The 115,924-nt window shown below is 51.8% G+C and overlaps 1 protein-coding gene across 5 annotated transcripts; it reads right to left on the bottom strand.

Annotated features, from left to right (window-relative positions):
* Positions 1-10,300: 10,300 nt before the first annotated feature.
* IQSEC3 (IQ motif and Sec7 domain ArfGEF 3) lies at positions 10,301-112,060 on the bottom strand. Of its 5 annotated transcripts, none has more exons than XM_064155650.1 (15): positions 111,490-112,060; positions 71,830-71,910; positions 53,919-54,207; positions 46,259-47,352; positions 39,334-39,495; positions 29,804-29,926; positions 29,027-29,193; positions 25,618-25,757; positions 24,516-24,641; positions 23,144-23,243; positions 20,785-20,946; positions 19,495-19,587; positions 18,808-18,851; positions 18,645-18,724; positions 16,353-16,429 (listed from the first exon to the last, which is right to left on the bottom strand). In XM_064155650.1, the coding sequence occupies exons 1-14, from the start codon at positions 111,993-111,995 to the stop codon at positions 18,650-18,652; spliced, it is 3,162 nt and encodes a 1,053-aa protein (XP_064011720.1). In that variant the 5' UTR covers positions 111,996-112,060; the 3' UTR covers positions 16,353-16,429; positions 18,645-18,649. The 5 variants fall into 5 exon arrangements, with proteins under 5 accessions (XP_064011717.1, XP_064011721.1, XP_064011720.1 ...); XM_064155649.1 differs by having other exon boundaries at positions 16,366-16,446; XM_064155647.1 differs by lacking the exon at positions 18,645-18,724 and having other exon boundaries at positions 10,301-16,446.
* Between the last annotated feature and the right edge of the window lie 3,864 nt (positions 112,061-115,924).

Genomic DNA, 115,924 nt, shown 5'->3' with positions numbered 1-115,924 from the left:
GACTGCTGACCAGTTCTCTGTTCTTAGACTGACTGCTGACCAGTTCTCTGTTCTAGACTGGCTGCTGACCACTTCTCTGTTCTAGACTGACTGCTGACCACTTCTCTGTTCTAGACTGGCTGCTGACCACTTCTCTGTTCTTAGACTGACTGCTGACCACTTCTCTGTTCTAGACTGGCTGCTGACCACTTCTCTGTTCTAGACTGACTGCTGACCACTTCTCTGTTCTAGACTGACTGCTGACCAGTTCTCTGTTCTTAGACTGACTGCTGACCAGTTCTCTGTTCTAGACTGACTGCTGACCACTTCTCTGTTCTTAGACTGACTGCTGACCAGTTCTCTGTTCTTAGACTGACTGCTGACCACTTCTCTGTTCTAGACTGACTGCTGACCACTTCTCTGTTCTAGACTGACTGCTGACCACTTCTCTGTTCTAGACTGACTGCTGACCAGTTCTCTGTTCTTAGACTGACTGCTGACCAGTTCTCTGTTCTAGACTGACTGCTGACCACTTCTCTGTTCTTAGACTGACTGCTGACCAGTTCTCTGTTCTTAGACTGACTGCTGACCACTTCTCTGTTCTAGACTGACTGCTGACCAGTTCTCTGTTCTTAGACTGACTGCTGACCAGTTCTCTGTTCTAGACTGACTGCTGACCAGTTCTCTGTTCTTAGACTGACTGCTGACCACTTCTCTGTTCTAGACTGACTGCTGACCACTTCTCTGTTCTAGACTGACTGCTGACCACTTCTCTGTTCTTAGACTGACTGCTGACCACTTCTCTGTTCTTAGACTGACTGCTGACCAGTTCTCTGTTCTTAGACTGACTGCTGACCAGTTCTCTGTTCTAGACTGACTGCTGACCACTTCTCTGTTCTTAGACTGACTGCTGACCAGTTCTCTGTTCTAGACTGACTGCTGACCACTTCTCTGTTCTTAGACTGACTGCTGACCACTTCTCTGTTCTAGACTGACTGCTGACCAGTTCTCTGTTCTAGACTGACTGCTGACCAGTTCTCTGTTCTTAGACTGACTGCTGACCAGTTCTCTGTTCTTAGACTGTCTGCTGACCAGTTCTGTGTTCTTAGACTGACTGCTGACCACTTCTCTGTTCTTCTTCTTGCCTCTCCATGAGAACCCCTGCAGGGCATCCTATAGCACACAGCTGTGTTGCTGCTCCAGAGAGCCAGCTGACACAGGGCTCAAATCCCAGAGGAATGCTGATTGAGCTAGCAGAAACCAGTCCCAGCAAATGCACACCTGGAAGGGATCTGGCAGGATGAGGGATTCCACTGAGGGGTCCAGTGTGCTGCCAGCTGTAGGTGGTTGTAGGCCCTAGGCTGGAGAAGGGTACCAGGGCAGTGTGTGCTGCTCACAGGTGCCACATTTCAGCCCTCTGCAGTCTCCATTTTCACTGCATCCATTGGGCCTGGCACTGTGAGCTAGAGCCTAGCAGAGTAGGAAGCCACAGCCAGTCAACCAGACCATGGCACTAAGTGCCCCAGCGAGGCTTTGCTTGAACACCTCCCTGGGCAGCCCATTCCAGTGCCAATCACTCTCTCTGACAACAACTTCCTCCTAACATCCAGCCTAGACCTGCCCTGCCACAACTTGAGCCTGTTCCAGAAGAGTGGAAGTTCTTTCCCTCAGCTTGCTTCTTCCTGCTTTTTTCTTTCACTACTATCACATCACAGCTCTCCCTCCTTTCTCTTCTCCTTTCCAATCTTAGCTGATTTCTGTCTGTCTCTCCGTTCCCATCAGTCTCACTTCCCTGCTTCTCTCCTGCACTCTGCTTCCAGCCTGGTTCCTGTGTGCCCGTGGCTCAGCCTCCTGCCGAGCATGCTTTCAACCTTCCTGCCTGCTGAAAGCTAGAGCTCAGCAACCCATGGAGGAGCTCAGCCTTTTGTGAAGCTGATCCCTAAGAACTCATTTCCATCCCAATATAAAATTATAATGATGTTTCATCTGTCTTCTCCTCCTTTTTGCTCTGGAAAGCACTGTGCCAAGCACTGCTGTCTCTTGCTATTGCTGGAAGAGGCTTGAGCTCACAGTCCATCAGCCTCTGCAGAGCCCTGCCTGCTGAGGAAGGGTTTGTGGGCTTTCCTTCTTTCCCACTCTTTTAATTTCACCAGGAATGTTTGCATCTGCAAGGTCTGGCATTCGTTAGCTTTGCAGGGAGGAGTTTGCCCTTAGCCAACTCCTGTCTGACTGACTTGATTCCCTTCTGCAGCATCTCAAACTCACCCCATCTTCAGCGCCAGAAGAGCCTTCCTCCCTGCACCACACACAGGTTTCCAGTCTTGGTGAGAAGGCAGGGATGGCAATGGGCCCTTGAGCTCGTTCTACAGAATGCCCTATCTGCCTCTTGCCATTTTGATGTCAGGCTCCAGATACCCACAGAATGGCAGCTGCTGTGCCCCGTGCCAATGGTTCCTCTGTAAGGAGTGCTTCTGAGCCCTTCCCATGGTGTGGCCTCTCTGACCACCACTCTGCTCCTCCTTCCTTTTGGCTCACCCAGTAGAGCCGGCAAGTGCACAGCTGGGAGGTGGGATGCTCCCCTCCCCCCGATGCTGTGGTTCAGAAGGAGGTTTTTGCTTCCCTCTCTTCACCCACAGCTCTCCTGTCTTTTCCTGACCACCCTCCCCCCCAGCACCTGCTGGTCTCTCCCTGGCACCGCAGTGAGCCGCTCAAAATAATCCCCATGAAACCTCTTAATTCTAAGGAGCTATTTAGGGAGCTGTGCTCAAATCCCTCTGAAATCCTCTTTTTCCTGAGGGCTGTGAAAAATAAAATAAATGCCATTGCCCCACCCTCTGCTGCAGCACTGGGGGCTGAGGAGGGCAGTGGGAAAGGCAAGATGGGTTCACTGCTGCTTTAAGTGCTGCTTCCCCCAAAGAGGCAAGTGCAATCCTCTCCCATGGGGCAGGGGAGCTCTTCCCGCTGCCCTGCTCCCAGACGCCCCCCAACAGCTGGTTGCTGGTTGTTAAGCACAGGTGCAACGTCCACCCCAGGATCCAGGCGTGGTGTGGCACTGCAGGGCTGCCTGCCTGCTACTCTGAGCAGCTCTGCTGTGCCCTGTGCGGAGCACAGCTCTGCCGTGCCTTGGGAGGTGCCCTTACGGCCGCTGTCACTCCGGATGAGCAGCCTGTCCTCAGCCTGTCCCAGAGGAAGGCTCCACGGACTGGAGGGCTCCGGTTGGTGATGGTCAAACAGGGAGGCAGTCTGCATGGCAGCTCATTCCAGTGCCTGACCACTCTTGCTGGGAAAAAATGTTTCCTAATGTCCAGTCTAAACCTGCCCAGGCACAGCGTGAGGCCATTCCCCCTTGTTCTGTCTGCAGTTACCTGTGAGCAGAGCCCAGCAGCAGCCTCTCCACAAAGTCCTTCCAGGTAGCTGTAGACAGCAATGAGGTCTCCCCTCAGCCTCCTCTGTTTCACTCTAACCATCCCCAGCTCCCTCAGTTGCTCTTCATAACATTTATTCTCCAGGCCTTTCCTCATCTTCATTGCCCTCCTCTGGACCTGCTCTAGCACCTCCACATCTCTCTTGTATTGCAGTGCCCAAACTGAACACAGCACTCGAGGTGTGGCCTCACCAGAGCCAAGTCCAAGAGGACAATCCCCTCCCTGCTCTTGCTGGACACAGCATTTCTAATCCCAGCCAGGGTGCCACTGGCTTTCTTTGCCACCTGGGCACACTCCTGGCTCATCCCAAGTTGTTTGTCTATTACCACCCCTAGGTCCCTTTCTGCCAGACAGCTTTCCAGCCACACTGCCACAGCATTTCCCTTCCTGTGTCCCAGTGGTGTGCATTGGAAGGGTGCCTGCAGGGCTGTGTGGCATTTGCCCTGGCATTGCAGCTTACCTGGGTACATCTCAAGGGCTGGGACATGCATGCAGCTGTTAAGCACTAGATAAACAGTTCTGCTCTCCAAGACCACGCTCATGGGGGACCCCCCCAGGGGAGACACACAGGGTTGGCAAGGAACAAAGGTGGCATCCTGGTGTCCTCACTGCAGTGCTGGCTGAGGCAGCACCACCGAGGGCAGCATGGGGCTCCTGCCAAACACACATCTATCATCCCTGTGATGCTGTCAGCTGGGAAATGCCCGGAGACATTCAGGAGAGATTAGTGCTTCCTGCATCCACACCTGATGGCTGTGACACTGATGGAGATGCCTCCTGACAGCCTGGCATGATGCCAAGGGAATTGAACCAGCCTTCATCAGGCCCCCAGGGAACAGTCATGAACCCTCATGGGGTGACATGTGTCCTTGCTGTGGCCCCTGGGGTCCAGCTGCCCTCAGCCCTATAGCTGCAGCCGCAGCACACAGCAGCCACGGAGGGGTCTGTCCTGGCTATATTTGGTGCCCCACAGGAGCTTTGACAGGGGACTCCAGAGGGTCCACAGCTGTTTCTGCTTCCAGGCAAGGAAATGCAACACAGCAGGAAGGGACACAAGTTGTATAGTGGTAATGGGGGGGCCCACAGCCACAGCGGGGGGCACTTGTGCTTCAACATCACATTTCCTGCGTGCCCCAGGGCCAGCAGCAGAGCAGGGCAGGACATGGTTGCCTGGCTGGGTACTTTTCTCCCTTTGTAGACTGCGTGGCTTGAGGAAGGCTCTTGGCCAGTTTGCATTGCACACAGACACCCTCACCACGGCCCCCTGAAGGACAGCACCTGCGAGGTCTGTGACGATGCTGCTGACCCAGCTCTGGACCAAACCTGCCCTGCATTTGTCCAGGTGTGAGCTCAGTCTCTGCCATCAGCCTGGAGTGTGCTGCCTTCACTTAGAGGTGCACCAGCCCCCAGGCTGGTCCTGGCAGGGAGGGGCAGGGCACAGGGGCACTCTTGCCTTGTGTCAGTATGCAGGCAGTGCTGGTCCCCTGCCCTAAAGAGCACACAGGAGCCTTTTGGCCGTAGCTCACTCTCTGGTCCGTGCATCCCCCTCCAGGACACACCTGAGCCGAGCGACATGCTCCTAGGTAAGGCAAAGGAGTGTGAGGATAACATTCCCCTCTTCCTCTTCCAACAGTGACACAGCTTCTTGGCTGAATGCCTACTCTGGGCTACTGCTTGCCTGGCCCACAGGTCAAATGTTTCAGGGTGTTTTCAAAGTGACTTTGGTCCTGCAGGAAAGAGAGAAAGAGAGTTGGCATCTCTGTGCCCTCTTTGCAAAGGGAGCTGGCATCTCTTTGCACTCCCTGAAAATGAAGGGATTAGGGATTATTGTCCAAGGTTCTTTTTTTTTCTAAGCAGCTTTTCAGCTCTGTGAGGGGAACCTCAGTGTGATGCTGCTAGGGGAGCTGAGTGACAGAGTAGCTGTCACAGCCACTGCAGGTGCATGGGCAGGCAAAGCTCAACCAGAACTCTGGGCTCTGGCAGCAGCTGCTTGGGGTAACAGTTTGGCTGGGAGGTGGTGGGATGCTTTGCAACTCAGTGTACAGCTGGTGTCCTGTGGCTGGGCACCAGCCTTGGCATTGTGGAGTGTGTCTGAATTCTGGGCAGGTGCTTGCCACTGGGTTGCACTGATGAATTTCGAGGTGGGGGGTGGGGGTTGGATGCTTTGAGCTCTGTGAAGAAAGAGAGATCTCTTTCTGCAGGGGTGGAGGCTGAGTCCCTGTTAGCTGTCGCTGCTTAGATGGGAGCCAGCTGGGTGAGCAGCAGAGCCACAGGAGGGGATGTGGCAGCATGGTACCCTAGCAGTATCCCAGCCACTGTCCTGTGGGATGCCACATGTGCCAAATCCCCCAGAGACCACCCCTGTCCCCACCAGTCAGCAGCACTGACTCTGTGATGCTCCCCTAGCCGTGGGAGTTCCTGTGCAGAGCAGAGCTCTGGCAGCTGAGAGAGTCTCCTGCAGCAGCAATCAGTCCTTGGATGCCAAGTGCCAAAGTACACCAGCCCAAAGCATCCTGCTGGCGCTGGGAGGCTTCTGCCCTGCACCTGCGGCAGTGCCTTCCTCAGCGAGGCACCACCATCGTTCCTCTTGGGCATGGCGTTCCTGATGGGGCTGTGTGAACTCTCAGCCAGCTGCTGGTGCTGTCCCGTGTGTCCTGAGCTGCCGGCTGGGGGGTCCTTTTCACGGGGCATGCCGGAGGGTGTGGTCTGCTTGGCTTTTTATCCTTCCCCTTGAGAAATGGGAGAGAGCTCTGAGCTCTGCCCGGGTTCTTATGGCCCTTACTGAGCAATGCTTTTCCTCCCTACGAAAAGGTGTGAGGAGAGCCAGTCCCCAGGAGGGGTTGAGAAGGGCTGTGTCAGATGCTGAGTCCCATGGGGCACACCCTAAGTGCACAAGAAGTCGATGTTAGCTGCTGAAACCAGCACGGTCCCTGCTCATGCCAGCTGAAATCCGCCTTGCAGGGAGTTCCCTGTGTTCTGGCTCATGCTGGCAGTGGCTCTGCGGCTTTCCTGGGGCCTGCTGTGCAAAAGAGGTGACTCCTTCTGCAGGCAGAGGCTGACCAGCTGTGGCTGGAAGGAAGAGCCATCGGGGCAGGACCGGCTGGCCGGTGAGTGGAACCCGAGTGCACCGCAGAGCCCCGTGTGGCGTTTGATGAGTGCTGCTGTGCCTGGCCCATAGAGCTTGAAAGCTGCATTGCCAGAGTCTGATGGGATGGGCTACTGGTGTTGGATGGGATGGGCTACTGGTGTTAGATGGGATGGGTTACTGGTGTTAGATGGGATGGGCTACTGGTGCCAGATGGCATGGGTTACTGGTGTTAGATGGGATGGGCTACTGGTGCCAGATGGCATGGGTTACTGGTGTTAGATGGGATGGGCTACTGGTGCCAGATGGCATGGGTTACTGGTGTTAGATGGGATGAGTTACTGGTTCTAGATGGGATGGGTTACTGGTGTTAGATGGGATGAGTTACTGGTTCTAGATGGCATGGGTTACTGGTGTTAGATGGGATGAGTTACTGGTTCTAGATGGGATGGGCTACTGGTGTTAGATGGGATGGGCTACTGGTGCCAGATGGCATGGGTTACTGGTGTTAGATGGGATGAGTTACTGGTTCTAGATGGGATGGGTTACTGGTGTTAGATGGGATGAGTTACTGGTTCTAGATGGGATGGGTTACTGGTGTTAGATGGGATGAGTTACTGGTTCTAGATGGGATGGGTTACTGGTGTTAGATGGGATGGGTTACTCGTGGGATGTGATGAGCAAGTCACAGCAGCTGGGATCTTGTCTTTACTGGGGCAGAAGCAGCTGGGGAGCTGAGTGGGCTGGGCAGCTTGTGCAGCTGGCATGTGGGCACAGGGAAGACTCACTGCACCCTCCCGCTCTGGTGTGCCAAACAGACACAGCAGGTTTTGTTTCAGAGAGCCAGATCTGGAATTTCCCCCACTGTTGCTGTCTCCCAGGCTCTGAAGGACTCAGACAAGCACAAGGAGTCAAACCCTTCTGGACCTGCTCCAGTGAGCAAAGGGAAAGCTTTTCAGGAGAGCAAAGAGCAGGGAAACAGGAGAAGGCTTTGGGCAGCAGCTGCCTGGTGGTAATGCCTCAGTGGAGACACCAGAACCAAGAACCAGGCCAGGCTCACTCTGGGGAGGGTTTCCAAAGCCCTGGGGACTTGGTACCACTAGCACCGAGCTGTGTGGTGATGTCTGCCTCAGCGAGAGGGTAAGCACGAGGGCTCTGGGCTCCCTGCACAGCAGGGCTGAGGCTCTGCTGGCTGTTGTGTTTCCCCCTCCCTTTATTCCCCCCTCCCTGGGAAGCTGAAGAGGGTTTGGGCAATTTTTCTTGCCTTTCACTCAATAATTACAGAAGTTGCACATAAGGTGTCTGAGGCTGCCTGTGCTGCTGGGGAAAATGCTCACAGCATCCCAGGGGGGCTGATCCCCAGCTCAGTGCTGTCAGAGCCCAGCTGGCAGCATCCCACGCTCTGCCCTGCCAGCCTTGCCTGTGCCAGGCTTAGCTGTTTTGGGACTAGCTGAGCCAGCAGAGATGCTTGCTCAGAACACACAAGTTTGTTTCCTTGCAGGGAAGATGTTGTCCTCTTTCTCCTATGCTGCCTCAATATATTGCTCCAGTTTTTAAATGAAGTATAATGAGCAGCTCACTTCGAAATGTGGTGAGTGGAGGAAGAGGGGAAGCACTTTGCCTGCTGCAGGCAGCAGGTAAGAGGCAGGAGGGTCTGCAGGCACCAGTGAGCTGATGGCCGTGGCAGCAGCTGGCATCCCCGTGGTGCTGGGCTGTGCTTCCTGAGGAAGGGCATTCTGGGGTGTATTAGAAAGGCTGTGGTTAGTAGGTGGAGAGAGGTTCTCCTGCTCCTCTACTCTGCCCTGGTGAGGCCACATCTGGAGTACTGTGTCCAGTTCTGGGGCCTCCAGTTCAAGAGGGACATAGAACTGCTGGAGAGAGTCCAGCACAGAGCCACAAAGATGCTGAAGGGAATGGAACAGCTCTGTTAGGAGGAGAGCCTGAGGGAGCTGGGGCTGTGCTGCTGGCAGAGGAGGAGCCTGAGAGGTGACCTCATCAGTAGTTATCAATATGTGCAGGGTGAGTGACAGGAGGCTGGAGCCAGGCTCTGCTGGGTGATGCCCAGTGTCAGGACAAGGGGCACTGGGTGGAAGCTGAGGCACAGGAAGTTTCATTTAACCATGAGGAGGAATCTTTTCCCTGTGAGAGTGACAGAGCACTGGAACAGGCTGCCCAGGGAGGTTGTGGAGTCTCCTCCCTCTCTGGAGATATTCAAAGCCCACCTGGCTGTGTTCCTGTGTGATCTGCTCTGGGTGACCCTGCTCTGGCAGGGGGGTTGGACTGGATGAGCTATGGAGGTCCCTTCCAGCCCCTGACATTCTATGATTCCCCTCATCTGCTGCCATCACCGAGTCCTGCAGAGCCACTTTCTTGTCTGTGCAGGGCACCCTGTACTGCCCCAGCTTTCTCCCAGTCAGCCATGCAAACAGCACAGGCTGGCACCGTGGGGACAGCAGTGGGCTTAGCACCCTGTGGGTGGACGCTGGTTTGCAGCAGGGCGCAGGAGGCTGCCCTGTTGTCTCTGCTTTAGCATGAGGAAATCCATGAGAGGAGCAAAGAGGGGACACCAGCTGAGGGAAACCCTGAGCGTGCAGCTGGGGGAGAGGGGGGGAGTGCCAGCTGCTTCAGCTGCTGCCACCCTGCTGGCACCCTCTGAGTCCTGTTTGGTCAGCAAGTCTGTGAGGAGGCAGCATGAGGCTGCTGCACACTGGAGGAGAAGAGCTGAAACATACTGGGAAAATCAAGTCCTCTGCATTGGGATGGAATAGGGAAGTGCAGGCTGGAACAGCAGGGTGGGCACCTTGCTCTGTCTGGCCCTTACAGTGCTTTTGCTGCTGCAGCCTTCCCTGCCACTCCTCTTTTTTTAAGGTTGATATTGTCTGGGAGGCTTCACCCTTCATGAAGAAGACTTAGGAAGCAATTCCTCTTGTTTTCAAGTTGTCACTGATGACTGTGCCATATTGTCCTAGAGCCCAAGGCCAGAGCATGGGTGTTACATAAAACAAGGTCCTACCCTATCTGCTTGAGAACAACCCCAGCTGGTGAATTGAATGGATTAAGGCAGAAAACACAGCTCCTCATCCAGCTCCTAGCCTCAGCTGCATTCATCAGCTGCAAGAAAGATGCTCCAGGACCAACTAAGTGTCACAGAGCTCCCAAACTGGTTAAACTGTGGCCAGTTCTGGTCTCCTCAATTCAGGAGGTACTGGAATATGTCTAGAGGGCGACAAAGCTCATGAGGGGCCTGTGAGGAGAGGCTGAGGGAGCTGGGGGTGTGCAGCCTGCAAAAGAGGAGGCTCAGGGCAGAGCTCATTGCTGTCTACAACTCCCTGAAGGGAGGCTGTAGCCAGATGAGGTTGGTCTCTTCTGCCAGGCAAGCAGCAACAGAACAAGGGAACACAGTCTCAAGCTGTACCAGGGGAGGTTTAGGCTGGATGTTCTGAGGAAGTTGTTGTCAGAGAGAGTGATTGGCATTGGAATGGGCTGCCCAGGGAGGTGGTAGTCACTGTCCCTGGAAGTGTTCAAGCAAAGCCTGGCTGAGGCACTTAGTGCCATGGTCTGGTTGATTGGCTAGGGCTGGGTGCTAGGTTGGGCTGGCTGAGCTTGGAGATCTCTTCCAAGCTGGTTGATTCTATGGTTCTATGATCCAGCCTGTCAAGGTCCCTCTGCAGGGCTCTCCTACCCTCCAACAGATATAATGTGGGCTATGCTTTCTGGGCACCAGCACTACCTAGATGTGTCTGCAGAGTATCTGTCCCCAGAGGACCTCCCATTAATAACAGTGTCTGCACATCAGAGTGAGTTAGGAGTATTTCACATATAGACAATCTGGTTTTATTGCTTTCATCTTTACAGCCAAGTGTGTGAGCTAAACATCAGGCAGAAACTTCTCCAATCATCTCCCCTTTCAAAACATCTTAGAAAATTCCTCTTTGGGATGGGGGTGAGTTATAATATATCCATGACACACAAGAACATCAATGGAAGCTTCTGAATCCCTGGGAAACATCCTGTCCATGTCTCAGAGGGTTTTCTGTCCTCCTAAGTGTTTTACCATGGGCCTGGAGATCTAAGTATTCTCTGAAGCCAGCAAAGAATTTGTAGCCTCTAGCCAGGGGATTATAGCCAGGTGCAGTCTGGACCCAGCAACTCTTTGCCTGGGCTGCAAAGCTGGAGGCTGCCTGCCCCCATCCGCTGCAGGGGAGAGCTCGTTCTGCAGGCACCTGTCTGCCTCCCATCACCTCTCTCATCCCTGTGCAGGACTCCACAAAGGGCTATGCTGTGGAAATACGCAGGTACAGCTGATCTGTGTGAGAAATGGGCTTGTCCTTACGTGTCTCTCACCCAAGTGTGAACCGAGTCTGAGCCTACATGGCTGGTGGGACGAGATGCGCTGGGAGCTGCGGCCAGCAGCCGTCCTGCTCAGGCAGTGCGCGGCTGTGTGCGTGCCTGCTGATTTCACACTGCCCCTTCCGCTGCACGGGCAGCAGAGGTGCCACAGAGGAGTCCCCCGTGCTGGTAGGTGGTGTGTGCACTGGCACACGGGCCCTGCTGCCAGCTCTGGCTGCAGGAGTTTCGCCGTGGCCAGTCGCGTCCAACGCGGGCACTGGCACAAGTGGCCTGTGAAGCCGCTCTGCTTGTCCCAGGGTGCACAGGCAGAGCAGTGTGCACTCTGCACGGGTGTGGAGGCCTCCTGCCCCGTGCTGCAGAGGTACGGGGATATGAACGGAGGGCTTGGGTCCAACTCTGCTGAGTGCCAGCAGGATGGAAAGGAAGGAGCTGCAGCACAGAAGGGCTTTGCCTTTTCTCCCTCACCGTTTTCCTCCCTGCCTCACTACAGGGCTGAATTCCACACCGAGTTGCTGTCCGGTGGAGAAGATTATTTCTTCCTAGTTTGCTCTGGATCTGATCCTCGGAGAGCCTGAGCACTGAGTTAGCTCCTGCTGCACTGGATGAAACCCAGCAGTGGCTGCAGCGGTCTGCCCCCGAGGCTGGCAGGAAGCCACAACACCCATCCCTCCTTTGGGGCACAGCCTTGGCGTGCCACCCGCGTGCTGCCACACGCCACTGGAGCCCAGGGACACAGCAAAGAAGAGATCGGTGCACAAGTGACATGTCTCAGTATAATTTCTAAGCTCTATTAGCTGAACAGGTAAAACAGCTCTGATCTGTGCCTGTCACTGGGTTACAAACCGTGAGCCAGCTGGGCTCTGCTAGGCGTGGGCACGGCGCTTTGCCCAGAGGAAGCTTGCCTCGGTGGTATTTACAGCAGGACGCAGGTACAGACAGACAGGTGCTTGCAAAAGCCCACACACAGGTAACACTTCTGCTGCTAGGTGGTTTGGCTTTTAACAGACACGTTCAGATGGGGTCACGACTGGTGTTGAAGAGCTGAGTGACTTCCAGCTGCGGCCCCAGGCGCGGCTGTGAAAGAGCAGGCAGGGTGACAGCTCTAGATGGTGAAACACTGCCAGCAGTCCTGGGAGCCTACACGAGCACAGGGAGGCATCTGGTGGAGTGGGGGACGGTGGAGCTTGCTCAGCGACTTGCATTTCAAAGCAGAGACTCTGCCAAGCAGCAGCTCCCTCAGTTTAGGGCTCAGGTTCATTTTGGAAAGCCCAGGAATGGGTGCAGATAGCTGCAGGCTGAGCCTTCTGGAAAATGCAATGCTCAAACTTCCAGCTTGGAGGCCCTCAAATACTTCTACATTTGGTTGTATCTTTCTGCAAAGAAGTTCTGAGTGTCCATGTGGACTACATCCACACCTATCATCTACAAGGAGGAGAGAAACTCTAAGCAGAAGGGTGCTTCTGAGGCCTGGGAGAAAGCACTAAGTGTTGCTACCACAGCAGCCCAGACCATGGCATTAGACGTGCTACAGCGGCAGACCAAACACCACATTAAACCCTTGCTGTTGGCACTAAGCTGGATTCTCCTGTTGCATTTTCCCTATCCCTTTGCTAGTGGTATAAGGAGAGGAATTTCACTGGCTCTGTACTAGCACAAGAAAGAGAGAATCAGGGCAGAGTTTGTGTAGTGCAGCTCTGTAGACCTCAGCAACACCTTGCTCCCTTCCACCATCCAGCAGAACCATCTTCTTGTTTGGCTGCCAGATCCCTGATGATCACTGCAGAATACTTTTTACTGGGCTTCTCTTTCCTCTCTGCCCTCCTCTTGTTTCGATGCTGAAGGACACAAATTCAGCAGGTAAGAAGCCACCGGTTCGTTTGGGTCAGTCTAATCTCTGCAGCAGCTTCCTGCCTGATCCCTCCAGCTGGAATTGTGCTAGGTTCATGATCAGGATAACTGTCATGAGCTGGTGATTCTTCTCAGGGCTAGTCCCTCCAGGTGAGCTGTAGCACACGTTGTGCCCTTTGCTATGCTGTCACTGACAACCTAAGGCTCCTTTTAGCCTGCACCTCCACAACCAGTCTGTGCGCAAGGCTGTCTGCTCACAGCACACTTACACTCAGCCTATGTGTCTTGTGTGGGCACGGGAGGGCTGTGGGAGCAGACAATACAACAGACCAGATGAGGTGCAGACATGCTTTAAGGTGCTTGTCAGCCTTCCAGACCAACCTTCGAAGGCAAACAGATCATCCCTGCTCGGAAGGGGAGTCTGAAGGGCCAGGCTACATGGCAGGCTTCAGTGCAAGCTGCAGCGAAACGCTTCGGTGTCTCTCCAGCTGAAGCCCACGGGAGCTGCTGCTGCAAAGGTTAGCTCTGTTTGCTTCTCTGCCCAGAGCTGAAGGCCAGCATTAGCCCCTGCAGAGCTAGGGAAATGGAGCCAGTTTGCTGCCTGGGCACTCCAGTTGACTCGCTGCCAGCCTTCATCCAGCACAGCTCAGGGAAGCTTCCTGACTTCCTCTTTGCCTTCTTGTACATCTCCCAGTCAATTATTTAAGCAGCAAACCTCTCTTGTGGGAACTTTGTGGGCATTGATATGAATATTTTACCAAAAAAAAGAATATCCTCGAGTACCTTCAGGTTTTTGTTGTTGTCACTTGGTGTTAGGTATCAAGTAAAATGTACTTTTTAAACACACACAGGCTTCCAGTGGCTCACTGCAACCTGGGAGCAAAGCCCAAGGAACCAGGTACTACCATTCCTCTGGGACAGCAAAGTGACCTCTGAAAAGGGAGGGCTGTGCCAGTCCCTCTTGGACACCACTCCTCTCACAGCAGCAGTCAGAAACACTAACATGGGAGCCACACTCTGCTTGAGCAGACACTGGTGAATGGCAAACCTCTGCTTTCCCAAGAAGCTCCAGCCGAGCCAGAGGAGGTGCTGGCTGCCATGAGGTGGCAGGGAGTCACCTCTGAGGGAGCCAGTAGCAGATCAGGCCAGCTATGCCTCATAGCTGGCTGGTGAGGGGGCTGAGCCCTGGCCTGGAGTAAGAACCTGTCCCTGGGTGGCTTTCAGATGTGGAGCATCCTTGCTGCACTGCGTGGCTGGCTAGAAGAAAGCTCCTTTGCTCCAAAGGGTGTCTTGGCTTCTGTTCAGGGTTTTCTTACAATCTTTCCTGTCTTCTCTGCAGCCCTCCCTGAGGTTATGCCTGTTGGCTCCCACTCAGTACATTTGCTACTGTGTATATAAGCATCAGACTAGTGCCCTGCTCCAGGCAGCTAAACAAACAGCTTAGAAAGACTTAAGTCATGCACGGGGGTGCATGGTCAGACTCAGAACCAAGAGGAGTCAGCAGTCTCCTTCTCCCTTCCCTCCAGCCCCCACCCAGCTAGGCTTACACTCAGGTCAGATGTGTGAACTCTTTTCACCTGAACCTTTCAGTAGAGCCAGCAGATAACCAAAGAGGGGAACCAGTTCCTGATGCACTGGCACTATCCCCAGAGATGAGCATCCTGGCATGTTCCCTAAGGACATCCAAGCGTAGCATTTACCCCACAAGGTAAAAAAGCTTCTTGCATCTGTTTTCACTGCTTGCCTTCCCCTGACATTTTGCACACCCCCACCCCTGCCAACACCTCCTCACCCAGTGGCTGTGTCCTCAGCACCTAGTGTCTCAGCCTCGCAGAGGAAGGAGGAGCATTTGTACCTTTCCCTCTTAAAATAAACCAAAATAAAGGCCTAAGAGGCATTCTGCCCTATTTTAAAATCCTGAAGTTTATCTTCTTAAGCCTCAAAGGGAGATAAAGTAACTGAGTGAGACCAGAGCCTTTAAGCTAATTAATACCTTCCTCCCACTCCTGCTCAAAGATATTTTTTTCCTTCTAAAAATACATCCCCAGCCCATTTCTTTTTTGCTGCCTTCCTTCACATCAATGTCCCAAATACAGCAGAGGAGATGAGCTGGCATCTTTATCTCAGGATCTTTGAAGCTGGGATAATGAGGGAGAGAGAAGAGGCCTTGGAGTCTGACATCTGAGCAGCTTTCCTACAGGAGGGGCTGATGGAGGCAAGAATAACAGCCAGGCAAGAGACACAGATGGGATCTCACTTGGGTGAGGAGGAGGAGGAGGAAGAGCCCAGGCAAAGGAAACATCCACTCCAGAAGGTGAACCTCAGGCTGGGCTTTGCTTTCAGAATACAAAAAAGCAGGCGGGCAGGGAACACGGAAGCAGCTAGGAGGGAAGCAGAGGTGGGGCTGCTTTATGCTAGAGGAGACAATCTTTGTGTGTGTGTGTGTGCTGAGGTGGCAGGGCACCGCTGGGTGCCGCCTCTTTGGAACAGAGCCCCGGGCTGGTGCCTGCCTGGTGCTCCCCGGGGCTGCTGGGCGGTAAGCGTGTGCCATACAGGCACTGCCACAGGGGTATTTACAGGGGAGCAGACCTGCTGGGGCTCAGCGGAGCTCTCCGGGGACGCTGCTCCAATGTCACAGAAAGAGTTTGGTGTTCAGAGCCAGGCCACCTCCGCCTTGGGCTGCAGGTCAAGCCAGTCTCTCCTCCTCCCTCCAGCTCTCCTTGACTCGTGGGCTCCTTTCTCTTGGAACAGGCTGCTGTGAGGAGATAACATCCGAAGAGCCACGAGGAGAAAGCATGGCAAGAGGTGCAAGTTCTCAGCTCCCGCTTAGCAGGCAGCAGCAGTGGTGGCAGGGGGGGACTCCACCCCCAGGGAGTGTCCCAAGCTTGGTCCTTGGCAATGGTGAGTTCGTTTGTCTCTGAGGCTGGTGAAGTTTTGGGGTAGGTACAAACCTATGGCCAGGTAAATGCAAGGCAGGGAAGGAGGCTGAGGAGCAGCAAACGGAAGACAGCAGCAGGTCATCGAGCCTCTCGGGAACAGGGCAACAAAGGAGCACAGGAGGCCAGCTGAGCTGGCAGGGCGTGAGTGCGTGAGCATGGAGAGTGGCAGGTTCTAGAGAGGGCCCCACACAACTAGCATCATCTTGAGGGGAGACAGGGCAAGAGGTGGGTCAGTTGGCTGGTTTTGGTTTTTTTTTCCTTTTCTTCTTCTTTTACTAAAAAATAAATCACAAACTAGATCTCTGTAGGCAGAAAGGTTCCCTGGGAGGCGGTGGGGACGGGAAGCAGGGAAGTCTGTGCTGTTTTGGTGCTGGTGGTGTGGCTACACCAGGCTGCGTGAGCCACTGGAGTACCTGCGCCTTTGAAGCAGGGAGGTAGGGGGGCAATACTGGTGAGGGTGGTTGTAAGGAGGTGGAGGAGGTGGGAGGGGGGGCTGATGGACCAGCTTCACGGGGGTCCCGGGGAGCCCGCTGCCCACACCGCGCCAGGGGGTGGAGGTGCAGGAGTCGGAGGTGACGTAGCGTGTCAGAGTCTGGTTGAGGGCCGGCTCCATCCGAGCCAGGCAGGGCTTGTCCAGGACGATGACTTTGACAATCTGCTGGCACTGTACAAGCGTCCCCGCCGAGGCGGGGTGCGAGGGCACCAGTGCTGTCTCCAGCCGCTCTCGTGGCGCGCTAAGACGCGTGCTGGGCTGCATCCCACTCTCGGGCCCCGGGGTGGAGTTGTGCTGGTACGTTTGAAGCCTGTTGTGAATTGACACCTAGTTTAGAAACAGCCAAAGAAGCATTACATGTTACAAGACTTCTCCCATCCGCTGCCGCTGGCCGCCCTGAGCCCCCGCCACCAGCCGGCCTCACATGCACCACAGCCCCTTCCCCGCCTCCAGAGACCAGGACAGGCACCAGCCCTAGCTGCACAGCTTCCCTAGCTGCACAGCTTCCCCAGCAGCCCCGGCCTGGCCTCAGAGCCCCTGTCCTTTCCGACATGTCCCAGGCGGCAGGGCCAGCGGTCGCCAGCACCTGGGCGGCTTTGGCTATCCAAAGGGCCCAGGGAACGCAAGGCTGGGAGAGGAGGCGTCCAGGAACAGACCTCAGAGGTCATGCCCTTGTCCCCACCAGCACAACAAGGACTCAGATAATCGAGGCTACAGGTTTCAGCAGAATGATGTTGGTTGGATCTGAGATAGAGAGAGACAGAGAGAATCAAGCCTTGCCCAGCTGCCTGCCTTGCTGAGTAGGAAGCTGCAGCACATGACTGGCTAATCTGTTTCCAAAGGGGGAAAAGCAGGAATCTGACAGGCTCTGGCAAAAGGCAGCTCCCTCTGGTCCGTTTGATGGCTTGTCAGTGAAAGGAGATGATTTTCAAAACAAGGAAAAAGAAAGGAAAAGAAAAATAATGCCCATCTAGCTCATAGAATGGCAGAAGGAATTCGGAATGAAATGGCAGCAGATTAGATCATCTCAGAGAAATGGAAATGCTCCTCTGCTAGGTTGAGTATTACTTGTGCAGCTGAAAGGGGGAAGGGAAGCAGGAGGTCATCACAGGGTCCTCACAGGGAGATGCTGATAATGGAGTCACGTAAGGGAGCTCAGAGGCCAGCCTGGAAAGGATGAGCTGGCCCTGGCTGCAGGTCCCTAAGCAGGGGAAGCACAGCAGGAACATGGTGCTTCCCGAAGGATGAAGCTCCTCCTGGCAAGGACAGAGCTGCTGGAGACCCAAACCAGAGCAAAGCTGCCAGGTAAAAAACGAATGTCAGTCGAGTGCCTAAGCCTGGGGAGGGAACAAGTGCTTGCAGGTTGGCACGGTGCTCCCAGCTGGGCAGGGGTACAGACGGACAGCAGGGGTGCCCCAGCAGTTTAGCATTCTGGGCAGCAGTGCTCTCAGCTGGGCAGGGATACAGACAGGCTGATGGACAGCAGGGGTGCCCTGATGGTTTAGCATGCTGGGCAGCAGTGCTCCCAGCTGGGCAGGGGTACAGATGGGCTGATGGACAGCAGGGTGCCCCAATGGTTTAGCAGCAGTGCTCCCAGCTGGGCAGGAGAGCTGGCTATGGAGGCCAAGCTATGGCTTAGCCAGACTTCCACCCTGCTGGAACAAGGATGAGCTGCATGTCCTTACTCAAGCAAGGAGGCTGCTCAGGCTTATTGCACAGCAGGACACAACTTTGTGTTAGTATTTGTCCTGGCAGTGGAACACCCCATGGGAAACCCTGTTTGCTGGGCCAGGAAGTGCTAAGGACAGGATTGAGGGCAGCCATTCTCCACAAGGAAACACTCCCCCCAACAGGAATGGGAAACTGGCTGGGAGAGGCACTGTCTCAAGGGAGCTGGTGTCTGCAGGGAAGAGGGGTGCTGGTCAGGGAAAAGGGACAACACTCACTCCCCACTGAGAAGGTGAACTCATCAAGCAAATATGCTCTGACACGAAGGGAAAGAATATCCTGCAAAAGGGCAAATTCAGGGCAATGGAAATATTCCAGGCAGGGAAAAAGTAGGAAGCAGTAGGTAAGATTTCCTGTGTGAAGGTCACATTTTCCTGTTTCCTCCCAGGCACTGGGAGTAGGGGTGACTGTGAAGAAACAGGCAGCCCACTGGATGCTTAGCCAGCCCTGCAAACCAGAAGTGCATAGGACAGCCACACTCCCTAGCTAGGAAGGTGAAGCTCTAGGGAAAGCCTGGTATACAAAGGCCATGCTTAATCCCCTTCAAGGGGAGATGGAGGGACAGAGCTGCAGAGATTGTGCAGGATAGCTGGGCTGCAGGGAACTTGCATGTGATGCTGCATGGAGTTAGCATGTCAGGGAAGTCTTTAGTGGAGTTCTCAGTCTCCCCATAAGCAGTGGGGTGGGTTAGTCTGTAGCATTTTGGAGCTTGGTCCATGAGGGATGTTAACAGTTATAAAAAAGGACTGAAAATGCTTTGAAGTTTAGTTTGGATTTGAAAGTTGAAGTTGTATTACCCGTCCTAGCAGTAACTTTTAATTGTATCTCTGGAAATTGGTAAAATTGTCAGTCTGGCTGGGGAGGCATTGATTAAAACCTGAGAAAAGAAACAACAGAGAATGTGAGAAGAGCTGAAGTGAGAGAGAATTACTTACCTCAGCTGCTCCGCACTCTACTTACCTCCACTGTGCTGTCCGAGACCTTCTCCCCCAAATCCTTCTTGCCTTTGAAATGAAACAAAACATCTCACTCCTGAGGTCTGTACCTCTGGTCAAGACCTGGCCCTTGTACTGTGCACAGGAAATCTACAGGGAGAGATGCAGGGCCAAGCAAGGCCCTGGACTACAAGAACAAATCCAGACCCTCTTGCAACCAGATAGCTACTCAGTCAGGTAGGAGGATGCCCTATTGGGGTCCTACCCTTAGGTCCTAATCTCAGTGCCATTCTAGTGAGTTGGTAACCACTCACTCTGCACTTGATTTTTGCTGGCATTCAAGCCAAGGCATGCCTGGACACGAAGCCTTTGACAAAAAGAGGCCAGTCCAAAGTGCTGGTGAAGAGGCTGGAGGGAGTTAACAGTGCTGGCAGGGTGTTGTGTCGATTCAGGGAAGGAAATGTGAGCCAGGTCCTCCAGAAGTTACCTGTGCCCCAGTAGTTACACTCTCTGCTAGCTGTCAGGGCTCCAGCCTGAGCAGGAGACTCTGCTGGCTCTCCCAGAGGAGCTGAAGAACAGCTGTGCTCTGGGCTTTGCACTGCCTGCCCCAGTGCAGAACAATTGCTTTCTGCAGTTGTTCTCACAGGAATCAACTAGAACACATTTGCAAAGGCAGCGCTGCTTGGCCAAGAGAAGTTGGGTGTCCTCTTACCTGTTGGAGAGCCTTGCTTAGACTGGAGTTCCATCTGGGCTCCATTGGTCCTTAAGGAGAGAGTCTTTGCCCCTTGCTGCTTCTCCAGCTCCCCTGCAAGACAGACATCCAGAGACGAATGAGGACAGGACAGCAGCATACAGAAGGAGCAATATGGGAAGTCAGCAAAGAGAGTTAATGCCTCCAGTGGTGAGGAGGGATGGGGAGAGGAGCAGCCAAGAAACAACACAGAAACTGGGGAGGACCTGGCATGTGGGGGAACTGAAATATCCCCCCATGACCTTCTATGTACGACCTGCATTTATACAGAACAGGTCATTGCTGCACAGGTAGGGACCATGATGCTGAGCTACTTGGGCTCATCAATTCATACATGGAAAGGCCACCAAAGGCTACATGGACATCTGGGTAAGAAAGGTCACAGGGGAATACTGCTCGTCCCTTGGACATTCCTGGAGTGAAGGACACTTCTGATAAGCTACCAGACCTGTTCTGTACCTCTCAGCTATTTACAGGTCATATTTGCACAGCCAGAGGAGTAAGGGACTGAGAAGAGTCTTCTGGGACTGACAGTCTAAGCTTCACTATTTCAGGCCACTGTGTCACACACCCTGCTTCATCAGCTTCCTGAGTAGTCACTTTCTTCCACATCTCCTGTCAGGTGCTGACAAAGCCTGACTGCTTTTTGTGTGCAGCTTTGTGCTCATAGAGTTATAGAATCAACCAGGTTGGAAGAGACCTCCAAGCTCAGCCAGACCAACCTAGCACCCAGCCCTGGCCAATCAACCAGACCATGGCACTAAGTGCCCCAGCCAGGCTTGGCTTCAACACCTCCAGGGACAGTGACTCCACCACCTCCCTGGGCAGCCCATTCCAATGCCAATCACTCTCTCTGTCAACAACTTCCTCAGAACATCCACCCAGACCTCCCCTGGCACAACTTCACACTGTGTGCCCTTCTTCTGTTGCTGCTTGCCTGGCAGAAGAGCCCAACCCCACCTGGCTACAGCCTCCCTGCAGGGAGTTGCAGACAGCAATGAGCTCTGCCCTGAGCCTCCTCTTCTGCAGGCTGCACACCCCCAGCTCCCTCAGCCTCTCCTCACAGGGCTGTGCTCCAGGCCCCTCCCCAGCCTTGCTGCCCTTCTCTGGACATTTTCCACTACCTCAACATCTCTCTTGAACTGAGGAGCCCATTCCCTGTCCTCCTGTCCCTGAAGAACACTTCCTTCCCCCCCGTAGGAAGGGGCAGTGTGGTGGCACTGGAGTGTGAATTGCACGAGAGGCCCTTACACTCAATTCGTATCTGCTCCAGCTCTGTCACTTCTGCTATTGACTCTTTCAGGTCTTCCACAAACTTCTGCATTTCCTCAGCACCGAGAGCACAGAAGTGTAGTACCTGCTTCTTCTCTGAGCCTGAAACTGGAGTCACCAGTGTGATGCCATGGGGGTAATCTGTAGAGGAGATGAGTCAACAAAATTAAAGGCATTCTTGATGGAGCAGGTGGATGCTCTGGTAACTCTGAAGGGCAGGAGGCTTCCAACCCGAGTCCAAACATCTCGAGTGGCACAGACTGAATATGTAAAACTGCAACACGTGGGAAGCTGCATCACTGCAGCCCTTCAAGGGAACAGAAGGGCCAAGCTGCAGCAACAAGGCAAGTGCCACCAGCACCACAGTGCTGCCCAAACCAGAAAACTCTCGATTTTAGTTCACTTAGTGTGACACTGCTTCTGGGAACCTGAGCACAAAGGTGCTACTGCAAAGTCCTTCTGAACCTGTGGAGAAGTGAACTGCATATGAGAGGTCAAACCCCACTTTTTTCCCTTGTGGGAGATGCAGCAGCAGAGGTTGGCATCTGGAGTCAAAGAGAGAACAGACATTAACATCTGCAGTGGCAGGGCTTCTTCCCAGTCTTTATCTCCATCAGTGGAGAACACAGGCTGTTAGCACAGCAGGGGTGGGAAGCTCACTGCTCTGTGCAGTGAAGAGAAGGATCTGGGTTTGCAGGTCTCTGCTTAGCACTTCCCAGCAGGCAAAGCACATGAGAATCTAGGTGAAATGATGTGCCCAGAGAAGGAAGATTCCTTAAGGAAAGGCCTTGTGTTTTAAAATTCAGCTTGGGTGCAGGCAGCCCATTCCAATGCCAATCACTCTCTCTGCCAACAACTTCCTCAGAACATCCAGCCTAGACCTCCCCTGGCACAACTTCACACTGTGTGCCTTTCTTCTGTTGCTGGGTGCCTGGCAGAAGAGACCAACCCCATCTGGCTACAGCCTCCCTTCAGGTAGTTGTAGACAGCAATGAGGTCTGCCCTGAGCCTCCTCTTCTGCAGGCTGCACACCCCCAGCTCCCTCAGCCTCTCCTCACAGGGCTGTGCTCCAGGACCCTCCCCAGCCTTGCTGCCCTTCTCTGGACACATTCCAGCATCTCAACATCTCTCTTGAACTGAGGAGCCCAGAACTGGACACAGCACTCAAGGTGTGGCCTGAGCAGTGCTGAGTTCAGGGGCAGAATAACCTCCCTTGTCCTGCTGACCACACTGCTCCTGAGCCAGGCCAGGATGCCATTGGCTCTCCAATGCCACTCCAATGAGTGGCTCTTTCATACACAGAAGGATGTGAAAGCTTCTGGCTTGTTGCAGAAGGTTGGACATTGAAGGAGGGACTTATGATGCCAGCAGTGTAGAGGAAGGGTGTACAACTTCAGCATGGCCACAGTGCTCCTCCATTCTTCCTTCCTTGCAGCATGTTCTGCAGGTGCTCACAAAAATCCCAGTGGGCATCAGTCGCTTGCCTGGGACTGCCAAGCAGCTCCTCTGCCTGTGCCAGCAGAAAGCCCATCTGTTTCTGGAACTCCTCCACCACAAAACCAGCCTCAGTCATGACACATCATGGCTGTATTCCCAGACCATCAAGGTCAGGCTGACTAGGGCTGGCCTCTCGCCATCTTTGGTGGGTGCTGTTCCAAGGGCTCTGCCTCCGTCTGGGGAAGCTTTCAGCAAAGCACAGCATGGCACAGTGCAGGGAGGCAGCAGCAGCACCTGAGCCTTTACCAATGTCAAAGGCAGAGGTGGGAGTTGTGACCTTGGGCAGGAGAGGAGGGTGACTAAAGCTGGCAGCAGCAGCACCTGAGCCTTTACCAATGTCAAAGGCAGAGGTGGGAGTTGTGACCTTGGGCAGGAGAGGAGGGTGACTAAAGCTGGCAGCAGCAGCACCTGAGCCTTTACCAATGTCAAAGGCAGAGGTGGGAGTTGTGACTTTGGGCAGGAGGGGAGGGTGGCTAAAGCTGGCAGCAGCTGTTTTGTCAGCCAGCTTCTCCACCTACAGCTGGTCCCCGAGTGTTCAATGAACTGAACCTGGGAACTGCCTGCCTCACCCCTCCCCACTAGTGCCAGGAAAAAAGCCAGATCCCTCAATGAGCTTAAGTTCAACCCTTCTGCAGATTCTCAGACCCAGCAAGAGGAACCAGAAGCCTCCTCCTATCACACTGTACCTAACCAGCGCTATCCTCAGTGCCAAGCCTCAGTCTACTCCCCTCCACTTTTAACCATGATGGCATCTCTCTTCTGATGTGACCTGGCACTGGGTGGCACAGCCCACTCCACCCTCCTTCTCCTTTTCCAGGTGATGCAGGAGCAATGGACTTACATTCATTCTCAAACAGATGGAACTGCATCCCCAGCAGGCCGACCGACTTGCAGAAGGTGTACGTGGAGGAGCTTTTCTTCTTGGGGCAGAGCTTGAGGATCTGTTGGAGGGAGAGACACATCTTTGGCCAAGGTGCTGGAGAACAGCAAGGCAACAAGGATGCAAACTACTCCAAGTGAGAACACTGTTTGCCAGCCCTGTTAATTGTAGGTGGCAGTATTGCTTGGTGACTGCCAGGCTCTTCACACGCACAGCTGCCTGGCCTGCTGCACCTGGAAATTCTCTCTGCAGAGCCCCTGGGGCCACTCCTTTGTCTGGCTGCCCAGGATGCTGGTTTGTTGATGCCCACATTTTGGACTTTGCCAAGGGTAATTCTCTTCACTGAGGGCCAGATCACAAGATGAAGGGAAGCATCTTGAAAACAGCTCAGAGCTGGGAACAAGACCACATACAACTTGCTGCACTGCCCTTGCTCCCTTAGTTCTTACAGCTCTGATTCATCCCATGGAGCACAGAGACAGCAAGGAGCATCTCTCATGAACCTCTGCCCACGTTCACAACTGTACAGAGGAGTGTAGAGGAAGAGGTGGGGAAAGCTCTCTCCTCCTTTGCTCCTACAAAAGGGTTTGGGTTTCACCTTCCATTTACAACATCCAGGGGTTTATTCTGCCATTAAATTCAGGAGAACTTCCACCTTGTTGGCCTCCTCCCAGCCTCAGGGCACCTCTGCCCTCTCTTGTGCCTGTATAAACTCAGCTGCCAAGGTTGCTGGCAAGACAATTTTTAAAGCACTGTTGTAGAATCATAGAGTCACAAAATGGTTTGGGTTGGAGGGGACTCGTTCCAATCCCCATGCCTTGGGCAGGGACACCTTCCACTAGACCAGGCTGCTCAAAGCTACATCCAGCCTGGCCTTGAATACTACACCATAAACATTTAGGGCTCCAATAAGTAATATTTACTCTCCTACAGCCTTTGCAATATTAGAAGGCAGCAGCTTTAAAGTGGCTGGCAGGGAAGATTTAAAGTGCATAGGAGGGCTCTGTCTACTATAGTACAAACAGACAAAGAGATGAACCTCCCTTTCATGAGATGAACCTCGCTGCTGGCAAAGGCATGAGAGAGAGCAATGACACTGCTTGGATGGCTCTGGGAGGAGACAATTTCTTTTTCCAAGGGTTAGAGGAGTTTAGGATTTGGTAAGCTTTCAACAGTGAAAGATTCACAGCCGTGGCTTAGAAAGCTGATGGGCCAGGAAATGACCTGTCCTTAGGAGAGAGGGAAGTGGATGCTGTGGATTGGGTTTAGGCTTCTTTATCAAATTCAGGGCAAGCTTTATCACTGCAGTGTCTAACTGCCAGAGCACACTTACCACCAGCAGGTCGTTGAAGAGAAAAACCTCCCTCTGGTGAGCTGCCTGCTTCTGCACTTTGTTGACATCAGTCACTTCGTACAAGCGGCTGCAGCAGACCAGCCGGCGGTGGGGCACGGACAGGACCTGCACAGGACCCAGCAAACCAATCAGAGGCTGAGGGAAGTGCTACTGTGGGGCTCTGCCACCCTCAGCCTGCACAGCTCTGGCCGGTGACAGCAGCACAAGCTGCTCTGCCCACTGCCTGCTCTGACTGTCTCACAGGATGTTAGGGGCTGGAAGGCACCCACGGAGATCACCAAAGCCCCTGCCAGAGCAGGACAACACTCCCTAACACAGATCACACAGGAACACATCCAGACAGGCCTTGAAAGGCTCCAGAGAAGGACACCCCATGACCTCTCTGGGAAGCCTGTTTACCCTTACAGTAAAGAAGTTCCCCCTTGTGTTGAGGTGGAACCTCTTCTGCTGCAACTTGCACCCATTGCTCTTGGTCCTACCACAGGGAGCATCACTTTTCCTGCCGCTGCAAGAGCAGAGAGAGCCATGCCCCCGCGCTGGGATAGAGGAGAGCAGAGAGGACTGCCCCTCCTCTCTCCCTCCACTGCACCTCTGCAGCTTTTCCTGGGCTTTTAGAACCGACTCTGCTCATTTTGGACAAGCAGCAGTCATGTTTCTGCATTGCAGACTGGTCACACCTAAAGAAGCTCTCTCTGCTTTTGGGGCTCTCTTAACCCCGGGAACTTTAATTAGAGACAGATGGGGGATTTTTTTTCCTACACCCTCACAAGGTCTTAAAGTTTGAAACAAAGCAGAGCTATGACCAGAGCACTGGCAGGCAGGACCTGCATTTGCAGGCAGGACCTGCACTGAGACTCCTGATGAACAAAAAGACTGCACTAGGTGCTGCCAACCCCAAACTGAAGAAGGAATGAGACAGAAAGGAAGGGTTAGGAGAAAAAGGAGTGAATTCATCAGGACAAACAAGGGAAGTATTCTGGAAGATGAGTAGGGGCATGCAGGAAGAGGGCAGGAAAGAGGACAGAGAGGAAGGTGGGGGTGAGAGGGGTGGGTGGCTGCCAGCAGGGTTATGGGTGCTCACCGTTTTCATTCCAACTATGGACTTCTCCACTTTGGTGACATAAGTCACATGGTCCTCATTGGATTTTAGCTCTTTCTGCTGGATCCTCTCATAGATCCCCACCACCAGCTCCCGCGGGATGTCAGCACCATCGTCCACCCCTGCCACACACAGAACATGTTGGAGAGGAGTTATGGGCTGAGCTGAACCTGCTGCTGTTATCTGAACCTGCTGCTCTTATCCACACCATGCTGTGGCCATGCCAGCTTCGAAACTCAAAGTGCTGGCTGCAGCCAAGTATGATGGGGACAGAAGTCCAGATTAAGCATGGGAGGCTTCCTGTTCTACTTGCTGCTTGTTCTGGGTTCTTGGGTGTTGGCTTCTCCACAGGGATGTCTGGGTGTGGGGTAGCTCTGGCTTGGCTTTTTGGGTTTATGCTGGGTGGTTTTTTTACTCCTGTATTTCACTGTGCTGCTTCTGCAAATAGGCTGAGCTAAGGTAATCATGCATTGTATTATTAGGTTAATCAGGATGCATTGTGATGATGAGATCTTATGCTACAGTAAACTCTTCTCTCTTCAGGTGTGTCACTTTCCCCCCCAACACTTTTGTGCTGGAGGGAGCATAGGCAGGTTAGCCCTTGTCCTAAACCACTACAACAGGGAGAAAGGGAAAGGGAAGAACAAGTGGTCCCTGACAGGCAAATTATGTCCTCTGCATTGTGCAGTGCTCTGAAGGCTGAAGAGAATGAGCAATACTTCACTTTAGGCTGTTGCCTTTCTTGCTCTAACACACCTAATGCACCAGCAGGAAGGATTGATCTCTCATTGTTCTGCATGGTGGTTCCTTTCCAAGCAATCCCTAAGGTTTTATAGCCACAATTTCATATTCATATATCTTGGGCCACTCAGCAGCAACCCCTGCATTGATTTCATATCATCACAAGTGCTAGATGTGGAGGAGATCTGTGATGGCATTCAGCTGCCAATGCAAGGGTCAGCTCTCCTGCTTGCTTGGTTTCCTCCTGTGATGCCTCTTAAGACTGATACTTTCCAATTACTCTGGCTGTGATATCTCTGTCTTGGCCCTGTCCTTTCCTCTTTTGCCTCCCCTTAGATAACTCTCCACAGTTTGCTGACTCTTGCTGAGCCTGGCAGAAAAGTTTTCTCTCACCCTTCCCTGAGCCAAACACCACCAATTAAACTGCCAGTCTCTGCCCAAGTTCCTTCAGTTGTTTCATATTGATGGTCTCTGCTTTCTCTTCATCTCTTTGGTCTGCAAAGTGCTGTCCTGAGCGATGCAGGGGAGGAGCCACTGAGGAATTGAGAGGCATTGGCATCCCCTGGCCCCATTATCCTTGCAAAACATCTGTTTATCCTTGCAAAACATCTGTTTATCCTTGCAAATGTACTCCTAACACTCTGCCTTTCTTCAAACACAGGCTGGTGAAGCTACTCAGCTGGGCACAGGTGAGTCAGGAATGAGCTGGCTGCCCTTGTCTGTAAGGGACTGACCCCCACTCAGTGAGCTGTGCTGTGTAATAGCATGGCATGAACTGGCTGCCCTTGTCTGTGAGGGGCTGACCCTCACTCAGCTGTGCTGTGTAACAGCATGGTATGAACTGGCTGCCCTTGTCTGTAAGGGGCTGACCCTCACTCAGTGAGCTGTGGTATGTAACACCATGGATGTGAGTGCTCCTCATGTTGGCTGAACTCCCTGTGATGTGAACTGGCAGATTTTCAGGCAACTCTAAGTGCAAGTTAAAATCCAAAGCCTTTGGAGCTGGTGCTGTCAGCTGTTGTAGCAAAGGGGATGCTGGCAGCTATCAGCCCCATTCACTGCCTCGCAAAAATCACTTGAAAGAGGGCCTCAGAGTCACGTTAGAGCAGTCTGAAGTGGCTGGCAAATTGAGGAAGGTGTGGGAGGTTCAGGCAATGCTTTCTGAACAGCAGTCAGAACAAAGGAAAAAGTCAAAGGGACCCACAGAAGTTCAAAACCTAGGCAGGAATTTATGCTGGAAAAACAACTTGAGGGAGCTTTTCCAGTCTTAATGATTCTATAGTCTATGTGCAGTAAGAGACACTTGGGTGACAGCTGACCTGAGAGTGAACAGAGCTGGGAAATTAGACAGGAATTTATCTGTCTAGACATGATGTAAAAAATGCCAAACAGTACTAAGCTGCATTAGTAGCTCTGCAATAAGGAGGTGGTAGTGGCTCTACACATGAATGTGTTGTGACCACCGCTGAAAAAGTGCTTTTAGCAGCCTGTAGCTAAGGACTGACCTTGAGAACCAGAAGAAAATTGATTTGGGGGCCTGATGTATCAGAAACTGCAAAGGGGTAATATATGCATGAACTCTGTCACGCCTACAGTCACTAAAAGTAATTGCAAGCAATTAAGAAGGGGAAAATTTAGCCTGAATAGAATGGAAATGTGTTCAAACATTCAAAGCAGCAAGGAGGGAAAGGGCTTATTTAGCACAATCCAGCAGTGCCTAAAAGGGATGGAAAAATATAATGAAGTGGACTGCTTCCACACAGGGAGATCTACAAAAGAATGAGATCATCTCTCAAAGAAAAAAGCCTTCTGAAAAGGCTGGGCAGCTTTCTGCAGAAGATAAAGCTTAGGTTTTCCTCTTCTCAAGTATCCTACAAGACACAGGCTCACAGGATGTCAGAGGTTGGAAGGGACCCAAAGAGACCATTGAGTCCAAGCCCCCCTTGCCAGAGCAGGACCACACAATCTAGCTCAGGTCACACAGGAACACATCCAGACAGGCCTTGAAAGGCTCCAGAGAAGGAGACTCCACAGCCTCTCTGGGCAGCCTGTGCCAGTGCTCTGTGAGCCTTACAGTCAAGAAGTTCCCCCTTGTGTTGAGCTGGAACCTCCTGTGCTGCAGCTTCCATCCAGTGCTGCTTGTCCTATCCCAGGGAGCAGTGAGCAGAGCCTGTCCCCCACTCCTGACCTCCAGCTCTCAGATATTTATAGACATTTATCAACTCCCCTCTCAGTCTTTTCTTCTTCAGACTAAATAGCCCCAGGTCCCTCAGCCTCTCCTCCTCAGGCAGTGCTCCAGTCCCCTCATCATCCTTGTAGCCCTCCACTGGACTCTCTTCAGCAGATCCCTGTCCCTCTTAAACTGAGGAGCCCAAAATTGAAGGCAGTACTCAAGATGAGGTCTCACCAGAGCAGAGCAGAGGGGGAGGAGAACCTCCTTTGATCTGCTGCACACACTCTTCCTAATACACCCCAGGATCCCATTGTGCTGCTTGGCCACAAGGGCACATTGCTGTGCCATGGACACCTCAAAGGGCCCTCCGTGTCTGGCTCACAGAGAGCAGCAGCAGCTCCAGTAGGTTTTAGTCATCTTCTCCTAGACAGAATTTAGAGCAGCAAGAGGGCAAAACAATCAAAGCAGGACCCTCACCTCTTAGATTGCGAATGAAGTCCTCCAGCATCATCTTCCTGTCAGGTTTGATGTTTGGGCTGTACATGTCCGTATTGAGGAGGATGATTGCAAAGGCCAGGATGAAGATGGTGTCTGGGTTGTGAAACTGCTGGACCACATCTGGGTTACACATGCAGTACCTCTGGCTGCAGCAGGAGGGATGCACACATTTAACATGGAACATAGGAGTCCTCTGCTCCAGGGTGGTGATGGCTTCATCGCCAGTGGGTCAAATCCCTCCTTTGACTCTGCCTCTCACACAAATGAGAAGGAACTGACTGCTCTCTGAAGGCAAATTTACCCATCAGGGGCTGAAGTAGGCCACTGAAACGTCACCTTTCTTGTCCTCAGGGACCACAAGAGGAAGTGAGACTAGGGAGGACTGCTCAGGCAGGTGTCACTACGTAACAGGAGGTGTCTAACACAGCCTGCCTTCCTAAGAGCAAAGCACTCCCCTGGATGCACCAAGGGAGCATCCCTCCAAGTCCCAGTGGTGAGTTACTGATGAAAAGGGAGTCCCTCCTTGGCAGACAGGTCAGGACTGGCCTCACTCTGGCCCTTTGTGCCCTTCCTGCCACCACATGTGACAAGAACACAGCTTTGCTGCAGCCGTGGCTCAGAGGACTGCTCCTCAGAAGCCACTCCGTGATCGCCTTCGTTGGAAGGGAGGTCTCTGGCCACCTGCTGCATGGCTGCTGCAAGATTTCTGCCCTGCCCCTCGGTGCAGCAGTGGGGCAGCAGGGCTGACTCTCTCACCTGAAAGCCTCGATGAGCCGCTCCACCTTCTGTGCCTCCCCCTGCACACGGATGTGGGCCTGGAACTTCCGCAGGGCTTCGTCCAGCTCCATGCCCGAGAAGTCCATCTCGTCCACCACGCAGCTGTGGAGACAGACACAGCCTTCAGCACCACCTCTTCTGTGGTGGGATTGGTTAGCCTGGAGAAGAGGAGGCTCAGGGGTGACCTTATTGCTGTCTACAACTACCTGAGGGGTGGTTGTGGCCAGGAGGAGGTTGCTCTCTTCTCTCAGGTGGCCAGCACCAGAACAAGAGGACACAGCCTCAGGCTGTGCCAGGGGAGATTTAGGCTGGAGGTGAGGAGAAAGTTCTTCCCTGAGAGAGTCATTGGACACTGGAATGGGCTGCCCGGGGAGGTGGTGGAGTCGTCGTCCCTGGAGCTGTTCAAGGCAGGATTGGACGTGGCACTTGGTGCCATGGTCTGGCCTTGAGCTCTGTGCTAAAGGGTTGGACTTGATGATCTGTGAGGTCTCTTCCAACCTTGGTGATACTGTGAGACTGTGGTAGGCTTGATGGGGCAAACATGGGCTTGTCCATGCCCAGACACCTTCCCCTGCCTCCCCCTACTTCTGTGCTGGGAGGAGGCAACTGTGGGAGGGGAGGGCCAAAGCCCTGGCTTCACCTAATACCGTGAGGCCTGGCAAGGTGCCATTCTGATTAGCTAATCTATGGCCAATGCCCCATTAGTCTCAGGCTGGACTTTCTTTCCAACAAGGGACCTTGGAAGTTGACACAGGATATCTTGGCAATTGCACTACAAAAAGTCCTTTGACCTTGTCAGCCTCCAGAGCAGCAAGGTACAGGGCTGTGTACCTGCCCTCATGAGGGATTTGCCAAAGGAAGAGACAGACTGAGCAGAGAGCAGATGGCTTTCTGCATCCTAGGGATAAGCAGCAGCTCAGTTCATGTGCCCAAACCAGGGCTGAGTTCATGTTCACACAAACAGCAGAATGCCTGTGAGGTGCCTGTTCCAGTGTCACCATGAGGCCTCAAGGGTAACAAAGCAGGAGCAGAGTAATTACCTCCTCCTGTTTCAGCTCCTTCCTTCCCCTGCACTTGCAACAAGCCATATGAATCGAGATCACAGTGCATCCAGAAATGTATTTATCTCAGGACCCATGGGAACAGGACTTTGGATGCTTGGATGCTGAAGCAAGCAGGAAAAGTGCCCCCATGAGCAAGGTGATGGAGCTGGAGAGCTCTTGTGGCACCAGTGTGCACAGGGAGTTTGGTCTGTACCCAGCCTCTTGGCAGGCAGGCATCTCACAGCTGCAGAGAACTGCACACCAAGGGCCATGGGACAGGATCACAGGGTGGCCTCTTAGAATCATAGAATCAGCCAGGCTGGAAGAGACCTGCAAGCTCAGCCAGTCCAACCTAGCACCCAGCCCTGGCCAATCAACCAGACCATGGCACTAAGTGCCCCAGCCAGGCTTGGCTTCAACACCTCCAGGGATGATGACTCCACCGCCTCCCTGCACAGCCCATTCCAATGCCAATCACTCTCTCTGGCAACAACTTCCTCCTAACAGCCTGCCCTGGCACAACTTGAGGCTGTGTTCCCTTCTTCTGCTGCTGGGTGCCTGGCAGAAGAGACCAACCCCATCTGGCTACAGCCTCCCTTCAGGTATCTGCAGACAGCAATGAGGTCTGCCCTGAGCCTCCTCTTCTGCAGGCTGCACACCCCCAGCTCCCTCAGCCTCTCCTCACAGGGCTGTGCTCCAGGCCCCTCCCCAGCCTTGCTGCCCTCCTCTGGACACCTTCCAGCACCTCAACACCTCTCTCAATTTGAGGAGCCCAGAACTGGACACAGCACTCAAGGTGTAGGCAGCAATGAGGTCTCCCTGAGCCTCCAAGCTCAGGTGCTTGGGTGACCACACTGTCTCCTAGGCTGCAGAGCACAGATGACCCCAACACAGGGTGGACATAGTGGCAACAGAGCTGCAAGGATTTAGCAAGAGGCTAAGCATGGCAAAAATGCCTTGTGGCAAAAGGCTGCAGTGAAGGCAGGAAGCAGCTGTACCGTGTGGGGCTGGAATCTGCTTGCCCAAGCATGATGACCTATTTTCCATCTTTTCCACTCAGGTGACAATGCAGCAGGAGTTGGGCTGCAACTAAAGGCTGCAGCCCACACTCAGGGAAGGAACAAGAGGGAAGGCAGCCAGGTGGAAAATATGAAACCAAAAGGCACAAAGATATTAAGTAAAACATCCTTCTTCTCAGCTGCCCTAACTCCGAGGGACACTTGGAACCTTTTTCACCTAAGGAGCAAGGGACACAACTGCTTCCCCAGGCACCTGTGTTGTGTTTGGCTGAGCTGAAGTTAATTCTCCTCAGAGCATCTTTCCAGTGCTGTGTCTGCAGTGCTGTAGCTGACACCACAGCAGTGTTTTGGTTACTGCTGAGCAAGCCTCCAGGCTGTGCTTTTCCAACATTTCCCCACCCCAGGAGTATGCTGAGGGGTGGGCAGGGTCTTGGGAGAGGACACAGCTGAGCCAGATGTCCTGGACTGCCAAAGGGGTGCTCCATGCCACATGACATCAGCTCAGCTATGAGAGCAAAGTAAAAGAAGGCAATGTGAGGGATAGTCATAGAATCAAGCAGGTTGGAAGAGACCTCCAAGCTCAGCCAGACCAACCTAGCACCCAGCCCTGCCTAATCAACCAGACCATGGCACTAAGTGCCCCAGCCAGGCTTTGCTTCAACACCTCCAGGGATGGCAACTCCACCACCTCCCTGGGCAGCCCATTCCAATGCCAATCACTCTCTCTGGCAACAACTTCCTCAGAACATCCAGCCTAGACCTCCCCTGGCACAACTTCACACTGTGTCCCCTTCTTCTGTTGCTGGTTGCCTGGTAGAAGAGCCCAACCCCATCTGGCTACAGCCTCCCTTCAGGGAGTTGTAGACAGCAATGAGCTCTGCCCTGAGCCTCCTCTTCTGCAGGCTGCACACCCCCAGCTCCCTCAGCCTCTCCTCCCAGGGCTGTGCTCCAGGCCCCTCTCCAGCAGGCCATGCTGTGTCTCACACTGAAAATACACATCACATCTTGGGCAGGACCTTTTTACACAATCAAAGAATGTCAAGAACTGGAAGGGACCTTGAAAGATCATCCAATGCAACCCCCCTGCCAGAGCAGGATCACCTGTACCAGAGGAGTACTTTTCAAAGCAATAAAATGGTTGTTCTGTTGTACTTGCTGAGAGGGTTTGATCAAAAGTGCAAGTGCAGTGTTTCAGTGGCTCAGGCTATCTCTCTTCCAGCTGCATTTCCTGGCCTGGCAAACATTCCAGCCCTGGGGTACATCCCCAGATATTCCTCCCACCTGGCTGCAGGGCAGCTTATGGAAGCAGACTGCCAGGAGAAGAGGCTGGACCTTACTGTAGGATGCTGGACCTTACTGTAGGATGCTGGACCTTACTGTAGGATGCTGGACCTTACTGTAGGATGCTGGACCTCAGTGAACAGTTGTTACTGTGTGGTGCTCAGAACTGGCTGCAGATAGGACTGATCTCCTGTAACAGAAAAGGTCTCCAGCCTCAGCTGGCCCACAGAGAAAATCAACGCTCTGGAGGAATCTGTGCCTCTCTGCTGACTAAAGGAATTCATACACTGATGAAAGGCACTGAACTTGGTGGTGGCCAATGGCAGGTTAGATACAACCTACTTTTAAAGCTTGAAGCCTTTTCTGCCAGAGAAATGCCATAGTGCATCTACCCCAGCAGACAGGCCTGAGCACTTCGGCATCACCCAAGGATGTGTGGCAGCGACTGCCAGGTGCTGGTCTCTCTCTTGATCTTCTGCCTGCTGTGTCTGACTTGTGAGTCATCCAAGCACCTTGTCTGGATTCCAAGAAAATCAGTTACAGGTTGAAAAGTAGGAAGATGGGAGGGAGAATTTTAGGGCATTTGGGTGCTGGGTATGCAAACATGCACATCAAAGTGCTCAAGCCTCATACTAACCTTACTGTCACTCATTGCCCCTGCCCTGCCACATCTGTGTGGTGCAGCAGTCAGGCTGGAGGGCAGGGATCCATCCAGAGGGACCTGGACAGGCTGCAGAGCTGGGCACAAGCCAACCTCAGGAGATTCAAGAAGACCAAGTGCAAGGTCCTGCAGCTGGGTCGAGGCAATGCCAAGCACAACTCCAGGCTGGGCAGTGAGTGGTTGGAGAGCAGCCCTGAGGAGAGGGACTTGGGGGTGCTGTTGGAGGAGAAGCTCACCAGGAGCCAGCAGTGTGCACTTGCAGCCCAGAAAGCCAAGCAGAGCCTGGGCTGCAGCAGCAGAAGTGTGGCCAGCAGGTTGAGGGAGGTGATTCTCCTCCTCTACTCCACTCTGGGGAGACTCCACCTGGAGTACTGCATCCAGCTCTGGAGCCCCTGGGACAAGAGGGATGTGAAGGTGCTGGAGCATGTCCAGAGCAGGGCCAGGAGGATGCTCAGAGCTCTGCTGTGAGCACAGACTGAAAGAGTTGGGGCTGTTCAGTCTGCAGAAGAGGAGGCGCCCAGGTACCTTCTTGTGGCCTTCCAGGATCTGAAGTGGCCTACAAAAAAAGCTGGGGAGGGACTTTTTAGGCTGTCAGGGAGTGACAGGACTGGGGGGGAATGGAGCAAAGCTGGAGGTGGGGAAATTCTGGCTGGATGTGAGGAGGAAGTTGTTGAGCATGAGAGTGGTGAGAGGCTGGAATGGGTTGCCCAGGGAGGTGGTTGAGGCCCCATGGCTGGAGGTGTTTGAGGCCAGGCTGGCTGAGGCTGTGGGCAGCCTGCTCTAGGGTAGGGTGTCCCTGGGCATGGCAGGGGGCTTGGAACAGGCTGATCCTTGTGGTCCCTTCCAACCCTGACTGACTCTATAGAAGAGGCTTTGCAAGCAGCAGGGCATTTCCCTGGAGTTCTGCATTAACTAGGTAGGCAGTAAAGAGGGATCATCATCTTCACTGTGTTAAATGCCCCTATGGGCTCCCAACTCTAGGAACAGGCAGAAGCTTCTCAGCCAGCACAGCTTCAACACCTGTGGAAGCCAAGAGAAGCTTACAGTGGCTGCACTTAGAGCTGAGGCTGGAGTCTGTAACCTGGGCAGCTTTGCCCCACATCCAAATGCACAAAGGAAGCTGACACTTCTAAAGATGTTTTAAAAGCTGTCCCATCACTTATTCATCTGACCTGGCTGCAACAGAAACACTGCTTACAGTACACAGTTCTAACACAGGATCCCACATCCAGCAAAAGCTAAACTGACAGAGAAAGTGGCATCAATAATTCAAACTGCTTCGGGGCCAGGAAGGCTCCAGGGCCAGCTCTGGGATATTGCAGAGCAGAAACACCTCCCTCTGCATACAGGCCTTGTTCACTGCAGGACAGAGCCTGTCCAACAAGTAGTGCCTGCTCATGGCCACCCTGCCTGAGCATTTGAGCTCAGCAGGAATATTGATGCCTGCTCCTCTCCTGCCCCTCAGGGCCACAAAACAGGCTGTGGCACTGGGCAAACTGTACAGAGGCTACTGTAGGAGCTGTCCTGCCTGCCACATGCTCTCCAGGGAATGCCAAACTGTGCAGAGGCTACTGCAGGAGCTGTCCTGCCTGCCACATGCTCTCCAGGAATGTCAAACTGTGCAGAGGCTACTGTAGGAGCTGTCCTGCCTGCCACATGCACTCCAGGAATGCCAAACTGTGCAGAGGCTACTGTAGGAGCTGTCCTGCCTGCCACATGCTCTCCAGGAATGCCAAACTGTACAGAGGCTACTGCCTGCCACATGCTCTCCAGGGAGTGCCATGTGCCCTGTTGCTGGCTTGCTAAGTGCAGGCAGATGTGGGGACTGTGAGACTGCCCTTGCAGAGCACACTCTCCCAAATGGTGCCAGTGTTCCTGAGCTGGTTTGAAGGCAATTGGATGGGGAATAGGAACCAGACTAGCTCACAGGCACTTATAAAATCCCAAATCCTCTTTGAGCTGCCTCTTGCTCCTGCCCAAACTGCTCAGAGGTTGTGAGTGGCCCTCAAACTACAGTGCACTGGAGATGCCAGCATACTGTGCTGAACTCTCAGCCCTCTTCTCCTGCAGCACAGACAGCAAAACCATGGAGGTGACAATCCTGGGCCAGGATTTCTCCTGGAAATGCCTTGTTTCCATGCATGTCACACTCCTGGCTGTGCAGCCACTACCCAGGCAGCTCTCACAAGCAGCTGATCAATGTTTCTTGAGAAACCCACCAAGCATTGCTGTCCCCAAGCTCAGAAAGGGCACAGGAAGGGAGTGAAAGTCCCTGCAAACTGGTTCAGTGTGTGTAGAATTTCCTCCTTGTTCTAGAATGACTTGTGTAGATTTTATGTCTACTCTTTTGTCTGCCTTTAAGGAAGACAAATCATCAATTTGTTGTGAGGAGGTGGTGATAGCCTAGATTCTAAGTGCAAGAACAACAGCTGTTGCCTGTAAAGATCAGACACAGGTTTGAACCCCAACCACAGACTCAGTTGCTTGATACAGAATCAGGTTGGATGAGGCCTTGAGCTACCTGTTCTAGTGGGAGATGTCCCTGCCCATGGCAGAGGGTTGGAACTGGAGGATTCTTGAGGTCCTTTCCAACCTAAACCATTCTATGATTCTATGTCCATGTCCAAGACATAGAACACAGGAACAAAATCAACAAATAAACACAGGATGAAGAGTGTGCAGAAAGAAATAACCAAAAATCTGAGCATGTTACACAAGATGAAGAATGCAGGAATCATAGAGTCAACCAGGTTGGAAGAGACCTCCAAGCTCATCCAGCCCAACCTAGCACCCAGCCCCAGCCAAGCAACCAGACCATGGCACTAAGTGCCCCATTCAGGCTTGTCTTGAACCTCTCCAGGGATGGCAATTCCACCACCTCCCTGGGCAGCCCATTCCAATGCCAATCACTCTCTCTGCCAACAACTTCCTCCTAACATCCAGCCTAGACCTACCCTAAGACAGAACTGTCCTCTCACAGAACCTTACCTTGGATCTGCCTGGGAAGTGACACCAAATGGCCCAACACAAAGCGTAAAGAAGAAAGATGCCCTTGGCACCAGAGAAGAGCAGCTTGGCTGCAACACAACATACAGCAGAGTCACAGAATCATCCAGGTTGGAAGAGACCTCCAAGCTCAGCCAGTCCAACCTAGCACCCAGCCCTGGCCAAGCAACCAGACCATGGGACTAAGTGCCCCATCCAGTCTTGTCTTTAACACCACCAGGGATGGCAACTCCACCACCTCACTGGGCAGCCCTGAACAGCTCAGTTCCCGTCTTGGAGCCTTGCTTTCCATGTGTATAAATAGGATGGCAGGGCCACTCTTTCACCAAATATTTGGCATGCTGCAATGAGAGCTGCAGTGAAAATTGAGAGCAATGAGCATGATGGAGCAGGGCCATCTGCTTTAATCACCCTCCTGCAACATGCAGAGACAAGACAGGCAAGCACAGGCTGCATTAATGTATTGGTCTGATTTAAGCTTCCCAGGGACTCAAATACCTAACAGAACAATACATTAAGAGGATGCTTCCCCCTCTTCCCCTTTTGGAAAGAAAGGAATTAGATGTAGAGAGGAAAAAAAGAGGTGAAACATCTAAAGAACAGCCCTGCTTTCATTTGAAAGTTAAAAGATTAACAATAAGTAAAAGGTATTTAAGGTAAAGGGAGGAACAAAGAGGTATAGGGAAGGGAAAGAAGATACAAAAATATGTATACAACCAGATTGCTGGCAATGGATGGAAGCAGATTCTGGAAGTGGTAGGGTGGCCATGTGGCAGAACAGGAGCAGCAGGAACAAGGGTGCTGGAGGCAGGCAGGGAGGCAGGTGAAAGAAACAGCCAATCCCTGTGTTTTTCTAGCAGGTCTAGACAGGAGGTGGGAGTGCTAACCACTGCACCTGGGGTCAGGTTCAGACCACCCCCAGGGAGGAGTCAGGAGGACTGGGGTCAGGTTCAGACCCCCCCCAGGAGGGTTAACCCCTTACAGCACTGCACACAGGTATCCTGTCACTATGGATGTCACTTAGACTCTGAACTGTGTGTGGCAGAACAGCAAGCAGGTACCACACAGCAGAGGTGATGCACACCTCCAGCCCTACAGGTGCTGCAGACTGTTGTGCACACACTTCACATTCCACCAGGAGCAATCAGTGGAGGTCCTCAGTCAAACGCTGCTCAGCACATGGTGTGGCTGTTTAGAGGACCATAAGGCCAGGGAAGATTTGCACTTATGGTCCAGTCATGCTCCAAGGGAGGCAGACACCTAAAGCTTTGCAACAGGGACTGCTCCCAGCAGACGCTGACACAAAGGTTGTAGTCACGCAGGAGGCAGAAGAACATTTGCAGGAAAGATGCCAAATTTAGGGCTGAATTTAGGATTAAACAGGGCAGCTTATCACCAGTGCAGCACTTCCCTGTCTGTGCTGAGGCTAGGTTTGGACTTTAGCAGGGCATCTGTCAGGGGAAGCAGCCTACATATTGCTCGCTGGAGGCAAAACAGGCAACTACTTTTAATTGTAGCTCTCAGCACGAGGGGATGGGAGAGAACCTCTGTCCTGGTGCTGGCCCAATCCATACCCATACAGCCTATCAGTAAAGGAAGCTGAAGCAAAGGCCAGGTACCTGCAGCAATAAGGAGCAGCAGTGCATTTTGTAATCTGGTCCTAGGTTTTATTCTTGGCCTGGCACTCTCCTGTCTTTGCCCAGAGTAAAAGCCTTGCATGTATTGGACTTAGGATTTCTGTTTGGCTTGGCTTGAGTGAAGCTGCTGCAAAACTGTGCTGGTTTGAGGCTAAGTTGAGTATTTTGATGAGAGGAATTAGATTGTAGGCTGTGAAAAGGCAACAGTGGTGATGTCTGCTGCACTCAGAGGCTTGCTGAGATGTATAAAATCAAGGACACAAACATGGTTAAGAGAGTCTTTCTGTTGGAGTCTATTGGTGTCTGTGTTTTCTCCCTGGACTTCTACTGCTCTGCTTGGATCTGTGTAACCTAACTAATCATTCTGCTTCTAACCCCCTTGCTTGCTGAGATGTATAAAAACAAGGACACAAACACAGATAAGACAGTGTGAGAGTCTCTGTCTGTGGGAGTGTGTGTTTCTGCTTGGACCTGTGTAACTAATCCTTCTGCTTCCAACCTCCTTTGCCAATCCTCCCAACTCACCCTGCATGTAAGGCAGACTCTGGGATAAGGTAGAGGTGGAAAGAAGGTGGAGGGGTGGTTGGGAGCCCTTCCAGCATCACTAGTTCTACCACCTGATGATGCTGAGCTCCTGCTAGATGATTGCAGCCCCTCTGAGGAGAGACTGAAATGCAAGGGCTGCTGACACAAAGGGAGGAGCATTGCTGGGAAATGCATCGACAGCTGCCAGACAGGGAGTGGGAATGGCCAAGTTCCTGCAGAGTGGGGATGGAGGGATATGGAAGGCAGGGTGCTTGTGTGTGCAGCCTGGAAACTCCTTTAGAGCACAAGGAGGAGGGACAGAGGTTTGCAGACTTACTCCAGGACATCCCTGTTGAACTGCTTCTTGCTGTTGCCCAGGAACTCCCCAATCATCTGGCGGCTGAGCCCCTTCCGCTGGAGCAGGAAGTGTGCCACCCCGATGGGGGTGTCAGGGATGAAGCCTCGGGATATCAGGAACTGGATCCCTTTGTCTGGGTTTCTGAAAGGGAAGAACAGAGACATGGTGAGTTTGCAGGATCTCTTTAAGGCATTACTGGCTCGCAGCAGTGCAGCCCTCAGTATGGTCGTGGGCTCCTAGGAGTTCATGCGTGTGGCAGGGATGGAACTCATGGGGCAGGGAAGTGACTTGGGGCAGCCGACCCCGAAGTTGCTGCTGAAGTCAAAAGGATGCCAAGGGACCTGCTGTGTCACTTGCATCAGCTACAGTCACCTGGTGATCCCAAGTGCCATCTCACTGCCACAAAGGATCCTGCCATGTCCCGCCTCATCACAGGCTCACAGGATGTTAGGGGTTGGAAGGGACCCAGGGAGATCATCGAGTCCAATCCCCCTGCCACAGCAGGACCACACAGTCTAGCTCAGGTCACACAGGAACACATCCAGACAGGCCTTGAAAGGCTCCAGACAAGGAGACTCCACAACCTCTCTGGGCAGCCTGTGCCAGTGCTCTGGGACCCTTACACTAAAGAAGTTCCCTTGAGTTGAGCTGGAACCTCCTGTGCTGCAGCTTCCATCCATTGCTCCTTGTCCTATCCTAGGGAGCAGTGAGCAGAGCCTGTCCCCCCCAGTCCTGACCCCCAGCCCTCAGAGAGTTATAAACATTGATTCAATCCCCTCTCAGTCTTCTCTTCTCCAGACTAAACAGCCCCAGGTCCCTCAGCCTCTCCTCCTCAGGCAGTGCTCCAGTCCCCTAATCATCCTTGTAGCCCTCCGCTGGACCCTCTCCAGCAGATCCCTGTCCCTCTTCAACTGGGGAGCCCAAAACTGAAGGCAGTACTCAAGACGAGGTCTCACCAGAGCAGAGTAGAAGCAGAGGAGAACCTCCCTTGATCTGCTGGACACACTCTTCTTAATGCACCCCAGGATCCCATTGGCCTTCTTGGCCACAAGGGCACATTGCTGTGCCACGGATGTTCTCCACCAGCACTGCCAGGTCCCTCTCCTCAGTGCTGCTCTCCAGCAGTCACCTCCCAGCCTGTACTGGTGCAGTTTATTATTCCTCCCCAGGTGCAGGACTCTGCACTTGTCCTTGTTGAAGCTCATTTAGTTCCTCTGTGCCCAGCTCTCAGTCTGCCCAGATCTCACTGGATGCCCACTCAGCCTTCAGCTGTATCAGCCAAGCCTCCCAGTTTGGTGTCATCAGCAGACTTGCTGAGCAGACTCTGTGCCCTCATCAGTGACTCTCCTGTGCTTTGGAGTCAAAGACTCTTGTATCACCCTTGCTCCAGCTTGGTTTAAGAGTCCCTGTGAGGACATGACTGGACCATGTCCCCCACACAGACAGCACAGGAAGTGTCAGCACTTCAGCTACTCCAAATGCAACCCACAGTGAGCTGTCCCCAGGATCAGGGGGAGAGCTGGGCCTGTGATTCTGTGCATTAGAGGAGCTAGGGTGGCACCTTCTGCAGGGCAGACAAAGGCACAAGGTGGCTGTGAACAGACTTCGGAGACATTGCTGCCACAGCCTGTGGGCAAATGAAGCTCAAGACACATAAGAGGTTAACCAAAGGTGGGCACTTTGTTAAAAAAAACAAACAAACCAACCCCAAAGTCTGTTTTATACATTTTTAGTGCTTGGAGTTGAGTGCCACTTTCTACCTTCCTCACCTGAGCCTGGTGCTGGCTGCCTAAATGGAAATCCCACGCTCAGAACTGCTTCTCTCTTCCTCCCCCTACCCTTAGCTGTGTTGTTCTTCCCATTTCCATCGATTTACATCCTCAGGCAGAAATCTCTCTGTGTGGGTGGATGAGAGTATGCACCTGGAGAATGCCTTGTCAGAGCTGGGAGAGCTGCAAGCAGCTCCCAGACAGAGGGTTTCTCTCACTGGGTGGCTGTGAGTGCCTGGTGCTGAGTGGGCCTGACTGCCTGGCTGTGGGTGTCATTTTCTGCTTGTTGGTGTTGCCTGCTCCTGTGCAGGCAGCTCCTGGGGGCAGTGCATGGGTGTTTGGGTGTGTGTCTGTGCCTTGTGCAGGGAGATTTGTCCTGCACCAGGCATGCTCACCAGAGCCCCTGTGCCTGCACGGTTTGGCTTTCACCTCGCGTCTGCCATAGGTAGCCGTGCTTCTGTGTGTCCTGGGAGGGACTGTAAGCCTGCATGGTGCCTGTGCAGGCAGGAATGAGTGTGCATGTGTGTGTTGTGCAGGGGGCTTCCTTCTGATAGCTTGCTCTGGCCTGGCCTGATGCGCTCCTGCTGAGGGGAATTAGTGCGGAGCAGGAAAACTTCCACGCTCCTTTGGTTCTCTGAGCTGGTGACTGAGGAGAGGTAAGAAAGCAAAGCCATACTTTCCTCACAAGCCCAATTCAGGGAGCTTCGTCAAGGCTCAGGAAGTGAGTTTGCTGAGGCAGTCTCCTGGGGTGAGGGAAGGACAGGGTGAGATGTGAGAGCAAGCGAACGCACGACGCACGCAGGCAGAGGCTGTGACGCTGTCAGGTGGTGAAGGCTGGAAGGGGTCCAGCACTCAGAAGAATGGCCTGCTCCTTCGGGGGCCTCAAAGGTATAGAAAAGGCAGAGAGGATTGGCATAGTTCTGCTTACTTTGTAAAGTCACAAAGGAAATGGCCTGCTCAGTGTGGCATCCCTGGGGAGCGGCTGGGAGAAAAAGTCACACCATTAGACTGATGAACAGGAGAGCTGCAAGAGCTGCTATTGAAAACCCCAGGCCTTTGTCAGGGAAAAGCATCAGTGCACCTCCTCTATTATCACACAGACGTCCTGGTTCACCTTTGAAGGGCGCAGGCAAAGCTGCCTGACAAGCACAAAGGCCATACCTGATCAGCAGTAAAGCCAAGACAAGCGACAGTGACAAAATGCACCTCCACCTCCACGTGTTGGCATTTGGCAAGGGACAGTACGACGTTCACAGCACAAGGATGATCTCAGCTCCACTGATGTGACTCCAAAAGCACTGGGCTGACTTCAGACTCACTCCAGAGAAGCTGGGAGCTCAGTGTGGCAGGATAAAAGCAGCTCACACGCTGCCCTGGACCTACAGATTTCAGTCGGTAGGGCGCACACGCCGCCGGAGGCTGCGGGCTAAGCCCAGCTGCGCAGCCCCTGCACCGTGACTCGGACCCGCCTGCACACACCACTCTGCCACTGCCTTACAGCAGCTCTCCACAAGATGCTGGCAGCAGCACAGCATCTCTGTCCCCGAGCGGCTGCAGCTGCGTGCCAGGTACCGCAGCCTGCAGCTTCTGCCCAGAGGCGCAGGACAGCTCCACTTGCCTCCCTCCTGAGCCCGGTCCCTGCTACTCTTCTACCTCCTGCGACTCTGCCCTACTGGCGCCGGGGCGCTGGGCAGGGCTGGCACCGCTGCGGGATTCCTCGGCTGCCGCTAGCTTTCCCTCTGCCCACGCTGCCAGCTGCCCACGCAGAGCGATTCCAGCAGTGCTGCATAACGGAGCGCTCTCCGTTCCAGGGATTCCACCCCCTCGCTCTGGAGTGGGCATGGGGAAAGCGCCAGGGCAGTGCCGCAGCAGCAGCAGCAGCAGCAGCAGCAGCAGCAGCAGCAGCAGCAGCAGCAGCAGCAGCAGCAGCAGCAGCAGCGTTTGCCCGGGGGGCTGCTCCCAGCCCGGGCGCTGCTCTCTGACGGCGCAGCACAGGGCCAGCTAGACCATGGCAGATGCTGCTGGGCACTGGAGGCTGCCAGCTCTTCATCCGGGGGAAGGGGTAGCAAAAAGGACGTGCACACAGGCACGCAGGGCTTCGGCTCTGTGCCCGCCGAGCTGGCGCCTGCATAGGAAACCTGCAAAGCTAAACAGGCTCCTGGTTGGAATCACAGAAACACCCAGAGTGGAAAAGCCCCTCAGGATCATCAAGTCCAACCTACAGCCCTACTCTGCAAGACTCACCTTCAACCATATCCTCAAGCACTGCATCCAAACGACCCTTAAACACATCCAGGGTGGGTGGGTGACTCCACCACCTCCCTGGGCAGCTCAGTCCAGTCCCTGACCACTCTCTCCATGAAAAACCTTTTCCTAATATCCAGTCTAAACCTATCCAGTCTCAGCTTGCAGCCATTCCCTCTTGCTCTGCCTCCAACTACCCGTGAGAAGAAACCAGCTCCAGTCTCTCCACAATGTCCCTTCAGGTAGTTGTAGAAACTACATCCTCAAGCACCACGTCCAAAAGACCCTTAAACACATCCAGGGTGGGTGAGTGACTCCACCACCTCCCTGGGCAGCTCACTTCAGTCCCTGACCACCCTCTCTGTGAAAAACTTTTTCCTAATATCCAATCTAAACCTACCCAGTCACAGCTTGAGGCCATTCCCCCTTGTTCTGCCTCCAGCTACCTGTGAGCAGAGCCCAGCTCCAGCCTCTCCACAACGTCCCTTCAGGTAGTTGTAGAAACTGTCAGGGAAACTAAACAACCAAGGACCAAATAGCTAAGGACCAAACAAGCATCCAAATGCTCTTCCCAGCCGTTTGGATGGAGATGCACTGTGGTGTCACAAGGGAAGCCATGTGTCCCTCAGGTCCCACTCACAGAACACACAAAAGGCTTCATTCCCCAGAGCTAACAAGTCAGTGCCCCCCTCCACTGTTCTCTCAAGAGGACTGAACTCCACAGGTTACCAGACACTGTTTCAGCAGCTAGTTTCAAAGGAGCAGGGCAGCCCTGGCTAAGAAGTTATGTTTTGGAGCTTCACAGTAAGTCTGCTATCCCACAGGACCTGCAAGATGCGGTGAACTCAGGTCACTGAATGAAGGAGGATGGCAGAGCTGCTTCCCCAGAACAGACCTGGTGCTGCTAATCTGTCACAGGAATGTGTGCCAGGCAGACTGGGGGAGGAGGAGAGGCTGGGGAAAAGAATTTTCACTCCTGCTTTATCTTCACATCAGTGCTCCTGTCAGCTGCGCAGGAACCACATTGGGCGGAGAGACTCCTGCCAAGCACAGCTGAGAATACCAGAACACAGTATCACAGTACCACCAAGGTTGGAAGAGACCTCACAGATCATCAAGTCCAACCCTTTACCACAGAGCTCAAGGCCAGACCATGGCACCAAGTGCCACATCCAATCCTGCCTTGAACAGCCCCAGGGACGGTGACTCCACCACCTCCCCGGGCAGCCCATTCCAGTGTCCAATGACTCTCTCAGTGAAGAACTTTCTCCTCACCTCCAGCCTAAATTTCCCCTGGCGTAGCTTGAGGCTGTGTCCTCTCGTTCTGGTGCTGGCCACCTGAGAGAAGAGAGCAACCTCCTCCTGACTACAACCACCCCAATGAGTGTGACTTTCTCTTTTCACTCCTTCATAGGAGGAAAGGCAAGGGGGAGACAATAAAGCTTTCCTCTGGCTTCTGAGAGAACCAGGTCCCTATCCAAAACAAGGAAGAAAAGGCTCTGGCTGTAGATATCACCCAGTCAGTGCCAGAGACTCCATGGCCCACTCCAGGGGTACATCTGTCCCAACACAAACACCACAACATCTGTATGGATTTAGAACTATCTCTATGATAACCCACCCCAACCTGTGTCTGGTGCCTACCTTCCCTCCTGCCAGCCTCCTCATGCTCATCAAGCAAATCTGTGTATGCTCAGAGTCTGATTCTGATACCCACACACGGACCCACCTCTTCACAACCTGATCTCAGAGCTAGCAAAGTCTTCTCTGGCTCTGTATGTATCCCATATCTATCTGCTCCAACACCACTTCAGGCCTGGACGTGCACTGAGCCCAGCCTTGAAAGCTTCTCTTGCAGGTTCCTGCCTCTTGAAGTTCAGAGCCTCCGCAGTGCACACACACAGCTCCTACACCTCGCACCCTTGCCTGTGCAAAGCGTCTGTCCAGCACTGCATAACCTTTAGCCCTGGCTCTAACCAAAGGCCCTCGTGTGACAAACATTCTTCTAGTGTGGGTGCATTACCATGGCCAGCATCTTCACCAGGGGACTCAAATGGAAGCCAAGAGTGAATGAGACAAGAATGTGATGATGAAGCAAACCCCAATATTGCTCATGGCTTGCTTAGAGGAGAAAAGCATCCCAGAAAGACAATGAGCAAATAAATCTAAAGCTCCTTATAGGAGCTCAGCTGCTTTCTGCCAATCCAAAAGAGACTACACCTGATCCCTCAAGGTAGTCTCTTATGGTGATGATTTCTGGGCTCATCTGCTTTTCCTTTCACACCTACAGTCTCATCACAGGCTCACAGGATGTCAGGGGTTGGAAAGGACCCGAAGAGACCATTGAGTCCAACCCCTCTGCCAGAGCAGAGCCACACAATCTGGGTCAGGTTACACAGGAACGCATCCAGACAGGCCTTGAAAGGCTCCAGAGAAGGAGACTCCACAGCCTCTCTGGGCAGCCTGTGCCAGTGCTCTGGGACCCTTACACTAAAGAAGTTCTCTCTTGTGTTGAGGTGGAACCTGCTGTGCTGCAGCTTCCATCCATTGCTCCTTGTCCTATACCAGGGAGCAGTGAGCAGAGCCTGTCCCCCCCTGTCCTGACCCCCAGCCCTCAGGTGCTTATAAACACTTATTCAATCCCCTCTCAGCCTTCTCTTCTCCAGACTAAGCAGCCCCAGGTCCCTCAGCCTCTCTTCATGGGGCAGTGCTGCAGTCCCTAGGACTAGGTGCAGAATTCAGGAGAGCATGGACACTACTCATGGATGGGGCAATGGGCTCATCCTGCTCTTGGCTATGAAAGAGACTGATCTAGGCAGAGCAAGAGCCTGCCATCACCTGTTCCTGCAGGGCACGGAACAGGCTGCGAAGCACGAGAGAGGAAGACTCACATATTGAAGAGGTTGAGGCCGATGCGGTAGAGGCGTTTCCTCATGGTGTCTGTGGAAAGGGTGGGGGACTTGCAGCTAGCTGGGTTCTCGCAGTGGTACCGGGGGAGGCTGAGGATCATGGCCTGCAGTGCTTCTTTGGAGGACACCTCAGAGGCTGACTTGGCTGAAGTGGAGGTGCTGCTGCTGCTCAGCTGCTCTGAATTGTCTGCATTCTCAGACTCAGAGCCTTTGTTTTGCCCTGTCTCATTGCTAGAGTCAAGCTGCAGCTTCTGCACTGCCATCTGCCCAGGCTCAGCGCTGCTGTCCCCCGTGCCGTTAGTGCTGACATCCACCTCGGTGAAAGTGTGGCTGTTCTGGAGAGTTCCAGGCTCAGGCAAGCTTTCTGGGGCAGCAGGTGGTTCAGTGGCTTCTCCTTCCCTTTCTCCTGGGCTTTCTTCAGCTTTGGCAGCTTGAGAGAGCTCAGCCTGGGCATTGTTGCTGAGGCAGTTTGCCATGGACACCGAGGTAGACGACGAGACAGAGATGTTCTTGTTGTCGATCTGGACTGTGACATCTCGAAAAGCCATCATGAGAGTGCTGCTGCTCTTGGGCAGAGTATCTGGCAGGAGCCCTTCCTCCTTCTCCTTGTCCTGCAGCTCAGCTTCTAAGTCTTGGTTTGGCTGCACTGAGCTAGCACTGAAGGTCTCCCTGATCTGATATGAGCCTCCGTCTTGCAGCGAGCACATGGTCTTCAGGCTCCAGGTGCTGAGGGCATCATCGATAGACTTAGCCAGAGACTGAACTTGTTCCGTGAAGGAGTCCTCCAGCTCAGTAAGAGCCCCGCTGATGGTGGCTGGCAATGAGGGGGACCTCACCAACGGGATGCCCACGAAGTTGTAGCCCTCCACCAGGGCCTTCTCGGCAGAGAAGCTCTCCGAGTTCTGGACGCGGACCTTCCTGAGGGAGATGCGGCGCGGCATGCGGCTCTCCAGCAGCGAGTTGCGGATCTTCTCAAAGTTCTTGCTGAGCTGGTACTGCCTGAAGGCAGTCTGAATGGTGCAGGCTGCCCGCCGAGACACCAGGTGGCCACCGTACTTGTGCTCTAGCATTTCGATCTGAAAGACACAGACACAGAGAGGCGCTGGGTTTGCTGGCTCAGTTCTCGCTGCCCTCTGCCAGCACACACCAAGCCGTCTGCAGGGAACGGCAGGAGAACCTGCAACACTGAGTTGGCTTTCTCCTGCCCTGCTGTGCCCTTGACTTCAGGGATAAGTGTAGGGTTCTACGCTTTGGCCACAGCAACCCCAAGTAGTGCTGCAAGCTGGGGGCAGAGTGGCTGAGAGCAGGCAGGAAGAAAAGGACCTGGGGGTGCTGGTACAGAGTAGCTGAAGATGAGGCAGCAGTGTGCCCAGGTGGGCAGGAGAGCCAATGGCATCCTGGGCTGGCTCAGGAACAGTGTGGCCAGCAGGACAAGGGAGGTTCTTCTGCCCCTGTGCTCAGCACTGCTCAGGCCACACCTTGAGTGCTGTGTCCAGTTCTGGGCTCCTCAATTCAAGAGAGATGTTGAGGAGCTGGAAGGTGTTGAGAGAAGGGTGACAAAGCTGTTGAGGGGCCTGGAGCACAGCCCTGTGAGGAGAGGCTGAGGGAGCTGGGGGTGTGCAGCCTGCAGCAGAGGAGGCTCAGGGCAGACCTCATTGCTGTCTACAACTACCTGAAGGGAGGCTATAGCCAGGTGGGGTTGGTCTCTTCTGCCAGGCAACCAGCAACAGAAGAAGGGAACACAGTGTGAAGTTGTGCCAGGGCAGGTCTAGGCTGGATGTTCTGAGGAAGTTGTTGGCAGAGAGAGTGATTGGCATTGGAATGGGCTGCCCAGGGAGGTGGTGGAGTCACCGTGCCTGGAGGTGTTGAAGCCAAGCCTGGCTGGGGCACTTAGTGCCATGGTCTGGTTGATTGCATAGGGCTGGGTGCTAGGTTGGACTGGCTGAGCTTGGAGGTCTCTTCCAAGCTGATTGATTCTATGATTCTATCATTTCTGGAAGGGAGCAAGGGTAGGCCTTGAACTGAATGATCTCAAAGGCCTTTTCCAACCTGGTTAATTCTGTGGTTCTGTGGCACATCCCTTCAGATTTCCATCTCTGCAAATGAAGTAGGGGCCCTTTGCTTTGTGCTCAAACGAAAGTTAGGCTTCTGGTTTCTGTTTGCCTTGCTCTGCAACTCACATCTGCCCAAAGCAAGCCCCAAAGCCCAACACTGAGAACTGCTGGCTACCTGCTTAGCAGTGGGGGTGGCCACCCTAGGTGTGAATGCAGCTGGCTCAGAGTTCTGCTTGCTCCTGATTGAAAAAGCATTGGCCTAGTATTGGCTCTGCTGCCCTGTAGAGCATCTGTAGAGCTGGTGCTAAAAATCACCCATATGATGACCACGGAATTCAGGTTCAGTTATCAGCAGATCTTTTGGATGCACAAAGTCTCTGCTTATCACAGAGTTTGAGCTGCTGGGAAAGAGGAATATGGGGGCAAAAACAGATTCTGGTTGCAAGCAGAAGAGTTTTGCTGGAGTTCTTCATTCCTTATTCCTAAAATCACCCTCTCAAATACCACCACCCTCTTAAATACTACTTGCTGCATGCCTTCAAACTTGTCTTCCCTGGAAAGCATCTGAGCTCTAGCCCTTGGGTCTTTCCCTTCAGGAGGAAAACTCAGGCAGGTAAAGAGGAACTCAGCAATAACCTGCACAGGCCCAACTCAGACAGTTATTACTGACAACTGACTGCAAGCATTTAATGTAATGGTGTGGTTAATGCAAACGTAGAGCTAAGTGTGTTGGGAGGGGAAGAGGAACAAATGGGAGGGGGGATAGGCACAGCTATCTGAGGGAAGAATAATAATAGTAGAAATGCAAAACAAGGCAGAAGCAAGAGCCTGTAATTTGAGGTTTCCAAGGAGGTGACAGCCATTCTGAAAACACCAAATTCATATGCTCTGATCTTATTAGAGGCTGAGACAAGGAGCTGTTGCTTCTCTGAAGTGCATGGCCAGTTGGTTTCATGCAAGGGCAGTTCCCCAAGAGCCTGACTTTGAAATATTTACTAAGAGGAGAGATCCTTCTAAGTCAGAAGGCACAGGGAAAGCTGTCAGGAGCTTGACAAAACATCAGCAGCTTTTTGCAGTCCATTATCTCCATCATCCCACAGGGCTGAGGCATTAAGGGGCAGTGTGCTTGTTGAAAGATAGGTAGAATGTTTTGGTGAGAAGAATTAGATGCTAGGCTGTGAAAAGGAAACAATGGTGATGGCTGCTGCACTCAGAGGCTTGCTGAGATGGATAAGAACTAGAACATAAATATAGATGAGGCAGTTGTTTGCTCTCTGTCTTTGGGGCTGCACTTCTCTCTAACCTAACCTGCTGTCTGTGTAACTAATCCATCTGCTTCCTAACCCTCCTGGCTGACCCTCCCAACTCACCTTGAAACGTAAGGCAAAGTCTGGGGTAAGGTAGAGGGGTGGGGAGAAGGTGGAAGGGTGGCTGGGAGCCCCTCCTGGGGACTCAGGTTTCTGGGCAGGCTGTTGTGTTTCTGTGTTACTTTTTAACTTGCATATTTCTGTATATATATTGTAAATACCTGCTTGTGTACTGTGCTAAGCTGTAAGTACAAAGCTTCATTCCTTAACTTCCAGCTTGGCTAAGTCTAATCTGGGTGATTTTCTCAAGTGGGGGGGGAGAACACCCAAACCATCACAGACAGAACAAGACGAAAGCAGAAGGACCAAACCATCACAGGCAGAACAAGACGTAAAGCGCAAGGACTTCCAACCCATTCTGCTCTCCAGCTCATACCAAGTGTGCAAGGACACATTCTGCATGCAACCCACTGCCATCCAGCCCTGTTCAAAGCAAGAGGAGTCCTACTGGGATAACAAGGATTAAGGACTGGTCAAAAGGATGTTTGAGGAGGCTGGCAACACCAGAAGCAGCATGCCCATAAAGAAGTGCCCTCCCTGCCCTTGCTTGGTACATTGGACTCGATGATCTTAATGGTCTTTTCCAACTGAAACGATTCTGTGATTCTGAGCTCCTGCCTGCCTCTCTCTCCTTGATGTAACCCAGCCACTTACTGTTCACTGCTATCTGAGGCATTCACATTTGCTATCGGGTCGAGACAACTGACGCTCTATAGGAGTGAAGAATTCCACACAGCTGTGGCCTGTTTTCTCCTCTCAAGAGGAGGAAAGGGTGTCCATTAGCACCACAGCAGTCACAGGTAATGGAGATGTATGTCTGGCTTGCTGGAGGAGCCTTTTCTCCCCATCTGAGAGCAGAGAAAGGCCAGACATGATTGGCCTTCTCTCACTCCTAATAAACCCTATGAATCACAAGTAATTGCCTACTTAAAGCTACTCTTCTCTGGGGAATGATCCAACAGCCAGCGCCAAAGGAAGGCAAAAGCAGGAGGAGGGGGGTGGGGTGGATTTAAAAGAATAATTAGCTTAATACATTTCTGGGCCTCAATAGGAACACTCAGTGTGAGCAATTCAGGCCTTGTGGCTGAATTAGAAATGGCTGGGAAATATCCATTGCCGTGGGGGACTGCCCATGAAGGGAGCTTTAACGAGGTCAGCAAGCCAAAGTGCCAGGCTTGGACACTGTCAAACATTTGAGGTGCACATCCCATGGCTTTGTTGCCCCACAGGGCAGAAATCTCTAAGCCTGATCTTATTCTCAGCACTGGTTTTCCACCCAGGTTGTCACTGAGCATGGTGGTGTGCCACCATGGCAGCGAGAAGGGAATCATGCTCAGTGAGAGACGCTCCAGTCACTGCATGCATTGTAACCAGTGACAAGAAGAGGGTACAAGGTCTCTCTCACCCACTCGTAACACCTCTCCCTCCCACCAGCCTTTGACATGGGAAGGGCTTTGCTACAAAAGGCCATTAATGGAACATTTATAGAAGCATAGAATGGTTTAGGTTGGAAAGGACCTCAAGGATCACCCAGCTCCAACTCCCCGCCATAGGCAGGGACATCTCCCACTAGAGCAGGTTGCTCAAGGCCTCATCTAATCTGGCCTGAAACACCTCCCTGGGAAACCCATCCCAGTGTCTCACCACCCTCACTGTAAAGAACTTCCCCTAACATCCAGTCTAAATCTCCCCTCTGCCAGTTTAAACCCATTACCTCTCCTCCTGTCATTACAAAACCTTGTCATTAGTCCCACCCTGCTGCACAGCAGAAGAGTAGGTACAGATGGAAGCATGCTCCTCAACTAGGAGGAAGCTGAAGGACAATGACTGGCAGATCAAGCCCTGCTGAAGACAGTTGTATGCATCTTTCCTCCTTAACAGCACTCAGTCCCCTCTCCCAAAAGGTAGATGTGACTTCAGCTGGCACTGTGAGGCTAAAGATGCTTCTTCCCATCTGTTTTGCTTACTTTTCCACTACTGTCTTTCAATTTGTGCTACTGGGACAGTGCTCTAAGAACCTTATCACCCTCATTCCTAGTCAAGAGAACTCACCTGACAAGTAAATTGTTAGGAATACCTACAAAAACACCTGCTAGAGTGCAAGAGTTAACTCCCTGAAATTCTGCCCTTGCAGGTATGGAGGTGATCCACTGAGGACTTTTGAGGCTCTCAGGGAGTGACAGGACTAGGGGGAATGGAGCAAAGATGGAGATGGGTAGGTTCAGACTGGATGTGAGGAGGAAGTTCTTCAGCATGAGAGTGGTGAGAGCCTGGAATGGGCTTACTCCATGCCTGGAGGTGTTTAAGGCCAGGCTGGATGAGGTTCTAGACAGCCTGATCTAGGGTAGGGTGTCCCTGCCCATGGCAGAGGGGCTGGAACTAGATGATCCTTGTGGGCCCTTCCAACCCTGGCTGATTCTATGATTCTATGACACGCATCAGGCTGGAGGAGCACACACACTGTGAGACCACTCTGCTGTGAGAACAGTGCTTTCACCTCGGAGATAGGCTAAGTGCTGTGGGGCACCAGAAGCTAATGAATGAGCAGCTAACGTGTCTCTGTGTCTCACATGCACCCGGGGCAGGTCTGGCCTGTGCTGCAAGAACAATGATAGGACAGCATGACCCTACACCTAAAATAACACAGGACAGGCACTCCCCAGGACAAATCAGAGCAGCATGAGGACGTTGAGGAAGCTAAGCCCATATAGAGCAGGCAAGATCTGGCCCACCCTGAGAATACGTGAAGCCAGTTAATTAGTTGCTCTCGCTTCTTTCCCTGGTGTGAAGCAAGAATTCTGTACAGACTGAGAATGCAGGATTTTGAGAAAGGCAGAGCTAAGGAGCCAAGGTCTCTTTTCTGCTCAGGAATTTATTGGGCTATTGATCTGACATGTATGGTTAGGGAGAGCAGCAATGCCCTGAGGGAAGCGGCGGAGAGATGTCCCAGAAGCAGCAGCTTCCTCTGTACGAATCTCATTAGTTGAGACCCTTTATCTGCAGTAGCACAGCTCCCACTCAGTTCTCCCACTGAATGTCATCTGGACAGTGTCACTAGTGTTTGCTTGTCCTCCTCATCCCCCATGCCGCAGGGTCTGCCTATCAAACAGCCTCTGGTTGAGCTGCCATCCCAGGGAAAAATCACAAAGGATTCCATAGGTTTGGTCTTGCACAGCAGCTCTCCTGGGCTGCAGCCTGCAGAGACACAGGGCAGGGGGCACATTTCCACTCCACTGCCTTTGAGTGCAGGGGGCAGCAGCTATTAGCCCCTGCCCTGCTAGCCCATTCTGCGAGCCCAGCAGGAGATGAAGCTGGAGATGGGCACACTTCTGCTAGATGGGCACACTTCTGCTCTGGAGCTGGGCTGTAGCCTCAAGCACAGGAGCAAGACTCACAACTTCAAGCACTGCATTATTTTCTCTCAGTCTGGTAAATCTGTCTGTCTCTTCAGCACCCAGCACTGGATGGAAAGCAGTAATGGGAGGAATACACAAACGTCATGGTAGACACCATGGAGGACACTCACTGAATAGAACAGAATCACAGAATCAACCAGGTTGGAAGAGACCTCCAAGCCCATCCAGTCCAACCTAGCACCCAGCCCTGTCCAGTCAACTAGACTATGGCACTGAGTGCCTCATCCAGGCTTTGTTTGAACACCTCCAGGGATGGCAATTCCACCACCTCCCTGGGCAGCCCATTCCAATGCCAATCACTCTTGCTGTGAATCACAGAATCATAGAATCACCAGGTTGGAATAGACCTCCAAGCTCATCCAGTCCAACCTAGCACCCATCCTTGTCCAATCAACCAGACCATGGCACTAAGTGCCTCATCCAGGCTTTGCTTGAACACCTCAACAGATGGTGACTCCACCACCTCCCTGGGCAGCCCATTCCAATGCCAATCACTCTCTCTGACAACAACTTCCTCAGAACATCCACCCACAACCTGCCCTGGCACAGCTTCAGGCTGTGTCCCCTTGTTCTGTTGCTGGCTGCCTGGCAGCAGAGCCCAACCCCACCTGGCTACAGCCTCCCTGCAGGTAGCTGCAGGCAGCAATGAGCTCTGCCCTGAGCCTCCTCTTCTGCAGGCTGCACCCCCCCAGCTCCCTCAGCCTCTCCGCACAGGGCTTGTTTAAATGGATGCCCGACACACTTCGGCCGCAGCCCCGCCCGTCCCGTCCCCTTCTCCCGCAGCCTGAGGAGGAAGCCTCTGTACCTGTTTATTCTTTAGGTCAAGGGAGAGCTCATAGTCGGAGGCAGCCGCATGGGAACACGAGGCCGTCCCCTTGCTGCGCTGCACTCGGACGGGGGAGCCCGTGTGGTGGAGGCTCGCCTTCTGCACCAGAGGGGGCCCCCCGGCCGCCTGCTCTTCTCCCAGCTCCGCGGGCTGCCCTTTGAGCGTCAGGGTGCCGGACCTGCCCTCCTGGCCACTCTGGCTGCCGGCCGCCTCTGGATCCTCTGTTTCACACCCGTCTCTCTTGCTTGTCGACCCGCTGGGATCGTCACTGTGAACAAAACGCAACGGTTCGCTTTGTCATTGGCTTTTACCGGACCGAGTTCGGGTTAACGCTAGCGCCGCACGCTCTGCTCATCCCCCGCCCGGGGCGCTCAGGCTGCCGGGGGGCTCTCGCTGATGGAGCAGGGCTTTAGGCTGGCGCAGCCGAAGCTCTCATCCCTCCTTCTGTAAGAGCACGCAACTGTGCTGCACACAGGGCACGAACCGCTCCTGTGACCCTTGCGGCTGCCCGGCTGCTTCTGCGGAGGCTGAGGGGCTGAGGAGGGTGTCGCAGCCAACAGACATCGCTTGTGCACTGTGGAGCAACTAGCACCTGGCAGCCGCCGTTGTGCCCTCGCTGCCTATTGCTCGGCGTTCTCCTGTGCATCCCAGAGTCCCAGCTGGCACAAAGCCTGGATTCCAAGCACCTTAGTGGGAAAAAGGGACAGGGGCAGCTGGGTGTTGCAGAGTTTCCAGAGGAGCTCTCGGGGAGCTGAGGGCACAAAGATGCACCAGAGCCAGCCAGCCCTGAGCTTCCGACTCCTCAAAGCCTGTCTGCAATCCAGCCACAGCAGGCTGCAGAGGCTCTGTGAAAGAATCCGCTCCCTTCTGCCCCACAGACTGCTGTGCCACCGAGACCCTGAGCATAAAGGAAAGCTCTGTCGCCCTGTCAGCCACTGCAATAACTGTGTGCAACCAAGGGCCTGGCAACGGTGCCCTCTTCAGAGGGCTGCCCAGTTGCTCCAGACAGGATGGGATCAGCACCTGTCTGAACCTCTCCTAACAAGTATTTTCCAAACCCACCCAATTTCAAACAAAATGTTGGTACTCTGGGGCACCATGAGGGTGGTTCACTGTCTCCTTCCAATGCTCACAGAGGAACACCTTACATTTTCCAAGAGTGTGCAGGACAGCCCACATGGATTCTGGGTTCTGCTGCACTGTGTACATTAGATGCAGCTCCACTGCTTTCAAGGGGATGAGTATTTAGCTGAAAGCAGCTCCACTGGTTTCAAGGGGAAGAGTATTTAGCTGAGAGCAACACTAAATGGGATGTATTTACTATGGAACCAAAGCATTTAATTCCACTGAAACCAAAGATGGGTACTGCCTCCCAAATTAAACACCATTAAATCATTGGAGTCACCTCTGAATCACATTTCTTTGCTCCTCATATGACTAGCTCTGCTTTCATCTAGGTACCAAATCACTTTATGGTTGGTGTTGATGTCAGGGAGAAATCAGGGAAATTAAAGAGGCTTTTCTGCAGTGCCCAAATTACACAGAAGTGTTTAATTTTTGTTTTTGAGAAGTGCTGCATGAACTTAAGAGCACAAGTGCTCAGACTGTAAATAGGCTTTGCCTCCTAAGCCCTGAAGTGCTTTTGCACTGGCACTTTAAAAGGAAGTTTATTCTCTCCATTTCTCTTCTCTTCAGCAGAGTCAACAATCAAATTTAGAAACATTCCCACAGTTTCTAAAAGGGCTCCAGATTTTGATGAGCCAAAGGCAGTACCACGACTCCAGAACTCAAAAATATGAAGGATCTAAAGGCAGAAATTTCTTCTTTTAGACACATGCTGGTAGTCACCAGAGAGACTTAAAAAATACACCTGCAGAAGAAACCAGGCTCTGACACAAATACTACATAATCCACTTTACCAAAGCCCATTGAAATGACACATCTGCATATTCATCAAGCAGAAAATACCACCATTAGCATGAGGCATAAACTATCCTTTTAGGTCATATACCTTAGAAAATCTTTCACAGGCTCACAGGGTGTCAGAGCTTGGAAGGGAACCAAAGAGGTCATCCAGTCCAACTCCCCTACCAGAGCAGGACCATACAACCTAGCTCAGGACACACAGGAATGCATACAGGCAGGCCTGGAAAGGCTCCAGAGAAGGAGAACCCACAGCCTCTCTGGGCAGCCTGTGCCAGTGCTCTGGGACCCTTACAGTCAATAAATTGCCTCTTGTGTTTCGCTGGAACCCCCTGTGCTGCAGCTTCCATCCATTGCTCCTTGTCCTATCCCAGGGAGCAGTGAGCAGAGCCTGTCCCCCCTCCTCCTGACCCCCAGCCCTCAGATATTTGGAAACATTCATTCAATCCATGTTCTACTCCTGATATTACATAGTGAATATTTTTGTCTAAGCCTAAAGATGTACATGGAAAGCATGGACCCACTTTTGGCTTCTGCACTTCTATATCCAGCCCCATCGCAGGACTCCTCCCTTGCATCTCTCACTGTCACTTTTTCATTGGCAGCAGCAGGGCAGTAATTTTTCTCCTCAGCTCAAGGGATGACCAGCTGAACAGAGGTTTAATCATGCTTTCATTGAGGTATTTCAGTGGGAACCACGAAGCAACTTCAGCTAGAGGCATGAGCTCGGGTTCAGCAAGACACACATTCCAAAGCGCTCTGCTGAATCAAGGCCAGGGCACGCAGTGTGCCATCCAGACTCTCTGAGGCAGTGGCCTGGAGAGCTAGCTGACCTCCCTTGGAGCATGACTGGACCATAAATGCAAGTCTTCCCTGGCCTTATGGTCCTCTAAACAGCCACACCATGTGCTGAACAGCGTTTGACTGAGGACCTCCACTGATTGCTCCTGGTGGAACATGAAGTGTGTGCACAACAGTCTGCAGCACCTGTAGGGCTGGAGGTGTGCATCACCTCTGCTGTGTGGTACCTGCTTGCTGTTCTGCCACACACAGTTCAGAGTCTAAGTGACATCCATAGTGACAGGATACCTGTGTGCAGTGCTGTAAGGGGTTAACCCTCCTGGGAGTGGTCTGAACCTGACCCCAGGTCCTCCTGACACCTCCCTGGGGGTGGTCTGAGCTTGACCCCAGGTGCAGTGGTTAGCACTCCCACCTCCTGTCTAGACCTGCTATAAAAACACAGGAACTTCTTATTTCTTTCTCTCTTTGCCCTCCCTGCTTGCCTGATAGCACTGCCCTTGTTCCTGCTACTGCTGTTCTGCCACATGGCCACCCCACCACACGGTGGGACCACCACTTCCAGAATCTGCTTCCATCCATTGCCAGCAATCTGGTTGTACACATATTTTTGTATCTTCTTTCCCTTCTCTATACCTCTTTGTGCCTCCTCTTACCTTAATTACCTTTTATTTATTGTTAAAGCTTTAACATCCAGGCTGAAGCAGGACTGTTCTTTGGGTGTTTTACTCCATTTTCTTCTCTACATCTAATTCCTTTCTTTCCAAAAGGGGAAGAGGGGGAAGCATCCTATTAATGTACTGTTCTGTTAGGTATTTGAGTCTCTGGGAAGCTTAAATCAGACCCATACAACTGCTAACAGAGAAGAAAACCCATCAGGCTTGTAGAACCACAAGATAACCGAGGCTAGGAGGGAAGGCTGAAGGTCTCTACTGCAGCTCCCTGCTGGAAGCAGGGCCGTTTGCAAAGACAGGTAAGGTTCACCTAGGCATTCCCCAGGCCAACTCTTAAATATCTCTAGGTGTGCTGTGAAGATTCCCCAGGCTCTCTGCAAGCCTCGATGGGGCCATTAGAGCACCTTAACAGCTTGGCTAAGCTCACCTGGGACCCCCACAAATACCCCCTTCACCGTTCCCCCTTTTCAGCCCAGCCCAGAGCAGTCAGCCTCTGCTGCAGCAAGACTGCAGTTCCCCATCTCTGCCACACACTCCCCCTTTGGACTCTGACCTGCAGAATGACTGACACCCCAGCTTGACCGTGAGCCTGCCTCATCACCATGGACCTACACAATGATGTCTGGGCTAAAGCTGACCCTAGGGACCCTAGGACCTGACTTTCACTTAGCCAGTGAGGCAGACAAGCATTGGACCAACACAGAATGCTCAGAAGCCACTTTAACCTCCTTAAGCACTTAGGCTATTCCTGCCTCATCGCCATGGTCCTCCCACTGATGTCTGGGCTGAAGCTGACCCTAGGGACCCTAGGACCTGACTTTCACTTGGCCAGTGAGGCAGACAAGCATTGGACCAGCACAAAATGCCCAGAAGCCATTTTAACCTCCTGAAGCATTGAGGTTATTCCTGCCTCATCACTGTGGTCCTACCCACTGATGTCTGGGCTGAAGTTGACCCTAGGGACCCTAGGACCTGACTTTCACTTGGCCAGTGAGGCAGACAAGCATTGGACCAGCACAGAATGCTCAGAAGCCATTTTAACCTCCTGAAGCATTGAAGTTATTCCTGCCTCATCACCGTGGTCCTACCCACTGATGTCTGGGCTGAAGCTGACCCTAGGGACCCTAGGACCTGACTTACACTTGGCCAGTGAGGCAGACAAGCATTGGACCAGCACAAAATGCCCAGAAGCCACTTTAACCTCCTGAAGCATTGAGGCTATTCCTGAAGACACCAGAGAGCCCTCAGATTGCAAGCACTAAGCGCACACTTCCAGTCACAGGCGTGTGAGAAGCACCACTGAGCTGAGTGCTCCCACTCCTGTTGCATAATTGAAGCCCCTGAAGAAGCTGTAGTAGGATAAGGATGTAAGCTAACCACAGGTGCCTGTACTCCTTCTCCAGGCAGGCTCAGGCCAGCGAACACATCCATGCAGAATGGATCTTTGCTTATGCAGGGAACTTTCCGAAGGTCAAAACTCGGTCAAATCAAGCTCAGCTTCCACTCAAGCACTCAAAGGCATTTTTCAGCTAGATGCTTTTATGCTAAATATAAACTTTATAACCCCCTGCTGGTTTGGCTCTTGTGCTGTTCAGAAAGCAACAGCAAATACTCAGAGCGGCAATAGTTTCTACATGTTCTTTTGTTGGGGTCAGGGGGAAGGAGAAATGAGAGACTAGGGATGAACCACTTTTACACAGTGGCAAGAACATCTCTGAAAGCTCTCACCTTTGGGCAAGAGGGCAAACCTGGGAAATTTCAGTTTCAGCTGCTAAATTTCAGTGACTTACAAGTGATGGGGAAAAGGGCCAGAGTCTGCTTAGCAGCCTGAATTGCAGCAGCACGACAGCCCGATGGGTCCACTCACTACCCTGTATTCCTCCCAGGCTTACTCCTCTCTTAGAATCATAGAACCAGTCAGGGTTGGAAGGGACCACAAGGATCATCTATTTCCAACACCCCTGCCATGCCCAGGGACACCCTACCCTAGAGCAAGCTGCCCAGAGCCCCCTCCAGCCTGGCCTTAAACACCTCCTGGGACAGAGCCTCAACCACCTCCCTGGGCAACCCATTCCAGCCTCTCACCACTCTCCTGCTCAACAACTTCCTCCTCACCTCCAGTTCTTTTGAGCCTGTTCCTGAGCTTCAAGTGTTGCAGGGAGGCCTGAACTATATTGGCCAGTAGCAGGCACAGATGAAGCCCCCATATGAGAGACAAAACACACTGCTAAAGATCAGAACTGATGCTGGAGTGAAATAGAGGCTGAACAGCAGCAGCATGATGGTCCCACTTACCACCCTGTCTTCTTTCCAGGCTTACTCCTCTCTTGAGCCTGTTCCTGAGCTTCAAGTGCTGCAAGGAGGCCTGAACTTTGTTGGCCAGTAGCAGGCACAGATGAAGCCCCCATATGAGAGACAAAACACACTGCTAAAGATCAGAACTGATGCTGGAGTGAAATAGAGGCTGAACAGCAGCAGCATGATGGTCCCACTTACCACCCTGTCTTCCTTCCAGGCTTACTCCTCTCTTGAGCCTGTTCCTGAGCTTCAAGTGCTGCAAGGAGGCCTGAACTTTGTTGGCCAGTAGCAGGCACAGATGAAGCCCCCATATGAGAGACAAAACACACTGCTAAAGATCAGAACTGATGCTGGAGTGAAATAGAGGCTGAACACTTTAAGATTTGGATTTTTCCCCTCCGTCCTGCGTGGCACATTGATTGGTGTTGATGGAGCAGAGTTGTTGTTGATAGGTACAAGCTCAGGAGCTCTTGTAATGACACTGACAAAAACACCCCAGCAGAAGTAAGGTAAGGAGAGCAAGGATAGACATTAGAGAGTGGAAGACCTCTGTGAGGAAAAACATTACTCAGTAAATCATAGAGATCTGCTTGCCTGCCCCTGGCCAGTGAGCAACCTCCCTGGCTGTGGGATGGGAAGAAAGGGAATGGAGCTATTTCACATCATATTTCATGGGTGAGGATTCTTTTCTAGCCACTTTTAATAACTGAAAGTCCCATGCAAAGTCTAAGGTGTGAATCCCAACGTCCTGGCCAAACTCCAACTAGGTTAATTTAGTTGTGTATCATCCCAGCATCACCCCTACAGTTCCAACTGGAATCGCTGCTCTTTACTTGCTGACCTAAAGTATCATATCTCACCATCTCTCTCAGTTTTTAAAGCTGCTCTTGCATGATAAATGAAGCAGTTTTTCCCTGCTGGTCATGCAATCAGGCAGGGAAGGTTTCTAGTGTCTTTGCATTCTGTTTGATTGGAAGTTGCACCATGAATGCAAATCGCCTGCAAGCGGATCAGAAAGAAAGGCTACTAAATCAGCTTAGATCTTCCTGTATCTGACTTTTGTGGCCCATGGCAACTGGCTCAATCATTGTCACAAAGAGATTTCACCTGCTGTGGAAAACATCTCTCATGTTTCACAAAAGCACAGTGTCACAGAACTTTTGGGGGTGGGAAGGATCTCCAGAGATCATTGAGCTCCAACCTCTCTGCTAAGAATCACAGAATTAACCAGGTTGGAAGAGACCTCTAGGAGTTCAGGCTCTGAGCCTGCAAGGATCTGTGTTCCCTCTGTCTTAAGACATTTCAGCTTCTCCTCTATTCTCTCTCTGCTCAGAGGAAAAGAAAACCACCACCACCACCACAAACCCCACTAAGAACGGATTGCCAAATTTGCAGTGCCTGAAGTGCCTTTTCATTTGAGCTCATTCCAGCACTCCCTGAGGCCACTCAGAACATATGGTGAATGGGCTGGTCAGAACTCAATGAGAGGAATGCCTGAGACAGACTTGCTAATGCCTGATGGCATCTTCTCAGGCTTTGGAGATTTCTGACATCCAAGAGCCAAAGAATCACTTTGTAAAGGGTTATACCCTCCTGGGCGGGGGGAGTGATCTTGAACCTGACCCTAGGTGGCCTTGACCCCCTCCCCAGGGGTGGGTCTGAACACTACCAGGTGATGGTGGTCAGTCCACTCCCCCTTCCTGTCTAAAGATCCATAAAAGCAAGGAGAGTTGATGCTCTCACTCTCTGCTCCCTGCCTGCCTGCCAGCATCACCATTCCTGCTTCCTGCTGTGCTTTGTCTTACCACGTGGCCATCATCACCACGAGGTGGTCAAAACCCATTGCCATCAAATCTGGTTGTATATTTACCTGCTTTGTACCTTGTTTTCCCTTCCCTACACCTTTGTAACTTCCCTGCCTCATATACCTTTTATTTCTTGTTAAACTTTCCCTCTTTTAACTTCCAAATCGCAGTGAGATTATTTACTTGGCTCTGTTTTACCTTTCCTCTCTCCATCTAATTCCTTTTCTTTTGGGAAAGAAGGGGGAAGAGGGAAGGGCATCCTAGAAATTGTTCTTGGTTCTATCAACTACATTTGAGTCCCTGGGAATTTATGTTAGCACAAGACACACTTCCAATTGGCTTTCCAGTTGAGGTCTAGGGGAGATTTGGAGGCAATGGTTTCTGGGCACCTGCTGAAAACAATGGGAAAGCAAAAGTCTCTCTTGCCAGAGAGGCAGGAAACTTGGAACTTGAGCTTGGCAAATCATCCCCTGCCAGCTGAGCTGCAGCCTTCTCAGACAGTCTCGCCCAGCACAGACAAATATAGGAACAGGCTTCTGATTTTGTCTGAGTTCACGTAGCACCTTGCAGAGCAGTGGCACCAAGCCATCTTCTCACGCTGCTTTTACCCAGGAGGAATTAATGATAATTAGCCAAGCTCATTACCCATCCCAGAATATATTACTTGTTTCATAAAAGGGCTGGCACAGCACACACATCTGTAAAACAGATTTGACAGCACAGCACGGTGAATATCTTGGGAATCAATTAAACCTAACGTCCTGCAGCACAGGCTGAAGCAGGTAACATCTTCTCAGCACTGCTTGCTTTCATTGAGAGATATATTAAGCAGGCAGAAAATGTAATAAGGCTAGCAAATGCCTCAGGCCTCACAGGGCCCAACACAGCAATGCCAGGGCCTCCTTTTTGGGCTTGGAGTCTAAACGTGATCCCCAGGTGCTGTGTAACTCCCACCCTGCTGTGGTGTGATGTTGTCTGCTACATGACTGTGCTACGGTGGCTAAGCTGTCCTGATGGTGCAAAGGGCTTGGCTGGCTGCTTGCAGGCTCCCACGGCTGACTTCAGCCAGCTGAGGACTGGCATCTCCACTTCTTCATGGAGATAAGCAGGTGACTCCCAGAGGGTGACCTGCAACAGCTCAGGCACTCCCACTGTGTGAGAAGTTGGGTTTATGGTGCAAGGCTGGCTCTGCTGGATGGTGTAGCTGTCATGCTTCTTGTAGCTCCCAAGTGTCAGGGTGACATCTTAGAATGACACTTGTCCAGCTCACTCTTCTTTCTTAGAATCATAGAATCAACCAGGCTGGAAGAGACCTCCAAGATCATCCAATCCAACCTAGCACCCAGCCCTATGCAATCAACCAGACCATGGCACTAAGAGCCTCATCCAGTCTTGTCTTGAACGTCTCCAGGGACGGCGACTCCACCACCTCCCTGGGCAGCCCATTCCAATGCCAATCACTCTCTCTGACAACAACTTCCTCCTCACATCCATCCCAGACCTCCCCTGGCACAACTTCAGTCTGTGTCCCCTTCTTCTCTTGCTGCTTGCCTGGCAGCAGAGCCCAACCCCACCCTGGCTACAGCCTCCCTTCAGGTAGCTGCAGACAGCAATGAGCTCTTCCCTGAGCCTCCTCTGCTGCAGGCTGCACACCCCCAGCTCCCTCAGCCTCTCCTCACAGGGCTGTGCTTCAGGCCCCTCACCAGCCTTGCTCCCCTTCTTTGGGCACATATCACTGTGTGCCACAGGGCACCTGCGTGTGGAAAGCACCGAGTGGACAGCACAGGCACAGGGAAGGTTTAATTACTTCTACTTTAACCCCAGACCTCTCTTGCCTGTGCCATGTTTGGCAAACACGACCTTTTAGAGAAGGGAAACACAGCTGGCATCCTGCATTAGTGTAACTGCCCACTCAGCAGCCCCAGCAAGAGAAACTTTGCTTCTCAGCAGCAGCCTTCCTGCCACTTCCACTCAGCTCTCTTGGTTCCTCATCCCCGAGGCAGGTTTGAACAGCACCAGATTCGCTGACAAAAGCCTGCCGGTGCAGCCAGGCAGAAGATGGAATCTCACTGCTCCACTGAGATGAATTCAGGGCTGGGACGCTGCAGAGCCTGGGCAAGGCAAGGAAAGCCTGCACAACCCCTCAGCCCCTTGCTCTCCTATCTCAGCTCCACGTGACCTGAAAAACACAACTTTGGCATTTATAGCCCTGGACGAGGGCTCCTATGGTCTTCTTTTTCCACCTGTTGTGATAGACTCTAGGTTGGAGTGTACCTCTGGGTTCCTTCCTAAGGCACCAGGGTAGCTGATTTCTGAAGGCAGTGGGTGAGCTGCTTCAGAGAAAGATCTTTATGTAACCCAGATAAGTCAAGCATCCCTGCCATTTCATCTCTGTGATCATGGCAGCCCAGCAGGAGGGCACTGCTTGTATCAAACCAAGGAGAAGGAAGCACAGTGCTGCTCAGCACAGAGAGCAATGCAGCCTCAAATCACCATCCTGCCTACGATCGGTCCAGACTCCACTCCTCAGCTTAGGAAATCAGATAGGAACCAGACTTTGCCACAGTTTTCAGGTCTGGGCTTTTGGGTTGGCCTGTGCCTGAAGACCAAGGCAGAAACAGCATGGCTAATGTTGCCTCCTCCTTCCTCAGTCTGCTCAACGCCCCCACAGCCTTACAAGCAGGCACAAAGCTTCACTTTCCCAAGTTCTAGCCTCTTTTGTTACTGCTGCTTCACTCACACTCAGATGCAAACCATCTCACTTCTCTTCCCTGAGGTCTTACTCCTTTTTTCATCCTTCACAGAATCACAGAGTCACAGAAACATGCAGGTTGGGAAAGCCCCTCAGGAGCACCAAGTCCAACCTAGAACCCTGCTTTACAAGATTCACCTTAAACCATAGCCCTAAGCACCACATCCAAAGACCTCATTGCTGTCTGCAACTACCTGAAGGGAGGCTGTAGCCAAGTGGGGTTGGGCTCTTCTGCCAGGCAACCAGCAACAGAAGAAGGAGACACAGTGTGAAGTTGTGCTGGGGAAGGTCTAGGCTGGATGTGAGGAGGAAGTTGTTGGCAGAGAGAGTGATTGGCATTGGAATGGGCTGCCCACCACCAATGGGAGGTGGTGGAGTCTCTGTGGCTGGAGGTGTTTAAGGCCTGGCTGGATGAGGCACTTAGTGCCATGGCCAGGGCTGGGTGCTAGGTTGGACTGGCTGAGCTTGGAGATCTCTTCCAGCCTGGCTGATTCCATGATTCTATGATCTCTTTTTATTCTACTTGCAAGTGCTTCTCTATTTCCCCTACATCTGCAGTCAGTAAATGCCTTTGTGGTGCTGGGCCTGGGTTCCTGAAGGGCAATTAAAGCTGCTAGTCTTGACCATACAGAACATCCACAAGAAGTGAGGAATCTGCTGACTCCTGAGCTTAGGGACAGCTCAGATCCGAGTCCAGACATTACTCCTTGCCTCTGTGTCAGACAAATACCAAAACTCTGACAACTGTGAGTCTGGGGAATATTTATGTGAGCTTTGCTGACCATGTGCTGCATCCCCACAACGTCCAATCATGGTTATCTTGAGCAGGATTATTAAGTCTACAGGGACAAAAGAGCAAGAGGAGGATGAGCTATTATGAAGCAGGAAAAAAAGCCTCTCTTCATGCATGTGACCTCAATAAGGAAAACAACTGAGAAAAGAAACATAGCCAGGATGTGCTAACAAAGCAGAAGTGTTGCACAAACCTCTCCTGTGTGTTTTCAGAACCACTGGAGGACCTTAGCATGACTGAAAGAAGCCAGACTGAAGAGCTTTGTCTGTAAAGTCCTCTGTCCTCAGAGCACACAAGGCACAGAGGCTTGCTTTGCACTGGCATGTCCAGGTGCTGTAAGCCTGACCTGGAGTGTTCCCTGTTAAGAACCACAGAGTCACAGAATGGGTTGGGTTGGAAGGGACCTCCAAAGCTCATCCAGTCCAACCTGAATGGGCTGCCCAGGGAGGTGGTGGAGTTGCCATCCCTGGAGGTGTTGAAGCAAAGCCTGGATGAGGCACTTAGTGCCATGGTCTGGTTGATTGGACAGGGCTGGATGCTACGATGGACTGGATGAGCTTGGAGGTCTCTTCCAACCTGCTTGATTCTATGATTCTGTGAACCCCTCTGCACTCAGCAGGGACATCCTCAACTAGATGAGGTTGCCCACAGCCCTGTCCAGCCTCACCTTCGGTATCTCCAGGGATGGAGCCCCAACCACCTCCCCAAGCAACCTGTTCCAGTGTTCCACTACCCTCCTGGTGCAGAACTTGTTCCTAACATCCAATCTCAATCTGCTCTGCTCTAGTCTGAAGCCATTGCACTCCTCCTGTCCCTGAGGCCTTTGCAAACTGTCTCTCTGCAGCCTTCTTGTAGCCCACTTCAGGCACTGGCAGGTTACTATTAGGTCTCCCTGGAGCCTTTTCTTCTCCAGGCTGAACACCTGCAGCTCCCTCAGCCTGTCCTCGTAGCAGAGGTGAATCAAAGCCTGCATTGTCCCCTAACTGCAGACGCTCACTATCGACACTGCCAGCTGGGGGGCAATTACCTGCTGTGCAGGGAAGGTTACAGAGCTGATTTGACACCAACTAGAATCATTACTGTGTGTCTTCACACCTGGGCTGCAGACACTGAGTACCTCTGAGCTGAGATGAGGTACTGACCTCCAGGTTACATATCCAATATCACGCCAGCAATTCTAGACAGGAAATAAAACTCTAACTTGCCATTCCTTGAAGCAGCTCAGCATTATCCCTGACAGGCAAAGTCAGCTGCTCACAAATGCAGACAAAGTGTTAGGCAGCTCAGCTGGTTTCCTGTAATGCTTAAAGAACAATGGATGCTGGTGGAAAGCCATCAGTGCCCACCAGCAGCAGAACAAGGGGACACAGTCTCAAGCCTAGACCTGCCCTGGCACAACTTGAGACTATGTCCCCTTGTTCTGTTGCTGCTTGCCTGGCAGAAGAGCCCAACCCCACCTGGCTACAGCCTCCCTTCAGGCAGTTGTAGAGAGCAATGTCTGCCCTGAGCCTCCTCTGCTGCAGGCTGTACACCCCCAGCTCCCTCAGCCTCTCCTCATAGGGTTTGTGCTCCAGGCCCCACAACAACTTCGTTGCCTTTCTCTGGACACCTTCCAGTACCTGAACATCTCTCTTGAATTGAGGAGCCCAGAACTGGACACAATACTCAAGGTGTGGCCTGACCAGTGCTGAGTGCAGGTAACCAGTGCTGAGTACAGGAACTCCTCCTCTTCCTGGGCAGACTCCTCACCTTCTTTGACTTGAAAGCAAACCAGGTCTCCTCTGCACTTCTTCCAGACAGGAAGGCCCTTCTTTTCCCCACAAATGCAGGTGGAACATCCTCTCTTCCCAGTGAGCTAACTGACATACAAATGTACCTGGATTCCATTCAGCCTTCTTTGTGACATGCTCCTCCAGCCCTCAGGTGCTATCCCCATGTCCCCTGCCAAAGCACACATCCCCCAGGTGCTCCAAGCTGTCTGTAGAAACTCTCCCATCACTGGAGCAGAGGTGATTTGATGCTGATTTCCCATTCAGCACCACAGGCAAGCCAAAAGGCCTGTGAAAGGCAAGTGAGTGAATATGCTGTTCCACTCAGCTGTGGCTCCATCAGTGCCTCTCATCACTCTAACTGAAACAACCCCTTCTCATCCCACAGAAAGGAAAATAGGATGCAGCCCTGCTACAAGCAGGATGCTGCTGGACACATTGGAAGGTCATTGTTCTGGGAAATGCAATCACCAGGCTATTCAGGGCCCTAGACTGAACTCCTGTTGTTAACTGGAAGAAACCAGCAGATAAAAGAAAAAAAAGAAAGAAAAAAAAGGGGGGGGGAAAAATTGCATTTCGGGTTTGGCTAAATCTGAGTCCAATCAGCACCTCAGTAATGCTGCAGGGTCAGCTTCTGCTGCCATCCACAGAGCTTCCCCATCCCTCTCAACTTCATCTTTGGTATTATCCATGGAGGTCCAACCTGCAGGATGGGTTATGGTCATCCAACAGAGACAGTGGTGGTTCATGTCTGCCTCTTCTGCCATTGCCTCGTACTGTACTTTGAGCTTCCTGGTGTTGAAGCTGGTGAGGGGCCTGGAGCACAGCCCTGTGAGGAGAGGCTGAGGGAGCTGGGGGTGTGCAGCCTGCAGAAGAGGAGACTCAGGGCAGACCTCATTGCTGTCTACAACTACCTGAAGGGAGGCTGTAGCCAGGTGGGGTTGGTCTCTTCTGCCAGGCAAGCAGCAACAGAACAAGGGGACACAGTGTGAAGTTGTGGCAGGGGAGGTCTAGGCTGGATGTTCTGAGGAAGTTGTTGTCAGAGAGAGTGATTGGCATTGGAATGGGCTGCCCAGGGAGGTGGTGGAGTCACTGTGCCTGAAGGTGTTGCAGCCAAGCCTGGCTGAGGCACTTAGTGCCATGGTCAGGTTGATTGGCCAGGGCTGGCTGCTGGGTTGGACTGGCTGAGCTTGGAGGTCTTTTCCAACCTGGTTAATTCTATGGTTCTGTGATTCACAGCAAGAGTGATTGGCATTGGAATGGGCTGTCCAGGGAGGTGATAGAGTCACCATCCCTGGAGGTGTTCAAGAAAAGCCTGGATGAGGCACTTAGTGCCATGGTCTGGTTGCTTGTCTAGGGCTGGGTGCTAGGTTGGACTGGCTGAGTTTGGAGGTCTCCTCCATCGTGGCTGATTCTATGATTCTATGACAGATTCTGGGATTGAATCTCTCCCAGTGTCCATGGCACCAGACTTGGTGACTGATGCTGCAACCCAGCTAAGCAGCCAGGTGGGAGACTCACATTTGACAACTCATGGAGCTGTGACACCCCAGAAGCAGCTCACATGCTGGAGAAGAGGTGGGGACAGGCACTACTCATCCCAGTCAGTGGAGCACAGCAGAGCAACACAGATGAGAAGGTTCACAACCACTTCATCCAACTGGCTTCTTCTGAGTGTTCCCACCCAGGTGAGGCCAAAGCAGTTTTAGCAGAACAGGTAGCAAAGAAAGAGTCAGAAATCTTGAGGGACAAACTTCAGTGAACACCACACAAGAACAATGAGCAGCACAGACTGAAAACAGATACATTTTTGTCCCAGGCTGTTCCCAATAGGAACAGTAGGACAATCTCCTACTGTTATGCCCTGTGTTTCCTTCTCCTTCTGCCCACACTTGAGCAGTACTCTAGGGTCCCTCCTGCAGTCAAGCAGTTGCTCTTCTTACATCCTTGATGCCCACCCCTCCTGCTGCCCACGTTGCCTCAGTGCACCAAAGATTGTCTGCCCCACAAGATAAGGCTGGGATTCTGCTGAAAGCAGGACCACTCCTGCAGGTCCCAAAAGGGAGAGAGGTGGGCTGAGGCAGGGTTTCTGGGCAGATGATCACCACTGGAGTCTCCAGGTCCCTCGAAGAGCCAAGAGTCACTTCCCTGTTTATGCTCTTTATTAGCCCTCATTTTCTTTAATCGGCTTAGACTGATGAGCCAAGGCAGCGGCAGGCTTCAGCCAGGCTGTTTAATTAAAGGATTGCAGCTCAGCCCTGCAGTTTGGGGGTTTGTGTAAATGAGCTGCAAGTACATTATTTAATCTGCTGCAGGGAGAGGAGCTGGGGCACTAATGAAGCAAACTCTAATTAAAACTAGACGGCTGATGGTTATTAGTGGCATCGGTTCTGACAGGATTTATCTCATTTAGAGAGCGTCTGATGGTGGAGGGGAAAAAAGAAAGGATCAGCCCTAACTGGTTTATCAAATTCACCACAGCACCACTTGTCCATTCAAGCAGGGCTCAGGAGAGCTGCACAGGGGAGCCCCTGTGTCCCAGGCTCTCTCCTCAGGAGCCTGATGAGCTTATTTAGGGATATGCCTGGCTCACCCAGGAGCTGATTGCCTATTCAGGCTGTCTGACCCACGTGTTTCAGCCTTGATTGACTTTTGTTCTGCCCTGGTTCCAAGAGAAGCCTGTTTATGATCTGAGCAGGGTGACAGGCTCTGTTAATGATCTGATGAGCTACCAGCAACGTACTGCAGTGCTCCAGAACAGCTGTCAGCTGTGGACACACGCTCCACACTGCCCCTCTGTTTTTCCCTTTCTGCCATCTCTTTTCCCTCACTGCCATGAAACTTCACACCTCAAAGAAAACCCAGGGATGACTGCAGGACTTGGCAGAGGATAGAAGTTTTCTGGCCAGCATAAAGCTTTTGCCTGTTTTCAAGAAAAGACTGGATGAGGCACCTAGTGCCATGGTCTGGTTGATTGGACAGGGCTGGGTGATAGGTTGGACTGGATGGGCTTGGAGGTCTCTTCCAACCTGCTTGATTCTATTCTATTCTATTCTATTCTATTCTATTCTATAGCTCTGCATGTGCTCTGCCTTTCTTCTGGCATAGCATGGGAAGTATGGATGATCCTCTCACCTGAGACAATGATAACCAGAGAATGAATCCTGAGTGCTGTGTTCAGTTCTGGGTCCCTCAATTCAAGAGAGATGTTGAGATAGTGGAAGGTGTCCAGAGAAGGGCAGCAAGGCTGGTGAGGGGCCTGGAGCACAGCCCTGTGAGGAGAGGCTGAGGGAGCTGCAGAAGAGGAGGCTCAGGGCAGACCTCATTGCTGTCTACAGCTCCCTGAAGGGAGGCTGTAGCCAGGTGGGGTTGGTCTCTTCTGCCAGGCAAGCAGCAACAGAACAAGGGGACACAGTCTCAAGTTGTGGCAGGGGAGGTCTAGGCTGGATGTTAGGAGGAAGTTGTTGTCAGAGAGAGTGATTGGCATTGGAATGGGCTGTCTGGGGCAGTGGTGGAGTCCCCATCCCTGAAGGTGTTTAAAAGGAGACTGGATGAGGCACTTAGTGCCATGGTCTGGTTAATAGGAAGGTGTTGGGTGATAGGTTGGATTCGATGATCTGAAAGGTCTTTTCCATCCTGGTTAATTCTGTGATCCTGTGACAGCCTTGGTAGGATAAGAAAATGATAGAAACTAAGCAAACTGATCAGAAATAAGATGGAGGCTGGGGCAAGAACGAGGCAGGGTTGAGGATCAGTCTGATGATTGACTGCTACAGCAAAATTGAGCCTTAGTTCAGACAAAGCAGAGCAGACAAAAGTCTCCCTCTCCAGAGGCACAAGGGAGAGAGGTGGCTGCTCCTACCACAAAAAGCTGTCTCTTGCTTCCTTGCCAGCATCTCCTCACCTGCTACTGAGGTGCAGCTGCAGGCTGCACCATGTGTGCAGCCACAGGGCTGTCATGCAAACTTCACCAATGTTTGGCAACCCTCAGCACAGCTATGATGAAGGTTAATGTTTCCCTCCTCATACAGCAGCAGCAGCAGGAGGGGTTCTGCTTCTTTATGGTGTCTTCTGTTATGGCTGAATCCTGCTTGGGGGCACTCACAAGAACACACAGCCTGCTCTCTTCACAGCTGTCCAGGACTCACACTTCTCTTTGGAAGGAAAGCAGAAACCACAGCAAACAGAGCAAACAAGAGGAACACAGCTTTAAAAATGCTGTAGCCTCAGTGCTGCAGTTCAGCTGCCAAGCTCTACCCAGAGCCCTTCTGACACAGATGCCAAAGGTTGAAGGCAAAAGTTTGGCAGAGTGATGAGGAGGACTTTAAAAGAGAAGCCCTTTTGCTGTTGACAGGAGAATGATGAGGCATGAGAAAAAGGGGTAGGTCTGTGAGGTGAAGGAGTAAGAAGCTGTGAGTGGAGAAGGCAAGAACAGAGGGAGAAGGCTGAGTGTGGAAGGCATGGGCAATATGTGCATCTGCTTGGACCCTCTGGCACTGATGTCACTCACTGATGGGGGAGCATAGGACAATTGCTGCTGTACCCACACCTGGCTGCACTGGATACAAGGTGGTACCTGTTAGGAGCCCCTGTCTATAGCTGCCCTTCACTGGTAAGCTCAGACCACTTCACCATGTGAAACTGCACCTGTCTCCAGGTGTAAGACAGAGCCATGAGACTGTGTGGTGATCTTTGCTGTTGCTTAAAGGCTGTGGGTCTGTACCTGGTGTGTGTCCAGGCATGGGAAATAAGCAACCTGAAGGGCAGAATTGAAGCATGCCAGTGCCAAAGCAAAGCAGGTGGCTAAGGGAAGCTACAAACATGAACATCTGTTGATCCTGCTGGAGGTGCATGCATGCCTGTGAGTGAAAATCAGAGGGGGTTTGTGAGCAATTACACAACAGCACAAACAATAATCTCTGGGAGGGGAAAGAGGGACAGCAGTGCTGGGAAAATGGGTCATAAGAGACTGTGGAGGAGCATGGGTGTCTGTGATAGTGGAGTTTTGTCTGGGGCAGTGGTGGGTGACAAGGAAAAAGGGGATGGAAAAGAAAGTCTCACTGGCAGCAATTTCCCACCTTGGTGAGGAGTCTGGAGATGAAGGCTTCTGCTCTGCATCAGCTGCTGGGCAACAGAACTGGTGTAAAACAGTTTCATTCCTGCAAGAAAAAAGAGCAAACAATAGCAGTGAGTGTTTGGCTCCCTCAGCACAAAACTCAAGGGAGAATTCCTCTCTCAGGGCTGTTCCAAAGGGATGCTGAAAGACAAATCTAACCATGACATGAATGTTTTGTTCTGCCAGGTGGTGGGGAGCAGGAGAGGAGGGGGTGACAATAGTATTCCCTACCCCACCTCTCCCACTCTTACGTCAAGCTGTAGAGAACAGGGCAAAAGCACCCTATGAGGACACACTGGGGCTGCTCAGTCTGGAGAAGAGGAGGCTCCCAGGTGACCTTCTTGTGGCCTTCCAGGATCTGAAGGGGGCCTCCAAAAAACCCAGCCCTAAGCAGTAAAGCTAAGTCTCCTGGCTTGTCATGGGGTCTGAGACTCCTCCACAGGCCCTGCCCCACTTTCCATCACTCTGTCACCTTTGTCTTCCTCCAGCTCTCACAGGTGTGGTCACAAGGAGAGCTGTGTGGCAATGGGGAGACTGTTTCCAGCCACCTTCTTCCAGCCTCGCAGCTAACAGCATTAACAACTTAGCTCTTCTGCTTCCTTGCCTCCCAAGGCATCCTCTGAAGGAATGTTTCCTTAGAAACAACAGGACTGGCAAAAGCAGCACAGCAGGGGGAAGACAAAACTGGCAGCTTTACTTCACTGACCTCTGCACATGCCCTTGGTCCCTGTCCATGGCATGATGGAGAAGGCAGGACGTGTTTGTGTGACTTATCAAATTCACCTCCTCCTCCTGCAGTTCTAGAATCATAGAATCAGTCAGAGTTGGAAGGAAGCACAAGGATCAGCCTGCTGCAAGCCCCCTGCCATGCCCAGGGACACCCTACCCTAGAGCAGGCTGCCCACAGCCTCACCCAGCCTGGCCTTAAACACCTCCAGCCATGGGGCCTCAACCACCTCTCTGGGCAACCCATTCCAGCCTCTCACCACTCTCATGCTCAACAACTTCCTCCTCACATCCAGCCTGACTCTCTCCACCTCCAGCTTTGCACCATTTCCCCCAGTCCTGTTACTCCCTGAGAGCCTAAAATGTCCCTCCCCAGCTTTCTTATAGCCCCCTTCAGATTCTGAAAGGCCACAAGAAGGTCACCTGGGAGCCTCCTCTGCTCCAGCCTGCACAGTCCCAACTCTTTCAGTCTGTGCTCACAGCAGAGCTCTGAGCATCCTCCTGGCCCTGCTCTGGACACACTCCAGCATCTCCACATCCCTCTTGTAATGAGGGCTCCAGAACTGGATGCAGTACTCCAGGTGGGGTCTCAGCAGAGTGGAGTAGAGTTCTCAACCTCCCCAGTTCCCATCCCTTCTCTCCTGCCAGCCTGGTTGCTGCTGGTTGTGACTGCTGCTTCTCCGGTGGCCAGGGTCTGACTGTGCCTCCAGCGAGGAGCAGTGGAGCGTTTCCTACTGACACCAGTGCTGGGATTGCATTTGGGTTATGCTTAAGCAGGCTCCTACACCTCTTCACTCTGCTTCCTGCTAGAATCCATCAGGCCATTTCTGCTGAGATGTTGGGGTTCATTACAACCCTGAGTCATCACCATTACACACCTCGGGTTTGACAAAGACTCTGCAGATTACAGGGCTTTACCTGCACTCCCTGGCAGGCTACAGGAAGGCCTTCACAACCCTCATGTCTAGTGCAGTTAAGCCATACAAGCAGCCACTCAGACAGAGGCCATCAGGTTTTATCCCAGCTCCTAAAGCAGCAGTGCTGGGAGCTGCTAGCCCAAGGGGTGTGCAGCACCTGGCCCTGCAGAGAAGCCCTTGAGTCCCAGACATGGTCACCTGCAGCTCTCAGCTGACCCAGCACCAGCCAGCACTCATTCTGAGGAGCATGTTTGGGTGTATTACAACACTGAGTCATCACCATCAAACACCTTGGGTTTGACAAAGACTCTTCAGATTACAAAGCTTTAGCTGGATGCTCTGACAGGCTACAGGAGGCCATCAGTGTGGTGGTTTGGGAGTTACTTGCCCCTCCACACAATGAAATCACCCAGACTAGACTCAGCCAGGCTGGAGGTTGAGCAATGAAGCTACATTTACAGCTTAGCACAATATACAAGCAGATATTTACAACACCTTTACAGGTATATACAAATTAAAAGTAATAGAGCAACACAATACCCCCCCCCAGAAATCAGATTGCCAGGAGGGCTCCTGACCTAAACCTCCTCCCCTATTCCTCTTTCCCTCCCTTCAGAAATAACCAGATCAATCCCTGCATATCTCAGGTGATAAATCTGGAGAGATCTGAGGTGAGATGCTGAAAAGACAACAAGGAGGTTAGAGGAAAAAGGGTTAGGTCAGATTAGAGTTAAGGCAGAGCCAACCACACAGCCAGCCAGAGAGAAGGAGCAGAGCTGAGAGCTGAGCAGTGTGTGAGCAGTGAGTGTCTTATCTATACCTTGACTGGTTCCATTTCTCAGCAGAAAAATGAGAGCTATAGGTTACTTTGGGGGGGGGGTTCTTTCTTCTCACAGCTAAGGATTTCCTTTCTTTCAGTAAACAATTCCAGTTAGCCTCAAACCAGCACCATCAGTTCTTGTTCCTGGCTCCTAAAGCAGCAATGCTGGGAGCTGCTAGCCCAAGAGGTGTGTGGCACCTGCACCAAGGCAGTTGGCCCTGCAGAGAAGCCCTCGAGTCATAGACATGGTCACCTGCAGCATGGAAATGGAGAAGGTTCTCATTTGACCCAGCACTGGCCAGCACTCATCCTGGGGAGCATGCTTGGTTCCAGAAGTGTTAGATATTGGAGTTTCCTACTGAATTACAGCTCTATGGCAATCATTAGGGAAGAAGGTAGAGAGTAGCTGAAGATGAGGCAGCAGTGCCCAGGTGGGCAGCAGAGCCAATGGCATCCTGGGCTGGCTCAGGAGCAGTGTGGCCAGCAGGACAAGGGAGGTTCTTCTGCCCCTGTGCTCAGCACTGCTCAGGCCACACCTTGAGTGCTGTGTCCAGTTCTGGGCTCCTCAATTCAAGAGAGAAGTTGCAGTACTGGAAGGTGTCCACAGGAGGGCGCCAAAGCTGGGGAGGGGCCTGGAGCACAGCCCTGTGAGGAGAGGCTGAGGGAGCTGGGGGTGTGCAGCCTGCAGCAGAGGAGGCTCAGGGCAGAGCTCATTGCTGGCTGCAACTACCTGAAGGGAGGCTGTAGCCAGTTGGGTTTGGTCTCTTCTCCCAGGCAAGCAGCAAGAGAAGAAGGGGACACAGTCTCAAGCTGTGCCAGGGCAGGTCTAGGCTGGATGTTCTGAGGAAGTTGTTGTCAGAGAGAGTGATTGGCATTGGAATGGGCTGCCCAGGGAGGTGGTGGAGTTGCTGTCCCTGGAGGCTGGATGAGGCACTCAGTGCCATGGTTAGTTAATCACAAGGGTTAGGTGCTAGGTTGGATTGGATCATAGGATCATAGGATGTTAGGGGTCTTTTCCAAGCTGGTTAATTCTGTGATTCTGTGAAGGCCTCCTTGGGATCCGAGTTGCCAGCAGTGTGTGAGCTGTGTGGAGGAGCAGCAAAGGACAAGGACAAACGTAGATGCAAAAGGAGGACTGGGAACAGACTGAGCCTGTCAGTGCCTTGCTCTGCCTGGCTGGGATGCGTGCTCCGGAGGCAAGGAATGCCAGTGCAAACCCATCTCCAGTGCCTGGCTCAGCCCCTGCTGTCAATGGAACGTCAGGCTCAGCTCCTGGGAGCAAAAAACAACTGACTGCATTTCATGCAGTGGTCTTTAAGGTTGCTCCTGACAAGAGGGATCCTCCAGCCAGCTGGCTGCAGCCTCACTGTGGCTATCTGTGAGTCAACTGCTCTGTGATTGGCTTTAGAGAGGCCTGTGCCAAACCTCCTGGCTAGCAAAAGCTGTCCAGTGAGTTCAGGAGTTAGCTCTACCTTCCTGGTTTCTTAGAAAGCTGGACTGTGCTGCTAAGGGTCCCCCTGGCTCACACTGCTTTACAGCTACAGATCCCAATGAACAAGGCTCCTCTCTTAAAAACTGGTGCTGCAGAGGGTACAAGAGTTGAGCTTCAGAACCTGAAAGCCTGGGGTCAAAGGAGTATAAACCTCCCTAAAACCACCTTAATGCTGTAGCTTTCCTTTCAAAGAATTATAGGTTGGAATAGAATCTTCCCTTTCATAGAATCACAGGTTGGAAGAAACCTCCAAGCTCACCCAGTCCAACCTGTCACCCAGCCCTGTCCAATCAACCAGACCATGGCACCAAGTGCCTCATCCAGGCTTGTCTTGAACACCTCCATTAAGTACCTTTAGAACAACTTCTCATAGAATCAACCAGGTTGGAAGAGACTTCCAAGCTCATCCAGTCCAACCTAGCACCCAACCCTGTCCAATCAACATAGAATCATAGAATCAGCCAGGTTAGAAGAGACCTCCAAGCTCATCCAGTCCAACCTAGCACCCAGCTCTGTCCAATCAACCAGACCATGGCACTAAGAGCTTCATGCAGTTATGCTCCATGTCATGCCCATCCTAAGCACCAGTGGCTCACTAGTTCAGCACTGCTGCTGGCTGTCCAGCAACAGAGCTGCCTGCCTGTTGAGAGCTGTATCATGGCAAACAAGTCTCTGTTTTTCTTCTCCTGTCCCTCACAACAGCAAAGCCCCAGCCTAGACAGCAGATGAAAGCAGTGGTGCTCCCTGCTCTCCAGCAGTCAGCTTTAATTAAACAAATCCCCACTGTGGCCTGTTCCCATAGATAAAGAGCAGCTCAGTGTTTTTCTGCATGGATGCTTTCAAGCTACAAGAAATGCCCAAACAAGACAGAACAAAAATTGCTCTCACTACAAGTACACAGAGGATGTTTTCCTCTAACACAGTGCATCACCCCTGCATCCCACTGTGCTTGCTGCCCTGGTTGGTTATGTGGGGTGGCTGGCATGGTCCCTACTGCAAGAACAAGGAAGATTACCAACTTCTCCAGCTGTGCTGTAGCCTGGTACCTAGCCCTGCATAGTCAGTAGCCTTGCCCTTGACCAGAGTACACATCAGCTCTTAGAAAACTAGCACTGCTGAAAGGCAGAGTGGTCTCCCAAGCAGTGTTCCATCAGTTAATAACTAGCCCACCTCATACAGCCTTGCTGGTTCTCTTTAGAACTTCACCTTTCAAAGCAGTGTTAAAGAGGGGCTGGGCTGAGGAAAAGCTCAACATGAGCCTGCAGTGTGAGTGCAGCCCAGACAGCAACCCTGTGCTGGGCTGCAGCAAGAGCAGTGTGGGCAGCAGGGCAAGGGAGGGGATTCTGCCCCTTGGCTCTGCTCTCCTCAGACCCCACCTGCAGTCTGGAGTGGGCAGGTCTGGAGCCCCTAACACAAGAAGAACATGGAAGTGTTGGAGCTAGTCCAGAGGAGGCCACCAAGATGCTCAGAGGGCTGCAGCAGCTCTGCTATGAGGACAGGTTACATACAGTAGTTGGGGCTCTGCAACGTGGAGAAGAGAAGGCTTTGAGGAGACTTTGGAGTGACCTTCCAGTATCTGAAGGGAGCTACAGGAAGGCTTGGGGGGGACTATTGACAAGGTCTTGTAGTGACAGGATGAGGAGGAATGGGTTTGAACTGGCAGAGGGGAGATTGAAAGTGGATATTAGGATGAAGTTGTTTGCAGTGAGGGTGGTGAGACACTGGCACAGGTTGCCCAGGGAGGTTGTGGAGGTGTTCAAGGCCAGGTTAGATGAGTCCTTGAGCAACCTGTTCTAGTGGGAGGTGTCCCTGCCTATGGCAGGGTTTTGGAACTGGATGATCCTTGAGGTCCCTTCCAACCTAAACCATTCTATGCTTCTCTGATTCTTTGATTTGACCCAAAGTCATTGTTTGTCATGTTGGGGATCTCAGCTCTCCTGGAGTCTTTTGCTGCTTGCCTCTATTGTGCCCTTTTTTTTTTTGGGTAGCTGCCAAAAGAACAGATGGAGTCAGAGAGAAATCATGGCCTGGAAGGGGAAGATTAAAGGCAGAAAGAGTCAAAGGAGAAACAAATTAATATGAGATGAAATTCTATTGCTATTGTCTTTCCTAAATGAGGATTGGAGAACCACAAAGGAGATGGATGAGGTTGCTAAACCCCTCTCTATTCTATTCCAAAAGTCCTGGCAGTCTGGTGCAGTCCCCACTGACAGGAAAAGGGGAAGCAGAACTCCCATTTTCAAACAGGGTGGGAAGGAGTGAGCCAGGGAACTCCAGACCAGTCTCACCTCTGTGCCTGGTAAGATCATGGAGCAGATCTTCCTGGAGGCACTACTGAGACAGGAAGATAGTGAAGAGGTGACTGGGTACAATCAGCCTGGATTCACCAAGGGCAAATCCTGCCTGACAAACCTGGTGGCCTTCTATGAACAGGTCACAACATTCATAGATGAGGGGTGAGCAACTGATGGCATTTACCTGGACCTGAGCAAGGCCTTTGGCACTGTCCTGCACCACATCCTGGTCTCCAAGCTGCTGACACATGGGTTAGATGGGTGGGCCACTGGGTGGATAAAGAACTGGCTTGATGGCTGCACCCAGAGAGTGGCTGTCAATGTACAGGGGAAGAATAACCTCTCTTCTCCTACTGGCCACGCTTTAGATGTCTTTCTTTAGATCATAGAATCATAGAGCCAACCAGGTTCAAAGAGATCTCCAAGCTCATCCAGTCCAACCTAGCACCCAGCCCTGTCCAATCAACCAGACCATGGCACTAAGTGCCCCAGCCAGGTTTTGCTTCAATACCTCCAGGGACAGCAAATTCACCACCTCCCTGGGCAGCCCATTCCAATGCCAATCACTCTCTCTGAAAACAACTTCCTCCTAACATCCAGCCTAGACCTGCCCTGGCACAGCTTGAGACAGTGTCCCCTTGTTCTCTTGCTGCTTGCCTGGTAGAAGAGCCCAACCCCACCTGGCTACAGCCTCCCTTTGGGTAGTTGTAGCCAGCAATGAGCTCTGCCCTGAGCCTCCTCTTCTGCAGGCTGCACACCCCCAGCTCCCTCAGCCTCTCCTCAAAGGGTTTGTGTTTCAGGCCATCCACCCTCATTGTAAAGAACTTCTTCCTAGCACCCAGTTTGAATCTCCCCTCTGCCAGTTTAAACCCATTCCTCCTGCCATTACAAGACCTTGTCAATAGTCCCTCCCCAGCCTTCCTGTAGGTCTCCTTCAGACACTGGAAGGCTGCTTGGATATTATGCTGAGCTGTGAATACAAAGCTTCATTCCTTAACTTCCAGCTGCCTGAGTCTAGTCTGAGTGAACTCATTGTAGAGGGGAAGTGGGGGAGGCCTATAAAAAAGCTAGGGAGGGACTTTTTAGGCTCTCAGGGAGTAACAGGACTAGGTGAAATGGTGCAAAGCTGGAGGTGGGGAGATTCAGAGTGGATGTGAGGAGGAAGTTGTTGAGCATGAGAGTGGTGAGAGGCTGGAATAGGGTAGGATGTCCCTGCCCATGGCAGGGGGTTTGGAACTGGCTGCTCCTTCTGGTCCCTCCCAACCCTGACTGATTTTATGATTCTAGAACTGCAAGAGTAGGAGAGATGAATTTGGTAAGTCACACAAACATGTCCTGTCTTCTCCAGCATGCCATGGACAGGGACCAAGGGCATGTGCAGAGGTCAGTGAAGTATTGCTGACTGAAAGATACAGGTTCTCATGAGATGGTTGAGGCCCCATGGCTGGAGGTGTTTAAGGCCAGGCTGGCTGAGGCTGTGTGCAGCCTGCTCTAGGATAGGGTGTCCATGCCCATGGCAGGGGGGTTGGAACTAGCTGCTCCTTGTAGTCCCTTCCAACCCTGACTGATTCTATGATTCCATGTGGGGTGGGTAACTCCCAAACCACAACTACTCTAAAGGTGGGGTTCTAGTGCTGCGGGGACAGAATGAAGAGAAGATTCCCAGAGCAATTCCAGTTTCTCACCAGACTCTGTTGATTTTTGAGAGCTTGTGTCTTAAAAAAAGCATCATCCCCTCAGCAGTCTGCAATCCCACGTGCAGGCAGTGCTGCTGGCGAGGGAAAGCTCAATGTGACGTTGCTGACGCACAGGGCTGGCTTTGAGCTCCTCCGGCTCCCTCGGAAGAGCACAGCACAGCACAGCTTGGAAGGATCAGCGCAAGGCACCGTGCTGAGGAAATGGAATTTCCTGTGTTGGAGGCAGGAGGCCTGAGCCAACACTGTGGTGTGATCTTTTTTTGGTTGACTAGTTGGGTGGCTACAAAAGATATGTCCAATGTGCCATTCGTTTAGCACCATCTGCGCCTAGAGACGGAGCTATTAATGCCTGCAACAGTTGGCTCCTCTGCTTATTTTACTCCATGGATGTGGCAGGCATTTCTTCTCTACAGTCCCATTCTTACAGTGAAGAAATTCTTGGTGTGGGCAGGACTGGCAGCTCAGTGCAACCAGCAGCAGAAGAAGGGGACACAGTCTCAAGTTGTGCCAGGGAAGGTTCAGGATGGATGTTAGGAGGAAGTTGTTGGCAGAGAGAGTGATTGGCATTGGAATGGGCTGCCCAGGGAGGTGGTGGAGTTGCCATGCCTAGAGACCTGGAGATCTCTTCTGCCAGGCAAGCAGCAACAGAACAAGGGGATACAGTCTCAAGTTGTGCCAGGGATAGTTCAGGCTGGATGTTAGGAGGAAGTTTTTCACAGAGAGAGTGATTTGGTTTAGTCAAGGAGTTGTCAGTGTGAAACTAATGATTGGATGATGAGCTTGAAGGATTTTTTTTCCAATCTAAGAAATTCTGTGATTGGCACTGGAATGGGCTGCCCAGGGAGGTGGTGGAGTCACTGTCCCTGCAGGTGTTCAAGCAAAGCCTGGATGGGGCACTTAGTGCCATGGTGAAGGGAGGTTGTAGCCAGGTGGGGTTGGGCTCTTCTGCCAGGCAAGCAGCAACAGAACAAGGGGACACAGTTTGAAGTTGTGGCAGGGCAGGTCTAGGCTGGATGTTAGGAGGAAGTTGTTGGCAGAGAGAGTGATTGGCATTGGAATGGGCTGCCCAGGGAGGTGGTGGAGTCACCGTCCCTGGGAGCGTTCAAGAAAAGCCTGGCTGGGGCACTTAGTGCCATGGTCTGGTTGATTGGCCAGGGCTGGGTGCTAGGTTGGTCTGGATGAGCTTGGAGGTCTCTTCCAACCTGGTTGATTCTATGATTCTATGGTCTAGTTGACTCTACAAGGCTGGGTGCTAGGTTGGACTGGATGAGCTTGAAGGTCTCTTCCAACCTAGCTGATTCTATGATTCTAAGGCAGTGTCCTCGATGGGAGAAGATGTTGCATGCTGGACTGTGCATCAGCCCACTGTGCACCACCAGTCTTGTTTAGATCCTCTGCCAATGCTGGGAACATTTGATGACTTACTGTGATAGACAAGTCACAACATCATTTGCTCTGACTTGCTAGAAGGAGTGGCAGAACTCAGAAGGAGCTACTGTCTGAGAGAGAGCAATCTGACACTGCAAGAGGATGCACACAGCTACTCGTGCGGAGAGATCCTCATCCTGACACAGGCAGCACACACTGGGAGTCAGCAGAGGTTCACTAAGTCACACCCAAAACTGTACCTCAGACACCACAAGTGGCTATGTAAATGTGAAGCACGTGTGAGGGGGAGTTTGTGTAAGTTCCTGAAATCATTCCAATTAGCTCATTACCATAAAGAGCAGCAGCAGCAGCAATTAATTCCTTAATGGGGAGATGGTGTATTGGTACAAAACCAAAGCAGCATCCCTCCCTTCCACCTATCTTTGGTATCATCACTGCTTTCATAGAATCACAGAGGCATAGCATCATAGAATCACAGAATCATAGAATCACTGAGTCATAGAATCATAGAATCACAGCATCATAGAATCATAGAGTCATAGAATCACAGAATCACAGAATCAGAGAATCACTGAGTCATAGAATCATAGAATCACAGAATCAGAGAATGGCTTAGGATGGAAGTGACCTCAAAGCTCAGCCAGTTCCAACCCCCTGCCATAGGCAGGGACACCTCCCACCAGAACAGGTTGCTCAAGGCCTCATCCAACCTGGCCTTGAACACCTCCAGGGTGGTTGTGGAGGACAGAAGCATCTTTGATCACATTGGGTGCTTCTGCCCTCCACAACATCCCTGGGCAACCTGTGCCAATGTCTCACCACCCTCACTGCAAAGAACCCTTTCCTAGCATCCAGTTTCAATCTCCCCTCTGCCAGTTCAAACCCATTCCTCCTCATCCTATCATTACAAGACCTTGTCAATAGTCCCTTCCCAGCCTTCCTGTAGCCCCCTTCAGATACTGGAAGGTCACTCCAAAGTCTCCTTAAAGCCTTCTCTTCTCCAGGCTGCACAGCCCCAACTCTTGTAGCCTATCCTCAGAGCCCTTCTACACAATGCAACAGCTGCATGGCTGCAAGAGGATGCTGACAGCCACCTTCTGCAGCTCTAAAACATCTTTTCCTACCCCTTTAGTTTATCACTACACAAAAGCCACTTCTTTGCTCAAACAGAATTATAACTACATCAAATGGAAATGGCTGGCAAAAAGCTCACTTTTAATTACACTGATGAGCATCCTCCAAATCCCCTCAAGTTCTTAATACAGTAATTATAGTTTGTCAGCCTAGTAGCTATGTGATGCTCTTAAAGAGATCCAGCACTAGCACTCTGCCTCGGTGTTCTGCTAGAAGGGTGAAAATCCTTCTTTCTTTTCTCCTGTTTGGGGCTAAAAGGTAGGAACACCATAAAAAAGCCCAGGCTTGTGTCAGTGGAGTTGGCAGAGCTTTTTGTATTTCCTGGGAGTGTGATTATAAACAGAAGGTAGGTCTCTTTCTTAAGGAGATCATATTTTTACTTCTGGGCTAAGTGTCAGAATTGGCCTCTGTAGAAGGATTTTTTTTTTGTTATAGAATCATAGAATTTCATTTTTTTTACAGCAGAGGCAACATAATCAACTGCTCCAGAGCTGAGCACATCTCACAGCTTCCTCCAGCCCACAGTACCACAAAAGAAGCTGCACCAATCCCTGCAACCCTCTTCCTGCCATCTTGCACCACTGGAGTCTCTTGCACATCAGGGTAGTGTTCCTGGGTGCCTGCCTACCAGAAGCCACATGTGGGCTGTAATGCTTTGGAAGTGGCAGCACACTACAGTACAGCCACTTGCACGGGGGTTTCACAGGGACCTGAGGGCACTGCTGTCCTCCCCACGGCTTCTGCACGGCAGAAGAATCACAGCACCATAGAATCAACCAGGTAGGAAGAGACCTCCAAGCTCAGCCAGTCCAACCTAGCACCCAGCCCTGGCCAATCAACCAGACCATGGCACTAAGTGCCCCAGCCAGGCTTGGCTTCAACACCTCCAGGGACAGTGACTCCACAACCTCCCTGGGCAGCCCATTCCAATGCCAATCACTCTCTCTGCCAACAACTTCCTCCTTAGATCCAGCCTATACTTATGACAGTATAATAGCTGAACATGAGCCAGCAGTGTGCCAAGAAGGCCCAGAGAGCCAAGGGCATCCTGGCCTGGATCAGGAGCAGTGTGGGCAGCAGGACAAGGGAGGTTCTTCTGCCCCTGTGCTCAGCACTGCTCAGGCCACACCTTGAGTGCTACATTCAGTTCAGGGCTCCTCAATTCAAGAGAGATGTTGAGGTGCTGGAAGGTGTCCAGAGAAGGGCAGCAAGGCTGGTGAGGGGCCTGGAGCACAGCCCTGTGAGGAGAGGCTGAGGGAGCTGGGGGTGTGCAGCCTGCAGAAGAGGAGGCTCAGGGCAGAGCTCATTGCTGTCTGCAACTACCTGTAGGGAGGTTGCAACCAGGTGGGGTTGGGCTCTTCTGCCAGGCAAGCAGCAACAGCAGAAGGGGACACAGTCTCAAGCTGTGCCAGAGGAGGCCTAGGATGGATGTTTTGAGGAAGTTGTTGTCAGAGAGAGTGATTGGCATTGGAATGGGCTGCCCAGGGAGGTGGTGGAGTCGCTGTACCTGAAGCTGTTCAAGACAAGCCTGGCTGGAGCACTTAGTGCCATGGTCTGGTTGACTGGATAGGGCTGGCTGACTGGATGAGCTTGGAGGTCTCCTCCTACCTGTTTGATTCTATGAACTTCACCAGAGTGCTCTTAATTCCAATATCTAAATCATTAATGAAGATATTAAATGGCATTGGCCCCATATTGATCCCTGGTGGACCCCTAGTGACAGGATGGCACTCTGAGAAAGAACTCTTTTTTAGCATCCTCTGGGTAGGGGCTGCCAGCCAGCTCCCCACCCACCCCACAGACCACTTGTCTGTTCCTCAAGGGGGTGGGAAAATGTGTGGAAAGCTTTGGAGACATGCAGACAAACAATGTCCACTGCTTTGGATATTTGGAGACATGCAGACAGACAATGTCCACTGCTTTGGAGCTTTGGAGAGACCCAGACAGGCAATGTCCACTGCTTTGGATATTTGGAGACATGCAGACAGACAATGTCCACTGCTTTGGAGCTTTGGAGACATGCAGACAGACAATGTCTACTGCTTTGCAGCTTTGGAGACATGCAGACAGACAATGTCTCATGCCAGCTGAGCCTGTCCCCTTGTCAGAGAAGGCAATCCGGTTTGCCAAGCACAGCTCACCCCTGGTGAATCCATGCTGGCTTTTCCATGTCACCTTCTTCAGTTCACTTGGGTTTGGGTTAAGAGGAGATCTCAGAGTTTCTTAAGGCTTGATAAACTCTTGACCTTGCTAAGGCAGCAGAAGAGCAGGTGGAACTAATGAGATGTCTTAAGATTTGGAAAAGCTGTTCCCTTTCAGCACCTTAACTGCTCAGTAATTCCTGGGATTTAAAAGCAGCAGATGTACAACATACTTCAAGGCAATTTATCAAGATGATGGCAGCTGAAGTTAGTCTTACTCCCAAGAGCTGTATCACTCCACACTCCCTGTCTCGTGCGGGAGCGCTGGGAAAGTCACCACAACACAGGCAGAGAGCTTCACCTCTTAACATGATGCCTTGCACACACTAAATGTTCATCCACATCCTGTCTCAGAACAGGGATACAGATATCAGCCCACACTCACACACCTGGCCAAGAGAGCAGCTTCAGTCAGTGATCACTATAGAAACCTACAGAGCCTGCATCTGCAGCCAGCTGTACAGCTCCTCTTAAATTAAACGAGCTACTAATGTCTGTCTGTGCTACTGCATCTCCCTGCAGTGCTCTGATCTGCCCTCCTGTGAGGCTGCATCTGCAGTACTGCACCCAGGTCTGGGCCCCCCAGTTCAAGAGGGACATAGAACTGCTTGAGAGAGTGCAGCACAGAGCCACAAAGATGCTGAAGGGAATGGAACAGCTCTGTTAGGAGGAGAGCCTGAGGGAGCTGGGGCTGTGCTGCTGGCAGAGGAGGAGCTGAGAGGTGACCTCAGCAGTGGTTATCAATGTGTGCAGGCTGAGTGGCAGGAGCCTGGAGCCAGGCTCTGCTGGGTGATGCCCAGTGCCAGGACAAGGGGCACATTCTGTGCCTCTGTGCTCCACAACCTCCCTGGAGGCATTCAAGGCCAGATTGGACGAGGTCTTGGGCAGCCTGTTCTAGTGGGAGGAGTCTCTGCCTGCAGCAGTGAGGTGGAACTGGTTGAGCTTTGAGGTCCCTTCCAACCTAAACCATTCTATGATTCTAAGCCTAGGTGGCTGATGTAGACTTTCTGAACCTTGTGGTGCTTACAGCTGAGCAATCTCCTCTAGCAACTGAGACTGAACAAGTTTGCTTCAGTGCCCTGGTGCCAGCAGGGCTTCAGTGTAAGCTGACACCATGTGATGTGACTCAGTACAAGCTGGCAGTGCTGTTTGTGCCTTCACACTTCAGCTGTGAAGACACATCAGTGACGGTTCCAGACCCCAGATGCTGGGATGTGACAATACTTCCCACCTCAGGAGCAGGTGACAGCAGTGGCCGTGTCTGCACCTCTGGTTACTTTAGCACTAGGAGCTGCTGAAGTTCTGGTTCGTGTGATGAACAGATTGGTTCAGCCTGGGAAGCTGTGTGGTGGGGAAATTCCACTGCTGACAGCTGTTCTGTACTGGAAGTGTGTGGTACATGTAGAGACCCCAGAGATGGAGAACAGGTGTTTGGAAGGGACAGTGAAGCTTCTCACAGCAAAAATAACCTAGGCAAAGTAAGATTTTAGTCAAACAAGTGTCACAGAGTGAGAAGCACAAAGGCAGAATTCTGGGTTGGAAAGCACAGCCTCCTTCCTTCTTCCTTCCTCCCTCCCTCATTCCCTCTCTTCCTTCCTCTCTCCTTCCCTCTCTTCCTCCCTCCCCACCTCGTTCCTTCTCTCCTCTCTCTCTTCCTTCCTTCCTTCCTCCTTCCTTCCTCGTTCCCTCCCTTCCTTCCTGCTTCCTTCTTTCCTCACTCCTTCATTCCCTCCCTTCCTTCCTCTCTCCTTCCCTCCTTCCTTTCTTCATTCCCTTCCTTCATCTTTCCCTCTCTCCTTTCCTTCCTTCCTTCCTTCCTTCCTTCCTTCCTTCCTTCCTTCCTTCCTTCCTTCCTTCCTTCCTTCCTTCCTTCCTTCCTTCCTTCCTTCCTTCCTTCCTCCCTTCCTCCCTTCCTCCCTCTCTCCCTTCCCTCCTCCCTCTCTCCCTTCCTTCCTTCCCTCCTTCCTCCCCATTCTCCAAGCACAGGTGAGAACAGGAGAGAGCAGTTCCTCAGCCTCCTAGGCTGGAAGGGTCAGCCTTGCTTGCAGATGAAACACAGCCCCCTGCATCCAGGGAGTTCTTCCCAGGGGGACTCCAGAGCAAACCAATGGTGACAGAGGTTCATTGGTCACTGGATTTCCTTCATGGCAACGAAGCAGAACTCAGTGTGCCATGGAGACTAAAAGCCCTCCCTCTGTGCTAGGAGAGCTGCTCTGTCTCCAGGGTCATCTACTTCTGTGCTGTTTACCTGTGGCTCTGCTGCTCCAGCCCAGCAATACCCTGACAGCAAATAGGATCCTTTGTGCCTTGTGCCCTCATCCTGGATTGTCAGAACTCTTGTCTCCCCAGGGCTGCTACTTAGAACCACAGAATCATAGAATCAACCAGCTTGGAAGAGACCTCCAAGCTCAGCCAGTGCAACCTAGCACCCAGCCCTGGCCAAGCAACCAGACCATGGCACTAAGTGCCCCAGCCAGGATTTGACTGAACACCTCCAGGGACGGTGACTCCACCACCTCCCTGGGCAGCCCATTCCAATGCCAGTCACTCTCTTTGCCAATAACTTCCTCCTAATGTCCAGCCTAGACCTGCCCTGGCACAGCTTCACACTGTGTCCCCTTCTTCTGTTGCTGCTTGCCTGGCAGAAGAGCCCAACTCCAGCTGGCTACAGCCTCCCTTCAGATAGTTGCAGCCAGCAATGAGCTCTGCCCTGAGCCTCCTCTTCTGCAGGCTGCACACCCCCAGCTCCCTCAGCCTCTCCTCACAGGGCTGTGCTCCAGGCCCCTCACCAGCTTCGTCACCCTTCTCTAGACACATTCCAGTAACTCAACATCTCTCTTGAACTGAGGAGCCCAGAACTGGATGCAATATTCCAGGTGGGTCCTCACTAGGGCAGAGTGAGAATCTCCCTCTATCTGCTGGTCACACTCCTCTTAATGCCCCCCATGACCCCATTGGCCTTCTTGGCCACTAGGGGAGAATGGGTTCAGGTGAAACAGTGCACCCTGGCTGGTTGTATGCAATCCTTTCCCATCAGACTGTCAACCCCCCAGACCTGGTCTTATTAAACCATTAACACTCCTGGTAGAGCGAGAGAGACAGAGAATGCCCCAGAACTGAAATAAGGCATCACATGAATGATGTTTCCAAACTTTTTAATCTTTCCCAGCACATACAAAAGAAGCAGCTGGCCAAGAGTAAGGGTTGAAATGGAATCTAATTGTTATTCATCTGGGATCTCCTCCAGCTCCCTCTAAAACAGTATTTCCACTGGCTTTGTATGAGATGTGCTTTCAACCCCGACGCAGCCAATTCCAACCAATTCAGCTCCACAGAGCTGTCCTGACTCATCTGCATTCAAATGAAGGCTCTTCTGAGCTGCAAACAGATCTCAGGCTTGTGTCTGTCGCAGGAGAAGTATCAGCTACTGCTATTTCAAGAGGGAGGATCAGCAAACACTATGGCTCCTCAACAGCAGCATCCCCTAGGACCACTTATGCTGTCCTCGGCTCCTCAACAGCAGCTGCCCCTAGAGTCATTTATGCTGTCCTCTTGTCTTTAACCCTTCTAGATTTGTCACTAAAGCCTTTCACAGAACCACAGAATTAACCAGGCCAAAAAAGACCTTTGAGATCATTGAGTCCAACCTCTCACCCAACACCTTCTAATTAAGTAAACCACAGCACTAAGGGCCTCATCCAGTCTCCTCTTAAACTCCTCCAGGGACGGTGAATCCATCACCTCCCCAGGCAGCCCATTCCAATGCCAATCACTCTTGCTGGGAAGAACTTCTTCCTAACATCCAGCCTGATCATTGAGTCCAACCTAGCACCCAACACCTTCTAATTAGCTAAATCATGGCACTAAGTGCCCCATCCAGTCTTGTCTTGAACACCTCTAGGGATGGCGACTCCACCACCTCCCTGGGCAGCCCATTCCAATGCCAATCACTCTCTCTGACAACAACTTCCTCAGAACATCCAGCCTAGACCTCCCCTGCCACAACTTCACACTGTGTCCCCTTGTTCTGTTGCTGCTTGCCTGGCAGAAGAGCCCAACCCCACCTGGCTACAGGCTCCCTGCAGGCAGTTGTAGACAGCAATGAGCTCTGCCCTGAGCCTCCTCTGCTGCAGGCTGCACACCCCCAGCTCCCTCAGCCTCTCCTCACAGGGCTGTGCTCCAGGCCCCTCACCAGCTTTGGCGCCCTCCTGTGGACACCTTCCAGTACTGCAACTTCTCTCTTGAATTGAGGAGCCCAGAACTGGACACAGCACTCAAGGTGTGGCCTGAGCAGTGCTGAGCACAGGGGCAGAAGAACCTCCCTGGTCCTGCTGGCCACACTGCTCCTGAGCCAGGCCAGGATGCTGTTTGCCTTCTTGGCCACTTGGGTACACTGCTGGCTCATCTTCAGCTGCTGTCACCCAGCACCCCCAGCTCCCTCTCTGCCTGGCTGCTCTCAGCCACTCTGTCCCCAGCCTGTAGCACTGCTTGGGGTTGCTGTGGCCAAAGTGCAGAACTTGTCACTTGGACTTGTTAAAACTCTTGGCACTGGACTGTGCCTATCTGTGCAGCCTGTTCAGGTCTCTCTGCAGAGCCCTCCTGCCATCTGGCAGATCCCCACTTGCTCCAACCTTGGAGTCATCTGCAAACTCTCTGATGGAGGACTCAGTGCCCTCATCTAGATCATTAACGAAGATATTAAACAGGACTGGGCCCAGTGAAAGTGGATTATTTTCCTGTGGGTAGGAATCGACAGCCTGATCTTAAAAGCCTCTAATCACAGGCTCACAGGACATCAGGGGTTGGAAGGGACACAAAGAGATCATCCAGTCTAACCCCCTTGACAGAGCAGGCCCATAATCTAGCTCAGGTCACAGAGGAACACATCCAGACAGACCTTGAAAGGCTCCAGAGAAGGAGACTCCACAACCTCTCTAGGCAGCCTGTTCCAGTGCTCAGGGACCCTTACAGTCCAGAAGTTCCCCCTTGTGCTGAGCTGGAACCTCCTGTGCTGCAGCTTCCATCCATTGCTCCTTGTCCTATCCCAGGGAGCAGTGAGCAGAGCCTGTCCCTGCTCTGTGACCCCCAGCCCTCAGGTATTTATAAACATGATTCCATCCTGAACCACTCTTGCATGTGTGTACAGACAGAGAGATTCTGTGTGGGTTCGTGCAGCTCTGAGAAGCCTGTGGCTTATATCCACAACAAAGCATCCAGCACCAGCTGGAAAAAGACTGAAGCAACAGCAAGAGAGGTGTGAACTGACCCTCTCCCCTGCACAGACCTTGCATGGTAGTGGAACAAAGCTCTCCCTGGCTTCCTGTGTCCCACTAAAAGGCTGCTGAGAGCAGTGTGTGCTTCACTTGCAGGGCTGAAACGCAGTAGTTGTTACCTGCACCACCTCCTCGCCTCTGGCAGGTGCCAGGCAGCCACTCAGGGATGCCTGGGAAGAACACTGATGCTTGGGCCAAAGACTCTTGGAAAGAGTGAAGTGGTGGTGGCTGCAGCACAGCCTTTTGGGTGAGGGGTGACACTGATTTGTGGAGGCAGCCCCTGGGAGCCCGAGCAGTCTGTGCTGTGCCTGGTTTTGAGGTAAACAGGAAACCTCAGACCTCAGCAACGTCAATTCTGAACTCCTCACCAGGGCTAAATTCCATTTGAAGGGGAAAGAGCAGCAGGAATGATCTCTATCTTTAGTTATATCATATCTTGTCTTACATCTTCCTCTCATGAGTCTGCCAGAGGGTCAAAAGGGAACCTCTGACTGTCATGCACAACCTGCATCAGAGGCTGTTCCAGCTGTGGATATGGCATGTGGGAGACTGAGTGAGCTATCTTCCTCTTCTACCTAATTCACAATGACTGCAGAGGAAAACCTTTGCTCTGAGTCTGCAGGGACTTGAACCTATGCTTCTCTTCCTTCCCTTCCTTGCACTTACCTGCAGAAGTGCTAAGATGCCTCTGAATTGCCTGAGGACTGGAGGAAAGCCAAGGGCACTCCAGTCTTCAGAAAAGGTAACTACAGGCTGGATGTTAGGAGGAAGTTGTTGGCAGAGAGAGTGATTGGCATTGGAATGGGCTGCCCAGGGAGGTGGTGGAGTCACCATCCCTGGAGGTGTTGAAGCCAAGCCTGGCTGGGGCACTTAGTGCCATGGTCTGGTTGACTGGCTAAGCCTGGCCTGGATGGTCTTGGAGGTCTCTTTCAACCTGGATGATTCTATGAAATAGTGTGTGTGTGTGTGTGGGGGATTTCTCAACCCACCACATCCCTGCAAGTGAAATGAGTAGCACTCATCCAGTCACCCAGGCAGAAGCAATGCAGTCTGCCTGCTGTCACACAGCTAGCTTGTCTGTACCTTTCTAACACCTCCGGCCTGGTTTCTAAGCAATAGCTCAAGCTCCCTCTCTATTCAGCAGCTCAGACTGCTGCAAAGGATTAAGGAGGTGCTTAACACCACATTGAACCAAAATTGTCACTTCACAGGAGAGGAAGAAATCAGCAGAAAGAATTCACCAAGGTAGAGGGTGAAGAGCTTGGGTAGTGATTAAGAGACAGAAACAACCTATGCTCAACTGCTATGGCTTGTAGTTGTCAAATCTAGCCCTGCCATGCTGCCTTCCCCTGCCCTCACTTGTGATCACCTGCAGAGCAAAGAGCTGCTTTAAATGAGAGAGAAGGTTTCTAGAGAAGAGAGCAAATCACTGCTGCCTGTAGCTCACCCAGCCAGACCCTCCCCTAAACCTACAGTTAACTTTCTTTACTAGAAAAGAACTCAGCACCTCTCCTTGCAAAGACTCCTGGGGGTCTTATACGCCTCTCCTTGCAAAGACTCCTGGGGGTCTTATACACCTCTCCTTGCAAACAATCCTGGGGGTCTTCTACACCTCTCCTTGCAAAGACTCCTGGGGGTCTTCTACGCCTCTCCTTGCAAACAATCCTGGGGGTCTTCTACGCCTCTCCTTGCAAAGACTCTTGGGGGTCTTATACGCCTCTCCTTGCAAACAATCCTGGGGGTCTTCTACACCTCTCCTTGCAAACAATCCTGGGGGTCTTCTACACCTCTCCTTGCAAACAATCCTGGGGGTCTTCTACGCCTCTCCTTGCAAAGACTCCTGGGGGTCTTCTACGCCTCTCCTTGCAAACAATCCAGGGGGTCTTCTACGCCTCTCCTTGCAAAGACTCCCGGGGGTCTTCTACGCCTCTCCTTGCAAAGACTCCCGGGGGTCTTCTACACCTCTCCTTGCAAAGACTCCCGGGGGTCTTCTACACCTCTCCTTGCAAAGACTCCCGGGGGTCTTCTACACCTCTCCTTGCAAACAATCCTGGGGGTCTTCTACACCTCTCCTTGCAAAGACTCCCGGGGGTCTTCTACACCTCTCCTTGCAAAGACTCCTGGGGGTCTTCTACGCCTCTCCTTGCAAACAATCCTGGGGGTCTTCTACGCCTCTCCTTGCAAACAATCCTGGGGGTCTTCTACACCTCTCCTTGCAAAGACTCCCGGGGGTCTTCTACACCTCTCCTTGCAAAGACTCCCGGGGGTCTTCTACACCTCTCCTTGCAAAGACTCCCGGGGGTCTTCTACACCTCTCCTTGCAAAGACTCCTGGGGGTCTTCTACACCTCTCCTTGCAAAGACTCCTGGGGGTCTTCTACACCTCTCCTTGCAAACAATCCTGGGGGTCTTCTACACCTCTCCTTGCAAAGACTCCTGGGGGTCTTCTACACCTCTCCTTGCAAAGACTCTTGGGGGCCTTCTATGCCTTTCCTTGCAATGAATCCTGGTGGTCTTCTATCTCCTGTCAGCAATCCCAAACACCACAGTACTGCTGTGCAAGCTCTCTCTTCCTGCAGGCTAATCTTGCTGCTTGGCATCAGAGGAAGAGCTTTCAGAGTTGAGGAGTACTGGCATGCTTCAAATTTCAGCTCCTCTTCTTCCCAAAGGCATTGTTGTTATTTTTGGAATAAGGAGTAGGAAGTTTCCTTGCTCTGATAATGGGAAAATGTTGAATCCTGTTCCTGAGACCTAGCTCCAAAGATACTATAACTTACATCACTTCTGGTTGAGGGTGGTGAGACACTGGCACAGGTTGCCCAGGGAAGTTGTGGAGCACAGAAGCACAGAATGTGATCAAAGCACATTGGGTGCTTCTGTGCTCCACAACCTCCCTGGAGGTCTTCAAGGCCAGGTTGGATGAGTCCTTGAGCGACCTGTTCTAGTGGGAGGTGTCCCTGCCTATGGCAGGGGGCTGGAACTGGCTGAGCTTTGAGGTGCTTTCCAACCTAAACCATTCTATGATTCTGTGAAGCAGTCAGAAGTTGCTGGAATCCATTCCTTTCACAAGAAATGTCCTTTTTTTTTGTCCCAGAAGGAACATTTAAAGATGTTGAAATGTTTATGAACTTTTTTGATGACCTTCCAATGGAAAATCCAGGAACAAACCCCAGCTTTCTGATCCTTCACATCTTACTGAAAGATACAGGTTCTCATGAGATGGTTGAGGCTCCGTGCCTGGAGGTGTTTAAGGCCAGGCTGGCTGAGGCTGTGGGCAGCCTGCTCTAGGGTAGGGTGTCCCTGCCCATGGCAGGGAGGTTGGAACTGGCTGCTCCTTGTGGTCCCTTCCAACCCTGACTGATTCTATGAGACCTTATCATACACTGAAAATGTGTGGGTGGTTTCTTAGCCAGTTTCAGAGTTCATAAATACTCTCAGCAGTGCCAGAGAGAGATGATAAGAACTCCTTATGCTTCTGCTCCACACAAAGGGCTTCTGAACTCTAACCAGTCTTACTTCTTAACACAGAGAACCTATGGCCTTGGAGAATAGCTAATAGATGCTCCTACTCCGGCAGCACCATTCCCTCATCATGGAGTTGCCATCCCTGGAGGTGCTCAAGAAAAGCCTGGATGAGGCACTTAGTGCCATGGTCTGGTTGATTGGACAGGGCTGGGTGCTAGGTTGGACTGGATGAGCTTGGAGCTCTCTTCCAACCTGGCTGATTCTATGATTCTATCTCTGTCTCAGTCGTGACAGAACCAGGACAGGCATCAACTTTGACAGTGCACAGAAGATCTGCTGTGGCATGGGGACCACTACAGCCAACTCCTCTCTTGCAGACAACAGCCACTCCTGACTGCAGCACTATCCTCCTTCTCCCTTGCTTAGTGAAGATGGGTTTGTTATTTAGCAATGCAGCCAAGGCTTGAAATAGTCTTCCCTATGATCTGTGCAATCCAAAGCTTAATTAAATCTGCATCTGTTGCCTGTGGGCCCATTAGAACTCCAAGGAGCTCACTTATGTCTGTTGAGGGCTGTGGGTTTCCACTGGATTGCTTTCATTGCTCTCAATGGTTATGCTCCATTTGTGCCAAGGTAAACAAAAGAACAATTCCACACTAAGCAGCTAGAAAGCCAGGGGAACAGGCAAAACAGGTGAGTAATGCTCCTGGTTAGATCTACATTTCATTCTGCAGAAGATCTCTTCTGGTTTGAATGCTGTTTGGGGGAGAGGTGGTTTGGTTTGTCTGCTCTTGCAAACCAATTCCTATTTGGTAATTAAAGTAACAACAGCAAAAGGCTGACTGTGGAAAATGAATGAATGGTTTAGGTTGGAAAGGATCTCAAGGATCATCCAGTTCCAACCTCCTGCCATAGGCAGGGACACCTCTGACTAGAACAGGTCACTCAAGGACTCATCCAACCTGGCCTTGAACATCTCCAGGGAGGTTGTGGAGGACAGAAGCACCGAACGTGATCAAAGATCACGTTCGGTGCTTCTGTCCTCCACAACCTCCCTGGGCAACCTGTGCCAGTGTCTGACCACCCTCAATCTGTGCCAGTGTTTGACCACCCTCAACCTGTACCAGTGTCTCACCACCCTCAACCTGTGCCAGTGTCTCACCACCCTCAACCTGTGCCAGTGTCTCACCACCCTCACTGCAAAGAACTTCTTCCTACCATCCAATTTAAATCTCCCTTCTGCCAGTTTAAACCCATTCCTCCTCGTCCTGTCATTACAAGACCTTGTCAATAGTCCCTCCCCAGCCTTCCTGTAGACCTCTTCAGATACTGGAAGGCCACTCCAAGGTCTCATTGAAGCCTTCTCCAGGCTGCAGAGCCCCAACTCTGGTAGCCTGTCCTCATAGCAGAGCTGCTGCAGCCCTCTCTGCATCCTTGTGGCTCTCCTCTGGATTCGCTCTACCTGCTCCATGTCCTTCTTGTGTTGGGGGCTCCAGCACTGTACACAGAACTGTTTTCTGCTCTTCCTAGGCAAATCCCCAAAACAGCCAAGGAACACATCCTTAGAAATCCTGGGGTGTGGCAATTCAGCAGGTCTCTCTCCCCAGGAGCTTTTCATCTGTCTCTGGAGCTGTTATGCTCTCTGCATCATCATAGTTATGGTTTGGTGAGTGATGTCCTTCCTCAGAGCTGCACAGACTGTGTGCACCATGCAGCTGCACCAATGGCTGTGAGCATCCATCTCCACCTGTGTGCCAGAACTGAACCATCAATACAGCATTCCTGCCTTGGAAAGCAGAGCAGAAATACCCTCAGTTGATGGATTTGCTATTATTAACTAGAATAGCTATTAGCAAATGAGGTGATTTCTAGCTTGGTGCTAGTGGAAATTGCAAGGCCAGAAGGGCAAAGAAGAACCTGAACTGCTCTGTGAAAAGAGTTCCCTGAGGAACAGAAGCTCACAAAGGGTGAGGGAAAAGGAAGGGGCAGTACCAAGTAATCAAGCCATGATGGGCAGGATAAAATGGAGATGTCACTTTTGCAGATTCATATCAAGTTCTCTTTTATCTAAGTTCATAAATATGAAGATAAAAAGGCTCTCCTGCTGCATCTGAGAAACTTCTTTTTTCCTCCATAATTTATAGGAATATCAGTACTTGGGAAGGTGAAAGATTAATACCAACTGCTTGGTGCCAAGCACAGTGCAGGCAGGCTTCCTCTGTGCAGCTCTGCAGTTTCTCCTCATCATCACCTCCATTAGCTTCATCTCAAATACCTGTGCAGCTGTCAGCACACCCACACTGCTAGCCCAGGGCTAAGCATCTACATAGCTTTGTTGGTGACACACAAAGCTGCCTATGCAATTGCTTCTTATCCCAGCCTGGACTGTCCCTGTGGCTCTGCTGATGCATTAGAATCTTCTAGTCTGGAGAAGAGGAGGCTGAGGGCAGAGCTTATTGCTCTCTACAACCACCTGAAGGGAGGCTGTAGCCAGGTGGGGTTGGGCTCTGCTGCCAGGCAAGCAGCAAGAGAAGAAGGGGACACAGCCTCAAGTTGTGCCAGGGCAGGTCTAGGCTGGATGTTAGGAGGAAGTTGTTGGCAGAGAGTGATTGGCATGGGAATGGGCTGCCCAGGGAGGTGGTGGAGTCACTGTGCCTGAAGGTGTTCAAGCAAATCCTGGCTGGGGCACTTAGTGCCATGGTCTGGTTGATTGGCCAGGGCTGGGTGCTAGGTTGGCCTGGATGAGCTTAGAGGTCTCTTCCAACCTGCTTGATTCTATGATTCTATTCTATGATTTTTCCCCTCACTCTTTCCCATGTGTGCTGGTTTGAGGCTAATTGGAATATTTAAATGATAGCAATTAGATTATAGGCAGTGAAAGGGAACCAATGGTGATGTCTGCTGCACTCAGGCTTGCAAAGCTGGGGAGGGGCCTGGAGCACAGCCCTGTGAAGAGAGGCTGAGGGAGCTGGGGGTGTGCAGCCTGCAGAAGAGGAGGCTCAGGGCAGAGCTCATTGCTGTCTGCAACTCCCTGAAGGGAGGCTGTAGCCAGGTGGGGTTGGGCTCTTCTGCCAGGCAAGAAGCAACAGAAGAAGGGGACAGAGTCTCAAGTTGTGCCATCTAGGCTGGATGTTAGGAGGAAGCTCTTCACAGAGAGAGTGGATGGCATTGGAATGGGCAAGTGGTTGCATGCACTGCTGTGGCTGTGTCAAGGGAGGAGAGGATGGAGGCAGCAGCCCCAAGTCTGGCTCTGTTTAACAGGAGAAGGAGCCGTGGGAAAAAGCAATTGCATCTTGGTAGGCAGTGGGTTTTGGAGAAGGTGCTCTGTCAACTTACTCACATGCACAGATGTGATAATTACTTTCCACTTCCCCAGCTCCTCCACAGTGCCTGCCTCTGTGGGAGGCTTTTCCTTTTGCTCCCACCAGAAGACTATTTTTGGTTTCTTCCATGTGCTTGCTGAGCATCTCACACCAAACCAGACTGAAACTACAGAGACTATAGACTCCTACCTGCCTGCTCCCACTACCCCTCACCATTCTGTGCAGCTCCTAAGTGGTTCATTGCTGCAAGAAGCAAAGCAGGCTGCAGCCTGCCAGGGACCAGCTGCTTGTGTAAACCTCCCTGCTCTTGCATGCAGTACACATTCACAGGCCTCAGCTCCTCCTCAGATTCAATACTCAGTTTTATCCCTGGCTTCCACTGCTCCTTCTTTCTAATGTACAGAACTGATACCAAACATGAATAAGGATTTTTGGCCAGGTCAATAGCTCTTTGAGAAGCTAAAAAAACCAAGCAGATTCTTTCTTCCATCTTTAGGAGGCTAAAAAACCCCTAGCAGATTCTTTCTTCCATCTTTAGGAGGCTAAAAAACCCCTAGCAGATTCTTTCTTCCATCTTTAGGAGGCTAAAAACCCCAAGCAGATTCTTTCTTCTATCTTTGGGAGGCTAAAAACCCCAAGCAGATTCTTTCTTCCATCTTTAGGAGGCTAAAAAACCCCTAGCAGATTCTTTCTTTAATCTTTAGGAGGCTAAAAACCCCCAAGCAGATTCCTTCTGCCATCTCTGGGAGGCTAAAAACCCCAAGCAGATTCTGTCTTCCATCTCTGGGAGGCTAAAAACCCCAAGCAGATTCTGTCTTCCATCTCTGGGAGGCTAAAAACCCCAAGCAGATTCTGTCTTCCATCTCTGGGAGGCTAAAAACCCCAAGCAGATTCTGTCTTCCATCTCTGGGAGGCTAAAAACCCCAAGCAGATTCTGTCTTCCATCTCTGGGAGGCTAAAAACCCCAAGCAGATTCTGTCTTCCATCTCTGGGAGGCTAAACACCTCTAACTATCTGTCACTGGAATGCTTTGCCTACACTTTTTATCCCTTGAGGACACAATCTGGTATCCTCTCTCAGTCTGGCTGTGTAAGAGCCCCCATAAGGAGGTTCCAAAGGTTGTATATTTTTAGTCAGAGCATGTCTGCTGAAGTCAGATTTTATGTAGCCAGCTTGACAAAGATGAGAAACTCCTTCCACTGCTGGCAGAAGCAAGGGCCCAGCAGTGGGTGATGCTGCTGCTGCTAACACAGAGCTCAGTATCCTCCCAAATGAGTAATAAACAATTCTTGGGGGAAGCATTAGAGCAGTTGGGCTGTGCCATCCCTAATGACTGCCATGGCAAGCACACACAGACACTAACTGACTAGCAGCTAACTCCAGCTAGCTCCAGTGAGAGCACAGAAAGCTGCTCGAGAAAATCTGTACTGTTAGGAGCTGCATGAGAGGGTTACCTCACAGCTCTCTGCCAAGCTGGAGGCACTCAGTTAAGGGAGTTCAGCCACTCAGACTCACAGCTGAGTAAGAACCAGATCTGGCTCTTGGGCTGACCCAGGTTGTTAGGCAGTGCAAAGCACCAGAGCTCGTGATCAGAGCCAGGCAGGCTGTGTGCATCAGGAGCTGGATCGGACACAGATCTGTTGGCACAAAGCATTGTAAGAGAAGAGTGCCTGAAGAGGAGTCAAGGGAACACTCAGAGCAAAGGGACTGGGTTCCCCAGGTTCTGTGCCAGCTCAGATGAAGGCTTCTGGCACAGTGTGCACAGATACCAGCACAGGCCCTCAGGACAAACCCAGACACAGAATCAAGCACAGAATCAAGCAGGATGGAAGAGACCTCTAGGATCATCAAGTCCAACCTAGCACCTAACCTTTCTCATTAGTAACCCATGGCACTAAGTGCCCCAGCCAGGCTCTTCTTATACACCTCCAGGGACAGTGACTCCACCACCTCCCTGGGCAGCCCATTCCAATGCCAATCACTCTCTCTGCCAACAACTTCCTCCTAACATCCAGCCTAGACCTGCCCTGGCACAACTTCACACTGTGTCCCCTTCTTCTGTTGCTGCTTGCCTGGCAGAAGCACCCAACCCTCACCTGGCTACAGCCTCCCTTCAGGTAGCTGCAGGCAGCAATGAGCTCTGCCCTGAGCCTCCTCTGCTGCAGGCTGCACACCCCCAGCTCCCTCAGCCTCTCCTCACAGGGCTCTGCTTCAGGACCCTCACCAGCTTTGTTGCCCTTCTCTGGACACCTTTCAGCACCTCAATGTCTCTCTTGAATTGAGGAGCCCAGAACTGGACACAGCACTCAAGGTGTGGCCTGAGCAGTGCTGAGCACAGGGTCAGAAGAACCTCCCTTGTCCTGCTGCCCACACTGCTCCTGAGCCAGCCCAGGTTGCCATTGGCTCTGCTGCCCACCTGGGCACACTGCTGGGTCATGTTCAGTTGCCTGCTGACCAGCACTCCCAGCTCCCTCTCTGCCTGGCTGCTCTCAGCCACTCTGTCCCCAGCCTGTAGTGCTGCATGGGGTTGTTGTGGCTGAAGTGCAGACCCTGGCACTTGGCCTTGCAGACCCAGTTACCATGGTGAAGGGGACCACATCTGCACCCAGGCAGGCAAAGGCAATTTACTGGTGTCCCCTTGGGAATGGATTTGCAAATTAGAAACCAGCAAATGAAAGACAAGGACATCTGAGAGGACTCTGAGCTGCCTGCAGAACTGAAACTTACCCTAGAACAGTGCAAGTGAGGCAGAAACAGCACTGCTCACAGGGGAACAAAAGCAGGCAGAGACAGGCCTGAGCTTGGCTCTGTGACTGAAGCAGACAGAAAGGTAACAATCCTATGACTCTGGAGAGGAACTCATGTTAAGAACCTCAGGGCCAAAACCACAGTACTCCAGGAGGTCGGTCTGAGGATATCCCATGGAGGCAGTGCCCACCCAGGCACCGCAACACCAAGATGCTGGATGCTAAGTCTGCAGGAGGTGCTGCCAGAGCAGCTCTCCCACTGGAGCAGGATGGTGTAAACCACTCTGGAGGGCTGCCTAGAAATCAGTGTCAGAGTTAAACAGATTGAGAGCATGGTCCTGAATTTTAAGAGAAAGGTCAGAATTTTGCTGTCTACAATAACCTGAAGGGAGGCTGTAGCCAGGTGGAGTTGGGCTCCAAGAGACCTCCAAGCTCATCCAGTCCAACCTAGCACCCAGCCCTGGCCAATCAACCAGACCATGGCACTAAGTGCCTCAGCCAGGCGTTTCTTGAACACCTCCAGGGACAGTGACTCCACCACCTCCCTGGGCAGCCCATTCCAATGCCAATCACTCTCTCTGCCAACAAGTTCCTCCTAACATCCAACCTAGACCTGCCCTGGCACAACTTGAGACTGTGTCCCCTTGTTCTGTTGCTGCTTGCCTGGGAGAAGAGACCAACCCCACCTGACTGCAACCTCCCTTTGGGTAGTTGTAGACAGCAATGAGCTCTGCCCTGAGCCTCCTCTTCTCCAGGCTGCACACCCTTGCTGTGCATCAGAAAACAGAACACAAATCTGAAAGCCAAGCCTCCTCAGCTCTGCAGCTCACAAACCACCTTGTTTTCAGTTAGCAGGGTGCAGGAAGGATAAAGGTTGCCAGTCTTAATTTCTTACTCAAACCCACTTCAATTTCACCCAAGTGTCCCCTCTTGAATGTGACTAATCATGGAAAATATTGATCCCCTTCCATCCCTGCAGAAAGTGCAACTTCTGAGCACAGCAAAACAACAGCTGATCAATGAGCATCATCTCAGCAAAGCAAGAGCAATGGTACCTGTGTGAGAAGCAGGCTGAGGGTGCATGCACGAGCTAGAGGCAGGAAAAAACACCATTACCCAACAGAGCAAATACATCTTTGCAACCCTGCAGCAACACCATACATTACCCTACATTAAAACACCATAAGGCAACATTACAAACCCATTACACACAGAATCAGAATGTCCCTTAATGGTTTGCTCATTGTTCACTGGTGTTTCTAGGAGGAGCTGCCACCCATTGCTGTTGCCAAGAGGCTGGGGCCTTTCTGTGTGTTTGTGTGCCAGCAGAGACACACAAAAGCTGGCACAGATCACAGAATGATAGAAGAGCTCAGGGTGGAAGAGACCTTAGGGATTATCTAATCCAGCCTCCCAGCCATGGGCCAACTAGCCTAGGTTGCTCATGGACCCATCCAACCTGTCCTTGAACATCTCCAGCCACGAGGCATCCACAAGTTCTCTCTGCACAATCCATTCCAGAGCCTTGTCACCCTCCTAGTGAACAATTTCTTCCTAAGACCCAATCTAAACCTCTTCTCCTTCAATTTAAATCCATTTCCCCTTGTGCTATGGGTGCACACTCTTGTAAAAAGTCCCTCTGCAGCCTTCCTGTAGGATCCTTTCGGGCACTGGAAGGCAGCTCAAAGGTCTCCCTGGAGTCTTCTCCAGGCTGAACAATCCCAGCTTCCTCAGCCCATCCTCACAGCAGAGGTGTTCCAGCCCCTGGATCATCTTTGTGGCCCTCCTCTGGACTTGTTCCAACAGATCTATGTCCCTCTTAGGGACACAGGCCACATCTTGAGTGCTGTGTCCTCTGCTGGACCCTCTCCAGCAGATCCCTGTCCCTCTTAAACTGGGGAGCCCAAAACTGAAGGCAGTGGTCAAGATGAGGTCTCAGCAGGGCAGAGCAGAGGCAGAGGAGAACCTCCCTTGATCTGAACACACATGGTTCCTGATCTATCTGCCTGCTCTGATCTTTAACAACAGATATCCAACAGTTTTGCTACAGATCTTAAAATACACAGTGCTGAAAGGGACTGTCCAGCCTCACAAGCATGGTAAAAATAAACTCGGGGGGAATTCAACTTTGATCTTAAAACTCTTAGTCCAGTGCTCCAAGAGATCTCAAACAGAGGCATTGGGCAGAACAAATCCCTGCTGGATTGAAGCTAACTGAAGTAATGCTAAAGAGAGGAATTAGATCACAGGATCCTTGAATCACAGGATCATTGGTCGTAGAGAGAAAAGAATGATAAAGTCTCTATCATTTATTGGTTTGATAAGATGGATAAAAAGTCAAAGCAAAACCAATTTGTCTCTCTTTTGCCTACTCTGCTGCTATTCACTACCCTCTGTAATCTCTTCCACTAACCCAAACCAACATTCCCAGGTAATAATGGAAATGCCCAAATAGATCTCAAACAGAGCCATGGGGCAGAACAAACCTGTGCTGCTTTGAAGCTAGCTGAACTGATGCTAATGAGAGAAATGAGACCCTTGGTTGTAGAGAGAAAAGAATGATAAAGCCTTTAGCATTCACTGGTTTGATAAGAGGGATAAAAAGTCAAAGCAAAAACAATTTGTCTCTCTTTTGACTACTCTGCTGCTGTTCACTAATCTCTTTCACTACCCCCAACCAACATTCCCAGGTAACAATGGAAGTGCTCTAAGAGATCTCAAACAGAGCCATGGGGCAGAACAAACCTGTGCTGCTTTGAGGCTAACTGAACTGATGCTAATGAGAGAAATTAGACCCTTGGCTGTAGAGAGAAAAGAGTGATAAAGTCTCTATCATTTATTGGTTTGATAAGATGGATAAAAAGTCAAAGCAAAACCAATTTGTCTCTCTTTTGCCTACTCTGCTGCTATTCACTACTCTAATCTCTTCCACTAACCCAAACCAACACTTCCAGGTAACAATGTAAGCTTTGCTGGTTGTTTTCTGTCTGGGAATGAGATGGAGAGGTAGCTTTGAGCCCGGTCTGGGCAGCCTCTTGATGTGGAAGGGAGTTTGGGTTTCTGTATTCTTTCTTATTTGTCTCTAAGTGTAAATACATGGTGCATCTATGCTTTTAAATTTAGCTTTGCTGTCAAGAGAGCTTCATTGACCCCCAAGCCACCAGAGCTAGTCTAGTAAACATCAATAGTGGAGGTGAGGGCAATATCCTAACCCATCACATGTTGCAAGGCCTAGATAAAGGAGGTGGAGTAGAATAGAGTCAAATGCAAGAAATGGGGAGAAGTTTGCCTGGATTTGCTGTGAGAAGCTCCAGTCCAGGAGAAGGATCCAGGGGCTCCGCTGTGAGGATAGGCTGAGGAAGCTGAGATTGTTCATCCTAGAGAAGACTCCAGGGAGACCTTTGAGCTGCCTTCCAGTGCCTGAAAGGATCCTACAGGAAGGCTGAAGAGGGACTTTTTACAAGAGTGTGCACCCATAGCACAAGGGGAAATGGATTTAAATTGAAGGAGAAGAGGTTTAGATTGGGTCTTAGGAAGAAATTGTTCACTAGGAGGGTGGCAAGGCTCTGGAATGGATTGTGCAGAGAACTTGTGGATGCCTCCTGGCTGGAGATGTTCAAGGGCAGGTTAGATGGGACCATGAGCAACCTGGGCTAGTTGGCCCATGGCTGGGAGGTTGGATTACATAGTCTCTAAGACCCTTGTAAATTTAGCTTTGCTGTCAATAGAGCTTTATCTTCCTTCCAGCCCACCTGAGCTGGTCTGGTAAATTCCAATAGTGGTGGTGGGGAAAGTTCTTTAACCCACTACAAGATCCAGTAGTGAAGACTCTCATTCTCTTACCCAGGCTGAAGAACATTACCAAGCCCAGAAGTGATGAATACAGGAATACCACTGGTTTGTTTCAAGGTACATCTCTTTGGGAGGGGTGGAAATGTATGGACACATAAATACAAAGAAATAAATAAAGAGAAAGCTACAATGGTCGCATTTCAGGCTCTGTCCTCAGAAATTGCTTTCTTTCATTATGTGCTCCTGTGTGGTTTCATGGAGTGTGGACCAAGTAACAATCACAGGCCATTCTCTCACAAATGAAAGCCTTCCCATCTGTTAAGCTGAGAGGAATATTTCTGCCTTTCTCTAATGTTTTCCTAAGGGAGAAACAACAAAAGGTTTCATAACTGAGTGCTGAACTAGGAAAGAGAGGAGAAAACAAGCAACCTAACCAGGCATTTATAGGAGAAATTTAATCATAGAATCATAGAATCAACCAGGTTGGAAGAGACCTCCAAGCTCATCCAGTCCAACCTGGCACCCAGCCCTAGACAATCAACCAGACCATGGCACTAAGTGCCCCAGTCAGGCTTGGCTTCAACACCTCCAGGGATGGGGACTCCACCACCTCCCTGGGCAGCCCATTCCAATGCCAATCACTCTCTCTGCCAACAACTTCCTCCTCACAGCCAGCCTAGACCTGCCCTGGCACAACTTCACACTGTGTCCCCTTCTTCTGTTGCTGCTTGCCTGGCAGAAGAGCCCAACCCCACCTGGCTACAGCCTCCCTTCAGGGAGTTGTAGACAGCAATGAGCTCTGCCCTGAGCCTCCTCTTCTCCAGGCTAAACCACCCCAGAAATACTTTCTGCAGCAGAAATAATTAACTGCTAGAACAACTTGTCATGGTCTGAGGCAGATTATCCCCATCAGTAGCTGAGAAGAATATATATATATATATATATATGTATGTACTTTTTTTCCTAATAGGTTGTAGTTCTGGAAACTTCTTTATGAGGACATGGAAAGTCACAATAGATAGCCCCTCCAGCCCCTTTGCAGCATTTCAGTCAGTAAATTTTGATAGTCTTCAAAGTCATTGCTTTCTGCTTCCTCTTTCATAGCTAACTGAGGATTGATAAACCTCCCACCACAAAAAGAAAAGATGGATGAACCCTAGACACAGAAAGATTGAAGAAGAGAGACAGTAGCTCTTTTTCACTCTTGGATTCCAAGGCAGCAGGGAAAAAAACCCAAAGAAGAGCCATGCCTATGATGTAATAATCTGTCTGGAGGTATTTCTGCTTGCAGAAGTGATCTTCTCTTTATCATGGGAACACTGAGTAGGTAGAAGCCATGATTAGAGATGGAGGGCTGGAATACCTCTGCTCTGAGGAGAGACTGAGGGAGTTGGGGCTGTTCACTCTGGAGAGGAGAATGCTCTCAGGTGACCTTATTGTGGCCTTCCAGTATCTTAAGGGGGCTACAAGGAAGCTGGGGAGGGACTTTTTAGGCTGTCAAGCAGTGATAGGAATGGGGGAAATGGAATGAAGTTAGAAATGGGTAGATTCAGACTGGATGTTAGGAAGAAGTTCTTCAGCATGAGCGTGGTGAGAGCCTGGAAGAGACTGCCCAGGGAGGTGGTGGAAGCCTCATCCCTGGAGGTGTCTAAGGCCAGGCTGGATGAGGCTCTGGCCAGCCTGATCTAGTGTGAGGTCTCCCTGCCCATGGCAGGGGGGTTGGAACTGGATGATCCCTGTGGTCCCTTCCAAATCTGACTGATGCCATGATTAGCAGGAGACCAGATTTCTAGCTGGAAAAAGGCTGGATGGGGCACTCAGTGCCATGGTCTGGTTGACTGGATAGGGCTGGATTGATAGGTTGGACTGGATGAGCTTGGAAGCCTCTTCCAACCTGCTTGGTTGTATGATTCTGTGAAAAGCTCTGGTCTGACACCACCTAAGGAATGGAAGAGCATCCATCCCCAGGCTAGATTTCTCTGGCTTACTCTGGCTAAAACTGCAAATAACTTCAACTATGGTGTGAGTAGGAATGGGTACAGTCTATGCCTCAGGTAAGCAGCCACTTGCTGCACACAGAAACCAAATGAACCTCACCTAAATTGTCCTGTGAGGACATGACTTGATGAAGGACATGGAAGCATCATTCTCTTGTTGCAATCTCACAACAAAGAGAGTCCTTCCACACTGTAACGTGCTGCAACAACAGGACAGCCAGCCTGAGCATCACCTGGCACTGAATCCCTGGCAGCAACATTTGAGGGTGCTGTGCACGTGTAGCCCAGGCAGCAACCCTGTGCTGGGCTGCAGCAAGAGCAAGGCAGGAGATTCTGCCCTTTTGCTCTGCTCTCCTCAGACCCCACCTGCAGGAATGAGTACCTGGCATAGAAAGGGAAGTCAGAGTTGTGCTGGTCTGCTTTTGGCTTGGTTTTATTGTGTGTGAAAGCTCAAGGGAGTTAAACTCTGAAAAAGGCTGGGGCAAAGCTGGATCTGAATGAGTCAAAGCAGAGGGCAAACATAGCAAGGTGAAAGGAATGAGTATCTGGCATAGACAGGGAAGTCAGAGTTGTGCTGGTCTGCTTTTGGTTTGGTTTATTTGTGTGTGAAAGCTCAAGGGAGTTAAACCCTGAAAGAGGCTGGGACAAAGCTGGATCTGAATGAATCAAAGCAGAGGGCAAACATAGCAAAGTGAAAGGAATGAGTATCTGGCATAGAAATGGAAGTCAGAGTTGTGCTGGTCTACTTTTGGCTCGTTTTTTTTTTGGTGTGTGCTGATGCAATGTGCAAATAGAGCTAAATATGTTAATAGCAAGCCATAATATTTACAGTTGTTGGTATCCACTGAAATCAGTGGGATTTTGTCTAATGCCTTTTCCCCTGGAGACAATCCATAGAAGAGAACATTAATGCATAGTTAAAAAGAAAATTTATGGAGAGCAGCACCTCTGCATATGCAATATCTTCATTTTAAAGTTACATAACCCAGCTCTGGAAATGAAACAAAAGTCTAGCAAGCAGCCTGAGACCACAGCAGCAAGTTAAATGGTTCTAACATCAGCTCTTAAAACTTGCCTCTTTATTAAGACAAAGAAAAATCCTTTTTTTTTCCCCTATAAAGATAAAAAAATCCTTTATTAAGAAAAAAAAAAATCCTAAACCAATCAAAAACCACCAAAAATTAGTTTTCAGCTCAGTGCAAATCCAACTAAACTTTAAGACAGAGGATTTTAGACTATTTCATCCAACAGTTTTAGGAGTTTGCTTTGCAGGAGGAGATTTCTTGCAGAGTAAAGACAGGCTAATAATTCAAAGTCAGTACTTAAGATTCTTTCTGTCGTGCTGGACAAATACTATTTCTGTGCTGTGCTTGCATTGTTGGTGGCAGAGTAAAAAGAAGACTTTAATGCCACTTTGATGTGGACTGTTTGTAAATGGCATCGATGTCTTTTGATGGCAGGCACCACAAGGGATTATTAGCTTATTACTCTAATTGTATTCATCCAAGTGAGCTTCCCAGCTCAAAATCTGAAGCCCTTCCATAGGCACAGCTCCTGGTGAGAGTTTCTCTGATAAAAAAATAGCAGGATTTGGGCCATTTAGACTTAACACTGTAGCATTTCTCCTGATGCTTAAAAAAGGGTACTGAAGGACCTATACTTTGGTCACAACAACCCCATGCAGCACAACAGGCTGGGGACACAGTGGCTGAGAGCAGCCAGGAAGAAAGGGACCTGGGGGTGCTGGGAGAGAGGAGCTGAAGATGAGGCAGCAGTGTGCCCAGGTGGGCAGCAGAGCCAATGGCATCCTAGCCTGGATCAGGAGCAGTGTGGGCAGCAGGACAAGGGAGGTTCTTCTGCCCCTGTGCTCAGCACTGGTCAGGCCACCCCTTGAGTGCTGTGTCCAGTTCTGGGCTCCTCAATTCAAGAGAGAAGTTGCAGTACTGGAAGGTGTCCACAGGAGGGCGACAAAGCTGGTGAGGGGCCTGGAGCACAGCCCTGTGAGGAGAGGCTGAGGGAGCTGGGGGTGTGCAGCCTGCAGAAGAGGAGGCTCAGGGCAGAGCTCATTGCCGTCTACAACTGCCTGAAGGGAGGCTGTAGCCAGGTGGGGTTGGGCTCTTCTGCCAGGCAAGCAGCAACAGAACAAGGGGACACAGTGTGAAGTTGTGCCAGGGGAGGTCTGGGATGGATGTTAGGAGGAAGTTGTTGGCAGAGAGAGTGATTGGCATTGGAATGGGCTGCCCAGGGAGGTGGTGGAGTTGCCATCCCTGGAGGTGTTGAAGCCAAGCCTGGCTGGGGCACTTAGTGCCATGGTCTGGTTGATTGGCCAGGGCTGGGTGCTAGGTTGGACTGGCTGAGCTTGGAGGTCTCTTCCAACCTGGTCGATTCTATGATTCTATGATTGGCAAAGAAGGAAACATTCTGACAAAGAAGAAAAGGGAAGTTGGTACTGGCAGGATTTGACAGGGCTTTGGGATGGTCCCTTGAGACAAGAGGCTGCCTAGCGAGGGTGATCTAAGCTATGCTAATTTAGTAACCTGTATTTCTGAAGCAAAACAGTCCATGATGAATGACCTTATTTTTTTTGTTTTTAAAGCTGTGAGGTGCTTATGCAATAGACTCCTAAGGTAGAAAGAGGCAGATGCTGTGGAATTATAATGAGCCTCATCCTTGCTGAGAACCTCTGCAGAAATCTTCCTCCTTGCCTCTCCTTTGACAGGTAAGCCTGGTCCTGCATGCTGTTTCTCACAGAATGCAGGAACAATTAGTGGGCCTCTGTATAAGTCAGGAATTCTTCTCTTTCTAGAGATGGGCTTGAAGTTTTCTTCTCTTTTAAAACATAGGTGGGGATCTGCATCCAGTTCTGGAGCCCCCATTACAAGAGAGATGTGGAGATGCTGGAGTGTGTCCAGAGAAGGGCCACGAGGATGCTCAGAGGGCTGCAGCAGCTCTGCTGTGAGCACAGACTGAAAGAGTTGGGGCTGTGCAGGCTGGAGAAGAGGAGGCTCCCAGGTGACCTTCTTGCAGCCTTCTAGGATCTGAAGGGGCTACAGAAAAAGCTGGGGAGGGACTCTTCAGGATATCAGGGAATGACAGAACAAGGGGGAATGGAGCAAAGCTGGAGATGGGTAGGTTCAGGCTGGATGTGAGGAGGGAGTTGTTCAGCATGAGAGTGGTGAGAGCCTGGAATGGGTTGCCCAGGGAGGTGACTGAGGCCCCATGGCTGGAGGTGTTTAAGGCCAGGCTGGCTGAGGCTGTGGCCAGGCTGCTCTAGGGTAGGGTGTCCCTGGGCATGGCAGGCGGCTTGGAAGTGGCTGATCCTTGTGGTCCCTTCCAACCCTGACTGATTCTATGATTTGGGTTGTTTTTTTGTTGGGGTTTTCTTTTTTTTTCCTAAGGGGGGTGTGTGGGATTAAGAAAAAGCAAAACCTAACAGTTCTCTTGTAAGAGTGAACACTGAAAATAAGGCTGAGCTTTTCTTTCCAATGATACAGATGCTTCAGTTGTTCTTATATCCAAGCCCCTTAGAAGAGACTGTCCAAGCATGACCAAAAGCTCAGGTTGTCACTCCCTGGGGAGAGCTGGGCTGAAAAAAACCCAAGCCCTCAATCCTGACTCAAAATGATCCAACCTTTGGGCTGTGTCTGAGATGAGAAGCAACAGCACAAGTACACTTAAACATGCTAGCCAGAACTTCCTATTATGCAAGAGGCAGAGAAAATTCCATCACCAGGCATTGCCTGGGTGCTGCTTTGACCCTTGCTTTCAGCCAGCACATCTTGACATGCTAAAATATCATTTCTGTTCCATTTAGAGTGGACATTGTCTAAGAGAAGTAGTCAGTTCCTATGCTCTTGGCTAAGAGGGAAAGGAAACCAAGCAGATAACATTGGATTTCAGGGGTTATAATGGAGGGAAAAGCATGTTCAGATGTGGGGAGGAAGAAGAGTGTGCAGATATGTAGCCTGCATAGATATTAGAGCATATAGTCATAGAAGAAACCCACAACTCTCAGGTTGGATCATAAGGGATGCTGGGCATGCTGTCAATAGGTGCTGAAAGATTCCCCACCCTCCTTCCAAGCTGCCTTTGCAGTCTCCTTGATTTCCTTCTAACAGTCAGAGAAGATAGAACGAAATCCAGCATACACAGTCAGAGGAGAGAAGAAAGAACCCGCAGGACTGCTTGGCACCCCTCATATTTCCTTTTCTATTCAAGGATTCTGGTTTGCCTAAGCTATAGAAGGGAACAGAAGCAGTCTATTTTAATCTTCCTGAATGAAGAACACTGCAGGGATTACTCTGTTATCCCTAGCAGCAGCCCTGACTTGCCACAAAAAGCCTCCATCCACAGAACCACAGGATCATAAAATCAACCATGTTAGAAGAGACCTCCAAGCTCATCCAGTCCAAGCTATCACCCAGCCCTAGCTAATCAACCAGACCATGGCACTAAGTGCCTCATCTAACTATCTCTCTGTCTGTCTGCACCATCGAGATCATCACAGCAGCGATTAGCTGAGACTTCTCTTTGTACATTCTAGGCTGGAGGGAAAAAAAATCTACAATCAGACCTTACTGCTTAAAAAAAACCAACAATGCTCAGATAAGAGAGTTTGGAATTAAGCACAGAAATTGATTCTCCAATCTGTGTGATGACTTGTGCTAGAAACTCTGTTCAGGAGAAAGGAAAGCCCTTGCCGATAGGATGCTTCTAACGGAGCCTTCACTGCAGGGATCCACGACTGAGAACACAACAAGGTTGAATAAGGCATTTTTATGTGGGTTTCTTACTCACACAATATTATTCAGGTTTTACATCAATTGGCAGGAGCTCAGGATCTGGCACCAGGTCTGTTTAAGACTCTCATCTATTTCATGACAAACAAGGGCCACGTCCTGCAAATGCTTACTAACTGTATTAACACTCTGAGCAGCCCATTCACTTCCTCCAAGTTGTGACTGTCAAACTGGGTCTCATAGCACACAGCATTTTAGAAGCCTGGCTCTGTCTTTTGAGAGTGGAGCATTCCTTGACTGCACATCTCCCTTGAGCAGTACTTTTTCCAACAGCAATTTCTCTGCTGATTCTCACAGCATCATGTGATAAGATGCTTAGCGGTTGTGAAGTGATATAACTTTACTTACATCAGCTGAACATGCAGCTGCATGTTGTAGTTTATGCTTATGTGTTCAAAACAAGCATGAGAAAGAAGGAGCCCTTTAAACTGGCAAAAGAGACAGGGAAGATGTTTTGGCCTATGCAGTGTGCTGTGCATTTCCTTTACTTAGACATTACCATAACCCAAACAACAGAGTTTGGTCTATGCCATAAAGCCACACCAAAAACTACACTCCTGCTCTTCCTAACTTCACTAACTCTGGCTTGCAACCAACAAACATCCTCCTGCTTTCAAAGGGCAGTAAGTGCAGCTGTAATCACCAGCTGGGGAACTGGTGGCATATATAATGCAAGAAAACATGACTCTTCCATGAGCATTCCACCACTCGTAGCGCTGGAATGCTCATCCTTGTTTACTCTACATGCCTGCACATAGACCATCACCAGTATTCAATGCTTTCTTCACTGAACAGAAAAGACTTTCTCCTTCTGAAGAGCTGGAGCAGTGTCAGGTGCTGCTCATAAAAAACAAACCCAAACAAAACCCCCAAAAAACCCCTCACAAACAAACAAAAAACCCAACACCACCAAAAGAAAACCCAGACACCCCCCACGCAAATGTGCTAAGCATCCTAAATGTCAAACATATGTACAGCATCTGGATCTCTATAAACACAACCTCCCATGTGCAGTAGAATGCATACTCTAGAAGGGAGAGGGCTGGAAAATCGCAGCTCGTTCCAGGGTGGGTATTTGGTTGTTGTTATTGTTGGTTTTGTCTTCTTTTTTTTCCCCGTCAGCTTAAGGCTAACATGCCACAATGCTGCTGTGCTTTGCGAAGCTTCTTCCCTGGGCTCTTACCGCCCTCCTCTTTGATCAAAGCCTTATTTATTTATGACAAGGAGGGCACGGTGCTGCGGGTGAGCACGGCGGGAGGGCAGCCCGAGCGGGTTCAAACGGGCCACGGACACTTGTACACAGCAGTCAAAGCGGTGAGCCAGGAGGCAATCGCCGCTCGGAAGCAGCACGCCGGCTCCTCTCCGCGCTCTGCCTGCTCGCCCCGGGAATGCATCGAGGGAGGGATTCCCCACCCACCCACACACTGCCTCGCTTCGTGCCAGGCTGCAGAGGGGTATAACCCAGTTCCCGCCTGGAACCGGGCCCGAAGAGAGCCCTTTACGCTGCTCCTTCCCCACCGCCGCCCCTGCCCATCCCCTTTCCCCTTTCTCACTCACTCCGGTCTCCGGCTCAGGACGCCTTTGCCGATGGCCTGGGGGGTCTTGTGCTGGAGCAGAGCGGCGCAGCAGCCCTTCTCCCTACCGTCTTTCTCCGCGGGGTGCTGGTGGGGCTGGAGAGGAGGGTGCTGGTGGCCGGCAGCCCGGCCGCCGCCGCCGGGGCCCGCCGGTGCCTGCTTGCCTGCCGCCGCCGCCGGCGGCTGCTGCGCCGGGAGCTGTTGGTGGTGCTGGAGCGGGTCTGGCTGCCCCGCCGGCGGCGGAGGCGGCAGCGGGGGCTGCTCGGGCGGGGGCCCCTGGGTCTGAGCGGGAGCCGCCGGCGGCTCAGCCGAAGCCGGCTGCTGCCCGCGGAGGTTGCGGTTCTCGGTGCTCAGCTCGTCCAGCCGCCGCTCCAGCTCGTCGATGCGCTGGCGCTGGGTGTGGATGAGACTCTGCTGGTTCTGCACGATAGCCGTGAGCTCCTTCAGGTAGAGGACGGCGCGCACCGGGTTCTCCAGCAGGCTCTCCATGCCCCGGCTCCGGCCCGGGCACCCCTGCCCGGCCGCCGGCGCTGCACCGCGAGCGGCGCGGGCTGAGGGGCGGCGCCTCACCGCCGCGCGCGCGCACGCACGCACGCACCCGCGCGACCGACGCCCGCGCGCCGCCTCACGCGCTGCGCGCGCCCGCCCCTGCCCCCCACGCGCCACGCACGGCGGGGCCGGCGCGAGCGGAGCGGGGCGGGGCCTGCCGCAAAGGCTCCGCCCCCGGGGCGGCCGCGCAGGCGCCGGAGGGCAGCGGGGGCAGAGGCGGGCTCGGTTCTCGTCCCGGGGCCGGGCTGCTGTGGCGGAGGGGAGCGCACCTGGCGTGGCACGGCCCGCTCGCCACACCCCTAGCGCCCCCGCACTCCGTCTCAGCGAACCGCTTCGTCTGGCTGCGGAGCGGCCGGTGCCGAGAGGAGCCCGAGGCGAGAGGCGGCAGCGGCAGCGTCTGCGAGGCCCGGGCGTGCTCCTGGGGGAGCGCTCGGCAGCCGACGCTCGCTCTTCGCTCCGCCCTGCGGGCACTTCTAGGTGTCGATTTTCCTCCCAAGATGACTTAGTGATGTCTTCATTTTTCTTTTCGTTTTATGTTTGTTTTTTTCCCCCGTTAGTTTATTTGTATTCTCCCTCCCAAGCGTTACTCCCTGTGACGGTGGCTGGGTTTGGCTGCCCTGTTAATAAGAGTCCTGGTTTTCGATCTGCCCTGCTAGCATGCGGAGAGCAGGGCTAAATCTGAGCCTGAGGGAGGCAGAAGGAAATGGATGTTAGAGGAATCTGCAGCATCCTTGGAAGTTTGCCGCTTCTTTGAGCCTTTGGTGTCCTTTACACACAGTATCACAGTGTCACAGTATCATCAGGGTTGGAAGAGACCTCACAGATCATCAAGTCCAACCCTTTACCACAGAGCTCAAGGCTCAAGGCACCAAGTGCCACGTCCAATCCTGCCTTGAACAGCTCCAGGGACGGCGACTCCACCACCTCCCCGGGCAGCCCATTCCAGTGTCCAATGACTCTCTCAGGGAAGAACTTTCTCCTCACCTCCAGCCTAAATCTCCCCTGGTGCAGCCTGAGGCTGTGTCCTCTTGTTCTGGTGCTGGCCACCTGAGAGAAGAAAGCAACCTCCTCCTGGCCACAACCACCCCTCAGGTAGTTGTAGACAGCAATAAGGTCACCCCTGAGCCTCCTCTTCTCCAGGCTAACCAATCCCAGCTCCCTCAGCCTCTCCTCGTAGGGCTGTGCTCAAGGCCTCTCCCCAGCCTCGTCGCCCTTCTCTGGACACGCTCAAGCATCTCAATGTCCCTCCTAAACTGGGGGGCCCAGAACTGAACACAGTACTCAAGGTGTGGTCTAACCAGTGCAGAGTACAGGGGCAGAATGACCTCCCTGCTCCTGCTGACCACACCATTCCTGATGCAGGCCAGGATGCCACTGGCTCTCTTGGCCACCTGGGCACACTGCTGGCTCATGTTCAGGCAGGTATCAATCAGCACCCCCAGCTTTTCTTTGGAAGAAAACCTGGACTTGGGGAGTTTTGCTAGAGCCTGTGTGGACTGTGGATGTAATACCCCAGGAATGACAGGCAAGGGACTTGACCATTGCACTCCATGCAGGCTCTCTTCATCGCTTAAGAAATACCTTCCCTTGCCCTTCTTCAGCCACGGCCTTAAGAGTCACAAACTCAGTGCTTGGGTCTGACAAACCATCTGTGTGCTCACTGTTGCACTTGTCAGTAAGTAACCTGGCTAAGGCTAATGAACTTTCAGGAACTTCCGCATAGAGCCATGAAGAATTTTGATGGTTTCTGTAAAGGGTTAAAAAAACAATGTCCTTTTGAATCACTGTAGGTGCTGAAGAGCCAAGGAGATAAAAGGAGCTGTCAGACCTGGTTGTAGGCAGGCATGTCAGTAGATTTATCTGACTGTACAAAAGGTGTAAGGCCACAGAACAAAACCCAACTGCTTTTAAGTAGGTGATTTTGAGTGTAGAACCACTCTTGTGTTGCCTTTTCAGTTCAGCAGAGCCTGCACCATAGCAAAACTTTCTTGAAGTGAGTAGCTCAGCAGTGTAAAGGAGAATCTTAGTTTCCTCTTTCAGTTGAAAGGTGTATTTCCAGTCTTTTCTGTTCACAGGTAGCCCTGGGAATGTAGACTAATGCAAACAGGATCACCAGGATTAGAAGCTGTTCACAGTCTCCTCCTAAAAAAAGAACTGCTGTTCAGAGTTCCCTTTCAAGCACTTAAAGGTGAATTTGGGGAACCATGAACCACTTCCATATGTTCTCCTTTTGTGTTTCGGGCAGACCTTGCTGTGAATTCCAAGGAGCAAGAGCATTCAAAACCCCCACACTTAACTTTATGAGAAGTTTTAGGGGAGACCTTCCTTTAGCTGCTTGCCTAATGTGTCCTTAATGTTTTGTGCCAGGACGTTTGCCTGAGCAGGCATTGGCATTATGTAGCAAGGGTTAGAGGGGATGTGAAAACAGGCACACAGAGAAAGACCAGTAGGACAAGGGAGGTTATTCTTCCCCTGTACTCAGCACTGGTCAGGCCACACCTTGAGTACTGTGTCCAGTTCTGGGCCCCTCAATTCAAGAAAGATGTTGAGGTGCTGGAACATGTCCAGAGAAGGGCAACAAAGCTGGTGAGGGGCCTGGAGCACAAATCCTATGAGGAGAGGCTGAGGGAGCTGGGCCTGTTTAGCCTGGAGAAGAGGAGGCTCAGGGGTGATCTTATTACTGTCTACAACTACCTGAAGGGGCATTGTAGCCAGTTGGGGGGTGGCCTCTTCTCCCAGGTAACCAGCAATAGAACAAGGGGACACAGTCTCAAGTTGTGCCAGGGTAGGTATAGGCTGGATATTAGGAAGAAGTTCTTCACAGAGAGAGTGATTTCCCATTGGAATGGGCTGCCCAGGGAGGTGGTGGAGGCACCATCCCTGGGGGTCTTCAAGAAAAGCCTGGATGAGGCACTTAGTGCCATGGTCTAGTTGATTGGTTAGGGCTGGATGATAGGTTGGACTGGATGATCTTGGAGGTCTCTTCCAACCTGGTTGATTCTATGATTCTATGATTCTATACTTGGGGAAGAGTGGAATTGTGCAGGTATGCTGTCTCCTTTCAGAGAGAAGAGATAGCATCATTTCAGTCTTGCCTCACAAGAGCAGAGTGCAGGGACATCAGTGGAAATAACATGCTTTTGGCATGAATGCACTCTGGGAAAGAGCCAGGCATGGCCAGGGCTCACACAGGGGTGTGTGTACACACACAAGACCTGGCCTTTGTTAGGAGAGACTCCAGCCACACATAGTTCCTCTGGCAGAGTAGAGGAAGATGTTTTAAGACAAGCCCTGTGCAGAGTTCTGTCTTTGCAGCGGGCATCACTTCCCTGGGCAGCTCAGCAATGAAGGAACAAGGGTGACAGACATGGTACTATGCTATCCAGGTCAGCCAGGTGGTGGCATGTGTTCTGAAGGGAATACTGACTACAGAGAAGAAGCCAGCCTGCTTTGGATGCTTTGGGTTGAGGCAAAACAGCTTGGAAGCCTTTTGTCATGGTGCTTCAAGGCCTACCAGAAGACATGACTTTTATTCTGTGGAGTGGACCGAGTGGATTCATTCACTGCTTCTGCACCTATAATTTGCTTGACCAGCTTCATTAGCCTAGTTTCTACTAATACATCTTTGTCATTAATTAAACAGAGACCTGCAGCCATGGATCAGTAAGCTAGGCTTACGGACAGCTTGAAAGAGACAGAGGGGTTTCTATGTGGCTGTGGCAGAAGTAGTAAAACTAGCCCTGACCTTCCAGGTTTCCACAGAGAGCAGCAGAAACACAGCAGGATGCTTCTGTGCCTAACAGGAAAGGCTATGCAAGCATCTTTACAAAACTTTAAGAGGCAGAAGTTGCATAATCCTTCAAAACTCA

The sequence above is a fragment of the Pogoniulus pusillus genome, chromosome 15 (assembly GCF_015220805.1).
Source record: "Pogoniulus pusillus isolate bPogPus1 chromosome 15, bPogPus1.pri, whole genome shotgun sequence".
Taxonomy (NCBI): Eukaryota; Metazoa; Chordata; class Aves; order Piciformes; family Lybiidae; genus Pogoniulus; species Pogoniulus pusillus.
This window is presented reverse-complemented; position numbering and strand designations above follow the sequence as displayed.

Excerpts from the sequence above, each read along its gene's own strand:
- IQSEC3 (XM_064155647.1), bottom strand. The coding sequence starts at position 111,995 with ATGGAGAGCCTGCTGGAGAACCCGGTGCGCGCCGTCCTCTACCTGAAG. Across the intron at positions 71,911-111,489 it reads GTCCTGAGCCGGAGACCGGA|GAATGAAACTGTTTTACACC; the intron begins GTGAGTGAGAAA and ends TTTTTCTTGCAG. Across the intron at positions 47,353-53,918 it reads TTGACCTAAAGAATAAACAG|ATCGAAATGCTAGAGCACAA; the intron begins GTACAGAGGCTT and ends TGTGTCTTTCAG.